Consider the following 144179-nt stretch of genomic DNA (forward strand, 5'->3'; position numbering starts at 1 on the left):
ATTACTCGCTAGGCGCGGCAGGCGCAAGGCGCGTAGACGCGAGCTTACGCGCGTCTGCAAGTGTACGTGTGGTCTGGGCTTTGGACTTTATACGGAACCTCACGGCGACGTCGACGCAGAAAGGCGCCTGGAGTGTTCATATAACGGCTAACGCAGTAAAAGCGCGTTTCAGCTTCTTGCATCAGAACGATGTAAGCAGCACCTCTTATTCGCTGCAGCTTACGCACATAACACCCCGCAATGCCTTAGAGCAGCGACAACCGCAGTTGACCTTCTATGGCCGCACCATCCATGCCATCGTCCAATCTGTATGACTGAACAAGCGCGCTCATTTGTTCGAAGAATAGGTCGGTGACAATAGTTGCAGTGCGATTTGCAACTCGCGATTTCATAGTTATGGCGTCAATTATGAAACATACAAAGTCAAGCCATTTCTGACGGCCGTTACAGCAGCATTTTTGCGCTTCGCAGCTGTTCAGACCAAACATAATGCGATGTCGGATGTCCTTTTCATCACGTGATGTCATACTCATTCTGTCATTTGTGTTCTGACGCTTTTTCCTGCGGGGGAATATCTCTCCCTCTGTATTAAAAAAATTAAACAAAAGCCTCCATCAGCCACTAGAGCTAAGGCTGATAAACAACAATTTCCGTTTTATGCTTATGCGAACATAGGTAGAGTGACAACTGCGGTCGCTGTCACTGCGTCATTGCGACCGTGCTAAGCACGTGGGAAGACATCCGTCCGTTTGAGGATAATAACTAGCAAAAAACATGTTTTCTTCTTTTCCTTTTTTACGTTGCTTATGCATATCGCAGTACTGTAATCGCTAGGTTAGGACACATGACTATTGCACAAAAGAGAATCCATAGAAACTTGGTTCGGCTAGGGAAACTTTGCTATGAAGGGTGGAATGCACGCTTGAAAGGGACAGCGCTGCGCTGTATATGCACCATATATGCGCGTCCACACTTTCGTAATGACCCAAAAAGAGAGGAAACATGCCACAAGCGCTGACGCTTCGACAGTCGAAGCAAGCAATCTGCACCCAAACAGCCCTGGTCGCCATACAGGGATAGAAGGTGCGAGATTCACTGAGGTTTTGATATTATAGCCATCGCAGATTGAATCCGAAAGATGACACTAAAGCTTGGTAAGTAGCTCTAGCCGCGCCCTCCCATTTTTCTGCTCCTTTCTTTTTCTTTTTTTTTTTTGTTTCCATGATTAGCCGACGTCCTTTTTAGCACGAACTAAAGTCGTCACCCGCCGGGGTGGCTCAGTCAGCTAAGGCGTTGCGCTGCTGAGCCCGAGGTCGCGGGATCGAATCCCGGCCCCGGCGGCCGCATTTCGATGGAGGCGAAATGCAAAAACGCCCGTGTGCTTGCGTTGTAGTGCACGTTAAAGAACCCCAGGTGGTCGAAATTGATCCGGAGCCCTCCACTACGGCGTGCCTCATAATCAGAACTGGTTTTGGCACGTAAAACCCCAGAAAGAAGAACTAAAGTCGTCAGCAAAGCTGTAAGTCTAAAGGTAATAAAGATATCAGAGCCGTATTTTGATGATAGTTGCGGCGTATGCTTTATTTTGTTTTTTTATTTGCTTTCGTGCCGTAAGATATGGTCAGTCCTTGACTGCTCGAATGCGCACTCCTGTATTTGTGTTTTGTCGCCTGCTTACACAATGGTTCTTGCGTGACGGAACTCACTTAGCTGTCCACCGTGGCTGCTTAATCGAGGCGCTGTGGCCGCTGCTTCCGCCCTAAACCAGGTTTTCTCATTGTTGATTCTGCGTCACTCGCAGGAAAGAAAGCCCAAGACATGCCGGTCCCGCGCGGAGACACAAGTCAGGCCCTCCGAGCAGAAGGTGCTACCACCACCACCATGGACACAATGGCAGCCGTCATCGAAGACGGCGTTGTGAGGTCGTCCGTTCAGGACATGTACATTCCGGACGTAGACCTCGGCACTTTCTTCAGAGGATGCTGCAGGAAGTACAAGGATCGCATTGCCATGGTATGTGAAATTCGAACGCAAGTAATGCGTGCTCAAGCATAACGCCCCAGTTCACATATCCATTTGAGTACTATAAGAGAGCGCGCTCTAAGAACTCTATGGCGTAGCAACAGCCGGAGAAATACGCAGAACGCATCCAGTGTAATTCTCCAATCCTGTGTAACGTCCGTTCTCCGTTGAGTTTCCATAATTAACGTCAACCCAACTCGCCCCGAACTACCATATTTCTTTTGAAAAGGAGGCTACTTTGAGCTTTGTCACTCGTGGATTGCGTCACTGCGGTCTAAAGCACGACCGTTAACGCGCTAGAAGTACGCGCTTGTGGTTGTATAGTGTCGTACTGTCACGCCGAAATGAAACATCGAGCACCTATCACGCGTACTTGCCTGAAATTGCCATATGTGATGATCGTGGCGTAAGGGGACTCTAAATGCCACTACCTAGAATTTAAGTGCCAGAGGATGAATAGCACCGGTGTCACAGCAAGTAACGAATGCGTGAAGAATGTTTTTTTTCCGCCTGGACATTATACAGAACTTTTCGGAGCACAGGCACAGCGAAAATGCTGAAATTACTTACGGTCTGGTAATGATGCCCAGAATTGGAATACTGGAGCGTATACCGTCATTACTTCAGCCACGTTCTGCCTCTTTGTTCTCGGCGCCGAGTAACTACGCATGGGCAGCAGGTAGTACCTGCCATCGCTGGTAGCATAGTAAAGGCTAGAGCTTTGTTAAATCCTTTTATTTCTGCACAGCTCACACTTTGATTTCTAGCTGCCACACTCACACCGCGAGAGACCAAAAACTGCGCACGCAGCGCTGTCAGCCGTTGTGCAGTGTGTCATGCTGCATATGATTTCTCTAAATCTAATCCTGCGTCACAGTAGTGCGCGTGTCTCGATGTAAGTGCCCGTTCCTTCGCATTGCATTATTTTCTGTAGCTACCGTTCCAAGTTCATTGATTGCATATATTTATATTCTTACTCGGGGGCGCGCGTTAAATTTCAGTCGCACGAACCAGCCCGTTCAATGGGAGCGCAATATGGCTCTGTACGAAATGGACATTTCGAAGGTTCCACGCGTATGCAAGTATATACACAACTAAATTCTATTGTGGGCTCCGAGCGCAGACTTTTATTTTTATTTATTTATTTATTTATTTATTTATTTATTTATTTATTTATTTATTTATTTATTTATTTATTTATTTCATCAGGCTGAGAAGTGGTGCCGCCGCCGCGATTCGTTTTCTTGTTGCGGAAGTGCGATCGTCTTCCTCGTAGCGCGCTCCAGCAAGCAGTGCTGCTTCATCTGCGAGCGCTCGCGTAATGAAGTCGCCCTTACGCGAACACAACGCGAAAGGTGCGCCAGGCCGGAAGGAAAACGCTCTCTTCCACGCTGCGCCACGATTCTTCGCGAGCTCCCGAGCTGGGCTTGGCCGGCGCATTTATCACCGTTTCCCGGGGGTGTATGGCGCGCCGGTGGGAAATTGCTAATGCGCGCGCGGAACAATCGGGCGGCCTGACGAGCTGCGATCGACCCGCTCCCGCAAATGCGCCCGCCATTCAATTTCTAAGGTTTCACGCACGTGCGCTGAATGTAAGCGGGGCGGCGGGACCCTATTCTCGTCTCGTGTGTGTATACGCACACCGGTTTTCTTGGACAAGCCTGGCCTTGTTAACTAAGCATCTGTTCCAGGTGCCGGCAGATCGAATTGACTGGAGGAAAAAACAAGAGCAGAATTTTTTTTTTCAATCTCTCTCTCTCTCTCTCTCTTCTGCCGTTCACGCTGCTTGTCTTCCGAGGGTTGGTGGCGGTGTATCGAAGGGGCTGTAACAGGCGCTCGGTTGCGAGCTCGCTCTTCGGAGTGTTCGCCGTGTGTGCGACAGTGGAACCTTTCCGTCGTTCATTTAGCTTGTAGAACACATGTCCTTGGGTTCGTTGAGAGCACTTGCAGAACGCCATTGTCGCCCCTTTTCTTGTGCATTCTAACGCACGCTCATGAATCCCTTTTGCACGATGGCGGTGTGTCTGCAGGGTGACGTTTTCTGGAAAGACCTATATACGTGAAGCGTAGGTCTTTCAGTGTCAGTGTCTGTCAGTGTTTGTCAGTGTCTCACGTAACGTAACAAGAATTCACCCCATGGGTTTCGTTTCTCAGATGCTGCCGTTTCTTCCCTTGTGCTCTGTCTCTCTCTCTCTCTCTCTCTCTCTCTCTCTCTCTCACACACACACACACACACACACACTCAGAATCGGTTTTCTAGTTCGTGCTTTGCGGCCCGTATGAAGCATGAACTGCTTTTAGCTCCCGTTGTTGGCGACCCTCAAGTGACCTTGAGCCAAAAGCCAAAGCCGTTATCCGGGCACGCAAACGAAAACATCCGGGCATCGTTGCGAGAAGAAAACGAGATCATCCGGGCAACTAGTCAAAAGTTAAGAAAATGCGGTCTCTATCCTCCAACCCTTTGTACAGGACCGCATTACATACGCTATTTACTGCCCAAACAAGTTACAAAAAAGTCATTGCTTCCGATTTCTTCCTAATGTTTGTTCACGATATCACTCAAGATGTAACTTTTAGTACGCTGAAGTTTTATTTGTCATTTTCAATAGCGACGTTCAAAAGGTTGATATAGGCTACCATACACTTGGTTGCCATCTTTTGGCACTGATGCACGGTTGCCTGTGCTCTTTTGAACGCCAGCGGTCCGTGAGTCGTGAGCGGTCCGCGACAAGAAAAAGTAGCGACAGACGCTGACCGCGCTGCACTGTTGAAAGTGCAGCGCGGTTAGAAAAGTGGTTGGCAAAGAAAAATGGTTGAAGGCGGCGACACCACAGGCAGCAAAATACGCCATATGATAGCCATTTCATGCTTACATCTACTCTTGATTACGGGAAAGCCAGCAATTTTTCAAAGAACTTTACAAATGCAACGTTCGCGTTTGCAGCTGTGAAAATTTGCTGGACGCAATCAGCCCGGTTTGGAGTGTATTATAACTGCATTTACATTCTTTCTTTCATGTCGAAGGTCACCGCATTGAAATTCGAGAAATCGCATGGGTCTTCCGCTTTTATTGTTAGCCTACTGACGCGCGATGCAAATAGCACGGAATGGTTTAATCAGCTGAATGAACCATTCAGGAGACGCTAAGCCTATACCTTATGGTGCCTATATATATATATATATATATATATATATATATATATATATATATATATATATATATATATATATGTGTGTGTGTGTGTGTGTATGTATGTATGTATGTATGTATGTATGTGTGTATAACAGAAAGTGTTGAATTAGCCAGAATGGAACCGCCTGTCAGTTTACCGGCGAATCGAGGCGCTCACCGTGTTTCGCCCATAGCTGCCAAATAGCACCTGTAGTTTCGCTCAAACAATCAGAGATGGGGCCAACGTTTTGTTTCCGCCAATCCTACGCTTTCTGTTCGGCATCGCCGTAGCTTGCGCGTACTTCTGGTTTATTCTACAGGAAGCAGGCAAAGAAGTATTCGGAAGAAGTATTAGCACGAATCTAGATCTCCTAGTTCGTTTTCTTACGGGACAAAAAAAAAATGTTATTTCGATGCAGTGGCCATTACAGCGACTTGGTTAAGAAACAATTAAACAGTTCATATTCAAGGATTTAAGTTTACAAGGGTAGACAGAGGCTTGGGCTTGGAATGTTAAAGTCAGCGCCGTGTGTGCCTTTCTGTCTTGTCCACGTCTTTTGCGCTGTGCTTGTATTACTATTTGCAAACTAAATAAAAGATACGGTATTTTTCTTTTGGGTACTGTGTGCTCAACTATTCACAATGTTGGACCTGCGCTATGCCAGACCGTTAGCCTAGGGCAATCGTCTCTTGAACACACATTGTCAACGTACTTCATTCACACCGCATGGCCCATCCACCATGTACATAATTTGGTGCTCACTGCTGCCCGTCTCCGAGTTTTTGTGCGAGTAGATGGGTCTGCGTTCTTGTTCTCTCGCCCTTCGATCTATTATGATATATTAAACCCATAGTAACATGCCAAACCTTTTGCTCGAGTAACCCCCCCCCCCCCACCCAACCTTCAAGTTTACCTCACCAGCGCGCACGTATTTTCAGTACTTGTTGATATTACAGTTTCCATGTGATACATTCTTGGAATACGAAAATTATGTACACGGTGGATGGGCTATTTATGCGGTGTGAATAAAGTATGATGGCCGTGCATGTTCAAAAGACTATTGCCCTAGGTTAGCGGTATGTCATTACGCAGCACCAACCTTCTTAGTAGTTTAGCTCGCAGTGCCGAAATGCAAAATATCAAAGCTTTTTGTTCAGTACTGTAACTTGGATTTGTGGCCATGACAATCATCCACGCGAGGTGGTGGTGTTAGTCTATTCTTGAAAAATGGCATCAAATTTGAGCTTTTCTCGCTTGCATGCTTATGTGATGATGGAATGGAAGCTCTTTTTGTGAAAATTGTAAACAGACCAACTGTGGGGGTCGTGTAACACCCGCCTGACTCAGTGACATCACATTTTCTTTAAACATTTGAACTGAGGCTAATGAACCTACAACATGTGCACCACGGCCGCATTTTAGTTCTTGGCGACCTTAATATAGATTTGTCAGGTAATATAGAAAATGACTACCCCGCAGGAGAGTTTGCTGCAGCAGGCGTTTGGTGTGTTGCGACACCGTGGACCCGAGCACATGGGAGTTGGAACCACCTGCATGTAGCCGTGCGCGGCTTAGTCATGTCCGGGGAAAAGGGTATCCTGGGGGTTGAGCCAATGCTGAGTGCTTGGACCTTTATGGCCCCTCGGCGGAGGCAACACATCCCTTAGGCCTCGGCTTCACGTAGACGGCACCCCCGTACTGACCCACCCGGGGGAAATTAGTGGTTGCCTTTTCATATCCTCCTCTCCAATAATCGTCTTTCTGTTTCACTTCCAATATTTCCTGTATTCTCCTCTCTTCCTTTTACTTCTGATTTTCCAGGCAGCGGGGGTTAGCCTTGTATGGGTAGCCAACCTTGCGTATACCATATTTGGTTATAGCAATGACGTACAGCTGGCGTTTGCAGGACCTGTTTTACACATTCTGCGGCGTCCCCTTGTTTGGCTTCATGGTGGGTGGCTGGCGTTGCTGACGAAAACGGAAAGTTCCTTATGAATAGTTCTTGTCCGAAACTTCCTGATCGTCGTCAGAAATGAGGGCGCACCGAAGTATTTCAGTTTTTTGGCCACCAACAAGAAAACTTTCCAAGGTAGCATGTGATGCATTCTGAAAAAGCATAAAAAAGCGGGATAGTCAGTTCACCTTTCCTTGTTGCGAAATTTCTAAGTGATGCTATAGGACCAGGTTACAAAGCTATGAAGCTAGCTAGTGGTGACCTTCTCTTGGAACTGCATGATAAGAAGCAGTATGAAAAGCTCCGGAACCATGTCTCTATGGAGACATCCCCGTTACCGTGACCCCACACAGAACTATCAACACCATCCACGGCGTTATTTCCGATGAGGATCTCATGGAGCTGACCGGCACCGAACTTTTGGAAGGTTGAAAAGAGCAAAATGTAATCAATCTGAAATGAATTAAGATGAGGCGCGACGGGAAAGAAATCAATGCAAAGCACCTTATTCTCACCTTCGGCTCAAGTGTTGCCCGAGACAATCGAGGCCGGGTATGTCAAGATCCGAGTCGGGCAGTATGTCCCAAATCCTCTGCGATAGCTTACGTGCCAGCGATTCGGCCACAGTTCACAGAACTACCGAGGCCGCCAAACTTGTGAAAAATGCAGTGCTCGCGAACACTTCTCTGAGAATTGTGAAAACTATCTCCGCTGTGTGAACTGTGATGGGGAGCATGCCGCATAATCGTGGTCCTGCCCATCATAAAAAAAAAAGAAAAAGGAATACTGCCAATCGAAGGGAAGGAAAATATATCGCTGAATATACCTGCCAAAGTCGCACGTCAGTGGGAAGCGCCGCGACGGCCCCTGCAGCTGTGCGGCACACACACAGTGAACAGGTGGTGACGCCATCCGCCCCCTCGGCGGCTGCAGCCAGCGTAGCCACCCTACCAGCGCTGCTCCGCCACCCCAGAAGAAGGGGCCATCGACCTCCAGGTTGGGAGCCCCAAGTGTCTCGTCCTCCGAGACGAGGCCTTCTCGTCAAATACACTGCTTGCAAGAGGCGATGGACATAACACCCAGTCAGACGGCGCAACCAGCGCCTAAGGACCGGCGCAATTCTATGGCGCCTGGAAAGGGCCCCTTGAGCTAATTTTAGTTTCTTCAACACACAGCATTAACACTTCTCTATTAATAACCTAGACGATATCAGAGAACTCCTCCAAAAATACAATTCAAAGGTGATGTGTGTTCAATATACCTACTTGAAGCCTACACGTACAAACTTTCTCCGACAATACACGATTTTTCGAAAAGATCATGACGATGCTAACGCCTCATCTGGTGGTGTAGCTATCTTAGTTGATTAGCGTGTAGCATGTCACTCTTTTGAACTTCGGGCGCCTCCTGAGGCAGTCGCAGCACAAGCAGTCTTATTCAACAAATCAGTTACGTTCTTAGCTTTATACCTGCCACTTAATCAACAACTAAAAAATTATTTCTATTGCCTAGTGGGTCAGTTTCCTGAACGCTACTTGATCGTATATAGGTGATTTCAATGCCCACAGGTCTCTAGGGAAATGCCCGATGTGACACCAGAGGGCGACTCGTTGATAATTTCCTTTAAGCTCTGGTTCATGCCTTTTAATAAAAAAGAACCTACATATTTTACCTTCACGCATAACTCGTACTCATCCATTGATCTGGCCATTAGCTCTGCCTCACTAATTACTGGCCTGGAATGGGAGGTAATCAAAAATTCTAGGAAGTGATCATTTCCCCATAATACTTAACTTAGTAGAGCAACAGGACTGTTCACCACATATGCATCGATAGAAGCTGGGAACGGCCGACTGGAAGCAGTTTAATGAATCAATTTAATTAACACGAGATTTTATGTATGATGTTACTATTGATGACGCAGTACGGCATTTTCCAGCTTTTATTATCGACGCAGCAGAATAGGGGCATTCTTCAAGCAAATGATCGTTCATGTAAACGACGCGTTCCATGGTGAATTGAGTGCATACAGGTACGAAAGAAGCAAGGCATGGGGCATATTGCGTCTATCGCCAACTGCAGGAAATCTCGAATGTAAACGCATCAAATCGCAGAGATGGTGGACGAGACGACCGGCTAGGAGAACGAGCTGGGAGAGATTTCTCTCAAGCATAAATTCCTACACACAGGAGGCAAAAGTTTGGAATTGGCTTAGAAGGCTTAATTGGCAGCCGACGCAGCCATTACCTCTGGTCGATGATCAAGGGACTACCTTGAAAGAGCAGGCAGACGCCCTTGGGGGAGCACTTTGAGTGCATCTCTAGCATCATTTCATTATTCTATATCATTCCTTAAATATAAAGAAATAGCGGAATGTAAGACACTGGATCGGAAGTGCAGGCCGAAAGAACCTTATAACCGTCCTTTCAGCGTTGCCGAGCTGAGAGCCTCATTAAACGCATGTCAGAACTCTGCACCCAGAGCTGACAAGATCGTATATAAAATGATCAAGAACTTGCACAAAGACACACAAATAGTACTACTTGCGCTTTTTACCATTATTTGGGCTTCCGGATATCTGCCTTGAACATGGAGAGGGGCTATTGTAGTTCCCATATTGAAACGAGGTAAATACCCATCTTCAGTGAATAGTTACCATCCGATAGCGCTTACAAGCTGTCTTTGCAAGCTATTCGAGAAGATGATAAATCGACATATGTTAAATTTCTTCGAATCTAACAAAATGCTTGACCCTTATCACTGTGGTTTCCGGGAAGGTCATTCTACAACCGACCATCTCTACGCATAGAGCCAAACATCCGTGTTCTTTTTTTTTCAGTAAATGTCTTTCCTCCTCCTCCGTGATGCTTTCATTCACAAGCAGTACTTCTTGTCCATATTCCTCCATATGGAAAAGGCGTACGACGCGACGTGGCGCTGCGGGATATTGCGAGATTTGTCGGAGATGGGTATTCGCGGAAATAAGCTTAACATTATAGAAGGCTTATTGTGAACAGGCATATTTTGTGTCAGAATTGGAAATGCTGTCTCCAGGCCATTTCTACAGGAAACTGAGGTGCCGCATGGTGGGATACTAAGCTGTACTCTTTTTATGGTAAAAATAAATTCTTTACGCTCATCAATTCCGTGTACCATAGTTTATTCAGTATGCGTTGAGGATGGGCAAATAGGTTTCAAATCGTGTAATCTCGCAATTGGCAAGCGACAGGTTCATCTTGGCCTGGATAGGGTGTCAAAATGGACTAATTGAAATGGGCTTAAGTGAAAGCCCCAGAAAAGATCCTGTGTCCTTTTTACAAGGACGAGAGGCCTGCTCCCAGCTGCTGATATTGAACTCGATGGATAATGCATACGTACCTCAGCACACAGAGTACACATTTTAGGGTGTCATACTTGACTCCAAACTGTATTTCATACCCCACATCAACTATATTAAGAAATGCTTAAAGCCAATAAATATCCGGAAAGTTTCGTCGCGCACAAGATCCTATACTCGGTTGAGAATAGGACACACGTACGGCACACACAATTACTTGTTGACTGGTGATGAACCTCCAATCTTTGGTAAATGTAGTGATAGGTGGACCGTCATCCACATCTTACTGGAGTGCCGGGAAGGAGATGTTGAAAGGAAAAAAACACTTTCCTCTAGCTTACAGACAACATATCCCTCCTCGTGCAGCATTGTTATCGGTAAGCAACCGTTATTCAACACGAAATCAGTTTCAATTTTTTTCAATGAGATCCACTTACTATATCAGCCCAAAGAATTCATAGCGCGGCCTCTTTTGAAAATCCTCTGTTGCGATGGTACCTTTTGTATAGCACAAGCCTCCAGGCCCTTACTTTCGAAGGGCCCTGATGAGGCAGTAGTGCTACTGACAGTGACACGTTTGAGTATATCAACCTCTTCGTAGCATATCCTTTATTTTCGTCCAACCTATCATTGCACACCCTGTGTATCGCTGCCATAATTTCACTCATATGTATATTTTACGCATTTAACAGCGAATGTTTTTAGGCCTCTATACACCCGCGTCACATATACCCTTTGACATTGACCACACCATTGACTAAGACGTACCATGTTTTGGTGCTCTTAGGCCTTCCCTGGTCTTTGCGCTATAAACCCCCATTGATCGTCATAGGAAATGATTATACACTTCTTCTGAAATTGTTTAGTATTCGTAACTTGATAAATCCACCTAAAGGAATCAATCACTCATTGAGTGCCATAATTGACCACGCACAAACATTGATGTTTGTGCTGGTGTATATTGTGATCCGATAGCAGACCACTTGCCCGTTTCTATAGCGAAGCTTTGTGTCTAGGCGAAATCACCTGTGTACAGAAAACTATCGTCATCAGCTTTGGCTCGAGCGTCGTCGTCTTCTTTCGCAGCTGGCTCGTTGGCGCCCCTCGAGTTGCGCTCGTGCTCATGCTCGGCACGCACTCGTGCCACTGCTCCCGCGTTCGTCGTCGTCGTCTTCTTCCACAGCTGGTTGCGTTGCCGCTCATCATTCCAGCGTAGAATTTTTCTCTTCTGTCGTCGTAATGGGGAGGCCGCGTTTACAGGGGTATGAGCCATTGCTTAAGGGGGTATGAGCTATTCATAGTCTCACGTAACAGATAGATTTAGTTTTGAAGCAATTTAATTTCGAAGCTGCTAACCACGCCGCCGAGGAAAATCGAGACATAGAACGCAAGCGACAACGGCGGACTGCGGTCATACCGAAAGTGATGTTCTCTCCATCGCATCCGAACGTGTGTGTAACCTCATAATTGAGAAATACTTTAATGAGCCCTCGGCATTAACCCAGTGATAAACACTGGGGCCGCACTTTTCAGTTTCGCTGGTTAACCATCTTCCCGGAGTTGAAGGGCCGGCTAATTTATTTATTTTTTTACTCCACATGTAACTATTGCTACTAATCCTACCCAAAGCGGGGTAATCACGTGGATAAATTATGTTCTACTACGTAGCAACGTGAAAAAAACTAATTGTGTTGGTACGTATGATGATGACGTATAACAGTATAACAAATTTACACAACAGGTTAAAAACATTGTGAATATAAGCGTTGAAGCAAAAACTTGTAAATATCATAATCCAATCTGTCCATGGATGACGAGTGCCATATTAGATGTTGTGAAAGAGAAAGATAGCTGGCATCATGAGTGGAAGCAGAAGAAAAACAACGAGCTATACATCAGTCAATTCAAGTGCTCCAGGAACAAAGCTGTCGCTTTGATGAGGAAAATCAACAATGAATATTACGCTTTACTTATTCAACAAGCTGAAGGAAATACCAAAACAAATATGGCCTACTGTTAAAACTGGTCTTGGGGGGGGGGGGGGAACCAGGGGGGGGGGGGGGCTTAATCTGTATGATCGTATATTGCCCAACGCAGCAGATGTAAATATGCTATATACATTTAATAACCACTTCGCAGGCATACGCAATCTGTTGGTGGCACAGATCTCTCAAGCACATCAATCCTCATACACACTGAAACCCCCATCAAACGGTTGCGCATTGCTTGAAATTGAGATTACGGAATACAATTGAGATTACAAAAGGTTACAAACTTGAAAACTGCCAAATACGCTGGTTTGTTTAAAATTACAGTCAAAATAACGAAGTATAATATAAATATCCTAGGTCCTCATTTATGGCACTTATTTAATCACTGGTTGGGAGTGGGGTGTATCCTGATGCCTTTAAAATGGCCAAAGTTGTGCCTATATATCAAAGTGGTGACAGTTTGAAGCGTCAAGCTACAGACTGGTGTCAGTTCTGAGTGTAATCAATTGAATTCTTGAAAAGATAGCCTGCGCTCAAGTAAACAGGTTTTTAACCAAGTAAAACATTATTTGTGAAAATGAACATGGCTTCCGTGCCTACGTTTTGTTTTGTTTTTTTAGCCCCCTTAAACTCCTGTGTCGATGAACGGGAAGAGCTTCAGTTTTGAACAAGAACGCGTTTGGTAACGATTAGAGTTATAGTGGGATTTTGGTTCCTTCTTATCGAAAGGAGAGTTTCAGTGAACGACTTTCAGACATTTTTTTACGCTTTCGACATCGTTTAAAGCGAATGAGCGCAATGTTTTGAAACGAAGCAACTGCTTTCGTGGCATGTCTGGTACAGCGAAAGGTATTTTGAGGAAACTTCGCTTCTCCTCGCCAAAAGTTTGGCGCCGAGCTGTCGAGCTCTGCAAGCTCCTGAGCTCAAACAAGTTTTCATGACTGAGGAAGTTGTGCATGTCTGGCAAATATGAGTAAAATGTTAGAGGACTGCTAAATTGCCTAGCTCGGATGGCTGTGAGCTTCCACTTTTCTTCTATTTAGAAAAAGGCGTGTTTAAATGCCTTAGTTCCAGTTAAACCTCCTATGAAGTATGAATACTAATAGAAAGTGACCTTTTTACATTGCACACAGCACGCATCATCAAATTTTCCAGAAAAAAATATTTTAACCCCGAAAAACCCAGCATATCTTTTTTGATGCGCTGAATTTCATGCCTAAAAACTTTGAATTAGGGCTGGAAACCAAATGTGGAGCCCATACTAGCGTTCTTGTTATCCTAGAGAAAGTGTTCAGTTGAGGATAGTTCATCAAATCAATTGCTAATTAAGTCTTTATCCTACTAATTGTTTACTCAGTTATCATTCCACGGTTTTATTCGTAGCAATATACTCTCCCTGGCCAGAAATAAGTTCGAACAAGTTGTTTTAACTTTTTTTGATGCCGGAACGTATTCGAGCTTTGTGGGGTTAATGCAAAATTCATGGTCGCAGTGCAAAACGCCAAATGCCAGCAAACAGGTCTTGAAGAGTAAAGGGTAATGGCTGTTTTAATATCCATCAAGGAAGTATGTTGAATAACTATATCTGGAAAAAAAGAGATTAACCAGCAAGCTCGTGCTAATGTAAAATTATTTCTGACATACTACTTTACCTTCATTAAGTTACCTGCTAATTTTTTAAAAGAAGCTTTTTTAGCCTCGTCCTGTGGTTTGGAGGCATTTATTTAATCTCTACCGACTGCGCAGGTGCATATTGACGTCAAAACACCATGCTCCCGCAACTAGTGGAAATCGTGGCACAAGATATCTAGTCTTAATATTATTTTCATACTATATTATTTATATAAATTACATGCCCGGTGGTTTGTTTCGAACCTGGTTCGCCCAGAACAAAAGCTCGATGCTCTAACCATTAGACCATGGACGCATGCCCGAAAATGCGGAATAAAACACCTTTATCAATTTTCTTCGGGTAGGTCAGGGTGTTTGTCAGGGCTTTGAAAAGCGTGACGCGTTATCCGCATGCATAGCAACAATTTACTGATAAAAAGCGAGCTCGTTCATCTTCTAGATGAACATGTTGGAAGTACGATTGTGTCCGCACACTGGGACAGTTGTTTCAGATTGTCACAGTCTATTTCGGTTTCTACAGCTGAAGTGTATGCCCAGTTTATAGCTCTTGGAAAAAGTAGTATTATAAAATTATAAAAATTATAAAAAAATGCCCGCCAATCCACCCTGTGAAGGTGGTTAGAAAGCGAAGCTTTTTACGCCACCCTCACGGTGACTGCGGCGCACTTGATATTTCACACACTACAACGTAACTTTAACCACGGCCTTTATTATTATTTACTTCACAACAATGTTCACTACTGCTTTATGATCGGTGTGATATACACTACTAGACTACCCCATAGTGGGGTAGTCTAGAAAATGAACCGAAGCAGTTACTAGGCTGGAAGGGTTTCGAATGACGTCAACCCTCTTTCAAGCAGCTGCATAAGCTTTGCAACAGCTGCAATCTAATCTTACGGACAGCGCCGAGCCTGTTTCCGTTGTTTGCCCGCAGCCCTTATCATCCATCATGTTGGCTCATCACTTTGAAGCTTGTCTTTGTGGTTTTTCTTGCGAAAACGAGTGCTTAGTTTTACTCTGAATGCCTGAATTCAAGTAAGCTATACTGCTATACCTGCAATTGTTAGCGGTTCGTCGGGATCGTTTTTTGCTTACAACGACGGACACGACGGAACCCTTGGCTGGTAGAGGTACAAAGCTTCGCTTTAAAAGGTGGTCGTGTACACAGATTCGCTAAGTATGCTAAAGGATATTCATACAAAACCAGAGTGCGAACCTCTCATGGGCTACAGTTCGAAGATTCTGCGCAAAGCTTGAAATCGTGGTAGGACCATAATTCGTCTCTGTTGGGTTCCTAGTCACGTATATATCCCGGGAAACAAAAAATCTGATAATTCTGTATCAATGGCAGCCCATGAAAGTGTAAAAGAGAGGAAGGTTCCACTCAAAGACTGTTACCGTGAACCACATTTTAATAACAAGTCCTGCGTTGGAGGAGAAAAAGCATAAATACTTTCATGAGCATAACAAAGGACTAACGTCACTTTATCCCTGCGTGATCACATCAGAAAACGCACTTGTATCCCCTGATAACGTTTCTGAGTTTTTAGAAGCAACATGTTTTTGAATAGACTCTGAAGTAAAAATTTTTATTGCTTCAAACGCTTTTATCTTACTATAAAATGTCACCCGCCTGCGTGTGGCGCATCATAACCTAAGTTGCTTTTGCGCCATAATATCCTACATAATTTACTATCTTCGAGCTGACGATGAAGGTAAAGGTACGCGATGCGATCGTCGCCGAAATTTGCGGCGCTTCTCTCAACGTACTGTGGTGTTGTGGCCCATTTCTAGAAGATCAAACACATCATAGCTTGTGAACCAACATTTTTTAATGCTGAATAGAACTTCTGGTTGCTCTGCAAGGTCCACAATGGTGGCTCAGGGAATTCTCTGCGCGTCTCTCATGGTACGGTGGCGTGACAGTACTGTTCTGCAAAACAAGAGACTTTCACATTGTACATACCATGTGTGGCGTTTCAATTCAGCGTTCTCCAAAATTATGAAAGCATCGCGTACATCGACATACATTAGATATGTGTCCAGCATAAGTTGGCGCTGGTTGAGGCCGTCTTTTCATACTACAAGCACCACAAGGCACAAGAGACATATGAGTAAACCATTACGACTATCAACAGTGTTTCTCAGATAGAGCGGCTCAATGGTGTATTTTGTGAAACTGTTATTTAGATACGCTTTGGTAAAGTGAATGCAAACTGGTCTTATTCCATTCAGCCACGTGGAACATCCCTTTGGTCGCTTGTATATGTAGATGTGATGAATAATAAGCCCTGAACTAACTCTGCGTCCTTAAAATGTATCGAGCGCAAGTGCGGACAAACGAAGCAAAATACCCATTAGCCGGCTCGCGTTGCGCTTCGAAGTTCTTACCGTAAAAATGGGCCACGTGACTCGCGCTGTTCAATGCACGGCCCGCCTACAGGCAGGCTGTAGGCGATTCGGCCGGCGGCGTAGGAAAAGGAATGCGGAGCTCAGGAAAATTTTTCCGGTGATTCTAATTGCACAAAAGAAGTTGATATCACTGGCAATTCGTTACAGACCATATTTCGGCTTGGCCTTCGCAGCCTGCCTGAATGGACCTTGCTTGTACACGATCAGGCGGAAAAACAAGGAGCCTCTACGCCGCTTCGATGTCAACGATTTTGACATGCGACAGCAGTGTATATCTGTATACAATTTGTATGTCACGGAAATAACCGCATAAGCTTCAAACTTGTCGGAATGGCTCATCGAGAAATCGCCCAACGAATTAATGGCAGCAGCCACCACCTTGACCTCTTCTTCGGTTCACTAAAAGACCAACGTCGCAAACCACGAACCTTGAGCGCCGTAGACCCACTACGGAGTGCTGTGTGTTCTTCCCCCCCCCCCCCCCTCAATTTTAGTGCCGTTCTTTCTTTACTGTAGTCATAACGCCGAGACTTGTCGATCTTACTGCTCCGACTCAGCGTATATAGGTGACGCGGGCTTGGACACAGCAGCATGCAGACATCTGGCGTTCTATAGGTTGGTTACTTATCTTTTTTTTTCTAATTAAATATTTTTCTACTTTACCAAAGTACAAGCCCTGACTGCCAAGCCTCCGACTCACCTGTGAAACATCCGTCGTGAATGCGTGCTAACGTTGAAGATCTCAATAATTTCGTGCGCGAGCCGCGATGGAAAGTTCGCCACGAAAGAGGTGCACGTTATAGTAATATCACGGTGACTTCAGTGTGACCTTATCATTACTATTGAAGGGGTGTGAAGCCCGATGGCAGGAAGACATTGAGTTTGACGATGGTGGAGAATGACGCTTGTGGTCGTCGTTCTGGCAGACAAACACGATAGTTTTATTGCATCCGTGAAATATGGGGAATATGGGCCCTCAGCAGGGTGGCCATTTTAGTGCACTTGTCGCTTGATTTAGTGGCTTGCTTGCCTGATGAGCGACACATTTTCTATTTAGTGTCCGGTGACTTTTCAGCGCCTTTTAAGTTTTAAATGCACTCCGAAAAGTTCCTTGAAGAACTTATTATTCGAAAGATATACGTAAGCGACCGAAATTGGCTGTATGACGCGTGGGTTCTGTGACCATGATGAAACATTAATTGCCATCACATCGGTGGTCTTCAAAAGCTTCTTCAGAAAATGTATACTTTTTTATGACTAAAAATTATTTGAATGTGTCCCAGCGCTGCCGGTCATGGAGTTTCACTAAATACGTTGAAGTACGTTTGAAGCCTAGCAGTACAAGAAGTTAAATTAAGTTGCCAAATCTTACTGCAACAAATTTCACAGTATGATTTAGAACGCGGGAGCTGAATGGCGGGTGAGATGTAGAAAGGCGTGTGCATACCGGAGCGAGTCGGCTCGTTCATGCGAATTCGAGCTTCTGGTTCTCACGGCTTTCGGACCAATCAATACTGCAGAAAACTTTAAGGTGGATCAAGGGGCTGGAGGGTACTATTTCAGCTGTATAATAATCATGTATTGTCATTGGCGTATTAACATGTTACTGAGCGCGTGCCGCAAAATTTTCTTCTTTCACGAGCGCCGAGAACTACAAAATTTGCAGAGCTAATGTGGACGGAGAACTTTTTCGCACTATGATACTCTTTTCTCGTATTTTTTTAGAATTGTACTACTTTTTCAAGATTACAGTCTGAACATAAACGCAAAACTTCAGTTGCATAAATAGTTCTTTTGTAAATATATTAACAAAGCAAAAGCCCTCTGCACCCTGCTTGTAAATTTACTGTTTCTTGCTCATACACCTGTACGGAACAAACGCGAAGTGTTTCGGTAAATGATTTACGCCACGTTAGCTCACACTATAACGTTACAAAACACCTAGGTTGTTTAAAATTCATTCGAAAGTTTTAGCGACAATCTTAGCAACATTGAAGCAAGATTTAGCAGAAATTTTGCGAATTTTTTGTCTCATTTTAGCGACATACTCCTGGCCGCTCGGCGGATGGGCAGTAAAATACGTCGTGAACGTTGTAAGTACGTTGATCGCCAGCTTTTTCCCTTCCTTTTCCCTTCTCCCAGTGCAGGGTAGTTAAGCGGGCTCATTCCCGGTTAACCTCCCTGCCTTTGATTTATCTTACTCTCTATCTCTCTCTCTTTCTCTCTAAATTGAAGCATACCATGACCATTCAAAGTGAGAATCTGAGGACGATATGTTGGAACTCTACACATGCTGTCGATACATAATTTTCATGTCATGGCCTCTATTTTCACATCAGGTGCCCAGTCTCTGTTCAGGAGATAAAAAGGTCTGAACTCAAGTGATCCGGGGTGGAAAACATCCGACAATAAAATTATTGCCTCCTTTCTTTCTTTCTTTCTTTCTTTCTTTCTTTCTTTCTTTCTTTCTTTCTTTCTCCTTTCTTTCTTGCCCTGCGACAACGAAGCAATAATACCAGCAGGCAACAAAACGAAAGCTCTTAGAATCGGTTGCGTGTCCCTTCCGCTAATGTGCACGGATTCTTTTTAGTCGACGGTAGACATTGATTGTGCAACTTCCGCTAGCTCGTATGCAAACTAAAAGCGAAAGTGCTCGTTTCGTAATGCTTTCTCAAGGAAGTTAGAAATGTTCGAAGGGAAAATGGCAAAGACAGCATAAAATGCGTTATGGTGGAAATGAGCTTCGGAAATGGGCTGTCCCTGCGTTAACTGAACGTTTTGTGTCACTTTTCATTCTTAAATGTTTGTGCGACGTTTCCCAATTCACGTCAATAAGAACATCGAACAAGCTGTCTACGTTCACGTTTTAACATTTGCCCTTATTGCTTCAACGCAATAACATTTCGTGGTTTCAGCCGCCATTTACAATTTCCATCTTTATTTTTCACAGCACAATAATAGGAGAGCCTGACTTCAGATTCATGCCATGTTGGTAGGCGCCGATCTGGCCTTAAGACAGCGGTGCGTTGCTGTTGGCTGCTTTACAGCGGGAGCCGCATTTTGTAATTGTTCTTTTCACTTTCCAGTCTTTTATTCCATTAGTCATTGGCCTCGCGAGAAGCCGCAGCTCCGATATCCCCAGAATGGTCCACTCGGCGGGAAGGGATACAAAATGATAGCTGAAAAAAAAGGGGGGGAGGGGCTTGCATTGCAAAACAGTCTCTGCAGTGCTTATTTAACACCAAATGTAGTGACGGGAAAAAATCCGGCAGATCCCACGCCCTGTGGGAATCGGAGTTATGCGAAGCAGTGTGCAGGGAGCCAACCAAGAGAACGAAACGACCATGAGAGCACCAAGACGTAGGCGGCTCTTTCATGACCTACATGACACCCATTTCATGACATCCATGTCATGAGTCCTCAGGAGTCACTTTAGCTACACCTAAGAGACCTTAAGGCGAAAGCCTTAGTCATGCTTATGACTATGACTTCGACCGTCAACCTTTAGCCTTTTCTTTCACCTAATTAGTGCCACATCCGAAACCATTCCATTGGTTTTTGAGTGTTAATCTTTATTCGCTGAGTCATTCTCATTTTTGCTGAGTCATGGTCATGACTATGACTTCTACCAGCATCCTTTAATGTTTGCTTCACTTAGTACTCTCGTCCGAACCCATTTCAATGGTTTTTGAGTGTTAATGTTTTTTCACTGAGTCATTGTAACTTTTGCCCAGTCATGATCATGACTGACTTCTACCATGATCTTTTAGTGTTTCCATCACTTAGTACCCACGTCCGAACCCATTTCAGTGGTTTTTGAGTTGTAATCTTTTCTCGCTGAGCCATTCTCATTTTTGATCTGTCATGGTCATGACTATGACTTCTGCCATCAACCTCTAGTGATTCCTTCACTTAGTACCCACGTCAGAACCCATTTCAGTGGTTTTTGAGTGTTAATCTTTTTTTCGTTGTGTTATTGTCATTTTTGCTCAGTCATGCTCAGGACTATGACCTCTATCGGCATCCTTAAGTGTCTCCTTCCCTTAGTACCCACATCCAAACCCATTACAGTGGCTTTTGAGTGTTAATCTTTTTCGCTTAGTCATTGTCATTTATGCCGAGTCATGCCCATGACTATGATTTCTACCATCATCCTTTAGTGTTTCCTTCACTTAGTGCCCACGACCGAACCCGTTTCCGTGGTTTTTGAGTGTTAATATTTTTTGCTGGGTTATTGTCATTACCTACATGACACGCATATCATGACATTTATGTCATGACCTATCACTTATGTTCGTCATGCACTCCTGTCATACTAGGCCAATTTTGGTACCTAGTAAGTTAACGAAACCACCATGACAGCAATAAGACGTAGGCGGCTGTTTCATGACCTACATGACACGCATGTAATGACATTCTTATCATGACATATCATTTGTGTTCGTCATATACTCTTCTCATAGTATGCCAATTTTGGTACATACCAAGTTAACGAAACGACCATGAGAGCACAAAGACGTAGGCGGCTAGATAGGTAGATAAATAGGTACTGTCAAAGTATGAAATGTTCGCCAAGAAGTGCTTCGCATTTAATAAGCTTATGTGACGAAATAAACGACGGGAAAACCCCAGACTTTCGTACCGGTTATGTAGTCAGTTGTCTTGAGAAGCTCGCGCGGTACTGAGCATCTGCTCCATCACCTATATGCCCTCAAGTTGTCGTTTCCTTCCCATGTGCCGATATGATTGAAAACGCAGATTGATGTGACAGTACCCGCTCCTTATCAGGAGCTATGTACCAAAAGCTCTGCACTTGTAAAGGCTGGTTGCCGTTGATCTGACCAGGTCACCTTCGATAATAAAATGTACAACATGATGATTTACTGAAATCTGCTCTTAGGAACAGTTGCAGTGTAAAAACTGTGCACGTCCGTGTGTGCGTGCGTCCGTGTGTGTGCACTATTTATGTGTGTAATAGATGGTGCGTACTAGTAGGTGTAGTAGACAGAACTAACGCTATTGCGTTAGTGCCATCTACGACTACATGTCACGTGCAACAACGATTCCTGGGACCCTTGCGTCTACTTGCGCCTCCTGTTCACCACCGTCGTGGCGTCGACGCTATCGTCTATGCTACCAAGCGCAATGATCGCAGGATCGCATCCTCTCTCTCACCGCGGCAAATCAGTGATGGCAATTAAGGTACGCGAATGCAGGCCCCGATTTGCTAAGAGAAACGGCGGAGGGCGTGGCCGACAGTACCATGCGCGCCGTCTGCTGATGAGCGGTGCTATTGACGAAGGTACCAGCATGAGCTACAAAGTGGATATATTGACTTTGTAGCTTGTTACCGCTACCGACCACTATAATGACTGGCGGGCATCAGTGAAGAAGCGCTTGTATATGTAAGAAACAAGGATTCTTAAATATAGGCCTCACAACACTGTTGTGATGTGAGACTATCTCGTTTAAACATATAGAGCTTGAGTTACATGCCAGTGTTCAGCTGTGGGAACATACTGCCTAAATAAAAGTTACTTAATTACATTTGTAATTTGCTAATTGTGATTCGTTGTGCATGTACACTAGCTGCAGGTGAGCAGCCAATCTTTCGCGATTTCACATCTTTTAATGCGGGGCATTTTTATAGTCTCATATCAGGCATTTTGCGGAAGGTGGCTTCCTGTCGCGACTACTTTCGGGCCTCATATAATTACTTTTCTGATGATGGGAAAAACCAGGGACGTCCAGCACAACTTCCCAATGTTTTACCTATTAGGCCACAAACGCACGCATACTTCTCTCGTGTCAATGCCAACAAGGGTTTCGATACGACTGTCGCGTGCGTTACGTCGCACAGCAGCAATTATTACTTTAAAACCATTCCTTTAAATTCATTTCAAAACCGAGAGCACGTGCATGTGCACAGACACAGGGATGGAAGGTGCGAATAATAGCCAACCGTACCCCAGTTGTTCGCGTGCGTCACATCGCATAGCAACGAACTGGTCATAAAAGCGAGAGCGTGCCAGTTTCTCCCATATTGTATCCCCTTCGAGATCGGGCCAGGTCGCAACGGAACAAACTGTAGCGTTTCTTCACCGGAGTACAATTAATCAGTGTTCATGTTACCACCGTCATCTCGCTGCTATCGTGACACGCACGCTCCCGTCACACACACGCATTTCTTCGCACTGCAGGAACACGTTGGTTCAATTATAATGCTTTGTAGAGCCCCAAACGACGCTGAATAACCAGCTATCCGCAAAATGCTTCGCGGAACGTAGATTCTCAGAGTGCGTGAGACTTGCATAATTTTTTCGTTTAAATGGGATGGTATTGTAGTCACGAGAATAGCGCGACCACGTACTTTCTCCTTCAGCCAATCTTTCTTTGCTGCCATGTTTTCTTCGTTGGTGTGTCGTTCCGAAGAGGTTGTACAGATATAGCACGGAGTATTTACTGGCAAAGTAGTGTCAATGAGCGCGCATCTGTTCTGCCTAATAAACCATTAAACCACGACATAAACTTTTGCACATAATGCCGGCTCATCGCTATTTCTCAAGCACCCATACCTCTTAATTTATTCGCGCAAGATATTTAACGGCTTCTTTGATTTTTCCTACATTACTCATATTTCGGCTACCTCATTTTTAAGCAACTGTATATGTGGTATACCGCTGCTGCAGCTGGCATCGCATGGAATTTGGAACGACAAAACACTGCCAGTGAGTTCACCTACGTTCTACGTAATCAAACAATAAATTGGGAATAAAACCTGTATACATAACACTTTCAGACGCCAATGAATTGTGTTGACTGAAAACTTACTTTAACCGCATTTCTTGCATATTCAGTCTCACAAAAAGCATACATCTGCAAAATAAATTAAGAATTTTCAATTCTTTAGAGAGTTTTGTCATGTTTACAGAACATGGACTCCATGCGAAAACTCACTGCTGGAACATTACATATGAGAACATCAACTACTTCATGTCTAGCAAGCTTAAAAAGCACCCATCCAGGCACTTGAAAATTATGCCTCATGCAACACACTGTGAAAAACAATGAAAGGAGTACACGCACTACATACAACGACATACTCGCACCGAGCAAGTACAAATAACCGTCTGCCTTCCCACTCGTTTCACTAAACCCGTTATTCAAAATTGCAACACAATTCCAATCAGATCAGTTTCAAGATGTATGCGACACACTATAAGTACCATTATTTTCATCAATGCTAGTGCTGTTGACGCACTTTCATGGAGTATACAATTGTGTACACAGCGTTTCAAAGGGATAACGTCGACTCACAGGTAATCTGTAAAACACAGAAATCCCTTAATGGAAATGTCGCATGATGTTCAACGGCTTCTTTGATTTTATTAAAGTTGTGGTACTTCGGCTATCCCATTCTTAGATCATTGAGTGCGATTGAGACAGTGTCACTGGGTGCTTACCCATTCTCGGACAATCCCCCGGAATGGGTATGTGTCACTTTGGCACATAGGTTATACAATCCTTAAATGCATCTAGATATGTGTCGTACTTATCTGTGCATAAACTTGTCATCCCAGTGTTTCCCTCGTTAAGCACCATAAATCGCCTTCATCCGTTTGACATCACTGCGTCAACGTGTCAAATTGCATTTCGGCATTGCCTGTGTACGGTGCAGTGCATAAACATTGCATGAGATGACGCTGTGACCGGTGTGGTGCACAATCATAAACAGTGCGTGAGATATTGCACGCTGCATACACTGTTAAAACATTCTTCTGAAAAAAAGAAACAGAAAACTTATGGCAACTTTTGTAACATATTTTCTGTTCTCTGTATTCTGTTTTCGGTTAGCGTGTTTTTCTGCGACTTCACCAAAATAACGTGTTGGCGTTTTTAACGTAGTTTTGCAGAAAAGTATTGTTAGATAGTTTATTCCATTAAGGGAGTAACTTTTACTTCCATCATGACTGCAGCTTTCATGTAGTATGAAAAAGTCAGATGCTGGTATATGGCGTAACAGACCATACTTTTACGGATAAGCATGCTACGTAGAACATATGAGCTGTGACCACCCTGACAAGACCTCTCGCGCCCAGACACCCAGCACTACACGACACATCCAATTGATATTATAGTAGTGGTCTGAACGTCATGACTCGACCTTGATTGCAGCTGAATCTTATTCAATAACTAAGACGCAGCTGGCTAGCGTATACGAGATCTACCTGCCTATACTTGCATGGCTGGTGAAACTGCACCCAAATGTTAATTGAGAATAATGGAGACGAACAAATCTCCTTTAGCTCACAGTATTGATGACAAATCTCTCACTTTATAGTATGGGGACTAATTCTTTAAGACCAAGAAAAACTGTCTTCCACCACAAACAGAAAAATATCATTTTTATAAAAGGTAAGGTACCTGTTTCTTCTTTTGGAATAAATTTTCTGTAGTAAAAATAGAAATTTTTCGTTTTTCTTTGTTATGTCATGTTTAATTTTGACAGTGTAGGGTGAAAATTATACAATATTGTACGCATTGCATTTAACTGTATACATTCAATTAACCGCTTCACCAAAGCTTCTATTCACAAAAGTTTCTACATATACGTTAGATCTGCATTTTTTTCTGGTTTTCCGCAAGTTTTGGGTATAATTCACAGACTTACAGAGCGTCATTTACAACGCGACTGTATCATGTCGTGACTTAGTATATTGATCTTTCGTAATTTGTTGACCAACCGACAAAGCATGTAACCTAATGGGACTCTTCTCAGAACACTACGTTCGTTTATTTATTCTATCTCGCGCTGTCCCCATATTTAAACATAAATAAGGTGCCCTCGTTCCCCTTAAACCAAACACACAGTCGTATTATTGGGCTTGCACCACCACTGCAAAAGAAAACTAACAAACTAAGTCGGCATTCTGTTTATGACGAAGTTGCGACCCTCAAGTAAAATCAAATGACGAAAAAAAGTCGCCGTTATTGTTTTATTTCCCCAATGATAACCATCTCGTTTGAGGGAAGTCCTCTTTAGGTAATCGCTTCGCTCAAAATAAGTGTCCGTTGAACACTCACAGGAGACTTATGCGCGCGGAGTTGATAGCGCCATCTTCGACTGTTTGAGGAAAATTTGATTTTGGGTTATGTAGCGCCATCTGAGAGGAGATGAGGCCTTCAGCGCTGTTGTAGTTTGTTCGAGGTGGCTAGAGGTGTCGCGCGTGTCATGGCGTTCGCTACGCGCGCAGTCGTACGCGCGAAATCCTAAAATTCCCTAGAAACAAAGAAATGATGTCGTTCTTAAACCTGTTGTTTGACATGACATAACGAGTGTAGTGTGAAGTGAATGCAATGTTTAGACTGCGCTTGGGGAGAATAGAGCCGTTGGACGTTTTGTTAAGGGCAACAGTATAGCGAGGCTATCTGGCCTTGGAGAATCATGTCTGCTGCCAGGTCTTGCCAAGATTCCACAATTTTCGTATACATAGGACCTCTTTCATGCTTTAGGGTTTTTTTTCTGTGCGAGCTTTAATTCCGTCATTATCTAATCTGTGCTCGCGCCAAACAACGAGAAGGGGCAGCTAACACGCGGAATTTTACCAAGCGGAAAAATTAAGATGATGGATTGATTTATTGATTGATTGATTGATTGATTGATTGATTAACTCTTCAAAAGAAACTTTGCGAAACAGATTCACAGCCCTAACGAACCCAGAAGGTCGATGCTATCTGAACAAATATTACCTTCTGGGTTCGTTAGGGCCGTGAATCTGTTTCGCAGAGTTTCTTTAGAACAGTTAATGTTTACTTAGCACATAATGTTCGGCACATGGATAAATTGCGGTACTTTGAGCCGCGTGCATCGACAAATCTAAATATACCTATGTAAACAGAAACATACTCCGAGAGTAAACTGCTGATATTCAAACTCATTTCTCTGTGCGCTTCGAATAAGGTTAAACGTTGCTACAGTAGATATACCATTGCTGTATAACGAATAAGTGATGAAAAGGTTCCGTTCCAGAACGTTATTATAGAGCCTGATTGATTGATTGATTGATTGATTGATTGATTGATTGATTGATTGATTGATTGATTGATTGATTGATTGATTGATTGATAGTAAACCACAGTAATCATGGAGAAAGGAGGAGGGCGGGAGTCATAGCCACCTTGCAGCATTGCGCACCTGAACTATCCTATGGCCAGCGAGGATTTCGTTGTTCCACCGGAGAAGCTCCAGGCAGCGCCTTCTAAACATGCGCAGGTGGACGACGCCACGGGAGAGACACACTCGTACCGGCAGCTGGAGGACACGTGTCGACGTGTTGCGGCTGGTCTGCGGAACCTGGGCTTCCAGGCGGGAGACCTTGCGGGCATCCACAGTGGTGTCCACGCCGACCTGATCATCGCCTTTTATGGCACTATTCTCGCCGGTGGCCGTATGGTCTTCGCCAAGGGCAACTTGACAAAGCGTCAGTGCCGCCTTTTCTCTTTCTCTTTTTCGTCTTGGCACAAGCGATATAACTAAGGCCTTATCCGCCTTTGTAACGCAGCCAGAACCATAGTTCTGAGATAAGAAGGGGTGGGGGAGTGAGCTTTTACAGCCTGCTCGTAACCCCTGATTATTTGTTAAAATTATGTTCTCACTCTGATCATCAAGCACTTCACGTGGTGTTTGAACAAATAAAGGAGAAATAATATTTGTTTTTCTTTTTTTTTTGAATATCGTCTTTCATTCTTTTTTACGTATAATTTAGCTACATTTTTAAATAGAACGTCTTCCCGCCGAATTATACCTTTCTATGCTTCATGCGTATTGGAATAGGTAAAGCAATTTGGTTCTATAGCTAAAATGTTCGTTCAAATTCTGAGCACACTTCTCTGTGTAGTTTCCGTTTCCCAGTAACTGGGCCTTTATTGTAGCTGCATATCGAACACAGCAAACATCCTCGTCACCGGCAGTGATATCCAGGAATGTAGCCATTATGAACGCAAGCCTGGAAAGCTGGCTAGAAAGATACGCACAGTTTTGCAAATGACACTTTCTCCACTTGGTCTCAGAGGTGACAGCAAGCACGACTGAACTCCCTAAAAATGAATGTTTGGTTTTCCACTTAAGCAATTCAAGGCTGGTAAATAATAGTGTTCACGCTTATAATCGGCGCCCGTGCCTAACTTCGGGTGTCTTGATCAAACATGGTTGACTAGATAAATCTGGCGTTGCAATTATTCAGGCGCCTTGGGAATAACGGATACAACTGCGTGGATTTTTCTATAGTTCGGTAATAATTTGTTCAGATAGCATCGACCTTCTGGGTTCGTTAGGGCCGTGAATCTGTTCGCAGAGTTTCTTTTGAACAGTTAAATGTTACTTAGCACATAATGTTCGGCACATGGATGAATTGCGGTACTTTGGGCGGCGTGCATCGACAAATCTAAATATACCTATGTAAACAGAAACATACTCCGAGAGTAAACTGCTGATATTCAAACTCATTTCTCTGTACGGTTCGAATAAGGTTAAACGTTGCTACAGTAGATATCCATCGCTGTATAACGAATAAGTGATGAAAAGGTTCCGTTCCAGAACGTTACTATAGAGCCCGTATTTTACACGCTCGCTGAAGGGCAGTACTCACGGCGAACGCTTGCACTAGCCGACATATTTCCCTTCAGTAATCTTAGTATGAAACTCAGCGGATTCTAGGGGCACTTAATCTTCGACAAATACCATGTTTGCAGCTCAGAGCCGCAAACATAGATTATTCGTTGTGTATTTGACCTTCAACAGAAATCTCAATTGATGACTGCCAGTTCAGTGTAATCTTGCCAGAGCGCCAAATATAATTGTACTCGTTAAACAGCTGTTGTCGAAATGAGTCATCGACATTCCTTGCCTATATTGATACGTTATACCCTCTTCACTTTGGACGCTGCGCCGCTTAGACGTGCGCGTTGCGGTTCTTCTGCACAGCGAGCACAAGTCCTTTCTTATGTTTCCCATCGGGTGCGCTCAGCTGCCAGATCGCTCGAACTCCCAAGCGCGTGCGCCGAGCCCTTCGGGTCCGACTTGTGTATGCTGCAGTAAAACGCTTGATCGCATGTTTTTACAATGACCAATTAATTTTCAGCGCTCGCCGCTCTGTGCTGATCAACAGGTTCCAACAGTTTCATCTTTCATTGTCTTCGCTCACTGACTTCTCATTCCTAAAAGGTCGAGCTTGAAGTCGATATGAGGCCCACAAAGCTGTTATACCATTATTTTCAGCTACGAGACTCGATTTTATCTTGTAATGCCCCTCCTCTATCTGTGTGCAACACGATATATTTTGTGCTATATGTTTCTTTCTTCACTTGCCCTTCTTTGTTTCCAAGTTTAAGTGGTCAGGCTTAGGGTCTGCTTGCGGCCTGATTGTCCTACGAGACGGAATGTCCAGTTTTGGACATTCAGACACGTTGGACGTTCTGTCTCGGTTGGGCATTCAGGATCGTAGAACATTCAATCTCGTTGGACATTTCGTCTCGCCGGTCACGTGACCCACTGGACATTGTCTCGTTGGACCTTTCATCTGCAGGTCGGGCTTTGTTTGTGGTATCCATACAACATACAACATTATTCCCCTGTGTCACCGGGACAGGATTGTATTATTTACTACTCCTCCAGGAGGGCACATGTACCTGACAAACGGAAGCCTAGGAGAGCACCTGAGATTATAATGAAGCGGGAGGCGCCGGATCTCCAGGGTACTCAAAGAGCAGCGAGGGGATCAAAGCTGTAACCCGATCTGCTCCGAGTTCCATCTTTGGCGTCCCCATTTCCGCTTCAGTGGACATGTCCTGGAGGTGCCGCCAAAGTATACTAAATAATTGCAGCGTCGTTTACACTTAGTAGACTTCCGCAAATTCTCACTTAGCTCGCGGCCTGGCAGAGCAGTCTGTGTGACTTGCGCTGACAGCTTGATGTGCGTGTGAACGAATGTTGCCGAAACCCTACCAGTCAATTCTCTCCAAAACGGAAGCATTCGTTTTTGCAGTTGGACATTCCGTCTCGTTAGATATTCAGTCTCAATTGGACATTTTGGTCACGCGGCCCGATGGACATTCCATCTTGTAGGACATTCAGCCCTTTAATAATTAGGGTCCCTTTCGGGAGAAAATTACTGTCCTGCTTCTCTTTCTCTTTTATGGGGCCGTCTACACGTTTACATGCGCGGCCGTCTACAACATTATCAATACCATTACAGCTGTAATAGTATTGGTAATGTTTGAACACGTCAGCAACGAACTGTACAGCACAGTAAAACCACTACCTTTTCTCCCGTATTTTTTCTTCTGTATGCAGGCGAAGTGCAGTACCAGTTCGCGGACTCTGGCCCCAAACTCATCTTTTGTGATGACGCAAATGCGGAAAAGACAAAGGCTGCTTGTGAAGATGTGCCGACTATCAAGGTTTTTTTTTTTCTTTTTTTTCTTTTTGTTAAGATAGAAGGCGCACTTTACACTTAGTCAAAACAGTTTACTCTACATTTTCTGTAATCTGCTCGCTGCAGTATATTCGTCAGTTTTGCTTCAGAGCTGCACATGTTTGTCAACTGAACAAGCGAGAAACTAAACTTAAAATAGGTTGAAAACTTTTTTACAATCTAAAGGGCACATCCTTTAAAACATCACGTTTCATTCCGAAATTTGAAAAAAGAAAGAAAGAAAGCTCTTGGTCTCGGTTTTGTGGACGTGAAACCCAGCTGACCATGAAATTGCGTTGTAGCACTTTCCTGCCGTATTCTAGTATAATCAGTGATTATAAATTTGCAGGGCTGGATGTCTTAACGAAGCTTTCAGTGTAAAACAAAGTAGCTGCCATGAACCGGAAAGGTTATTTGCAAGAAGTTGTAGTCACTTGTCGACCTACTTTTCTGTTATGCGCCAGTATAAACCATACGCTCATTTATCATCTAATTAAAATAATTAGGCTATATAGCTTTGCGTGATTGCTCTTACAGAAATTCGCAGGCGAGCACACATCCCTTCAACAATTTTCCAACACTTTGCCGTTAACCATTGTGCAGACGCTGGTAACGTTGGGTCAATACGAAGGCATGATCCGCTTCTCGGAGCTCAAGGGATCACCTACTGGCTATTCGGCTGCTGGCATTGACCCCCGAAGTGTGCTGGCCATCATGTATTCGAGCGGCACGACAGGACTGCCAAAAGGTGTCATGGTGTCACACCGAAATTTCATCGCTCAGATCCTTGCGTCTGGGTAAGCGTTCCTTCTGGCTTGCTGATGTGATGCGGCTTGTCTATCTTATTCATGTATTCGGGCTGTTCGTGGTGCGAGTAGGTTGGTATTCAGCACTAGTCTAGCCCGGTGCAACATGGCCCGTACAGCTTGTCACTATAGCATATCCAAGGCAGAGCCCAAGACGCAATAGAAAATCTTTCCAGAATGGTATAGCATTGGTGCTTCCCAGAGAACGTCCGCCGCTCCCGCACGTATTCTTGGCTGTATGTGGCAGCGGTCGCAATCTGGGCGGCTCTCACGGCCGATCAGGTGGGCTCAGCGTCGGCTGAATACCACTTGGTCTGAGCACCAAACTTGCGTTACAGTGTTTGAGTTCCGGTGGCCAACGAAATGTCATTTCGGCGTCGCTGATTGAACGCGAAGGATCGGATCACATGTATAGGCAAAGTGTGTATCTGGTTTTGACTTTCTATTTAGTACTGAAATACATAGTACATAATACATAATACTACGGTGCCATCATGCAAGGCAGCCCTTGTCTCGGTGCCCGCAAGTTCGTTGCCTATGGGACCACAATGTCCACGTAAGTTTTACGTGAACCTGGGGTTCTTTAACGTACGCCCAATGCACGGCACACGGGAGTTTTTGCATTTCACCTCCATCGAAATGCGACCGCCGCGGCCGGGATTCAATCCCACGAACTCGGGCGCGCCATCTAAGTAGCACAACGCCTTAGCCACTACGGCGGGTAATGCCCACGTATCCGCTGAAATTTAATTTCATGGCCCGTTCGCGGCTGAAGGCCTATATACGCGACTTGCATTGGACATAATTAACAAGGAGACGAACCAAAGAGCAAGAAATGTTGCATTAAATTACGGGGTTTCACGGGCTCTGAGGCTACGTAGCCGGGCGCCCCATGCTGATTTCGGCCAACTGGGGTTCTTCAACTTGCATTCATATCTAGGTACGCCAGCGTTTTTTGCAATCCGTCTTTATCGGAAATGAACCCGCGGCCTCCTACTCAGCAGTTGAACGCCGTAGCCGCTGAGCCACCGCGGAGGGCGCCATAAATATGAACGACGACGATGCCAGCAGTAAAATGTCCTTTACGAAACACCAACTAGGCCAAGGACAACAAGTTTTTCTGAAGCCCTGCAATCTCCAGAGCCATGAAGCATTGATTAAGGCCCTCGTAGGAGTAGGCATGCGGTGATGTGTAGTCATTCTTATTTCCGATTAGCACTATGAGAAGTATAGTCGGAATATATTTCAAAAAGAAAAAAAAGAAGAAAGATGCGAGTCATTAAGCATCATTTGTTTTGCCAGTAGTCGTGTGAGAACACGCTGAATATTTAAGTACCGTACTTTCTGGAATATAAGTCGCGCCTATTTCCAAAATTTTCCTTAGTGCGTCTTCTACAACGGTGCCACTCATACGTATACGCGTATGCATGCGCACTGGCACAACTATTATGAGTGGGTTTTTTTTTTTCTTTTTTTTTCGAGCATGCCACGCCGCAGTAACAATACAAGCGACATGCTTACAACGTCTCTAAATGTTTTTGGAACGGAGACCGACGAGGGTGACCCTAGCCATGCTGCTGGCTGAAGTAGGTGAACTTTTCGACTACGTCGGATGACGAGGCATAGTGAAGGGCTATAAATGTTGATTTTCGGCGCCTAAGAGGAGTGTTGCTTGAAGGGTTTTTCTGCAAGAATTTCTTTCTGCTAGTTATTCTGCGGTTTGTAAAAATTATGTGTACGGTAATTTGGTGCCCTGGTTTAAGTACGGCATTTCGCGGTGAGTGTACAACACCAGTGCGACTTATACAACATTTTGTTTATACTCGCGATAGGTGTGTGTGTGTGTGGGGGGGGGGGGGGGGGAGGTGCGACTTATAGTCCGGAATATACGGCAATACTAAAACTAGTTCATCTTTTATAAGCCTCATAAACAAGCGCGTGGTGGTGGCGTGGAGCAGAGGTAGAACACCCGGCTTCTAATCTGAAGGTCGCAAGTTTGAATCCTCCTCCAGTCCACTACATTTTCATACATGAGGTGGCGCCTGACACCGGCAAAAAAAAAAATATGTCGCCGAGAGCTAGTGTGGCTATATTTGTCCAGGTGCAACCAAATTAGGAAGGCCCACTACGCTTCAACAATGTCACTCCATCACCGGAACAGGAATGGGCCTCCCTGGTGCAGTATTCGGCCACTACCTCCCTCATGACTCCTACAATTAACCCATGGCCCTCAGTCCCCAGCGGCTGCGGAGCACCTGACCAAGGTGGCGGTCAGACCTGCGACGCGGCTGAGGGTGCTAAGATTCTGTGGGTCCGGACAGGCCGTCACTGGAAACTTAACCTGGCAACGTTCAACACGCGCACGCTATCGAGTGAGGCTTGCTTAGCAGGGCTATTTGAGGAATTGTCAGGTATTGCCTGGGATATTATTGGCCTTTATGAGGTTAGAAGAATTAGTGAGGATTATACAGTGCTGACTAACGGCCACGTCCTCTGCTACAGAGGTCTCCCAGATAAGAGAGAATTCGGAGTAGGATTTCTAGTCCATAAGGACATAGCAGGCTACATTGATAAATTCTACATCATTAATGAGAGGGTAGCAGTCATCGTAATAAAGCTGAATAGGAGGTATAGAATGAAGGTAGTACAAGCCTACGCCTCAACATCCAGTCACGATGATGAAGAAATAGAACAGTTTTATGAAGATGTTGAATTAGCAGTGAGAAAGGTGCAAACTCTGTATACAGTAGTCATCGGCGACTTCAATGCAAAAGTGGGGAAAAAGCACGCTGGTGAGCAAGCAATGGGACACTACGGCATCTATTCTAGGAACACTTAAGGAGAGATGTTGGTAGAATTCTCGGAAAGGAATAATAATCATCGTCATCAGCCTATATTTGTGTCCACTGGAGGACGAAGGCCTCTCCCTGTGATCTCCAATTACCCCTGTCTTGCGCTAGCTGTTTCCAACTTCGCGGAAAGGAATAGGCTCCGAATAATGAATACCTTCTTCAAGAAGCGCAGCAACATGAAGTGGACCTGGAAAAGCCCTAATGGAGAAACAAGGAATGAAATAGATTTCATACTCTCTGCCGATCCCAGCATAGTGCAGGATGTAGAAGTGTTAGGTAGGGTGAAGTGCAGTGACCATAGGTTAGTGAGGACTAAGATTTCTCTCAATTTGAAGAAAGGATAAAATTAGTCAAGAAGAAACAGGCCAATCTAGACGCAGTAAGGGTAACATCAGACCAATTCACGCTGGTGCTTGCAAACAAATTTGCAGCTTTACAGCAGGAAGATGAATACAACATAGAGGTAATGAATGAAACTATAACTAGGCTAATCTCAGAAGCAAAAATTGAAGTGGGAGGTAAGGCACCAAGGCAACCAGTAGGTAAGCTCTTCAAATTAATAAAGGACCTAATAAAGACACGGCAAAACATGAAAGTGTCAAACTCGAGAGATCAGATAGAATTCGCTGAACTGTCGATACTGATCAACAAGAAGAAAATAAGAGATATCCGAAATTATAACGTGGAAAAGATTAAGGAAGCAGTAAATTATGGACGCAGCATGGAATCAGTGAGAAGAAAACTTGGCATAGGACAAGGCAAAATGTTTGCACTGAAAGATATGCAGGGTAATATCATCAGAAATTTTGATGACATAGTAAAATCAGCGGAAGAATTCTATACTGACCTGTACAGTCCCCAGAGCAGCCAACCTACTTTCATTCGAAGTAGTGATGAACAGGATGCAGAGACTCGTTCTATAACTAGAGGTGAAGTTAAAAGGGCCTTGCAAAACGTGGCCAGGGTAAAAGCTACTAGACTAGATGGAATAACAGTCGCTTTAATCAAGCATGGAGGAGATATTATATTTGAAAAGCTTGCGGCCCTTTATACGCAATGCCTCACGACTTCAGGCGTTCTTCCAGAGATCTGGAAGAACGCCAACATTATACTAATCGATAAGAAGGGAGATGTTAAAGAATGGAAGAATTATAGACACATTAGCTTGCTTTCAGTATCGTATAAAATATTCAGAAAGATAATTTGCAATAGAATCAGGGCAACACTTGACTTCAGTCAACCAAGAGAACAGACTGGCTTCAGGAAGGGATATTCTACGATGGATCATATCCATGTCATCAATCAGGTAATCGGGAAATCTGCGGAGTACAATCAACCTCTCTATATGGCTTTCATAGATTATGAAAAGGCATTTGATTTAGTAGAGATACCAACAGTCATAGAGGCATTGTGTAATCAAAGAGTACAGGAGGCATACGCGAATATCTTGACAAATATCTACAAGGATTCCGCAGCTACCTTGGTTCTCCACAAGAAAAGTAGAAAGTTACCTATCAAGAAAGAGGTCAGGCAAGGAGACACAATCTCTCCAATGCTATTCACTGCATGCTTAGAAGAAGAATTCAAGCTCTTAGACTGGGAAAGATTAGGAGTGAGGATCGACGGCGAATATCTCAGCAACCTTCGGTTTGCAGATGACATTGTCCTATTGAGCAACAATGGAGAGGAATTACAACAAATGATTGAGGACCTTCATCGAGAAAGTGCAAGAAGTGGGTTGAAGATGAATATGCAGAAGACAAAGATAATGTTCAATAGCCTGGCAAGGGAACAAGAATTCAGGATCGCCAGTCAGCCTCTAGAGTCTGTAAAGGAATATGTTTATCTAGGTCAATTACTCACAGGGGACCCTGATCATGAGAAATAAATTTACAGAAGAATAAAATTGGGTTGGAGTGCATACGGCAGGCATTGCCAAATCCTGACTGGGAGCTTACCACTGTCGTTGAAAAGAAAAGTGTACAATCATTGCATACTACCGGTGCTAACATATGGGGCAGAAACTTGGAGGTTAACAAAGACGCTCGAGACCAAGTTAAGGACCGCACAAAGAGCGATGGAACGAAAAATGCTCGACCGAACGTTAAGAGACGGGAAGAGAGCAGTGTGGGTCAGAGAGCAAGCGCGGATAGGTGATATTCTAGTTGACATTAAGAGGGGAAAATGGAGCTGGGCAGGCCATGTAATGCGTAGAGTGAATAACCGGTGGACTATTAGAGTTACAGAATAGATACCAAGCGAAGGGAAGTGCAGCCGAAGTCGGCAGAAAACTAGGTGGTGTGATGAAGTTGGGAAATTTGCAGACGTAAATTGGAATCAGCTAGCGCGAGAGAGGGGTGATTGGAGGTCACAGGGAGGGGCCTTCATCCAGCAGCGGACACAAATATAGGCTAATGATAACGATGGTGATGTTTAGCAGATTTGCCTGTGACTTTCTTTGTTTCTTATTTTCTGTTTTCTTCAATTGTTTCCATAAAAATAGAGTAGGTTAGGGGGAAAACCCACAGAAGTGGCTTTTAAAACTCATAACTCCCCCCCCCCTGACAACATGGCGTTGAAAACAACTCAGCGAGTCACATTATATTACACAAGTATGACAATGAGTACGGTGTCACAACATCACATACACGTGCAAACTAAAGACAGCATTATAAGTACATTTACTTATAAAGAGTCTAACGAAAAATGTATTATATTATTCAATCAACATAAAGCACCAGTGAATCTTTCTGCACACTGTGAATAAACTATACATATACAAATTGAACTGAAATTAGAGGCACTTCTGCAGAAACTATACTCACGTAAAGACAACAACTAGACGTTAACATGGTACTCAGTATAAAAAGGAAACAACACTAAAGCAGTAGTATACTAGTACAGTTAAACCTGGATATAACGAAGCTGACAAATTCCCGGAAAACTTCGTTATAAAGAGGATTTCGTTATATGCAGGTTCGGCACGAAAATTCGAAAAAGAAACGCTTACCCCCCTATGCACTATCGCTCAAGGTTTACTCCCAATACACTAAAGTTGCGATGAACAAAAAAGTCCCAGTTTCGCCCGAAAGGCGAAGCATCGATTGCGACAGCAAATTAGCAGACAGCTATACGAAGTAAGGATAGTACTGTCAAACCTCGTTGTTTCTTGTATCCTTATTTGTATTCCGGACTTATTTGTTGTAGAAGCGTGAATTGCTGGGCTAGTTGGTTCATGTTCTAAAGTGAAAAAAAAGACCAGCGAAAAACCAAGACGCTGGACCAGAGGGAAGGCAAACACACACACAGTCGCCGGACTTACAACTGATTTATTTGAAGCATCCAAAAAGAGTGTCCCAAAAATTCGGTGTTACCTTGGTGTTTTCAGCCCCCGAAAGCTTTCTGGACTTTGTGCCCGCATCTCTGGCCGTGAACGAGATTCAGCCTGCAAAACCAACCACCGAACAGAATTCACTAAGTGCGCGGTGGGGGTGGTTTATTCTATTCCCTTGGCTTGTGGAAAGGTATATATCGGCCAGACAGGGCAATGCTTCAATGAACGCCTCAGAGAACACGCCAACACGCTACGATCGGGTACAGGGAGTAACTTGGCATTGCATGTGAGGGCTTGTGACCACTGCTCGCCTTTGTTTCACAGTACTAGCGTCATCGGCAGGGGGAAGTCTAAGCATGAGCGCGAACTGCTGGAAGCATTCTTTATCAAAAAGAACGAGCGGCTTTGCGTAAGCGACCCTTCCGTTATCACGGAAAAAGAGTGTCGATTTTCATCGGGGTTAGTTTGAATTCATTCATGTGGCTGATTGGGTTCTTCCGCACGTGCGCTTGAGCAGGAAAAGCGGTGTTTAAAAGTACGTGGATGCTTCAAATAAATCAGTTGTAAGTCCGGCGACTGTGTGTGTTTGCCTCCCTCTGGTCCTGCGTCTTGGTTTTTCGCTGGTTTTTTTCGCCTTATTTGTTGTACCCCGTACTAAATAGCAGTAATTAGGTTGAGAAGCAAATAGAGTTATATATAAGTAAATTCCCGGTTATGAGGAGAATGTGTATTTTCGGTCTAAAAACGGAGGAGGTTAACCTGGCTCCACAGAAACTAAGGTTTCCGTTCAGGTATGCCGCAAAGGCTGAATTGAACTATCGCTCACGCATTATCACAAGTTTGCCAGCCGCAGCCATCTGTAGAGTTTATGTGCTGCTGATCGTATGTTTGGGGTACTGTACCCAGTCTGCGCACGTTATGTCTGCCGCGTCTTTGTCCGTGTGGGTTAGCGCAGTTTAAAAAGTTTACCATCCATGTACCCAGTCGTAGTGTTTGCATTCCAATAGGGCTTCAAAAAGCTTTTCATTTTTTTATTTTAGTGTAGGGTAAAAAAAACATGATTGTTAACATTTACGTAGATCCCATCACTATACGGCATCCTTCATGGCACCAGATGTAGGGGAATCAGTTCAGGATCAGGTGGAGAACTATTATTGAATACTTTCTTCCTGCTACTGTATTGCATTTATAAATGCGCTGAGGCGCTATTAGTGATTGAAATTGTGTGGTAAAAAATAATGTAGGCCTATTGATGAAGTAAAAAAAAATCAAACAAATAGGGGATGACTCTAAAAGAACTCTTTAACATGAGGCCAATATGAAAAGAAAACAAGAACTAAGTTCAAACTCATGCATTGTGTCAGTAAAATGCAGCTCAGTCGCTTGTAAAAAATTCCTTAACATACGTTGCCATTTTCCCGACGTCTTTATTAGGCCCCGATTGGCGAATACAGTCAAACGGCTTTATAAAGCAGTGCTCGTAACGTCCAAAATCCCTCGTTATACAAGTCACTTCGTTATAAAGGTCGCGTTGTGATAGAGCAAGCTGTAGGCCCGTTCAACAAAAGAAAGCCTTTATTTAACATGAATTCAAAAAAAGGGCTTAACGAGGTAAGTCGCAAATCTTTTTGAGCCCACTTCTGACAGAATGTGCGACTGCAGCTAACTTTAGGCACCGAGGTTCACAGCATGCTCATCGGCGATAATCACGATCTACGCAAAAGAAGCTGAAATTTATGAATTTCGCTATCGCCTCCATTTCAGTAAACATTCTTGGTTTACAAGATCTTCATCACTGTAGCCGTCGTTGAAATTCGCGTCCTTTTTGCCCTAGATGACTTTGAAGACGTCGTCGATTGTAAATTGCGATTACATCACGTCGTCATTAATAGTGGCGCATTCGTCAGCCATCGCATCCGCTGATTCGTCACAATAAGCATTGTATGAGTTGAGTGATTCCCGAAGCAGTGAAGCGATACCATACTTCTGACACCGGCACGTTCGTTAAGTGTCTCGCTAGTGCTGCTGTTAGCGATAGCGCAGAACGCACCTCAGTGACGTCTGTGAAGGGCAGTGGTGGAACCGCTACCCGAAGTTCATTGTTGACAATAAGTGTGAAAGATGGAAATTCAGCTGAGACCTAATTAATTCTTCGTTATACAGGTCATTTTGCTGTAGAGGCGTTCACTGAAGAGGCGTTCGACTGTAATCCCTAATGAAAGAGTACTTCCGCAGCGTTTTCAAGGAGTGCTGACGTGACATTTTCGACTGCTCATTTTTTGCATTAAAAGAAAGTCCTCGACCTCGAAAACCTTTTGTGTCGTGACGTCACGGCACAAAAGGTGGTCCGTAGGACCAGAACATAGCGACGTTTTGGCATTTGCTCTGGCTCGCTCGGTCGTCTGTTATTCGGCTACATTTCGTATGTGGTTGGCTGAAATCGATGTACAGCTTCTACATGGGGTCATTCAGCAAAAGCGTGAACTATTTTTGACACCTTTGTGCAAATATTAGGCCAAGTAATTCCTTCTTGCCGACGATTCTGCAAGAGATAGCTTCCGTAACGTAATTATATGAAAACGTAACTTGTCGTAAACTTACCCATGTTTAGAATTGCGTAAATGTATTAGTAACAACCAAATGAAGCCGACCGTGAAGCTAAGAAAAGCATGAAGGACTTAACTATTTTTATTGAAGTGTAAAAATAATAAGGCAAGAGAAATGAAAAAAATTAATTTGTTAATGCAAAAACTTGCTCCCTGTGGAAGCCGAACCGTTAACCTCCTCTCTCCCTTCTTCTATATAGGCTGTCTTTTTGGCCTAGCCATGCGAGTGTTAGCTAGTGCCTATCATGGCAATGGCGTCGGATGTGGGGCATTCAGTCAATCGTGGGCATCCCGTAGTACGTGATCTTAGGAGTAGAGAATTGGTCAATAAACCCTAGTATGCCACCTGATGGCATCAAACCTGCCAGGATGGCGAACTTTTCTGTGCTATGAGCGAGAAGCGAATTGAAAGGCCCAAAGGGGATTCTAGGTGCTCCTTGTGTCCTGTTGCTTATAGTTTATTCGGCTAAGTATGTAATATCCTTTGGAACTGAGCATGCAACCCCTGCCTCAACGATAATCATTTTAGTTTTGGCCGCGTGCACCTCTCTCTTCTCTCTATCTTTCTCCCCGTGTGTGCGTGTGAGACAGAAAGATTACTCACTCCAAAACCGCATAACTTATGTAATCTAATGCTGCAGTTTAAACAATGCAAAGCACATTACAGTATTTGCGAAACACCATATAAACACTGTAAAAATACAGTATATACATTCTGTAAAAACTGGGGGAAATGAAGAAAGGGGGAAATTCCTCGAACGTGGAACCCGTGCGTCCTTGGAATTCAAGTGACCTTAGTTTAAATCTTTCTTGAGAGCTCTGAAGCTTGCGCTATAAAACGCTATAAGACTTTCGACTTACACATTATGTTTCTTAACGACAAAACACATTACATGATATTGTCATTGTATAATTATGAATGAATGATGGCTTACATAGTTTGTCTGTCATTTTTCATTTTTATAATCACGCAGCTTTTTTTTATTGCGGGCTGTGTCAAGCAATTAGTCCAAGCTCTAGCATTTTGGAAAATGAGAGCAAATTAGAACAGGGTAGAAGTTCGCGCTCAGCATTAGGAATGTAATTAGGGAATGAACTACCGTCCTCTTAGAGAGAGAGAGAGAGAGAGAGAGGAAGCTCTTTAATGAAACTATAGATACTTGCCTGGCGGCACGCTTAACATGCTATTGCGTGCCATGATAGATAAATGCGGTGATAAATGAAATGATACACCTGGCATACGATATTAACACACACATAACACACACCACGGCCAGTCTGGAGCGCGCGTCTGGCGTCTGGTCACGTGCTCCAGACCGGCCGTGCACACACATGACAAAACATGCATAATTAAAGTATCTCGTTGAGACCACTGTCTCGCAGAAAAGTTAAAAGCACCTTAGAAGCGCGGGTCACACAGGTAGAACCGGTCCATGGTCCATGTCAGTTCGTAGCTGAAGGTGTGAACCCGGAGGTGATTAGGGCAGTCCTTGGTTGAGCATAGAGGTTACAGTTGCGAATTAAGAGGACTATGTCCCCTCGTATACTGCACGCAGGGCACAGTGACAAACCCGCCCGCTTAATTTTACACAAGAAGTATTTTGTATAGACAACGTTCAGACGAATACAGTGCTGCACAATCACGTCTGTCAAGTACACGCGGCATGTGAAGATCACGTGTGTAGTAAGTGCGCATAGATGTATCGTGCTGCTGCGGTTGGTTCCAGATGGCATGCTGAAAGCGCTACGCAAAGGAAGATACTATACCTGAACCATCTCTCCAATAAGAAGAAATCAGGATTTGCTCCGAGGAGTTTGGTGCGTGCCGAACTAGCAGCGCAGTCAGCGTGTGCATTGTCCACGGTACAGAAGCTGTGGATTGTCCATAGTCGCGTGTGCACTGTCCACATAAGATTTAGCAGTTAGAAGCGAAAATTCTCTTTCGATCCAAATTATGGTAAAGTAATGATCGTGGTGGTAATTTTGATTCAGGCAGTGTTCGCCTTGTATTTCGTGCCAGTGATTGTTCTGTCTGAGAACCTCCTTTCGTGTAACAAAATGTGTCACCACGTGCCAATCAACTGAGAGTAACGCATAAATGTGAGCACAAATTGGCCATACCTGGCCCTTGCGCCACAAAAAAAAATGTGAGCACAAGGTGCAAGGCCCGTTTTCGCATTATCTTCAGTACTTCCGCGCGCACTAGATGTTCCGCACATGTATGTGGCAGTCCTCAGCTACGCGAGTTGTCATGTAGCCACCTTCTTTCAGTGCTGAAGCACCGACATGTAGGGCCGAACGAAATGCTCCGCGCAGACCACAAGTCTGCGCATACCAGAGTAAGTGCGCCCTGCCACTATCATCATCAGTGCCATCGAAAGAAACTGTAGTGCAGACTGATAAAACAAAACAAAAATGTTGTATGAAAGAGCATGGTGCCATATGGTGTTTCAATTTCTATTTCAGGGACGCAGGAGCACGCCTTATCGCTGCCAATGACATAATGCTTGGCACTGCCCCTTTCACTCACGTATCCGGCCTCTGGCTCTACGGCTGCTGCTTCGAAGTTGGCGCCACTGTAATTATCATGGCCCTCTCTGACCCTGTGTCTGTTCTCAAGGCCATCGAAAGGCACAAGGTTGGTGGCCGAAGTGGTAGACAAATAAAAAAAATTACTCCATCTCCCGCTGAAGGGAACCATGTGTGGATGCGAAGCAGTGGGGAGATGGTTAGCTTGAGTGGGAGATGGTTTCGCGGCAGCGGCCCGAGCGCTCATCGCGGCGCTGCACAGGAGAGAGAATGAGGCGCGCGTGCTCCGTCATTTTCATACCGCGGAACTACCGTGGCGCCCCCAGCGGAGTATGCAGCTTCAGCGGGAGATGGTTTCGCGGCAGCGGCCCGAGCGCTCATCGCGGCGCTGCACAGGAGAGAGAATAAGGCCTTCGCGCTCCGTCATTTTGATACCGCGGAACTACCGTGGCGCCCCCAGCGGAGTATGCAGCTGTCGCACCACCTGTCGAGCGCGCCGCTCCGGATTCCTAGAGGAGAGAAAGGGGGGAGCGTAGGAGAGGACAGAGAGAGGGGGAGGGGACGCGCATGCATTGTGGGGGTGTGGGACGCGGGCGCCGCTCCGTACAGGATTCCTAGAGGAGAGAAAGGGGGAGAGTAGGAGAGGAGAGAGGGTGAGGGGACGCGCATGCGCTGTGGGGGTGTGGGACGCGGCACAACAGACGGAGCCGCCGGCAAGAAATGCTTCGCATTTAAAAGAAAGTATGCAGATCCAACACTTATGTTATAATTAATGTGAATCGAAGCTTCATACAAGCGGTATATATTAAATCCTATACAACTAACGTCGATAGGTACGAGGAATCACGCAAGTTGATGCAAAGGTATATGCACTACAACGCTAACAAACTCTGCCTAAACGCAAACGCCGCCCGCAGGGGCGTCCGCATCAGCAGGCGTTCGGCGCGTTGCGACACCACGTACCCGAGCACATGGGGGTTGGACCGTGCCGCGTCCAGAAGGAGTACCAAGGGAAAAGGGAATTCTGGGAGTTGAACCGACGCAGGGTGTTTGGACCTTTATGGCCCGTCGGCGGAGGAAAACACCTCTTTGGCCTTCGCCTCGCGTAGACGGCACCACCGGGCTGACCCACCTGGGGGAAATCGGTCGGTTGCCTTTTCCTATCTTTTCTTCTACCTTTCACTTTCCTACCTTTCTACAATCTCTCATTTCTACTCCTTTTTTCCCCATTTTCTTCATCTTCCCGGGCGGCCTGGCTTAACCTGGTGTGCTTTAACCAATCTCGGTAACCAATCTCGGTTATAACATATATGGTTATAGCGACAATGTACAGTTGGTATGATAGGGCTGGCTTCACTACATACCCTGCCGTGTCCCCTCGTTGGGCTCGGTGGTAGGTGACCGGCATCGTCGCCGAATATCCTAAACATTTCAAGGGAACTTCCAACCCCCTTCTCAACTGATCGTCCCTCAAAGAGGGGGCGCACCAATGCTAGGATCCAGTTTTTTTTTTTTTTTTTTCGAAGAACACGCGAAATTTCGCGTCGTCCATAGTGAGAGAGCTGTCAAGAAGGCCAGAATAATTTCACCATTCGTAGTACCGAAGTGTCTCACAGGCCATTGGAAGTGGTTACAAAGCCACCAGGATGGCGACTGGGATCTGCTACTCGAGGTCCGAGGCAAAGCGCAGTACGACAAGTGAACCAACTTTGTGGTATTTGGGGATATTCCCATCACCGTTACTGCAGACCGAACCATGAATACTGTCAGGGACGTAATTTCGGAGGATGACTGGATGGATATGAGCGACGAGGAACTCCTGGAAGGATGGAAGGATGAAAATGTAATCAATGTACAAAGGATCAAGATCAGACGCGATAACAAGGAACTGCCAACAAAGCATGTAATAATTACCTTCGGCACGAGTACACTACCAGAAATACTAGAAACAGGATATATCAAGATCGGAGTAGGAACGTACCTTCCAAACTCGCGACGCTGTTTCAAGTGTCAGAGGTTGGCCATGCATCCCAGAACTACTAATGGCGGCTTACCTGTGCGAAATGCAGTACTAAAGAGCACGCAGCTCACGACTGCGATGCTGAGGCTCATTGCATCAACTGTGATGGTGGCCATCCTGCATACTCTAAGTCATGTGCTGTCTGGAAGCAAGAAAAGGAGGTTATAGCTGTCAAGGTCAAAGAAAACTTATCTTTCAGAGAAGCACAGCAACATATTTCCTGATCATTCACTCAAAATACATCTTTTGCCGAAGTGGTGCATCAGGGGGCAGCACCACAACGGCACTTTTCGGATGTCCGCGTAACGCGCAGCCAGCGCGCGGCACCCCCACGGTAGGCGCCGCCAAGGCTACCATACCTTCCCTGAACTCAATCACACCGGAGGCCTATGTTAGCATTGGTAGCATAGGCTAGTGCATAGGCAGAGCATAGGCCAGTGCAGCTCAGAGGCAAAGGCGAACCCATCGACCTCCGGGCAGGCGGGCTCCAAAGGCTCCTCTCTCGACCCGAGACCTTCAAGGCGAAGGCAACAATCACAATAGCGGGTGTCCCGCGCTGCGCAAGAGTCGATCGACGTGACTCCCAGTCAAACAGTGCCTCCAGTGCAAATTAATATGCAAACGGAATCAAAGTCCAAAGCCAACGACCACGCAATGAACCCAAGAAATGCTGAACGACCCGATGCAATGCATATGGGATTTCATTGCTTGTTTAGGATTGTGTTTTTTTTTTAACCGTTGAAGTTGAATGAAGACACATTTCGTTAAGTTGCATAGCCTTTATTTTAGATCATGTACACACACTGTGCGCCATTAAACACATGCATATATCACCCTCATCACACACACACACACACACTTGCACGGACTGCATGCCGTTGCCGATACACGGAACGGGCCTTACGGGCACGACCGCGCTCGCACTTACGGGCGCGTACGGCAGCCTCTTCTGGCGTGCGCTGTGGCCGCGGCCTACCCATGGTGACGGCCGGGAATGCATTACGTGACGCGCGTAATGCAATGGAGACATACAGTTCGTCTTGGTAGCGTGGCGTTGCAGTTCCCATTGTTCTTATCGGTACAACTGCGAATGTAAACTGTAGTGTTCTACGATACGTATGTCGTGCGCCGTTGTTCTATTGTGTACGCAGATGCTCAGATTTTTCTATTGTGTGCGCAGATGCGCAGATAGTTCCATTGTGTAAGTTGGCTTTCGTGCAGTGTGTTTTCGGCGCTCGCGGACGAAGCAGTGAGACATAGAAAGCTTCGATTTAAATGGACGGCTGTCAAACCCATTGCCTTTGGTAAATATTGAGAGATATAGTCTAGAAGGCCAGGCAGATTTTCTGGGTGCCCACTTTCAACACATCTCTATTTCTTCTCACTATTCTGAAACATTCCTTATATACAAACAACGAGCAGAACGACAGACTTTGGAACGTAAATGCGCATCAAATGAGGTATACAACCGTCCGTTTAAAATAGCTGTACTGCAGGCATCCCCGAACTGCTTTATTAACTCTGCTCCGGGATATCATCAAACCATTTATGAAATGATAAAACACTTACACACTAAATCCCAGAAAGCTTTCCTTTCTCTTCAATGCCATAAGGTCTTCAGGATATACCCCGCTTGCTTGGAAAGAGGCTTTTATAATTCCAATTTACAAGGAAGGCAAGGACCCGTCTTTATCCACCAGTTATAGGCCTATAGCACAAACGAACTGCCTCTGCAAGTTCTTCAAAAAATGGTAAATCGGCGCCTGCTGCACTTTCTGGAGAGCAATAAACTGCTCGATCCATGCCAACGCGGTTTCAGGGAGGGCAGATCATCTAACCAACCACAACTAACCATCTACTTCGCATTGAGACAAATATTAAGGACGCTTTCATTCATAAACAATATTTCTTATCTGGAATTTTAGACATCGAGAAAGCCTGCGATACCACATGGCGCTTCGGAATTTTACGAGATCTACCGACACAGGTTGTCCGCGGAAGCATGTTGAACATTATTGAAAGCTACCTGTCTGACCGCACATTCCGCGTAAGATTTGGTAATGCTTTTTCTAGACCATTCACCCAAGAGACTGGCGTAAAGCAATGCGGAGTGCTTAGCTGCACCCTCTTTGTCGTAAAAATGAATTCACTTTATACAGTCATTCCACGCACCATGTTTTATTTCATGTACGTAGACGATGCACAGATAGGTTTTAAATCATGTAATATTGCTATCAGCGAACCGCAGGCGCAGCTTGTATTAAATAAATTGGCTTAATGGGCAAAGGAAAAATGCATTTAAAGAAAACGCACAGAAAAGCACTGGCGTACTCTTAACAAACAAGAGAGGAGTTACACCAGTACCGAGTATTGCAATAAATGGAGTTGAGATCTCTTTGAGCAGCTAGCGTAAGTTTCTAGGAATCATTGAAGACTCCAAGCTTACGTGAATTCCTTATCTTAGGTATCTCAGGATGAAATGCCTCTGCAAGTTGCTCGAAAAGATGGTAAATCGGTGCCTGCTGCACTTTCTGGAGAGCAATAAACTGCTCGATCCATACCAATGTGGTTTCAGGGAGGCACGATGAACCTTTTAACACTTCTGTCGCGCACAACATGAGGTAGTGATCGGAAGTGTCTCCTAGACTTGCATAAGCCTTGTACGCTCACGCCTTGACTACGGTGCTATAATGTATAATTCCGCAGCACAAAGTTCCTTAAAAATTCTAGACCCTGTTCACAATCTAGGCATCCACCTCGCAACCGGCATGTTAAGGACAAGTCCTATACAGAGCTTCTACGTAGAGTTAAATGAGTGGTCTGTTCACCTACAGCGGTCATATTCAAGTTTTACACATTTTCTTAGAGCACATGCAAACAGTGAACACCCTTCTTATGCCGCCATAAATATGACCTTGTCAGACTCTATCCTAACTGACCTACAGCAAGAGAGCCCTTCTCGCTACGAGTGAGGAATCTGTGAAGAAATCGATGTCCCACTTTTTGAACATTTCCTAAGCCTTCACAAAGCCGTTGCCACCATGGCACTCACACCTCATAGATTGTGACATGTCGTTTTTAGAAGTGAAAGAACGTTACCCAGAGGCACACATTAAAATGCACTTCCTCGAACTCCAGACAAAATACTCCTGCCCAAAATATTACACTGATACGTCAAGGTCACATGCCGGTGTGTATGATGCAGCACTTGATTCATCCTTTTTAGAATCGAATGTTCTGCATCTTCAAACTAGTATCTACACGACCGAGGCCTCGTATGCAGTATTGGCGGCTGTCAAACACATCAGAAAAACGAAGACTAAAACAGCTCTTATATTCACGGACTTTTTAAGTGTCGTCAGAACCATAAGTTCGCCCACTAAACATAAAAACATTCACGCAGAAACGCCTCTGGGAGTTGTATAAGTATGCGTAAGCATTGTGCCACTTGCTCATCTCCACGCAGGCGGGTGTCGTTATCAATGTCATGAAACTTGATCCGACCACTATAAACCCTTATCAACCCTCATCGGTCGTTATCAACCTTATCGAACATGGTCTGACCCTTATCAACGCTTATCGGTTCTTATCAACCGGGATGTCCAGCGAATCTGTTACAAAATCACCATTACAATTTCTGGGGGGGGTGCAATGATTTACTGGTGGCTCGGATGCTTGTTTTGAGCTTGTTGTTTCTTGAAACGTATGCTGTTCTGTGCGTTGTATCGGCTATTTCACTGAATGTATGCTTCACTTTGCTGAGTGCTTGTAGCCTCTGCCTTACGTGGGTATGAGCCATTGCATTTTGTGCTTGCTTATATATACGGGGGTATATGGGCTCACGACCTACTGAACTCCAGACCTGCACAAATCTCCCTGCTCCATCACGCCTGGTCTAGTTCACCCCTTTTGCCGCTAGGGATAGAACGTGCGAGCAGAGTGGCGCTAGCTATAACCTGTTCGCTGTCGTCTGCTTCTGCGATGTGTTCCAGCGCTCGTGTCGCTATTTCGGCCGTCAGAAAGTGTTTACATTGTTTGTAAATGCATAAATTCACGCAAATAAAAAATAAAACAAAATTTTCGAATGATTGCCTCTCATTTCAATCCCAAAATAGAGTAGGAAGAGCCGTGCAAGAAAGGAAAACAACGAGTACAGCCGGCAGACGATAACTTTTCCTCCCGTTACCTTCGCAGTAGGGAAAAAAATCTGATTACTAGAAGAGTCATAGGATAAAATATAGTGCAATGGAGTAATAATGAAATACAATAATAAAGCACTTGATATATTGATATGAAGGAGGCAATTTAAAAGAATCACGGCAGACGATAAGTATACGGAGACCACACACAGACTGCGAGAATGTGCAGACGCTGCAGAAGGCATGTAACTTCCGCCTTGGCTACATGCAGCTTTCTTGAGTTAATTACAGATGGGATTACGTAAACGATGTCATTATGGTGTACGTACTGCTGTGTGCCATCATGTAAGTCAGAACAAAGCAAGGGATCTAGCATCAGTTTTCACAGTTTCATAAAAGCTTTGCGATGCATATTTGATGGGCCAAACAAACACCTAAACAATCACTCGATCAGTTAATCTTTTTTTTTTATGTGGAGCGGCGCGAAATTTCCGCATAATGGCAAATCTAGAAAGAATTCGTGTACTATTTTACACGTTATTACATAGCACTACAATAAGTACACTTCAACAATTTCGACATACTAGCTGTTGTTTTCGCAAGAAATTGTCACATATGCAAGCAGTCCGCCACCGCAGAAGAACAGGCGCACACATTCGAACGCCACCCAGCCGCCCGACGAGTAGCAGACGAACAGGTTGTAAAAACGCCACCTATGGCCACTGGTTGAACGAGAGTGGGCGCAAGCGGCTCCCATAGAATCCGGATATCTGTGCAGGTCTGGAGTTCTAGTAGGTCGTGTATGTGCCATTGTTTAGAGGGGTATGAGCCATTGCATTCGTCTTACGTGACGGACGGACGAGATTCTCGTGGGATAGGCATAGAAATGCTTACGCATTTAAAATCCTGGACTTCATGAGCTTTATTCACTCCTTTGTACAAGATATACATCTTTAAGCAGGAAGGAAGGAAAGAGTGGAGAAGGAAAGGCAGGGAGGTTAACCAGTTCAGCACAACCGGTTTGCTACCCTACACATGGGCGCTGGATGAGGGGGAATGAAAGATGGGGAGGGGAGAGAGCACATAGCACAGCACACACATCGTCAGTCACAGTCCGTAACTCTTTAAGCAGCATATCACAATATGCTAGGCGCCTGGACATAGAGATATTGAGGTATTGTATTTGCAGACGAAACCGCCACATCAATAGCCACAAGACCCAGGAACTTCTTTATAGCTGTTCCTGCGTTAGACTTGAAGCCTTTCTTACGGAAAAAGCTTAGAAGCTATTGGCAGCGCTTGTGGGACACTGAAGCATTCAATAACTTGCATGTCATTACAACACAGCTAGAAAAGTGGCAACTCAAATCAAAAATACGACGGACCGAGGTTATCATCTGTCGACATAGAATCGTTCACACTCATCACTCATGACACACAGTCGTACCTGTTGACTGGAGATGAGTCGCCTACCTGTGGTAAATGTGGCGTGACGTTGACTGTCCTCCATGTGTTGCTGGAAAGTCGTGAACTAGAATCTCACAGCAAAAAATCACCGCATATCCACGGGGTGAATGATGATGAGTGGGCGAAGCTCCGGAGGGAATCATTGGTAAACCGTGAATCTTCCGTGTAATTCGCCCAGTCTCGCCGCACTAAATCGAACGATTGATTTCCACCAATGACACGCGCCATCTGTGACGTCATTCCTATTTTATAACAGCGCCCTTCATTATAATTGCACCATCTCCCGCTTAAGGGGACGCTAGCACAAACGCGTTAGAAACGTGCAGTACTCTCTAGTAAGGGGGAGAGGCCACAGCGTCTTACGCAGCCGTTTACACATGCCGGAACGTGCACCGCGTTTGCCGACGCCATCAGCGTTTATGAATACGGGGGTAAGGCGGAGAGGCCACAGCGTCTTACACCAGCTTCTTACACGGGCCGTAACGCGCTAGCACAAACGCGTTATAAACGCGCAGTCTTTCGTTAATGTTGGGTATTTATTGTCATCGTGGTGCGTGTGTCCATGTGCGCTTCGTGGCGTAGTGGTTAGCGCCGTGCGTTCGGAAGCGAGGGGTCCCTGGTTCGATTCCGCGCTACGGACACAACTTTCGGAATTTTTTTTTCATAAAAGTAGACGTGGCTACCTACTACTACGACGACTACTACTACTACTACTACTACATACTACAGAGGAGGGACAGACCCACACCCTAAGGAGCTTCGCCCCTAAAAAACTTTCCTCTACCACACCGTCAACGAATTCCACTACATCCAGCAATGTTTCTAGGCAATGACCCACTCTTTGACCGTAAATTAGTCTTAGCTTCTTTAAATGATCTACGTGTACTGCATATTATACATGCAAGTGATCCGTAGCACGGCCTCAGTCTGTTGCTGCGTTATAAGTATTTAAAGGACATGCTTCCCGGCCCTTGCTTTTGCAAGGGACGTATGAGGCATTAGTACTGCTTCCATATTCTCATGCCATTCCTTTATGATCACTTCGCAACATATTGTTACGCGCAAAGGAGACCGTTTGTAAACCTTACAGATGAAGGGGACCGTTTATTTTAGGTCGCGAAGGTGAGCGCAAGAGCGGCTGGCTGGTTGATGCACACAGCGTCGTCCTCTTTCTCTTTTCCAACCCGGGACCACAAGCACGTTCACCGGTCCTCGTTTTCCTCACGCGTAACATTCCTCCCGTCGCAGACGAAGCCCGGCGGGCGAGTCAATTCATTTGTCTTGAAGTGAAGAGTTTCAAGCGGGCCACATGGACCACTTGGGTCTTGGCAGCTCTTCTACCACTCGCCATGAGGCGAGCTATGTTATAGGTGACTTCCGTCAGTCTGTTAATAATCACAAACGGGCCATCGTAGGTGGCCAAAAGCTTTTGGCATAACCCGCGTTTCCGTACTGGAGTCCACAGCCAGACTAAATCACCCGGGCGATAGATTACCGGACGGTGGCGAATGTCGTAGCGTGCTTTTGATCTGTCCTGCGATGCCAAAGTGCGCAAACGAGCGATACGACGAGCTTCTTCGGCAAGGCAGAGATTCTCGGCGATAGTGGGATTTTCGTGACTGTGGAAAGGGAAAACAGTGTCGATTGTGTACCGGGGTGGCCGTGCGTACAGCAGGAAGAAAGGGCTATACCCGGTAGTCTCATGTTTGGCGGTGTTGAACGCGTACGTGATAAAAGGCAGTACGTCATCCCAGTTCTTCTGGTCGGATGAAACATACATAGATATCATGTTTACAATTGTTCGGTTAGTGCGCTCCGTAAGCCCATTCGTTTGTGGATGGTACGGTGTCGAGTGACGCAAGTGGGATTCACACATACGAAGCAGCTCCTCCACGACATCCGCTGTGAATTGTCGTCCACGGTCGCTGATGATCACGCGAGGCGGACCATGTCGCAGGATGACATATTTCAGCAGGAATGTTGAAACGTCATTGGCAGTTGCGGAGGGCACGGCCGCCGTCTCGCAGTAGCGTGTGAGGTAGTCGACGCAAACAACTATCCAACGATTTCCTTTGGCTGATTTCGGAAAAGGGCCCACGAAGTCAATGCCCACTTGTTGGAAAGGCGTGCTTGGAGGCGGGATCGGCTGCAGGAGACCGGCTGGACCTGTAGATGGACGTTTGTGGCGCTGACACTGCATGCAGCTGGCCACATACGTTTCAACAGAGTGTCGCATTCCAGGCCAATAAAATCGTTCCTGAATCCGGTAGAGCGTCCTCGCCGAACCTAAATGGCCAGACGTAGGGTCGTCGTGCATAGCACTCAGGATCGCTATGCGAAGGCTCTCCGGCACCACTAGAAGAAAACGTGCGCCTGTGCAGGAAAAGTTCTTCTTGTACAGGAGTCCATCACGCACGCAGAAATCGTGTGCTTTAGCAGGGGTAGTCGTAGCGGTGAAGAGCGGTGTTAATTTAGCGTCCTTTCGCTGCTCGGCTTTGAAACAGTCGAAGTCTGGAAAACGCGGTGACAGAGAAGCCACAAGGTGATCGAAGTCGTCGGCGTCACAGTCCGTAGTGCTAAGTGGCATACGCGAGAGGCAGTCCGCGTCAGCGTGTCGTCGACCACTCTTATAAGAGACGCTGAAGCTGTATTCTTGCAGTCGGAACGCCCAGCGCGCAAGGCGGCCACAAGGGTCACGAAGATTTACAAGCCAACACAATGAGTGGTGGTCGGTGACAACTGTGAAGGGGCGTCCATACAGGTAAGAGCGAAACCGCTGAACCGCAAATATTACCGCGAGGCATTCTTGCTCCGTGACAGTGTAATTCTGCTCAGGCCTACTTAAGGATCGACTTGCATATGCGATCACGTGTTCCCGGTCACCATGGCGTTGAACTAGGACGGCACCAATACCTATGCCACTGGCATCCGTATGGAGCTCCGTCGGAGCTGAAGGATTGAAGTGTTGAAGAACAGGCCGTGACGTCAGCAGAAACTTCAACTGACGAAAAGAAGAGTCGCACGCCGGAGTCCACTCAAAGGGGATATCCTTTCGTAGCAGGCATGTCAGCGGATACGCGACGTCGGCGAATCTAGGAATAAAGCGGCGGAAATAGGAACAAAGCCCCAGAAAACTACGGAGCTCCTTGACAGAGCGTGGTGCACTGAACGCTTCAACGGCTGCTGTCTTCTGGGGATCAGGGCGGATGCCGTCCTTATCGACGAGATGTCCAAGCACAAGGGTTTGGCGGTCTCCGAAGTGGCATTTCTTGGAGTTTAAAACTAGGCCAGCGTTCCTGATGCAGTTCAGGACAATATTCAGACGCGAGTTGTGTTCGTTGAAGGTGCGGCCAAAGATGACGACGTCGTCGAGGTAACACATGCAGATGTTCCACTTTAAGCCTCGCAGAATATTGTCCATAAATCTCTCGAATGTTGCCGGAGCGTTGCACAGTCCGAATGGCATCACATTAAATTCGAAGAGCCCGTCAGAGGTTACGAAAGCAGTCTTTTCCTTGTCCTCAGGATGCATCGGAATTTGCCAGTAGCCGGATCGTAAGTCTACTGAGGAAAAGTAAGAGGCGGAATGAAGGCAGTCTATTGCGTCATCAATACGTGGGAGTGGGTACACGTCCTTTTTTGTTACAGCATTCAGCCGGCGATAGTCGACGCAAAATCTCCAAGATCCATCTTTCTTTTTAACAAGGATCACTGGAGCTGCCCACGGACTCGCTGACTCTTGTATGACTCCCTTTTTCATCATTTCCTGCACTTGTTCGTTGATAATCTGACGCTCTGATGGTGAAACGCGATATGGCTTTTGTCTAATCGGATTTGCCGAACCTGTGTTGATGGTATGGCGTGTTCGAGACGCGGGAATTGCAGGCATTTTGTCCTTCTGCGCAAAGTCGAATACCGAAACGTGCTTCGAAAGCACACCCACTAACGTTCGGCGTTCACTTGTGCTGAGCGATTTATTTACCATCGCCAAAAGGGCCGTTTCCGAACTGTGGCCATCAGGTTCTTCCGGCACTTCTGTAAGTTCAGCCACTGATAAGGACGCGTGTTCCCTGACGAAGGCTAATTTCAAGCCGTTTGGTAGTATAACGGGCTCCTGAGAATAGTTTACGGTCCATAAGCCAGCGCGTCCGCCTTTTATCGACACTACACAATGTGGCACCAACACATTCTTCTTCACACAGTTAATGTGCAGCGGTTCTACGGTAGCATCGAAGCTGTCGGAATTGGCGCCGCAACAGGCAACGGGAACACAAACGGTAGTAGATGCAGGTACGACCGTATCACCACAAACACACAATGTAGTTTCGCGATCTACAGGGTTCTCAAGGAGTCCTGACGGAATCTGACCACTTACGAATACCTTCCCTGTGCGGCAGTCGACAGTGGCACCACACTCCCGCAAGAAATCCATGCCGAGGATCACATCATGAGTCGACCGAGGAATAATTACAAACTCTGTGAGAATAACATGGCCTCCCAAAGACACGTCAGCACTACAAAGACACCTTCAGCACTACACACACCAATAGGTCGCAAAGGCTCGCCACTCACTCCACAGAACTTTATATATTCGTCCCATTTAAACAACACCTTACGCCCTAACACGTCTTTAAAAGCGACACTCATGACCGAAATTGTTGCGCCTGTGTCCACCAGAGCCATCACAGGCACATTATCTACAAAAACGCGCACTTTGTTTTTAAGCATCAACACAGGAGGTATTTCTGTCAGTAGCACATCTCCAGCGACCTCACCTCCATCGGCCGCGCTAGCTAGTTTTCCGGTGACGAAGGAGATGCGTTGCGACGTAGCGGTGAGGGAGAACGGGAAGCACGAGGACGCGGTGGGGGCGTCAAACTCCTGTCAGACGCTGGGGAGCGATTCCGGGAGCTGCGTGGCCAATACTCGTAGCCAGGCGATGCGTGGGCTGGCCACGGGACACCATGGGGCCGTTCGGAGGGCCGGGAAAACTCTGAAGGCTGGCCACACCACGTGTTCATACGCTGGTTACAAAACCGCGATATATGTCCCGGGACACCGCAAGAGTAACACACCGGGGGAGGTCGAAACCTTGATTGTTCGTCGATGAAGCGAATACTGTCATTTTCTCTTGTGTATTCAGTTGGTTCATGGCGGCTGTCATGACGATACATCGGGGGTCGAGAAGGCGTGCGCTGTGCGCGTCGGTCATAGCGTGGAGTCGGAGAGCGTGTTGTCATCCGAGACTGTGGGGCTGCGCTGTACTCTACGGCCGCTGTGCTAACCATCGGTTGCCAAGGGGCCGAACGTGGTGCAGTCATACCCTCACGCGACGTGTACATGACATGGTGGTCAGCTGTTGAACGTGACATCTCATATATTTCTCACATATTTCATGGCCATAGCACACCTTCTTGGTCATTGTTATATCTTAGTACATATATATTTCACGCATATATACATCGACTGATTTTAGGCCCCTTTACAGCCATGTTAAATCCTTGACATTGTGTGCATTGTCAACTCGTCGCACCATGTGTTTGGCGCTCTTTGGTCAGAACTGGTCCTTGCGCCACGTAAACACAATAATCAATCAAATGCAAACACCGAATCTGGCGGATGCACAGTGAGACGAATACACAGCGATGTGACGAGGATGAAGACGATGTATGATGCTCGTCGAAGGAAGAATAGCGATAACATGCATATGCCCAGAGAAGTACGACACTTATCTAGGTACATTTAAGAGTTCTATGCCTTTTGCGTCACAGTGGCACAAACCTATTGTAGAGGATTTACCAAGAATGGGCGTACTCCCAGTAGCACATACAAATGGCTAAACAAAGGAAAATCGAGTCAGTCAAAGAATACGAGCCCGTATTTACACACACAAAAAGACCTTCTTACGGTTAAGCTGTAAGAGCGCATGTCAGCCAACCGCGATGTTGGACATATGTTTAGCGGAGGCAGCCGGCCAATGGGAAGCAGCGCTTACGAAGGAAAATCTTTGTGAATTCGGCCCACGTTGAATATACTGTGCTATCTGTTAAGATGTCGGTGTGCTTTAGAGGTACACCACTGAGACGACGTTATATGTTCAGGCTTTATGCAGGAATTTTTTATCATTATTATTACGCAGAACAGAGTTGGCACTTATTGGCACAGCTTTTTCGATCAGCATACAGGCTTTACACCGGGTGTTTTGCCGCGCTTAGCTTTCTTTGGCAACTAACCGCGATTTTCTTGTGAATGTATAATTGTTTCGAGGGCTCTTCGTGAGGATAGAGCAGTCTAACACAGCGATAAAAACCGCATGGTTGTACCGGTGGTAAGGAGAGCGTTCTCGCAGTCCTCCCTCGTGACAGCAACCATTTTGAGAGGCAGTCGTTAAGACGGTGCTCCTCTGATTGCAGAGTCTGCGACAAGATGGGGCCGCAGACGCTGCACGGGCTTCCGAACTGAATGGTCCTTGCGGAAGTGGCGCTCGAAGAACCGGGTGGCTCCCGCGTGCGGATAAGGCACAGTCATGAGGGGAACGCCACACAAAACACATAGTGCAACATATTACCACAAATAACCACCTCCCAAAACATGCTAAACGCATTCTTGTATAGTAAACATGGTTGCTTCTTCATAATTTATAGATTATACATAATTCATAAAAATCGACTGTGGCAGGTAGCACGATTCTAATCCTTGAACTGGATTACTCGAAAAGGCGGACATTAATTGCACGAGAAATGAAAATTCGTCATTGACTAATTATGAAAATTGAACTAAATGATTTTAAAGAATTACTTAAAGCGCATATTGCAATTTACGAATTGTAGCGGGTGAGTTCGAAAGGCGTATCCACTAGGAACGAATTATCAGGATGGCACAAGTTTCCAGATATTAATTCCCAAAGTGTGCGACGAAGTACATTTGCGCTCTAGTAACTTTCGTGCTTCGACGCACAAAAACGCGTTTCCCTGAAGAAGTAAGTGGGACAACGGCGCATTTTGATTGCAACATTGATGGCACAAATCTCGAAACCGGTGCCATCCTCAGAATTCGCTACAAGTCGATATGCCTTGCAAGCTTAGTGACTAAAGTTCGTAAATTTAAATACGTGGAGCAATGTAATTAGTAAAAAACTTAATTAGGGAAATTTTGTTAATTAGTCGACTTCACATTTTCATTTTTTGAGGAAGTAATGTCCGCCTCTTCGTGAATTAGAATTGTGCTATCTGCCATAGGCGATCTTTTTTTAATTCTGCATAGTCTAGGAAAAAACTATATATGCCCGTTCGCTGGTACTTGCCATCATGCGCACTTATAACCTTCGGATATATATCCATAAATATATCAGCCGAGACACGGAACAACCAAACAGCAGCCACGCCAGACCCTGGATAGTAGGCAAAGAAGGCATCGCTTTGATACAGCACTTCGTTAATCCGATAAGGTAGAAATAGGCGTTTGTGAACGATAAACCAAGCCGCACCGGTATACGAAATTTGTATCACATCGGGAAAGTACGGATAGAACACGAAACTGCAGTCATGGAACGTTCAGTGCGCAACCTTACGTGGATTCAATGGTGTCTGAAGTGGCGAAAACTTTCACTATTTGTGATCTGGACAGACAGTACAGCTGCCTTCAACGGTTCCCCCATGTGCAAAGCAGTTCTGACAGAAGGCGAAAGTGTAAGTTGGGTATTAACGTGTGCCTTACAAGAGTGCCTGAAACGTTGCAATAAAGATCGTCCTCAAATTTGGAAAGTGCAGCACACTGTACGCTGCATTCGAAGGAGTGGGATTGCTGTCTAGCCCGAGGCGCACACTTTAATCATTCTGGACTAGGAGAGAGACCACCAGCGCTCCGCTTTTTCAAGTGGCCAACCACCCAGCAACTGGGTTTAGCTTCGGTTGCGAGTACCGGTATGTTAAGCACGACACGGCCGTGGCACACGGCCGATGACCGAATTCTGCCACGTATCGGGAACATTAATGGCAGAAAGGTGGAGAAGTCAGCCTGAGTAAAGTGCCTCTAGCCTGCCCCTCCACGCTCGGGAAGGGGGTGGGAGAGCAACAGAGGAAGGCTGCACCCGCCCTTGAAAAAGGGATAGACACAGTGTTCTTTCTTGCGAGTTCATCATGCATGTCCGTCAGCGAATCCATTAGACTTAATTAGCCTTTCGAAATTGGAGCCATGGGGCTTCTTCAGTGTTGTATGTAAAAGCCGTTCTTAGCTTTTTTTTCGTTCACTTACAGGCTACAGTGATGCTGCAGTTCCCGACATTTGCGCAGAAGTTAGTGCAGTGCAAGTGCATCGACAACTACGACGTGAGCAGCATGAACAAGTTCCTAATTGGTGGCTCCACTACTCCCGCCATAGTGGCACAAGGCATTATTGACAAGTTCAAGTTGAAAGCTTTCCGCCACGGTACGTTCAATTAAGTCACTCGCCGCTCTGTTGTTACTGCGCTGTTATACTGCCGTAACTGCCGACGTCGATTCTGAAGTGCGTTGTATCCATATTAAACGCAGTTTCGATTTCTCTGGAATCCGTTAAATAGCGCGCAGTCATTACCATTCGTTCCACGAATAACAGACTTTGTATGCAGCATGTTGCCTTATTTTCCTATCAACGTATCACGCTTTAACGTATCAGTGTGATTCGGTTTGACTTAGCTTCAGTTTACAAGATAGATGAACAGCCTTTTTTTTTCTTCAGGCCTAAAATACCTTTATATGAAAAACAGAACGCGCGCTTGTGTCGCAATACTGTCTTCTATTCATTTGCTTACTTAGACATGCAATGTCCTGAAGACGAGTGAAACTTCTTACATAAACAGGCTTTCTTTCGACACTCGTTGATTTGCAGCTCGACCCATGTAAGATTGCTCGGATAATTTATTTTTCTTCTTTGTGCTCGTAAAAAATGTAGCAGTGTTTTCTTTGACTAAAAAGCGCGAAGTGTTGCCTAAGTTGGCATTCGTCTCAAACTCATTGCCTAGCGAGAAGCGAACTAGTTAAAGTCATTCAAAATAAATCGTCTTTATTACTCTGGTTCCACTTCAGTTAACTTGGTACCCCGCGTAGCTTGTACTCGCCTGCTGCGATCGTCAACTTTACTCAAGAACTACTTTAAATTGGCTTCTGAGAACGACAGCGAAACTCGATGTCGAAGCAAGACCCTCGCTGAAGGGTAAGACTAGCACAGTTCTGATATTCACGTCAAGCTCGACAACTTCTGGGCTTGCTGTGCGCTGTGTTGTATGAAGGTTCTACCAAAATGACTTAATCTTGTAATACTGGATCAGTACTCGCAATAAAACATCCATAAAACACACAAAAAGACCACCTGATGCAAATAATAATGGCCACGGGAACGATAGTTGGCTCGTTGATTTACTTGCTTTACCCTCAGGGCCCAAAGTGAGTGTTAAAATTGAGAGTGGTACCAACATCATTCACAAGCAGCAAACGAACACGTGAATTGTAGATTATAATATTGTCAACAACATGCCCCATTTTTTGTAAGGTAGCAAGAGAAAAACAAAATAAACACAGCAACATTCATGGCACCAAAGCGCAAGTCTTATGGCACGTTTATCCTCGGCTGCTAAAATTATTAGTTAAAGTTGATATAAACAACTTGCTATCAATAGTATGAACCAGTGACTCGGTAAGGCAGTTTCACTAGTTCATTGTTAGGGGAAAAAGGATGAACTAATCGATTTTTGCTGTAGAAAATTGGTCTATTCTTCGGATCTAGGAACCCCATCCAAAGAGCTTTTCTTCTTTCGTAAGTGCTGTTGGCCATTGTCCGGATGCCTATGCTATAATATGTCCAACATCGCCATTGACTGTCATCTGCTCTCACGAACAGTTCTAGAACATTTTCGAGAATACCGACCTAGGATTTGAATGATGGGCTAAACAGAAGCAAGTTGCGAAGTACATCGTGATAGAAATTTTTGTGAAGCAGGCATAAGGTGAGGTACAGCATCTGTATAATACATTCGGCTGGAGCAAATGTTACTTCATGTTAGTTACCCTGACACTGCAGTGATAGTTGCTTAGGATAAGTTGAACCGCACAGTTCTGTGCGATTCATTCATTCGCAATATTTTTAAGCGACACATAATAGTGTCGGCGCTGGTAGTGTCACGCTGAAAAGTGGGCCGATCCTGGCGATAGTGCAGAAAGGGTCCAAGCTCAATGGCACATACCTCTGTCATGTGGGCCGGTCCTGGTGATAGTGCAGAAAGGGTCCAAGCTCAATGGCACATAGCCCTGTGGGCTCGGGGACCTGTAACGCGTCCTTGAACTACCCTTGTCACACGTGGGACCCAAAGAGAGGAAATCACTTCCCCTTACCCTGTCGAGAAAATGGGGGTAAGCGAAGCTTGTCGTATTCTAGCATGAGAGCTTCCAAAGCCGAGGCGAAACGTCAGCGAAGAGCCGCGGACCCCGAGTTGCGGGAGCGCGATGTTGAGGCCAAACGTCAGCGAAGAGCTGCCGGCCCTGAGTTTAGGGCAAACGAAGCGCAACGCGTGCTACAGTGTCATCTTGCCCCAAGCTTCGCTTAGTTCCATTTTCTCGACAGCGGAAGGGCTCTTATTTTTTTATCTTTGCTTAAAACATTTGCATCATTGTGTGCACATCTGTAAGTCAAGAGGAGAGTATTAGCCGGCGCCGTCTGCAGCCACTGATATCTCTTTGAACAAAGATATTAAATAACGGTTATTCATGGATTCAACTTTGAAAATCAGCGATTAGAGGCCCGGGTTCCACATAGAAGGTGCATTTTCAAGTTTCGGACGAACAGTCACATTTTAATATTGTAGTTTAGGAGACGAATAAATGTTGGAAAGCTTGCATTTGAAATGCTATGCGTGCGTTTACCACTCGTTATATGTTACAGCTAGGCTGTTTACCTCTTGCCCCCCTTATGCATCCCCCGCATGCGTTCCCAGGGGGTACCCTGGCCGGCTTACGTCCGTATCATGGCACGTATACAAGAATCTCCGAAGGTGCAAAGAGTAAAAAGAAATAAAAAATGTTCGGATTAACGTCAAATTTCTGAGGTAGGTTCCTGTAAACAAAGTAATTTAAAGGCCTGAAGAGAAAACTTGGTACATTTTGGTCAGGGTGGGAAGCGAACCCTGGCTACTGGGTTGCGAGACGAGCACGCTTCCCCGACGCCACGGTGGCGCCACGGTTCTGGCTGACTAAAGGTGTGCCTAGTGTGTGTGTGATTGCACACGTCACGTCGCAGGCATCTGGCTGATTAAAAAGGTTTCACCAAAGGGATTATAATGTTTTCGCATGCCCACACGTAAGCAGTCCTAAGTGCCTTTGCCAAATTTTTTATTGTTCGCATTTCGCCTGTTTGTCGATAGCTTCCGTGGTCGCGTCTTTTCCAGTCGTATTTGCAAGCGAACGAGCCGCGATAATATCTCGCTTCACGGGGCGAAGCGGGCAACAAAGTTAGGTGTCGGCGTTGTGTGGTGAGTGAGTGAGTGAGTGAGTGAGTGAGTGAGTGAGTGAGTGAGTGAGTGAGTGAGTGAGTGAGTGAGTGAGTGAGTGAGTGAGTGAGTGAGTGAGTAAGTGAGTGAGTGAGTGAGTGAGTGAGTGAGTGAGTGAGTGAGTGAGTGAGTGAGTGAGTGAGTGAGTGAGTGAGTGAGTGAGTGAGTGAGTGAGTGAGTGAGTGAGTGAGTGAGTGAGTGAGTGAGTGAGTGAGTGAGTGAGTGAGTGAGTGAGTGAGTGAGTGAGTGAGTGAGTGAGTGAGTGAGTGAGTGAGTGAGTGAGTGAGTGAGTGAGTGAGTGAGTGAGTGAGTGAGTGAGTGAGTGAGTGAAATAGCTTTATTTAGGTTTAGTCCCACGTAGGAACCGCCAAGCCGAGCTTGACGGCCCGATATCGCGGGCACTCTGGACGGCCAGGGTTTGGTCGTTGAGTTCGGGGCTGCCCAAAAGCGCAGCCCACCTATCCTCGCTGAAGGCGGAGCCGGTGACTTCACACTTCCACAACACATGGTTCAATGTTGCCGTTAGTCCACAGGCAGGGCAGTCCGCACTGGGATACCTTTCAGGGTATATAGAGTGAAGAACCGCAAGGTTAGGATACGCACGAGCTTGTAAAAGTCGAAGGGTCACCGTCCGCGCCTTGCATAAGGCAGGGTGCGGGAGGGGGGAATACCCGTCTTGACAGATAGTGACGGTTGGTGATCTCATTATACGTGAGCAATGGTTCCCGGCGGGGTAGGGGGACTACGGAGGCGGCGCGGTCAGTGAGTCCTCGCGCAGCCTCGTGCGCGCTCTCGTTAGGGTTACAGGGAGAGCGCTCAGTCGATTTCAAGTGTGCGGGAAACCAAATGAGAGAATGCGGAGAGATACTCTTTTCAAGCTTTGGAGAATGCGAAGGGCCTGAAGGGAGACCATCCCGGGTTGGTAGGCCTTAATGGCCGCCTTGGAATCGCTATACAGGGTGTCCCAGCTATCACGCAGCACGACTTAAAAAAAGAGGAACGGCGTTACGCGAAGCAAACCTAGTGCTTATTGTTTCCAGTGCAGTGGAGTAGCCGCCAGTAATTTTTTCATTATTGAGATTTAATTAGTTAATTGTAATTAATTATCTAACTTGGGAAGTACTGTCCTAATTATCAAAGTGTCAATGAGAAAATTGTAGAGCAACATGAAAAACTCCCGATACAGCTTTCTGTTACTCAATACGTGCTACATAAAAGTGTTTTTCCGAGCGTGAAAGCAGCCCGCGAATACACGCGAAGTGCCTCGAGCGGCCAGTCGCGCGGCAATTCTGCGTGTATTCGCGGGCTTCTTTCACGCTCGGAAAAACACATTTATGTAGCACGTATTGAGCAACAGAAAGCTGTATCGGAAGTTTTTCATGTTGCTCTCCAATTTTCTCATTGACACTTTGATAATTAGGACAGTACTTCCCAAGTTAGATAATTAATTACAATTAACTAATTAAATCTCAATAATGAAAAAATTACTGGCGGCTACTGCACTGCACTGGAAACAATACGCACTAGGTTCGCTTCGCGTAACGCCGTTCCTCTTTTTTTTAATCGTGCTGCGTGATAGCTGGGACACCCTGTATATTGCCTCTCTGCGACCATGGAGCACAGTCAGCGCGATTGCAACCTGTTCGCTACCAAGGGCTTCGAAGTGCATACTGTAGCGCAGCAAGTAATCCTGGAATTAGAGTCGACGATGGAGACGGCGAACGCCTCTTGTTGGACATATGCCGCGGCATCCACGAAGCTTGCCTCAATGTGGTTGTTACGGACATGTTCGAGTAGAGCTCTACCCCTGGCTCGACGTCTGCCGACGTTGTGTGCGGGGTGCATATTGCGGTGAATGGGCGCGATGTGCAGTTGAGATCTGATGTCGCTGGGAATCCGCACGGCGTCGGGGCACTGGTCGACAGGGTAGAAGCCCATCTCGTCGGGTATCTTGCGGCTCGCCGGGGTGCCGGATAGCCTGAGCAGCTGTGAACGCTCATGCGCCTCTATTATTTCTTCGAGCGTGTTGTGCACTCCGAGCTTTAACAGGTTTTCGGTGTGAGTGCTTACAGGTAAGCCGAGGGCGAGCTTGAAGACCTTTCTGATGAGGGAATTTAACTTGTTCCTCTCTGCAACATGCTAATTATGCATGGCTGCCGAGTATGAAAGGTGGCAGAGCACAAAAGCATGTATAATGCAGATGAGATTGTCTTCCTTGATTCCCCGGTACCTTTTGGCGATCCTCCAGATGAGGCCGAGAGCACTCTCCGTCTTGGCGATGATCCTTATGAGTGCGGTACCATTGGCACCGTTAGACTCGATGTACATCCCCAATATTCGGAGCGAGGCCACTCTGGGCACCGGGGACCCGTCACCACTGAAAAGCCGTATTTCGCTTTCGGACGCCGGTTTCCAATCACGATGGCCACCACCTCTGGATCTTTTCTTGTAGAGAAGTAGCTCAGACTTGGATGGAGAACATCTGACCCCAGTGGGGTGGAGGAAGCACTCGGTCGCATCGATGGCGCTCTGCATGGCGTCCTCAACTTGGCCGTCGCTCCCGCCAGCGCACCAGATGGTGATGTGATCTGCGTAGATTGTATGGTAGATTCCTTGAATTTTGGCGAGCTCCTTGGAAAGCCCGATCATTGTGATGTTGAATAATGTTGGCGAGATGACTGAGCCCTGAGGCGTGCCGCGGAACCGAGGGTGATTTCTTGCGAGAGCTATCCTTTGATCTTGAGCTTGGCAGTTCTCTGGCTAAAGAATGATCGGACGAAGTCGTAGACCCTCTTCCCGAGCCCGAGGCCGGCAATAGTCTGGAGAATGAATTCGTGTGAGATATTGTCGAAAGCCTTCTCCAGGTCTATTCCAAGGATGGCTCTGGTATCTCCCGTGCTCCGGTCGATAATCTGATGTTTTATCAGCTTCATGGCGTCCTGTGTCGAGAGGCCGGCTCTGAAACCAATCATATTGTGGGTGTATATGTCATTGGTCTCGAGGTGCACCGTGAGCCGGCTGAGCAGGGCATGCTCTGCGACTTTACCTACAGAACTACACAGGCGTTGTGTGGTGCCGTAGCAAAAAATGTATGATTTTATAATTTATGCAGCTGATGTATGTAGCCCATGCATGCAGCCTAAACAGCTTTGCTGGTAATCCGTCCCCATATGAATGTTGCGGCCTCAGGAATTTGTAACAGCGCAGCTGTTTAAGCCGGCCGTTAGTCCGTGGCGCGTCGGAAAAACATATGGGCCGATCCTGGCGGTAGTGCAGAAAGGGTCGAAGCTAGTGATGCAGAACTATCGATAGTGCCATTGATGCTATCACTATCGAACTATCGATGGTAAAGAAAACTATCAATATTGCTATCGATAGTAATTTCGACAGTAATTTCGATAGTACCATCCTTTGTACTTTCAATAGTACTATCGATAGTATTAAATCAACCGCGCGAACTCATTACAGCATAAACTTGGTTCCCCGAGTGCCTGGTATACGGTGGTAGTGGTGGTAACTATGACAGGACTCTTCGTTATAAAATTCTGGAAGTCTTGGCAATGCTCCAGAACGCCGCCCTCTGAAGTGGCTAGAAAGTACTTGTGCATTCCAGCAACGTCGATATGCACAGAACGCGTATTCTAAGCAGCTGGACGGATTATTTCAGATAGGAGGAGCAGGCTGAAGGACAAGAAAGTTGACATGCTTGTGTTCCTTCACCAGAATGCTTGGCTCACACGTGATAATTAAGTTGAACTGTTCAGCTGTAGCGGAAAGGAAGCCGTTACATGTGGCGGAACTGCGCGGCTTCAAACTTATATTGAATTTTGTGATTTAACAGTAAACATATCAAGAACTAAATCTGTTAGTAAGGTGTAACTGGTTACTTTTGAGAAGGAATTTATTGATGGATATATTCCGGCATTTTCCCGGCGGAAATAATTTATTTCATTCGCCAAGAAATTGCTCATAAATTAAACAGACTGAGAATTGCTGATAGTAGGTAATCACAAATATTTTGGCAATATCACCAGCCAACAACAACATAATTATTAACAGCACTATCGACAGTATTATCGGTAGTAATACTACCCATGGTAACACCAATTGCACTATGGATGGTAATATTATTCATTGCACTATCGATAGTACTATCGATAGTCTTTTTACACTATCAATAGTTTCAAAAAAGCTATCGATGCTGTCGATAGTCAATTTACCGATAGTTTTGCATCACTAGTCCAAGCGCAATGGCACATAACCCTGTGAACTAGTGAAGCTGAGCCTAGCTAAGTCTAGATAAGCATGGTTGCAACTACTTTGGCTTCGTCATCGATAGCCAATCAATAACTATCAATAATCGATCAATAATCAATAAATTCAGGAAATTGCTGGGGATGACTTGGTATTTCTTAGCCTAGCCCAAATACGTGGGGAATACCTTGCGATAGCCAATCGATAGCCAATGAATAGCTAAACAATAATTGATCAATAATCAATAAATTCCGGAAAATGCTTGGGATGACTTGGTGGTGCTTAGCCTAGCTCAAAAGCCAGGACTAGCTAAGTGTCCATCAGCTCCGCTGTTTCTTTAGCATTGCGCCTCCAGTGCAAGCTACGCTAATCTTTTTTCAGTGTGGTTTTCAAGTGAAGCTAGCGCATGCGTAGACGCCAAGGCTGACTGCCTCTGTTCTTGGTTGGTTGAGGGATTATCTATCTTGTAGAAAGCAGTCCGTTATCATAAATGGTTCGTAGGTTGACATGACTCTTGGACTGTCACAGGGTTCAGTACTAGGACCCCTACTTTCTTTAGTTTATATTAATGATCTCTCAGAACTGTTAACTTCTAATGTGAGGCTGTACGTGGATGACTGTCATTTATAAATCTATACACAGCCCGGATGATATCCATGTCTTACAACGTGATCTTGACACTGTGGTAGCATGGTGCAAAAGAAAAATGGAAAATGTGTTTGAATGTAAGTAGCAGTTGTTTTATATTAGTTTTACTAGGAAAAGCAAATACTTCCATTCTTGTTATAGCCTCTCTGGTACATCGCTCGGCCGCGTTGAGCATTTTAAATTCCTTGGTGACTATTTATCTGCTGATTTATCTTGGAATAAACATATAGGCATGTAGCTGGTAAAGTGTGTTAAATTTGATTAAACGTTACTTCAAATCTGCCCAAAAAGCCTTGAAGAAGCTCTGTATGTCACTAACGTGTGTCCAATCCTTGAATATGCTTGTGCAGCATGGGATCATCATGGCCAAACGGTAATCTATAAACTTGAACGCATGCAAAACCGTGCTGCAGGCTTTGTCAGTGGTGATTATAACTTTAATTCCAGTACAACTCGCATTAATAATGAACTAGGTTGGAAACCTCTTCAGAAGCGAAGAAAACTTTTGCGATTAAAATTTTTTCATTCCATTTTTTGTGACGAAACTGGTATAATAAATGTTTGAACATGATGAGCCCAGACTACATATCGCACAGAAATTATTGTGCTAAAAAGGTTCGACAAATAAGATGTCGCACGGATATGCTTGCGCAGACTTTTTTTTTTTTCGCCTTTTACGATTAGCGAGTGGAATCAGTTGGATGCTAGTGTCGTCTATGTTCCTGCAAAAATGTTTTCTCTTCCTTGCAAGGTGTAGGCTTTAGTTGAATGTTCAAGTGACAGCTGTGCCTGTCTGCTTCCTTATTTTAATTGTGGCTTTTGTTTCGACCCCCCTACAATAATGCCCAACTGGGCAATGTAGGTTCCTAATAAATAAATGAATAAATAAATAAATAAATAGAGAAATAACTAGATTAATAAATGAATAAATAAATAATAATATTTAATAATTGTTGTTATTAATTCAAGTATTTCAATAATAATAATATCGTTCATTATTATTTATTTATTATTTAAATAATTAAATAAATGTATTTGTATGTACGTACACATTCAGTATTACTACCTGTCAGTGTTAACCACATAAAGCCAACAGACAACGATGCCAAGGAAAGCATCGGGGAAATTAAGTGTAGTTGAAATTAGAATGTAGAAAATAATGAAGAAAAGGGAAATGAAAGTGGACGAAAAGATAACTTGTCACCGGCGGGAGCCGAACCCGCAACCTCCGCATTACGCGTGCGTTGCACTACCAATCGTACCATGGCGACAGCCATCAATTCGTCCACTAACTTGGGTATTTATGTTTACTAGATCTAGCCCTAGGAGTGTTAGCCAGTGCCACTCAGAACCATGGTCGGCGGATGAACATCCTTTTTAGCCCGATGGTGTCACGATACACGTGATCTTGGGAGAGCTTGATCTCGGTTTATTAGCCACGTGTCTGCTCTCCCAAGATCACGTGTATCGTGACGCCATCGGGCTAAAAAGGATGTTCCACATCCGCCCACCATGGTTCTGAGTGGCGCTGGCTAACACTCCAAGGGCTAGATCTAGTAAACATAAATACCCAAGTTAGTGGACGAATTGATGGTCGTCGCCGTAGCACAATTGGTAGTGCAACGCACGCGTAATGCGGAGGTTGCAGGTTCGGCTCCCCCGGGTGACAAGTTATCTTTTCGTCGACTTTCATTTCCCTTTTCTTCATTATTTTCTACATTCCAATTTCAACTACACTTAATTTCCCCGATGCTTATCTTGGCTTCGTTGTCTGTTGGCTTTATGTGGTTATGACTAATAAAATCGAGCCCCTCGGTTCCCATTCTTCTTTCGTACCTGTCAGTGTGTGACTAGAACCATGCAGGTGTGTTTTTCCGCGCTACGTGCATTAACACACACTTAAATAAGGCATTATATGCCACAAATTATACGCTATGCAGTGAGAGCGTCGATGCCTGCCGGTAGGTAAAAGGTGCGAGTTATAGACGTTATATCACAGTAAAAAATGCAGTTGCCCGCAAAATGTTTAATTGAAGAGCGAATTTGGAAGTGGTTTTTAAAAAATCAGAGCCCCTTTCTTAAAGAAAGATGGTTGAACGCGAAGCTTTCGCCCATGCAAACTATCAGAGTCGAAGTCCAAAGCCAACGACCACGCAACGAACCCAAACTCTGCTGAGTGACCCGATGCGACGCATATGTGATTTGAATGCTTGTTTAAGATTGTATTTTTTGAACGTTGAAGTTGAATGAAGACACATTTCGTTAAGTTGCATAGCCTTTATTTTAGATCATGCAGCCATTTATTACACGCACACACTCACACTTTCACGCACTGCATGCCGTTGCCGATACACAGGATTGACCTTGCGGGCACGACCGCGCTCGCACTTACATTCGCGTACGGCAGCCTCTACTGTCGTGCGCTGCACCCGCGGCCTACCCAGGGTGACGGCCGGGAATGCATTGCGTAACGCGTGTAATGCAATGCAGATATATACAGTTCGTCTGGGTAGCGTGGCGTTGCAGTTCATATTGTTCGTATCGGCACAAATGCGAATCTAAACTGTAGTGTTCTACGATACGTATGTCGTGCGCCATTGTTATATTGTGTGCGCAGATAGTTCCAATGTGTAAGTTGGCTTTCCTTCAGTGCGTTTTCGGCGCTCACGGACGAATCAGTGAGCCGTAGAAAGCTTCGCTTTAATAGCACGTGGGCTTACAACAGGACCTTTAGAAGCTCCTGACAGCGCTGGGGAAATGACGGAATGGACTGCAAATGGTACTGGACCAGGATGTCGCTGATAACGCCCGTATAGTCACACTATTTGTGTGCTTGTGCCTTGTGATTGCGTGTGTAGTGCGCATTGGAATTTCTCTTTTTTTTTTTTCATTATTGTTTCCAGCGTAGTGTACTTGGGATTTCGGTATAGCCGGCGCTGAAGAGGCCTACCTTCGCATTATTCTACATTTAAAATAAAAGCGAAACGGGCTGGTAATTGTAACAAATTGCGTGCGTTTAATGAGAACTTTTTCAATGAGGCAAATATATGTCAAAATTTAAACAGTAATACATCATGTGGTACATTGTCTAAGGATTTGGAAAAATCGGAGAAATATGGAATCTACCGCGGATCCAGAGTCAGCAATCCTGCGGATGAATAAAATGTACAAATCACGCACAAAATAGTTTTTGCGGAAAGCATGTTGCATCTGTTGCCTTAGCATGTCACATTTAATATCAGTAAATTTCTTTGTAAAATAACGTTTAAGCGTATAATAGCGTAAAACGATTTGAAACTCATCTTTATGGAGACCACGTTTTTTTTTTTTATTAAATGTATTTAAGGAGAGGTTGGTGCCAACATGTGGCGCCGGCTACTCCTCTTCTCTTGCATGATAGTTGTCCTCGGAATGTTGTCAAATATCACAAAACTGGACTAACAAACACATGGGCGAACATTCACGTACTCAGTCTTAACTGAAATATAAATAAATGTTCGCGCTACAGAAGATTTCACATAACATAAATACTCACAAAACTAAAGTGTTCAGACACAACACATGAGTTCACAAAGCATAAATGTTCTCAAAACCAAGTTCACACAGAAGATGTTGGGCACTTGCGAATTAGATCCCTCTTGAATTCCGTGCTCTAAATACAACAGTCTCGTGCGCAGACACAAATGCCACATGAACACGAAGACACAGTAAACATGCAATCAAGTGTGCCTGTTAATAATAACAATGCCAGCAATAACTAATATCTGACTTAGTATTCTTGTGATGTTTTTGATTCATCCAAAAATTGTACCAAGGCGCGCATAGCGATGTTTTGTAGTTTTTCTGTCGGCCATGGACCCAAAATTTTTCCTATGGATAGTGGTCGTCTATCCAAGCCATGTAGTTTTCCTGAAAGCTTTTTACGGGGAGCATCATGTTTTTTACAGTGTAGAAAAAGGTGTTCCATGTCTTCTTCAGCCTCTCCACATGAGCATGTAGCACTATTAGTTTTTCTTATCCTATACAGGAAGCTTTTAGCACAGGCAGTGCCTAGCCGAAGCCTATGTACTGTTGTTTCAACCGATTGGTTAATTTTAAATGGAATATTGAATTATATTGCAGGATCAATATTATATAATTGAGAGTTCTGCGCATCATTTATGAACCAAGTTTCCTTGGACAATTTACCGCATAGTTTGTTCAATAAACAACGCACATCACTTGTTGCTAGAGGAACTAATGATAATTCATTCTTTTGATGAGCTGCACGTGCCATTTGATCAGTCGTTACATTTCCTATGATTTCACAGTGACTTGGAATCCACTGGAAAGTTATGTCGCGTTGCAGATCTTTCGCTATGGCGTATGTCTTCTGTATTTCGTATGCTAATGTGCTGTTTGTTTTTCTTAAACTGATTTCATTTAGGCTCAGCAATGAGGCTTGCGAATCACTCAGAACTACCCAGAGAAGAAGTCCTGAATGCTGACATATGTAACGTAAAGCAGAAAGTATTGCGTAAAGTTCTGCCGTTGTGGACGTTGTAAATTGGCAAAGCTTATAAGATCTTTTCTCTTGGTATGCAGGTATATAAAACGCTGATGTAGAGCTTTGTTTCCAGCATGATCCATTGGTATATACGTGAATGCGATCTACGTAGTTAGTGTAAAGATGTGATAAAGTTAATTGCTTTATCGCAACTACGGGCATATCACATTTACGACCTACTCCAGAAATTGAAGTGACTATTTCTGGAATTGCAAGTCACCATGGGGGATGAGTTGCGCATGCAGGCCAGTATTCGTAAGCAGGTAGTAAGTTTTTGCACCGCCGTATTTCATCATGTATGCGTGCAGCGGTTCTACCTTGAAGGTCTTGGCATAATGGATGATTAGCGTGTTGTGTTGCCAAACGAAAAAAGTGACGACCAGTTTCCGTAATTCTTAGTGCATGAAAAGTTGGTTGGCGGGACTCAGCAATTACCAAAGCACTGGCAGATGCACGGGGAACGCCAAGACATATCCGAAGACTTCTGGCCATTAATTTTTCAATTGTTTCCTCTAGATTACAGGATATTCCATGTAGTACAGGAGCAGAGCATTATTCTTTGTCTAATGATCGGCAAGTGAATGCGTAATAAAGAAGAGGTTGAACTACCCCATCTCACTCCAACAAATCGACGAAGAATGTTGATTAGGGAGTTGATTTTCTCCTCTAATGCTTTTATTTGGGGAGCCCATGATAGCCGTTTGTCTATTAATACCAAAGAACTTGTGTTGTCGCACAAGTTTCAAACGCTGAGAGTCTAGCACGAGCTGGAATCTCTTGAGGCATTTCCTTGTAAAAGGAAGTACAGCAGTTTTCTGAAGTGAAATAATCATACCTCTACTTTTCAAAAAATCATTAATCACTGTTAGGCCAGCTTGCAACTTTTGCTGAACGGCTTGAGTACTTGTGTCAGATGCCGATACGCACAAGTCGTCTGCATGTAGTGAATAATTCAAGGTAGCAGTCAAGATATGGGGTAATTCAGCCATAACAGAATTACATAAAAATGGACTGACTATACTACCTTGTGGAACGCCTTGATTCACTTTATGCTCTGTGCTTTTGCCATCAGCAGTTTCAATATAGATTTTCCTGTCTCTTAAGAATTCCCCAATCCATCTCAGTGTTCGGCCAACTATGCCCAAGTGAATTAACTCATGCAGTACGTGAGTGTGGCTGGCTGTGTCAAATGCACGCTTTATGTCTAGAAACACTGCAATGGTGATTCTTCCACAGCTCCTCTCGTGATCTACGTATGTAACAAGATCTAAAATAGCATCCATCGTACACCGGCGCATGTGGAAGCCCGCCATATTTTCGGGCAGTGCGTTGGTACGTTCTGTCCACCATTGAAGCCTAGCATCAATCATCTTTTCCATAAGATTACAAACGCAACTTGTCAGGCTTACAGGGCGGAAAGAATCTAACGATAAAGGAGTTTTGCCCGGTTTTAGTATTGGAACCACTCGCGCAATTTTCCAAGAAGGAGGAAGACATTCCGATATCCACGCATCATTCAGTAATTTTAATAAAGTATTTGTGGCTACAGGACTCAGGTTTTTCAGGGCAGCATATGTGACCCTGCCAGGTCCAGCTGCTGTCCTCTGGCGGCACGATAAAAGTGCAGTTCTTTAATTCTTCTAGTGAAAACGGTTAATCTAGGTCATGATCATCGCTTCTAATAGAAAAATTGATCGATGCTTTGACTTCTTCGACAGAATTACTGCATTCAGATGTGTTTACTGCTGCACTTGGGCGTGTAATAAGCTGACAAAACTCGTTTGCAACAGTTGTTTCCGGTACGTTCTGGACTAAAGCTAGAGCTCTGAATGGCTGTTGGTGCGGTACTCATCCACTTAAAGAGCGCAGAACATTTCATAATTTTGATTCAGGTGTAAAGGGAGTGAGTGAAGTGCAGAATTCCTGCCAACGCGTTGTACCTAGTCGCTCCAGCTGCCGACCCATACGATCATACACCTTTTGGCATTCTCGGTAAGCTTCAAGAAGGCCTGTGCGTCGATATTTTCTCTCAGCTCTGCGGCGTATAGCTCTGAGCCTCTCGTATTCAGAGTCTACACCAGCGTAACTATCAGGAATCTTAACAAATTTTGAACAAAGATTTAATTTGTCTTCTATAAGTGATAATAGACTATCTGTATCACTGACAGCATCAGCTTGACTTGTAATGTGATATCGAAATGCCTGCCAATTTGTTATTTTTGCAGAGCGCCGATAAGTCAAAAATCGTAGTCTAGGATGCTGTATGATGATAGAAAGTGATCACTACCCCTTGTTTCAATGTCTGTTCTCCATGTTGGTCCACATGCAATATCGTTTGAGCAGAGCGTGAGGTCGAGGCAGCTGGAGTAATTAAAACCCCGTAGGAATGTCACTCAGCCGTCATTCAACAAACACAGACCACTCTTCTGAATTGCCTCTTCTAGCTCATTTCCATGACGGTCGCAGTAGGCGCTTCCCCACATGACATGGTGTGCATTGAAATCTCCGCAAAATATTACATCTTTTGTTTATTTCTGAAAGAGGCCCGTCAATGTGGAAAATGAAATATTTGTAGAAGTCTGTAGATAAACGCTGACAATAGTGATATTTACTCGGCCAAACCGAACTTCGCATGATACGTATTCTGGGATGTCTGACGCTGTAGCACTTAATAGGTTATCACTCTTTCATAAAATGTACTATACTAACCCAGAAATAAAAAATGACCTTTTTATATCACCCCCTTATATTTCATCGCGAATCGACCACAACGTCAAGGTACAAGTACCAACTTGCCGCACAAACCTTTTCTTCAATTCATTCCTGCCCAAGACAGCATCCGAATGGAACCACCTCCCCGCCTCGGTCGCCACCAATCCAGTTCATTCATCCTTTCAGACTGCTGTATCTAACATTATATAATGATTCACCACTCCTCTCTGTAACGCCAACAGGCATTGAGAGTATGTTAAATAAATAAATAAATAAATAAATAAATAAATAAATAAATAAATAAATAAATAAATAAATAAATAAATAAATAAATAAATAAATAAATAAATAAATAAATAAATAAATAAATAGCGCTGACGGCAGGTCTCTTCGAACACATATCATCGCTCTGCTCAATCCTGAAGATCGAGAGGATGTATAAACAACGTAGTTAGCTAGCCAAAAAGCGGTGCCTGCACCGGCATCTGTAATACATAACACTGGAAATGAGAACTGAGCCACCAGTTTTCTAAAATCCGCACACTATAGCGAAGACTATTCGTATTCCACTGGAATATTGCGACATTTTGATAACAATTATTCATGCCCCGTCTGCGCAGTGGCTGACGTAGCGTTTTGTAATATCACTTGTTCCATCGACAATACGGCCTTGACCTCCGGTAGGTAATTTGCCTGTGGAATCGCGACAAGTATGGCTTTTAAAGCAGAAAACAACGTTGGAATGACAAGTTCAGGAATAGACGCTGAGGGGGTCCCCTATTCCGTTACACTTACTGGTTGCGGTGTGCTGGTATTCTGTCGTATGTTAGTCACGTGGTTGTTCTTTTGACGAGATCCTTCCCGAGGTTCTCGTCGAGCTTGATGTTGGCTTGGTGATGTCCCAAAACTTTGTCCTCGGTTTTGTGGTCCCCTTGCGACTTTCGCGTATGTCATAGAGGTGTCCTGATGCTTAGGCACTTGTGGCCGATGTGATTGCGCTGGCTTCATCGTATTCTTGTTTGGTTCCGGTGCACCGCGCTGTTGGGTGCCGCCATAGATGATGTCGTGTTGATGTTGAAGAACTGCTGATTTATTCTGCGGGCATCCCGAAAATGATGCAGTGTGGGGTCCGTTGCAATTCGCACACTTAGGCTGTCTTAAAGACTTGCAGTCTTTGTGATCGGGGTCTTCTGCACATATTTTGCAGCGCCTTGTTTCTCGGCAGTTTTTCGCTAAGTGACCAAATCTCTGGCAGTTATAGCAGCGCCTGGCTGGCCCCAGATATTCCTCGACTGGATGACTAGTGAAGCCAAGATACACTCGCTCCGGAATTGGTCAGTCATAGCGGAATTGCAAAATCACACTTCTCATTGGGCGCGATTCCACAGTGCCATCTTCTTGGCGTATATAACGGGTCTGGCGTCTAGCTGATGTCACTCCTGCCCCTCTTAAATATTCTGTTAATTATTCTTCTGTATATTGTAGCGGGACATGTCTGATTTTGCCAACATTTCGTATGAATGACTCCGGAATAAATGACTTCACTAGTAAGCCAACTACTCGCACACATGACAACAAACTCTTGGCTGAGGCGAAAGAACTCACAGTCACTGAGAAACTTCCGTCTTGGTTCACTCGGAAAGAGCTTACTTTCTCCTTTGCTAGCGTAACGATTTCTGAGGCGACAACATTTGGGTTTACTTTCCAGAACGTTTATGTTTCTTCAATTGGTTGAAATACCACAGGAATACCCTTGAACCTTCTTTTCTTATATGTCACAAGAGTGAACGGATCTGCCTCCTCATCACATTCAATCTCAACATCTTCTTCTTCTTCGTCGCGAAGGGAGTACGTCGATGTTCATGTACTCGTTCTGATCTTCGACTCTCACCTTTTTCGCACTGCTTGCTTTGTCCGACATGCTCTCAGCTTTCCTCGTCGCATCCAAGACGAGTGTCGGGGGTAGAATGTAGGAGACCCTGGCGGCTCCAGGCTGGCTCACAGACTCGTCGGCTCGGAAGCCATGCTGCGGTAAGGGCGGTCCTTGCCACGCTTGCACATCTCCGTTGCTGCCTTGCCCCTCCGCCACGGTGGCCGTCGAACGTCAGCGCTTGGTGTCGTCGCGCCGCTCACCGGTATCAGTGATCGCAGCTGATGTTCTCCTCGAAGCCGTAAGAAGTTTACACGGCTGGTTAATACTGATTTGCAGGAGCACAGAAGGCAAAGCGGCGTTCTCCTATCACTTCGTCGTCTTGAACTTCTATTTTTTTTTTAGTAATCAGAAAACATTGCAACGAAGCTGTCTGTGTCTCTTATACCCCTGTTACGCGAGCACTTGCAACGACCGTTAAAGCAAATGGCAGTTGAACGCCGTAATGGCCGTGGGAACGGAACGGAACTCTGGTGGCTGCGCTCACACGGCACTTTCCATGTTCAGTGGGTTCACTTCCGTTTGGACTATTTATCACGTGACTCTTAAGATTTTGACCTTGCCAACTGGAAAAAATCTTGTTTCTCTAATTATTTTCTGTGCTACAAGCTGTATAATGTGCTTTTTTTAGTTATTGGCAAGAGTTTGCAACGCTGTCCAGGCAAAGCGTTTTTCCGCCGGCGCACTCGTTTGCGGCGGGGACACGTTGCTGCTGGGGGCTGCCATCTTGCCTATTTCACGACGGAACGCACGGAAATGGCGGCGGAACGGAGACCGGCGAGCTCCGTTGGTGTCGATCTCCGTTGGGTTTCCAACGGCGCTCGCGCTGCCACCTAACTCCGCCTAACGGCCGTGAAGGCCAACTGCCGTTTTCCTTAACGGCCGTTAAAGTGCCCGCGTAACAGGGGTATTAGACCTTCCTTTTTAATCACAGCCAGTCTTCGGTCCCCTTCAAGTCTAATGTCGGTGGAGCCTAGTGTCTTCATTGATAAAATCATTTGTCTGTTATCTTCCTCTCTAAAGTTTTCGGCATGAGCGAAACCTGTGGTGGTGTCACGGTTACCCCAGCCGGCATAGATGACTACGAGAGCGTTGGAAAGCCCTTTCCAATGACGCACATAAAGGTAAGTTAGAAATTATTTCAGCCTTGGTTCTCGATCCTGCAGAATTGCACTGACGCTTTGCGCATCTTTCTTGTCTGCATCTGTAGAACTGCGCATGTACAGTCGACCAAAAAAGTTTACGGATCAAGGGATCTGACAAACAGCTGAATACGGTGCAGGAAAGCTAACCCTTGAACACCTATTGCCGAATAAAGTTGTACCACCTTTGAGTTGCATAAAAAAGTCAGTGTAAACAGCACCTCATTCAACAGCCGCCCCATTCTAGTGCGGGCAGAATGTGAAAAACGCGGGTACCGGACTATGGATGCATGTTCAAAATCCCCAGCTGGTTGAAAATTATCCGGAAACCCCCCTTGCCCTCACACACACACACACACACACACACACACACACACACGCACACACACACACACACACACACACACACACACGCACACGCACACGCGCACACGCGCACACGCGCACACGCGCACACGCGCACACGCGCACACGCGCACACACACACACACACACACACACACACACGCCGGCGAGTGTGCGTGCGTGCGTGCGTGTGTGTGTGTGTGTGTGTGAGAGAGAGAGAGAGAGGGGGCAAGTGGGGGTTTCCGGATAACACGCGCGCGCACACAGACACACGCGCGCGCGCGCAAACACACACACACTGTGACCTCTCACATAGCCCGTGACCTGTTTCGAGATATTAAACCCTGCAATTTATTTTTAATTTCTAATAATGTTGGCTTTCTATTCAACGTTCAGTTCTGGCCTACTAGCAGCCCATTGGTCCTTTCCATTGTGTTCTCTGTGCTCTTTTGTTGTCGTTGTTGGTGTTTGCTTCCTTGTTTGTTTGTTTGTTTGTTTGTTTGTTTGTTTGTTTGTTTGTTTGTTTGTTTGTTTGTTTGTTTGTTTGTTTGTTTGTTTGTTGGCGTTGATATCACGTTACCCACTGTACAATTGAGCAAATACTGGTCATTCGCTCACAGGTCGTCGATGTGAAAACTCGCGATAAGCTTGGACCTCGCGAGCACGGCGAAATCTGCGTGAAAGGCCCATACTGTTGTCTCGGCTACCTGAACAAGCCTGAGGCGACAAGGAATCTTTACGACGATGATGGCTTCATTCAAACAGGTGCTGTTCAATGGTATTTTTCTTTGAACGCATAAATTTCTCCCAATCTGGTGGAATACACTGTTACGTGCTCATTGGCGGCTTTACATAAACACGAAAAAAAACTAATAGAGGCAGCTTGGGCACTCGGATTCCAGTCGTTGTGGTTCGCGCGAGTTATTATTGGTCTGTAGAACTGCATGTAGAAATTGAATTCAATAATAAATTGTGTAAGTTTGGTAAGCCTGAGCCCGAGTGAGCTTTAAACGACAAATATTTTTGTGAGTCAGTCTGTGAGAGTTCCGTCTATTTTCCCGACCTACTCATGTGCAAAAGCTAGCTCGTCGAACCGAAAAGGGTGTCAGCACTGGTGGGTCGATGCGCTCTAAAACTATAGATCAACTTACTCGACTTTTCTTTTGTTTTTATTTATTTCGTTGTTCGTCTACGACTGAGCGCAGACTTTCAGGCCAATTGCTCACGCGGTGGTATAATATTCAGCAATGCAGTAGAGCAGCAGTCTGGGTCAGTTGGTACATACTGTATTCAGTAAAAACCAGTCAAAAGACGAAGGACAGAGAAGAGACGTGGCACACACGGCGACTGGACTAACACTGTGCTTTATTTAAAAGGTTACCCAGCGAAGAAGAGACGCATGAGAGAGAGATAAGGGAAGGGCGCAGGGAGGTTAGCCATGCTGAACCTGGTTGGCTAAAAAAGATGGAGGTTCCCGAGATATTGCTGGAACCATACGAATCAATCGAACAATGGAGATAAATAAATTCACCGATGATTACGATACTCCCTAATGTGAAACTTGAGCGCAGCTGTATACGTGTTTTCATTTTGCGATATGTTAGCTGGCGCGGACAATCTGCCTCGTGCGGCACGTTGCAAACGGAGTGAAGTGTAGCGCGAATGCCTCGCTAATCGGAAGATCGCGAGAGGCGGCGCGTGGGTGACATGTGAGGGTGATTCACAGCAGCCGCTGCAGACAGACCGTTGTTTCCATACAGACGACGCGCGCTACTCTGACGCCATCTCTTAGCCATCATCGCCGCAAAGCCGGTCTTGCGCGACACTACGCTTTTCTTCTCACGCTTTCACCATACCCTCCTCCTGCGCTTTCCTCCTCGTGCTCTTTTCTCGCTTCTAGAGAGAGAGAGAGAGAGAGAAAATAAACTTTATTGCTATACCAGGCTTCTTGAGCCCAAAAATGGGTGGCCTCCTCAGTCCAGGTAGCTATGGCTCGCTGCCGCCGCCAGAGCCCTGTTCAACAACCGTAGCTAGTTGTCAGGGTCTTGCGTCACCAGCAGAGCCTCCCACTAGTCTTCCGATTCTTCCTCTGAATCCGCTTCCTCCTGCATGTTATCTCCTGGTTGTGATGATGACGGTGGTACTTCTCGGTTATTCCTGTACCCCAGCACCATATGGCGCAAGGTGTTGGGCGTGTCCGGTGGGCAGAACTTGCAGTCTCGCCCGTAGGTGCCCGGATATATGGCGTGCATCAGTGTTTTATGCGGGTAGGTTCCAGCCTGGGGTCTTCTCCAGGTCACCGCTTGTTCCCTACTCATCGTCTTATGCGCGGGCGGGTAGCGACGCCTCTGCTTCCTGTAGTGCGCCATGATATCCGAGTACTTCTTGGATATCCGTTCATCATCCTCGTCACAGTCGTTAGTCCGTGTTCTCTGCGTGTCGGAGATGGCTCGGCGTGCATGATCTCGAGTCGCGGCGTGTGCCGCCTGGTTCCCCGCGAGAGACTCGTGTCCCGGCGTCCAGAGGATGTGTGCTGCTTTTATCTCGGGTTATTCAAGACCTGAAGTGCTGCATTTCCGATCCTTCCATTCACATACCTTCTGCATGCTTCTTGCGAGTCCGTCACCACGGTAACCTGCAGGATCTTCTTGCACGTTGCGATAGCAAGGGCTATGCCCAGCTCTTCCGCTGTGCTCGCGTCCTTGGCACGTATGGATCTGGCTGTAAGTTCTTCGCCCCTCTCATCGACCACGCTGATTGCAAATAGGTCGGTTGTTCTGTACGCAGCTGCGTCCGTGTATCTCACATTTTATTCTTTGTTGTTGGTGCGTTCGAGTATTTGCTTGAGCGCTTGTATTCTCGCCTGTCTCCTTTCCTTTGTCGCACTCGGGATGCATGTTTCTGGGAAGCGTACTTGTGTGTAGCTTGTCTCTGACCTCGTGTGGGATACGCTGAGGTAGGTGCCTCTCATCCTCGATTTGGTAGCTTTAGTCTCTCCAGTTGGTTGGCGTTGTGCGCTTCCACGAGCTCTTCCCACGTGTTGTGGACTCCCAATTTGAGTAGTTTCGCTGTGTACCTGGAGGGGGGCAAGCCCAAGACAATTTTGTGGGATTTTATGATGACGGCATTGACTTTGTCTCGTTGACTGGTCTTCATGTCAACGTATGGGGTCCCGTACGTGACGATGCTCGTGAGCAGCGCTTGTATCATTCTCGTGCAGTCTTCTTCATTGAGTCCGTGGCTTTTGCTCGTCACTCTTTTAGTAAGGTGGGTTACTTGTTGCACTGTTCTCTGAATTTTTTTCCAACTCTGCTCCCCCGGCCTCGTCCTTTTAAATCGGGAGTCCAAGGATGCGGAGCGTCGTAACTTGCGGAATCATGATGCCTCTCACCTTTACTTCCGGGTCTGGTATCTGCTGCGGTTGTCGGCCTCTTGTGCGCTTTCTTAGCACCAAGAGCTCCGACTTTTCTCGTGCGCACGTCAGTACACATGCTTCCACGTACTTTTTCGTTGTGTCAACCGCTTCTTGCAGAGCGTCTTGCTGTTTACCAGTCGACCCTCCCGTAGTCCAGATGGTCCAACGCATAGAACATTCGTCAGACGAAAAATGATTTCTCTGGGCGGCAAGTATGCTGCCCACCGTCTAAGCTCGTTAGTTAGTTGTTAAAGGTAAGGCCAGTTTTAGAGTAAATTCTGAGTTTGACACTCTACTTTTACATAAAACACGTGCAATGGAATCAACACTAATATACCTACGTAACCGATCGCTTCCAGGTGAGCATTGTGCCGTGAAGTCCCACGTTATCAACCACACAAGGAACATTGTAATTATATCAATCTTTGTATATTTCATGACCACGCTCACCTACGAGTGATCGATCACGCATATGCATGAATATTAACATATGAACAATTTTTTTCGTTTCACAGCGAAGATAAGCCCCTTATATTGAAGCGGAGATTTTCCGGCGTATTTTTACCTGCAGTCTGCCGTCTATAGCAGTAATCGAGACTTGCTTATGTGTAAAAAAGAGATGGTTGATACAGTAGTGCTTGTCGGTGAGTAGTGAGCAGCCCGCGAGACAAAAATCACCTGTATGTAAGAACCCGACGTGAGTGTGTTGAACCAGAAGTCGAGCTGAGACAGCCCGGCCCGACAGCATCTAATTATTTCCTGGCGGGCTCAGGTCGCGTCGGCAAGAGCGTTGAGAGAACGGAGCGTGTAAGTAGAGCGTCCGCTGTTCCTCATAGCTGGCAGCGCACCTTCGCAAATGACTCAAGAGCGTATTAAAGATGACATGTACATTACATCATATTCAATCTACAGGCGCATTCTTGACACCGGCTACTCGCAGAGGACTGGCGACCGACATTTTAGTCGCAAATAGATGGTCACTGTCGTAGAAAAGCTCACTGTTAGAGCTTTTCTACGAGCTCACTGTTAGAGCTCACTGTTAGGACTGGCGACCGACGCTCGCCCGTTCCTCCGGCGAGCGTCGGCGTTGGTGGAGGCGGCGTAACCGAGCGAAAGAGCACAACGAAAGATGAAAGCGAACGCGGACAGCAGCGGGAGATGAAAGACGCGAGGAGGAAAGCGGAGAGGGGGGTACTGTGGAACCATGAGGTGGAAAGCGATGGAGGGTGTGGTGAAAGCGTGAGAAGAAACGCGTAGTCCGGCGACGATGGCTATGACATGGCGCCATAGTAGCAGCGCGGCGTCTGGTAGGTCTGTCGGCGGCGGCTGCTGTCAATCGCGCCCACTCGTCACCCACGCACTGGCCCTCGCGATCTCCAGATTAGCGAGGCACTTGCGCCACACTTCGCTCCGTTTGCAACGTGCTGCACGAGATAGACTGTCCGCGCCAGCCAATATATCGCGAAATGAAAACACTTATAGAGCTGCGCTCAAATTTCGCATTAGGGGGGTACTGTAATCGTCGGTGAATTGTTTTATGCTCTGCAGCCGGAGTCGCAAGGAAGCTACGGTACCATTCAGCGGCGCATTGGGGCCGGACATCGGAATTGGTGGATGCCGATATTACATGCGGCTTCCCGCAAACGTATACGCCCCTGCCACCTTCTTCTTCTTTTTTACCTTCCTTTTTCCTTCTTCTATTTCTGTTTCTTCTTGTTCAAGGTACTCGCTGCGAGAGCTAACGTTCCCATGGTATATTTGAGGATGCTTGCAACTAGAGCGTCCTCAGAATACGTGACGAGAGCCCACTAATCACAAAAATGAGACGCAGCGACAGACAAGGATGCGTTCGACAGCGGGCACAATCTCATTTGCTGCTTGTCGGTGTTTCCGTTGCTTGATATGGCAAATAGGCGCAAGCAGACGCGTATTTGTTGGTACCATGTCATTTTTGCTGTTCAGTCACATAAGCGCAAATACGTTCGATGATAAAGCAGGCGCGAGAGCGGAAACAACACCAGTTCCCAAGTTTTTTTTTTCTTTTTTTTCTTTTTTTTAGCAACAAATTACGCGCGGTGTCGAATCACACAGTCGCGCTTGCCGGTGTGCACCTGTAGTAGCGAGTAGCTCCATGGTAGCCAGACGCGGTCGGTCGCGCGACTTCTGTCGACCACCAGAGTGAGCACATTGAACCGAACACTCGCTCGAATCCCACTACAGTTCGTCAGCCTTACAAACGGTTTCGGCGCCATTTCGTCGGGCTCTTGTAAACTTCCGGCTTGTCGCCAAAACGGCTGCTCAGAAGCTACAGGGCTCGTGTGCACCGAAAACCTATAGCCACCGTTCTTATGCGCTCTCCCAACTGGCGGTATTGTTTCATTGGAAAAGCATGTTCCGGCGTGCCCAATATTTAGCATGTGATAAATGCTCATCCTGCGTGCAGGGGATATTGGCTACTACACCGAGAGCGGCAAACTATTCGTCGTGGACCGCATAAAGGAGCTGATCAAGTGCATGGACCAGCAGGTGGCACCAGCGGAACTTGAGGACTTACTCGTGCAGCATGAAGCCGTCAAGGAGGCGGCCGTGACCGGTGTTCCTCACCGCGAGTATGGAGAAGCTGCACGGGCCTTCGTCGTGCTCTTCCAGGACGACGCGGCTACCGAAACACTCAAGAATGAGCTCGCAAAGCTGGTTGCTGGTAGGCATAGTAGCTCTGCGGCTATTTAGAAACAAACTGTGCACTATGGCAACGTCGTACTCGCTTTTTCGCTAACTTTGTGAAGTGCGCAATTTTCTTGCCGTTAATCTTCATAAATATCGTTTAATGATTGTCATTAGTGAAGTTAATTGAAAAAAGCTTCTTTTGATGATGCCGGAAATTAAGTTCACTTGTGTGCAATAAAAATGTTGACAAGGAATCTAACTAAATGTAAGCTTCGTATGTGGAGCGAAATTCGTCCTGGACCGGAGATATAACCTAGGAACCACTTCCAGGAGGAAGTATAGTCGCTCTGCCAACTGAGCCTGAAGATGTCAGCGTGAAGCGAAAATAATTAGGTGCGTTGAATGGCATAAAAGGCCTCACAAAGATAATGGCAGATTCTGTTAACGCCCGTGGCACCCCTATGACCGAAGATGAGTTACGGCAGATCTAAGCTTTGGCGCTGAAGTCATCATTTAAATAGGATGTATTGACGTGCTCCCTTGCATCGAAGAGCGAACCGGAATGTCTTCTGTCTCGGCGCTCTCAGGCAGGCGAGGCACTAGAAGCGAGCTGCAGGCGCTTAGAGTCACAGAGCATCGAAATCACGAAGAGAAGGTCACTTCATAAACTAAAGATGGCAGCCCTGCTACTTTCAAGGTATCTGAGGCGACATATGGCCAAAAATGCGCAATGCCGTACATTGTCTTCTTTCTTTCTTTCTTCCTTTCTTTCTTTCTTCCTTTCTTTCTTTCTTCCTTTCTTTCTTTCTTTCTTTCTTTCGTTCTTTTTTCTTTCTTTCTTATTTAACCGCGTATGCGCGTTATTGTTAGGTCTAACACACACTTACCGTATGAGGATGAAACAGAAACAACGTTATAACCGAACCAGGCAGTGCCCAACCAGTCAACTCGAAGAGGGATTCTTTCCCGTTAGCTGCCGCCTTCAGAGGCAGCGAATTGTGTTGTAAGTTTTAGCTTCCCTTCATCTCAATTTGGCAGCAAAGTTCACACATCATCGCGGCAGCCTTCTTGAGATTAGTTCTCAGGGTTAGTAGCATGAACTGGCGTGACTTCAGGCAGCATACGAAAGCATACTCTCTACTGCACTCGTGGCAGCTCGCGCCTGGAAACGGTTGAGATACAGACGCGCACAAATACACGAACGTGTCAAAACGTATCCAGAAACCTTTCTCGACTTTTAACGCACTCTCGGCTGTCGGTAACCTAGGCACCTTAAGGTTTCAGTTTCAAATTCACATTTCAAAGTCACGGGGTGGCACTTGGTTTACCGGTGCTCCACGACAACCCGACGTGAAGCCGATGTGAGAAAAAGTTGGAGGACGCTTAACCTTCGCCTTTAAAAGTGGAACGCGATAGCATTCAAAGATCCCTGACTGCTTCTCATGCTTCCCGGCAACTGCAGCTTATGTAACCGTAATGTTCACCGGGAAACGCTGGGGACGAACGCTATGCACAGATTCGAGTTTCTGGTAGAAACGTGGCCTCTTACGTGGCCGATCTTCTGTTGCTGTTTCACACTTTTAATATTTCAGTCTGCGAAGATTTTGCACAAAAGGCATGCGCTATAGTTGTTTTGTTTTATGACTTTTGTTTGTAGGCTGTTATTTGCACAATTCCGAGGAATAATTTTGTAAAAATGTGGGACAAGGTATGAGCAACTTTAGGGATAGAAATTCAGGGGGAACACGGGGAATGCGAGAAATTGAAATTCAAGATGATGAGCAACGCTAGAACAAGGTGAGAGCAGGAGCCAGCGTTTCGACAAGTGGACTCGTCTTTTTCAAGTCCTTTTCTCCTTGAAAAAGACAAGTCCACGTGTCGAAACGTTGGCTCCTGCTCTCACATTGTTCTCGTGCTTATCATCGGTTAGTGATAAAAGAACTTTAGTGCCGTATAGAATATATACGGCAATTTTCTCACACGGGACGCTGACGGCGACACCAGATTTTCTGCGACACGGGACCCTTAAGGTTATCACCTTAAAACGCTGCATAGACGGCAATGTGCTCAACGGCCAAAATAGGTTGCACCGCCAGAGGAAGCAAGGGACAATTTGATCATGCTAGTTCCGCACACTGGGGCCATCGTTAACCAAGTGGATTTTTTCACGTCTCTTTGTGATGCTTTTACCGTTCCTGTAGCCCTCACTAGCCTCAGCTTGTGCGGTCAGCTGGTTTCGTTCAGAAATTAAATAGCACTAATATTTTTTTTTTTGCCTTCCAGACCAAACGGCTTTTCATAAACATCTCCACGGAGGCATCGAGTTTGTGACGAACATTCCGAAATCTGATACAGGAAAGAATCTTCGAAGAGCACTGAGGGATTCTTACCAGAAGAACAACAAAATCGGTGCAATTTAACTCGACAGTTTCCTGCATGTATTTTTGTAAGTATTAATTTTTTCCTTGCACTGTTTGTTTTGATTTGTTAATAGGTTAAAACTTAAAGTCAGTTTAGCGGCAGTAGAGCTCATCCGAGGAAGCGGTGCTCCTGCCATGACGTCACTTGAGAGATGGGTTCGCCGTCATCGCCAACGGTAGAGCTCTATATCAAAGCTGGTTAGTATGGTCCAATCAGAGCCGTGCAAACTGGTTCAGTATCGGTTAGATTCGGGTGAATATCAGCTTTCTTGAATCCGAATTGAATACGAATAGTAAGTATCCTCTAAGAAATATTGAAACGCAGACGCATATATTTACAGCAGGAATATTCAGTATAATTACAACCTTTGTCCGTAAAGTTTCGAGACTGATTTATTTTCTTCGCTACAAATAATTTCCCAAAACAAATGTTGGTGCGTATGTGTAGCGTCATCTTTTCGGGCTAACCTGAGCAATTTATGTTAATTGCTGTGGCAGCTGCTAGATGGCACTACATGTAGAAAATACGTTGTCACTAGTCGTATGCACATTCTACTGTGAGGTAATGTGGAGAGATGGACGTCCACCTCGAACAGCGTGTAAACATAAAATTCTGTGTGAAGCTTGGCAAGACAGCCATATAGACGTATGAGCTCCTTCGTGACGCTTACGGCAACGAGGCATTATCGCGGATGCGAGTGTTTAAGTGGCACAAGAGGTTCATTTCGGGGAGAACGTTGGTGGAAGACGACACAAGGCAGGGGCGCCCTGCAACCTCACGGAATGAAAACAACGTGGCTCGGATCAGGGATATCGTACAGCAAGACCGCACCATTACAGTCCGCATGCTATCGGATGCTCTCGACATTACTAAGACAACATGCGACCAAATTTTGCGTGAGAACATGGGGAAACGAAAGCTGAATGCCATACTTGTACCGCACTCTCTCACACAGGACCAGAAGGACACACGGGCATCAGTGAGCGCTGATTTGCTCTCCGAGGCAGAGAAGGATGCTGCATTCGTCGACAGCATCATTGCTGAAGACGAAACACGGTGTTTTCAATACGATCCTCAAACAAAGAGGCAGAGCGCCGAATGGCTGTCCACAAGCTCTCCGGCGTCGAGAAAGGTGCGGCGACAGAAGACCAAAACAAAGACGATGCTGATAGTTTTTTTTAACACGAAAGTGTTTTATGCCGGGGTCCACCAAGACTTCACTGACGTATTTCCGTCACGGAAATACGTCACACGAACATACACGAACATAATACAAAGAAAGAAACCAGAAGAAAAAGTTCCACAAACATGCAAAATTTGGAAATCGAACCCACGACCTCTCGGTCCGCGACGATAGATCGCCGAGCGTTTAACCCATTGCGCCATTTGCAGAGAGCTCCACAGACGCGCCTTATATATCTAACACTCCTCCGTGTACCCGCGCTCTTGCTCGGGGCGGTGCCGCCGCCTACGAGCAGAAAAGAGAAGTACTGCATTATGACACTAACGCGCACCGACAGTGAACGCTTCGGTGGTCTCAGCACTACGACGCCTCGATGCCAGCATTCGAAGGGACGCTGGCATCAAGAAGCACTACCAACGCGTTCTCGCAGAAGCACTACTAGGTGGCGTTCACCGTACTCAGCACAGCGGAGCGTGGCCTCCGCAATTAGCTCTGAAAATGTTTCTGAAGTTGATCGCGGAGGCTGCAATTACGACGCGCTGTACGCGCTGATTTGACTCGGTGACGATTCAGTTACGTGCTTTGTCTTGCGCGTTGTATTAGTGTGTCAGTTACGTGCTTCGTCTTTCGCGTTGTGCTAGCGTGTGCAGCGTAGTGCAGCTTCCATATGCACGATGGTTGCTCATGGTCATCGACGTTGGTAGTCGTGATGGAGGAGACGTGCCACCAGGCGTCAGCGTGGGTGCATCAACGCCTAAGGGCGCTTTAGCCACAAAACACCAATAGACATTATATATCAATGTGCAATAAACATTACACTACTTCTGTGAAGACACGTTTCACTTTCGTGTTCTATACCGATTCCTATATAAGAGGGATCAACCACATTTTTTTCGATGGCAGAGGTGTCATACACCACGAGTTTGTCCCCCAAGGGCAGTCGGTGAATCAGGAGTTTTATATCCGCGTGGTCCCACACATGCGTGATGCGCTGCGACGCCGTCGCCCTGACTTATAGGCATCTGGACAATGGAGCCTTCAGGATAACGCAAGGCCACACACTGCTCTCAGCATGACAATATTTCTCGCCAAGCACCGCATTACTGTACTTTCCCATCCGCCATACTCGCCTGACCTCTCCCCATGCGATTTCTTCCTGTTTCCTCGTGTGAAGAGAGCCCTAAAAGGTCGCTGGATTGGGAGCGTGAGGCCATTCAAGACGCCACGACAAAGGAGCTCACAGCCCTGCCAAAGGAAGCGTTTTCCAACTGTTTCCAAGACCTCAAGAAGCGTTGGAAGCTGTGTATAGACTGCAAGAGAGACTATTTCGAAGGGGTGGTGCACAAATGATTTCAATTTTAAACGCATTTTTTAATGGACTCAGTCTCAGAACTTTACGGACAAAGGTTGTAGGTACCATGCCTGTACTGGCTAGTGCAAAAAAGACAGCTAGCAGGGACAGTAGATCAATCTTAAACACAATATAACTCATTGTCATTAAAAAAACTGCACGAATAGTCTCTCACCATCTTTAGAACCTGGTTGAAAAGAGGCTTTCCAAGCTAAACTTTCCAAACTAGCTTTCCAAAAACGCTAAATAAATGGTTGTTGAAAAAGATCCGCTCTTCTGGAAAAAGAAACAGCTAGTGAAGGACTTGTGTGCCGTAGACACATGTAAAAGGGCCCGTTGCAATGAAAACATCACAGGTTGTAGCGTGAAAGATAACAGTGCTACACGACTAAACTGCCAAAAAAAAAACACTAAATGATGGACTACAAGCCAAAAACACAGGTTGTCATGTAGGCTTCCACCGTGAAACCGACAACAAAGCTTGCATTACCCATTTTGTTTCTGCATATTGCTTCGAAAACTTCCGTCGTTGTCTCACTTCTCATGATTTTCGGTGCTTTGTTAAGCAGACCGAGAACAGTTACCAGACTTTTACATTCGGTTGTTGCGACATATTTTGGTAGTTTCGAATATTCAAAAATAGTTCCGAATAAGAATAGTTCCTTTTCGAATACGAATGCGAATAGTTCAATTGTGTGTAGTATACGATTCGTATTCAAACTGTGAATATTCGCCCACCTCTATGGCTTTAATGTAGTATGAAGAGTCCAGCAAAAAGAAAAAGAAAAAGTTGGCACACAGTGTCACTCATTAGGACATTATGTTTTTACACCAAGATCCTAACTATTTCAGTAAATTGTATCTTCCCTGAAGTATTGGCTGATGACGGCTTCCAAGCTCTCTTAGCCCTTTAACTGGTGGCTCAACAATATTGTTGACCTAAAAAAGCACCTGCGAAAACTAGGCAAATCCAAAAATTACTCTGTGCCTCTCAATTTACCTTTATTTATGTACTTGCTCAACAGTGGTATTCACTAAAATGTCGAGCGCGAGCTGCAGCAGATGTATTGGTCACAAAACCTGAAGGCTCCGTCGTTATCTTCTTAGGGCACGTGGGGGTCATATTCTTGCCAATGCGAAGTTTTTTTTTTTCTTTTTTAAGCAAGCTCTTATTTCTTAACTCCATAAAGATACATCTCAAGAACACATATTGGTCTTGCCATAACAAGTGCCAGAGACCAGTTTTTGACCATATATTTACCTTTCCACACCTGGCCAACACCTGGCCTACTGTATCTCGCTTAGTTTTCAGAGGAACCGCTTAATATTTCAATTGGTATGTATTTGAGCAAAGTAAAGAACAACTAAAGTAATAAAACCCTTCTAGGTCAAGTCTTTCTTATCTTGCCAGTTAAAGGGTTAAAGCTATTGCAGAATAAATTCTCTTCGTAGTCTGTGCGGTGGTTTACAGCGTCGGTATAACGTGGTGGTGTCAAGCATGGCCGTGGAGGCAGCCTTTCTGACCATGTGTACTCACGGAGTTTCTCCTGGATTTCATTGCAGCACTTTGGGATATCGAGAAGAACGCAGTGCTTTGTCTTTGAGTAGTGGGAAAGCCCGTGCTACCTGCTTGATAGCTTGACGAGCGTAGTGCCAACTGTTGCACGTTGCTTAAGCAAGTCACCCATGGGTCATTTTAATGCTTGGTCATGTCTCCTTCTCGCATGCAGTTTCTACGGAGCTTTCAAAAGCTTTCATGATTTCTTCGTGGATGAACGTGCAGCCTCATCTACTCCCGCCCGAAGCTGGTTCGAAGGCATCTTTTAAAGCACGCAGCCAAAAGGCAACTGAAGGTTGCTTTTAAGATAATCCTTTTGAGCTTATACTCCGGCTCCTATCAAACATTATATTATCTGCTTCAGGGACAATGATGATGTCGCGAAAGCATTTTTTTACGATTTCACGTTAGTATTATCGCCTGTTGTGCAGTACATATTTGTATGGAATTCTTGTTAATAAACCAGTCCCACACCTTCTTATTGTTCTTGGTGACACTGTCTGCGAAATAGGTAGGGTTCTGCGTTTTCGGATCAATCAGTAAAACTCCGAAAAACGCTCACCGGTAAACATTTTTCCGAATTAAGATTTATTTGAAAAACTCCGATTTTGAGGGCACGTAACCTTAAATTACTCGAGGATGGATTTTGTTCCTCGGACTTGCCAGTGCATTTCGCCGCAAACACCGCAACGCATGACGTCTTCAGAAAAATTCACACGCCAAATCGCAACACAGTTGGCTGCAAATGCCAAAAACATAATCAAAACAAGCTTCCTTGCCAAGGAAATGTTCGTTTAGCGCAAGTAGATGGAGATGTAGAAGGCGTTCACAGACACAGCGCTACTCTCTGCCATTCGGCGGTGCTACACGTGCTTTCCTCTTTGTCAGAACAGAATATGAACTCACGGAGATTTTTCTAGCACGAGCGCTAGGAGCGACTCTTTCGTAACGGGGTCATGGCTTGTGCCACTAAGCTCAATTTTTTCTGGTAGATCTGTCAAATTATGTCGTTATCTCAACTTAAGTTTCGCTCTCAAATGAGGCGATGGATTGTAACCGAAGTAGATCTTCCTGTGCTTTCAGACTATGGTAAACTTGTTTTTTTACGTTTCCTCATTGTATGCTTGACATTGTTGAGGAAAAGCAATCTGACGTAGTTGTCTCTTCTAGGAAGTACTAAAATTTGGTTCTTTTTAGGAATTACAAAGCGATTGACAAGTGAAACAGCACTGTCAAAACGAGCATTGCCAGTGAACCGCAGTATAACAGCGATTCATCCTGGTTCTGGATGCAAATTATAAGGCCCGACGTAAAGACCGATTTACCCCGACTTTAGAGACTCACTTGTCGTTGCTTGCCCTAGTTGTACCAGATAACAATGCTATCCACCGCCTTGCGGCAGACTTTTTGCAGTATGGGGTATATGATGTGAAAGAAATTGTTCAGCCGATGGTGTTCTGGCGCATGAATACCCACGACTGGCCTCTCCTTTCGCGTTGTGCACTGTATCTCTAAGCCTACCCATTATTTAGTGTGAGTATCCAAAAGGAGTCCTCTATTGTTCCGTGCCGTGAACAAGAAGGAACATGCCACAGTTGCGAATGCAAACCCTAGAAAGTATGCTTCTATATGTTGCAACAAGTTGTAACCAACGACAATTATTTCGGTACGAGTTTTTCAATAAAGCTTTTTTGGTATTTACAGTGTTTTCAAGATTATATTAGAGATCAGTTGCCGAAAAGCTTCGAATTTTTTTTCAGCAATAAACTATGAAAAACACCCTCCGAATTTGCCCAAAAATAAACTCCGAAAACTCAGAACCCTAGAAATAGGGCACGACGCAAGATGTTTAACGGTTGTACACATGGTATGCTAACACGTAGGTTTCCAAAAGTTGGCAAAGCAACTAAATGACAAAATAATCTTGCTTAAAGGTTTTTAAGCAGTAAGGAAAGTCAGCGGTTCAGTCATTATTCAAGACAGAAAACATGGAAAAGGGCAGCTGCCAATTATATCCCTGTGCACCTGAGCGCTCTTCCCAAGACCCGTCGTTGATTCGGAACTCTCGTGCAGCCCAAAACATTTTGACGTTGTGACCTGCTGTGTCGTTCACATACTTGAATGTGGAGCACACTTGTGCAGCGTTTCCCAGAAAGTGTCAATCAAGGCAGTTGAAAGAGCCACTCACTCGTACGAAGCGATAAAGCATTAAAACCAATGCTAAATCCATAGCACATAGTCCAAAGAATCGATTTATAATTGCACTGTACGCGTTTCTTTCGGAGTTTGGAAGGGAATAGTGCAAGTTTTTAAGCGGTAAAATGGTAAAAGGTTAGAATGTCGCATCGCGTCGGCGTTATCAGACCTCACTTTCAGACCTCAAGCTCAAAAGAAACCAAACAAGCATGGTGCAGTGGATTCGCCTTCATGTCGCATTAACCAAGTGTTATAAAGACCTCATATGTTGCAGTGACAGTAGCCCAAATTGTGAACACTGTCAGGTGCCAGAAACACTTCATCACATATTTTGCGTTTGTCCCGCTTACGCGCAAGAACGACAGGAACTGCTGCTCTAAGGAAGTGTCAGTAGCTGCCCAACACTCAGTCTTGTCGTACTCCGGCATTTCTTTCGTCTTCATTCATTTTTCTTAATTTTGCATGGTTGTTATCGCATTTCGTTAAACTTATTTCGCGGTCAATACGTTGCACTTACTGAAAAAGTGATTAAAATCACGGTGCATCATGATGCCGCGTTCAGCAGGACCCACAAACAGTAACAAAGGAGGCAGGAACACGTTAAGAATTTTGTGCACTATTAAAACAGGGAGAGATGCTAGAACACTCCGAGTTTAGGCAGAACTTCAATAGAAGAGTAAATTATAGGTAGATTTCAATTAATCTGATTAAAATGCTGCGGAAATGTTAATTCGCTTAGAAGAAATAACATGGTGTTGCTAAGTGATTTCATTAAAAAAAGTTCTAACTTCTTCGCTTGCTTCTTACTTGCTTTTTTTTTTCCTTTGCCGCTCCTGCATTGTATTGAAGGAAGAAAAACACAATATGTTCAGTTCGGTTTCATTTAGTTTCTTAGGCTTGTAATACATTGAAAGGATGCCCATACCTTGAAGGCGGAACAAGAAATTAGGTGCCCTGATGCAGTCGATGCTGGAGCGTCAGTTCTGTTTTGCCTATTTCAGCGCAGCTTTGAGGCATTTTAAGTGGACGCGCTGCCCCGAGAGCTGCTCCGGTTTCCCTTGGTTGTCTTGTGTGCTATCAGCGACTATACTGTACCTAATTATTGCACAGGAGCTCGCATGGTGTCGAAAATGAAAGTTCTCCGTCTCCCAATACTTCTCTCCGTTTCCAGTATATATTTATGGTAAGTACTCAAAGCTGTACGAGCGCACTGTTTGCTTGCTGCTGTTTTCATCGACACCCTGAACGTCGTCGGGCTAGTGAACATCCAACAGCCGCGTCCCTCTGCACCACGTGTTCCCTACCGCAGCGTGAACTCTTTCTATATAGTATAAGATCTTAACAATAGGTGTAACTGCCTCGAATAAAAACGTTCCCAGTCTATGTTAAAGTTGAGCCGCCTACGAACAGGGAGCGTCGAGGCTGGCTGCGCCTGTCTGGAGATTTTGTTTGCGCTTCTTCGAAGCAGGCGAAATATTATAAAAAGGTTTACAATAGTTTTGAAAATCAGTGTTATTTTAAATGCTGTTAGCCTATTTATTCTCCGGAAAATATTTAAACACAGTCGAAGAGACGTTTTCTTGACTCAGCGAGCGGCGAGTTTGCGGCAGAAAGCCCGAACCGAAAGCTAGAATAAGACTAACTACGCGTTATTCTCAGAATGACTGGCCACGTTTCAGTCAAACAATAGGCGCAGGCATTGAAAGAATTTCACAAACATGACAGACAGAGCAACATCAAATTTGTATGTCGTGTATGTCTGGCAGGATGTCACGAGTGCGGCGGGCTCGAGCGGCGCAGGGCTGCCTCGGGCCCCACCAGTAGGGGGGGGGGGGGGGGGGGGGTCATTTATGTACCCTGTAGTGCCCTAACACTCTGTGCAAAACAAACATGCCACAAGCGAGCACAAAAAAGAATAGACCGTTACATTTCCACTAGCTGCTACATAGCTTGAGCATGTGACCTTAATAATGGTTGGATAAATGTAATGTTTGTATTTTTAGGTCATCTTTGTAGCCTAGTGCCCATACACACTCTGTAGCACGCACAAGACGTTTCACGTGGCCTGGGCTCTAATACAGTTTACCCGATTTGTTTTCTTCTGCTGTAAAACACGAAATTATTTTTAACACACATTATGGCTTGGACAAACGCATTTATGATTTCATATATTGCAATCACTTAAAAACTCTAAAAACTCCACGTTTCTTTCGTGCTGATCATCTGGAACCCCAAGATGAACATGCGAGAATGTCTCACACAATGCATTTTATTAAAGTCCAAAGTGGTTTCGCGCACTGTATTCCCGAGGGGGTAGCTTCTGACTAGCTTGCTCTGATATATTGTTTAGGGAACGTCATTGAAACACAAAACAAGGCGTGCAGGGAGGTGCTTCGGTGTATCATGTAAACCTCACACTACCTGCTTGGCATCAGCCATACATGGGTACATGTAAAACGGGTACAGGCATAATAAAAGCTGGCCGATTCTGAAAGAAAGTGAAAACAAAAGACATACGTAGTGCCTTTCAACTTCATACGTAAATTCTGACATTTTGATAATATTGTGTAAGTGCCATGAAAGAAGGCATTTATAGTGCATTGAATAATCAACTCTCATCAAACCTTGCCAAACGAATAAAAAATTTTAGACAAGCCAGAGTAAGCTGCACTCCCTGTCGGTTGCCTCCGCAGATACCTTGAATTCGATAGTACGCCACTCGGACATCTTTTCCGATTTTAGTGTGCCTGGATGCGCTTGAGCTTTTGCATGTATGACTGCTGCAGCGCGCTGCGTAATTCTTTGCCGGAATCCGTTTGCGGAATGCTCTCCAGGAATTCCACACCACCGTGCAAGTGCTTGTGGAAAGACAGCTGGTCTGAAAAGAGTGGGACGAAAAGCGCTTGGTGAATAGATGCGGCAGGTATCCATTCCATAATATTAGCAACTACTATCCACAAACTCCTTTTGTGCAAGTGTAGCAATATACCATACCACACGAACTATCACTGAACGCATTTCATCGGAAACGAAGACGTGGTGAGAGAAATGCACGAGCATAAATTGAAAGATGTGTGAATCTAGTAAGCGGTGGCAAGACTATATGACATATAATCACCTTTCTTATCATTCGAATGCTTTTTTTTTTCAGTGTCACCTTTATTTTCTTAACTCAATGGCTACAATCAATAATCGTGCCCCTCCGCCTCCTTAATAAGTTTAGAGAAACCTTTCGGTGAGAACCCCCCTCCCGCGGTACTTTTAGAGAACATTGAGAAAACTCAAATGCCACCTACAGAGTTTCTAGAAGCTTCTGAACAAAGCTAAGAGGGAAGAGCTTGCATGCAGCAGCAGGGTTAATCCAATTAGTGAGATTATTGGATTTTTATCTTACGGTGAAGAAGGAGGCGTTACAAAAAATAAACTCACCTTGTGATATGCAAAAGCATATGGTTTCATTGGATCTCATATTCTTTAGAGGGACCCAACGCACGATTCATATCTGCCCTCTCCCCCCCCCTCACCCTTTTTATTATCATTACTATTAACAGAGTTCTTCAATGAACAATTCTGCTATTATAAAGACTTCCATCAAATAGTTCGAACTTTTCGAGCAAACTGTTTCTAACGCGCCATTCCGCGAATAAGCTCATTCGCGCCAATCCATTTCGGCGACCAACTTTACGTCGTCACAGCCAACACGCGTTGATAGAAGGCACCCACTGGCAACGAGCGCCCGTAGCCTCGCAGCGGTTTCGCTTTCCTCCTTGCCGTCCGCCGGGAGGCGGTCGAGCACGACGAAGGCGCGCGCGGCCTCACCGTACTCCGGGTGCGGTACCCCGGCCACGACCACATGTCGTACGCTAGTGTCCGCCGCCAGCAGCTCCTCGATTTCGGCGGGCGCCACCTGCTGGTCCATGCACTTGATGAGCTCCTTCAACCGGCCGCACACGAAGAAACGGCCGTCTGGCGCGTAGAAACCCGTGTCGCCTGCGCCGGAAAGGTAGGCCTATTTTCAAAACACAGTATCATCATCAACATCAGCTTATGTTTATGTCCAATGCAGGAGGAAGGCCTCGCCCAGCGATCTCCAATTTCGCCTGTCTTGCGCTAGACAGTATAAAACACACAGTATAATACATCTCAATAGTGTCGTCTCGAATGAATCCACACTACTCTTTTCTCAACCATACCTATACCCAGCTAAATACAACTGGTAGCGAAGCTTCCATAGAAGCCCATACGTTCAAAACATGGCGGCCTATCGGGGGTTCATGGAGCTTAGCGCCACCTGTGTGAGGAGGGAACACTTCCGGCGGAAGAAATAATAATTTGACGTCATATTCGTTAAAAAACAGTTGTGACCTCATTTTGTTTTCATATAGGCGCGAAATTTCTTTTCGGAGGCTTGCCATTACGAGCTGTATATTCAAATGCCCCGCTATTCGACTTGATGGCCGTTCCGAGCTTTCAGCCCGGAAAGCGATGCAGGAAAAGGTCAGCCGTACGGGTGTCTAAATCGCATCGCTGCACAGAACATACTTTCTTTGGAGGCCGACGAACGCTTTGGGCGTAGATTGCGTAGATGTACTCGTCCTTTCGTCGGACGCCAAGCCCGTCGGCCAGCGCTGTCACACGACAACTAAAGTAAACAAGTATCTGACGGTCGCAACTGACTACTTTTGACTGCACAGGTTAAGAAACAATAAAACTACCCGCGTCACCTAATTCAGACAAACGTCGACATGCAAAACAACACAACATTGTAACAGGTGAACTTAACGAGCGCGCCTTTCCACGCACTCCAAGAGCTACATTCCATTGCAAGTGATAGCGGCATCAACGCCCGCCGCTATCGGTGGGCGCTCTCACGGTGGGCGCTGAAAAATGTATTTATTGATAATGATGAAGTAAAATAGAGTTGCATCTTCTTTTCTCGCAATGCCTATGTAAAATGGATTAGGAATTTTATTTTCGTTGAATGAGTATAACTGCGTCTCGTTTTAATTTAAAAAACTTCTTTCCCAGTATTTATTCCCTCCAAACATAGTCGCGCTTCAATCGCTGCTCCCATAACCACCCTTGCTGATGTCGGTGACAATTGGTTCTGAACCGCTTTTCGCCCGAAGCTTCGCGACCTATGTGGATCGACCTTGTCTATACTGCGAATGCTGTCGCTAAGGGCTGTATCAGCTGCTCGTGACTAGAAGACGGCGGCTGAGGAGGGTCCGTAAATGTAGGCAGAACTAGATGTGGGTGAATATCAACTTTTCCGAATACGAATCGAATACGAATAGTAAGTATCGAACATCGATTCGAATATCAAAGCGAATATCGAATAGTCAAACGCAGACGCATTTTTTAAAGCATAAATATTTATTTTAGCATAGTTAGGCACCATGCTTCTACTAACTAGGGCGAAAAAGGTGGCCAACTAATCACGTACAATTAGGAGTGCTTTTAAACGCAATAGCACTAATTGTCATTAAAAGAACTGCACGAATACATCTCAACGTTTTTATAGCGTAGTGGCGAACAAGCTTTCTAAGAATGAATGGCTGCTCCAAAAATGGCTAAATAAATGGTTGTTGAAATAAATATATGCAATTGTCGAAAAAGAACACCTGCTAAAGGACCTCTCCGCCGTATAAATAAGTAAAAGCGTCCGTTGCCAGGAAAACATCACTGGTTTTAGCGTAAAAGATAAAACTGCTACATGAATAGACTGCAACAAAGACTAAATTACGGACTACAAGCAAATATTACAGGTTGTCAGGTTGTCAGGTAGGCTTCCGCTGCGAAATCAAAAATAATGCTTGCGATACATATTTCGTTTCTGCATAGCTTCGAAAACATTTGTAGTTGTTTCACCTCTGATAATTTGCGATACCTTGTTTTAGCAGGCGGAGAACAGTAATCGAACTTCAACAATCGTTTGTTGCGAAATATTTCGTTATCTTCGATATTCGAGAATACTGATTAGTTCATTTCTTTCGAATATGAATATGAATAGTTAGTGTGTAATATTCGATTCGTATTCATAACTTCAAACAATCGCCCACCCCTAGGGAAAACGTATAACAAAAAAATGTCACAATTTCGCCCTAAGGGCGAAGCAATGAATGCGATAGCAACACAGCAATGTCATACGAAGTAAGGTGAGCGGCTTTGGTAGCAATATGAATTGTAGTAAACATGAGCTGATTAAGTAAGCAGGTGTGCTGCGGCGTAAGTAGACCGACATGAAGAGAGACTCGATGACCACGAGAAGGCGCGTGTGAAACGGTAGTGTTGATGAGAAGCGCTTCCCGTGGGCAGCGCGTGCGAAGGGACACACCTGTAGTGCTGCACTGCCTATCCGGGCAGCATTGCATGTGTAGCGTGCGTTGGAAAATGTAGCCCGACTATTACTAACTGAATGAACAAGCGTGGTGTGAGCGCGCACAAAAAACATGAATAGATCACACTGAATGACTGCAGACAACGACTGTCAAAACGCTGGCAGCAAGCGCATACGCCGCAGCAGGCGAAGGTACGTGCGGTCTATCGCTTCAACGGAAACTGAGCGGCGAATGCACAGCGCATAAAGGTCAGAGCCGTGTGGAGATAAGAGACTGTGCGGGCGAGCGACGAGCGCGGTTGTTGGCAGAGTAGAAGTGCGCCCCCCCCCCCCCCCCCACCCTGCTCCCTCCGGCGCTGGCTTCCCGCTTCCTTGCTTGCGCGTGGGAGATTGAGTGGGTTCACTCTCCGTGATAGCGCACGTCCCCGCACGCTTCCGCTCGGGCATAGGGCGTGCGGCGAAGATTTTGTCTATACGGAACCTTACGGCGACGGCGACGGCGACGCCGACGGCAGAAATCCGGTTGAAGTGTCCATATAATTGCTATCGCAATAAAACATTACTTTATTCATCATCTTCATCATCAGCAGCCCACTTTTTTTGTCCACCGCAGAACGAAGGCGCCTCCTGACGATCTTCAATCGCTCCTCTCTTGTTGCAGCCGACTTCGTTCTACGCCTGCAAATTTCCTAACGTCGTCACACCACTTAGCTCTTTGCCGTCCTAGATTGCGTTTATCTTTCCTTGCCACCCATTCTGTAACTCTAATAGACCACTGGTTATCTGCTGTACGCATTACATGAGGTGCCCAACTCCATTTTCTCCCCCTAATGCCAACTACAATATCAGCTACAGTCGTTTGCCTAATTCATTACACCATCTTCCTGCCTCATTGTGTAGTCTTACATTTGTCGTTCCATCGCTCGTTGTGTGGTCCATACCTTGTTCTCAAGCTTTGTTATCCTAAAGGTTTCTGCCTCATAGGTTGTTAATCGCAGCATACAATGATTGTACTTTTTTTGTTTCTCAAGGATAATGGTAAGCAGTCATGACATTGGGGGCCTGCCATCCTACCCCATTATTATGCAACTGAATATTTCCTTCTCGTGATCCTGGTCCCCTGTAACTATTTGGCCGAGATAAATGAAATCCTGCACGACTTATACAGGCTGACTGTCAATCAAGGAATTATTGTTCTCGTGCCAGGCTATTGAACATTACATTAACATTCTACATGTTAACCCTCAAACATACTGTTAGGCTCTGACAGTTAAGATCTTCAGTCATATGTTGTAAGTCTACTCCATTGTTGCTGCACAAGACAATGTCCTCTGCAAATCGCAGATTGTTAAACAACTCCCTGTTGATCGTCACACCTAATACTTCCCAGTTTAACAACTTGAATTCCTCTTCTAAGCATGCAGTTACTATAGAATTAGAGCGATTGTGTCCATTGGCCGGACTCCTTTTTAATCAGTATTTTCCCGCCTGTTTTGTGAATAATTATAGAAGCTGTGGAACCTCTCTCGACTCTTTGTTAAATAATTACTGTATTAGGGCAATAAAATACTTCATGATTCCATGGATCCTTTGAACGAACCAAGTACGATATAAGTATTGAGAACAGACGCAGCAGAAAGGTTAAAGGTGGAACTTGGTAGCAGCAGTCAGGACCACATTTCAAAGCGAATGTTCATAAAATCCGTCAACACATCCATTGACTCGAGGTGAAGTGTCAAATAGACGACCATTCATGAATACGGCGGATCATCTGCAAGTTCAGTGTGCCACCGGCTCCGCCCAAACCCTCCCATCTCTCTGCATAAGCAGTCTCTCGTTCCCGAGCGCTGAGCCATGTACACCGCACTTCTACGTTCTGTAGACCTTCTCTTTGAAGCTGCTTGGTCTGGCCTCGTCGACGGTCGTGGAGGGACCGGCTATAACTGCAGCTTCGCATAAACTAAAGGGTTTGCCTGGCCAACACGTTGTGCTCCTTACGCACTCGAAACTTGCACTGCAATAACCACGATGCGGTCCAGCATCCAGCAAGTACCTATGAAAGTCGCTAGCGTTTGTGAAGAAACTCAACAGCAAAGGTTCCACGTTCAAGTTTCCGTGGATTTCCTCTCACATTTTCACGTATTGTGGAAAATGGTGAAGCTGGTGTTCTTGCATACGCAGCTAACAACCTCCAAAAAATCAGCCCCAAAGAGTAGTCAAGTTATGAAGGTGGACATCCGTCCCCACTTTCGGTTGCGGCGAATTTCGCTTGATGAGGCCAGCGTGACTGAGCAGTTTCACCGAGAGGATAACACCTGGGTCTGTCTGTATGACAACGTGGCAATTTAAGACAGGCCGTCCTTTTCGCAAATTTGTTCCTCATGCAACGAGGCCACAGACATCAAAAGCTTTCTTCGGCCGTGCTCAAACAAGCTAGAAAAGACACCGTTCTGAAATCCTAAAAGAAATTTAAGGATTTCCGCATGCGTGCGTACAGCCCCTGGTGATTCCAGGATGATCTATGATAGTGTGCAAGGAAGCTTCAATTATCCTTCTTGTATTCCTAAGGGACACTGCTTTGTTGTAAGTTTGGCCACGTGTCGCTGTTACATTGAAAGTGACGCAAAGCCGAATCAATTGCCGGCTTCGATCGCAAGACTAAACACGCTGACAGCTAAAACCACCACCTCCACCACCGCTATCACCGTCTTCAACTTGATCTCAACAGAATTTAGCGGTATAACTACTGCGAGTACAAATATAGTGCGGGCCATCTGGGTAAACGTATACTGCCGGCTACTGTGCACGTCATACAAAAAATGACTAAATTGCTTGGGTCAGACCTAACGAGGGCGCTTCAATTTTCTTTATAAACCCAAAAATAGTTATCTGGACCTTAAATTCGTGAAGACACCGTAAATGTAGCAATCATTTCGTAGCAGGCACAAAATGTGACGTCCAATAGGCCTGACCAACATGCCTCCAGAAATGCACGCGATCACGTCGCCGATATCCAGACGATGTGAGGAAAGCCGATTCATGTGTCGATCGTGTTCTCTCAAGGCAATCATTTCCAATGAACATAGCTCAAGAATAAGAGTGAAACTACACTCACGACTTCTTTGAGAAAAGAACAAGGCTACACACTTATAAGTAGAGCAGTTATAATTAAGTCCACCTAACGGTAGTCTCTTATCAAACCACGTGAGTATCATCATTCTTCATCGGAATATTTATTCCGCATTGAATAGCAGTAAGTACGGGTCACTGATACAAGCAGCACCTCGCTTCTTTGTGTGATGTGCTTCACGCGATTGGCGTCGTGGTCGCGGGCTGTAGTGAACCAGCCATATATAAAGGAAAGAGCAGGCGCGAAGCGCATGGACTGCGGCCCTCTGCGTTGCAGTCGCAGTTGACCTGCTCAAGATAAGTAAGCCGTGACGCTCTCGACTTTACCTCGTGCTTTTAACTCACGCTCCCCGTGACGAGCATCCTGAAAGTGTCTATCGCTGCCCCACCTGACTTGTCTAGCTTCATAGCTGACTCCAGTTCCATCGCCGATAAAGAATGAGTGGCCTATCCTGGAAATACGCCGAACAATAGAAGAAAATGCAGAGAGCGGGGTTCAATACGAGAACCCATCTCTATTCAACATCCCAAGGAAGCAAGATATATTTGCAGAAAAATCAGGTGGCCGGCCATGGGCTGTATTTGCGCTGGAATAAAAACCTAGCGAAAAGTGCACCGATACGGAACACGGGGCACAAGTATTAATGAGTACAAACTGCAAATCCTACCCCGTGATTTACTACCATAGCGGTTGTTCTACTTCTTATCAACAAACGACGCCCCTGGCATGGACTGGTCATTCACCATGGCCAAAAAAATTTGCCCTCGTGATCAGTTTTCTCGCGTATATTAGCTCGATACCGCCATAGCATCAGACTAGTTGTTTCTCAACCAAATAATTTTTTCTCTCCCTCGATAGTTATCCATGCAGACGCACGTACGAGCACACACTCACAGTGCAGTAAAAAAGCCTCGTACCTGTGCGAATGAAGCCGTCTTGAAAGATGCGAGCCATTTCCTCCGGCCGCCCAAGATAACCCTTGAAGGCACCAGGACTCTTCACGAAGATTTCCCCTTTTTCAAGAGCTCCAAGATTCTTTTGAGACTGCGTGTCTACTACCTGTGCAGCGGGGTCAACGAAAACAAGTAAAAGGTAATAATATGGCAAACTTGCAGAACGGGCAATCATGGTGGCAATCGCTACAACGAAAGCAAACTTATTGTAGTCATAACATATTTAAATAAGAAAGCTCACAATTATTCTTTTCATGCTATGTAATGCGGCCTAATGAGGCACTGAACTTTGTTTATAACCTCTCAAAATTCTAAATAATCATCTATCGATAAATACCCGCCGTATAGTGGCTTATCAGCATGGCGTTGCGTTGCTAAGCACGAGGTCGCGGTATCAAATCCCGGCCGTGGCAGCCGCATTTCGATGGGGGCGAAATGCAAAAATGCACCTGTCCCGTGCATTGGGTGCACGTTAATAGATCCCCTGCTGGTCAACCTTTATCGGGAGTCTCCCACTACGACGTGCCTCATAATCAAATCGTGGTCTTGGCACGTAAAACTCCAGAATCAATTATATATCTGAATAATCCCTCCATCTAAACAATCCATCTAAAACAACAGCGGTGAAGGTCTCTGCGCCAACGTGGCTCGGTAACTTATAATGTAATCTTCACTTTGAAATGTACGCTTTATTTGTGACGCGGATGTCACATGGTTCCGCAAATTTGCAATGACAGTGAGTAGCCGCATCATATAATATCTAGAAGAAAAAAAACTTATACTGAAGCACTACTGTGCCGCGAGATAGTTTTCTCAGCCCTGCTTAACAACCTCCATTATGCCTCACATGGCGCCCGCAAACATTCCATACGTCACACAGTTACCAGGTAAGAATTACGTCATAACGCCGTGCTTCATGAAGCTGACGATTCCGAGTCAAGTTGTTTTTCCGCAATGCAACATAAACCATCTCGCAGCCATTTTCATTCAGCTATTTTTGATGGAAATAGTCATTTTACGCATGAAAAGCGGCTCTTAGACGTCCTATGCTCATGTGAACGTGTGCATGCCCATACCAAGCGAATAGAACATCACTGGGCATGTCACTGCAACCGCCACACCAGCGTGTTCGTAGAATATGGACTTCTGTGAGCCCAAACGTAAAAAAAAAATATTGTGCTGAAGTTCAATACAATAGTTTCAAAAATTTTACCCAAGCCCCAAAACAGTAAACACACAAAAAGAGAAAACAAAATAAATGGAAAAAAGGAGCTTCTGGGACCGTGGAATAACGCATCAACACAAGGAACTGCTCTATAAAAGGCTTTAGCAGCGGTCCTAAGAGAGTTACAAGCAGTATCTTCAACGGTAAACTTTCAATCGCTGTATTTAGCTGGCCGCTGTGTGCTCAATGGCTATGATGTTCCGCAGCTGAGAATGAGATCGTGGGTTTGTTTCCCGGCCGCGGCGGCGTCATTCAAGTGGGGACGGAATGCAAGAACGCTCGTGTAGTACCTAGCTTTGGGTGCACGTTAACGAACCCCAGGTAGCCAAAATCAATCCGGAGTCCTTCACTACGGCGTGCCTCAAAACCCACTGTGCAGAATTGGGACATTAAAATCCATAACTTAGTCACGTTATGCAAAATTTTATGTAATTTACGCAAATGCGCCTTCTACGAGTGCTCTGTGCTGCTTTGCGGACGCGCTGGGAACTGTAAAATATTATTAGAACGCGTATAATTACCTCAATTGAATATTTGACTTTCTTAATTTTTGTGGATGAAGTTTTAGGGGTAGTTTGAGGCCAGTCGCCTTAAGGCAAGTTCATTTTGTTTGATTCTTCTATGAGGCACGTGTTCTTTCACATTCTGAGGCGAGCACAAGGTAAGTCCACCTTTTAGCGAAGCTTCCATAGAAGGCCATACGTTCAAAACATGGCGGTTCGTCGGCAGTTCATGGGGCTTAGCGCCATTTGTGTGAGGAGGGAACACTTCCGGCGGAAGAAAAAATAATATGACGTCATATCCATTAAAAACAAAAGTGACGTCATTTTGTTCTCAATAGCGTAAAATTGGTTTTCGGGGGCCTGCCATTAGAGCTGTATATTCAAATGCCCCGCCATTCGACGTGGTGGTCGTTTCGAGCTTTCAGCGCGGAAACCGATGCAAGAAAAGTTCAGCCATACGGGTGTCGAAACCGCATCGCTGCACAGAGCATACTTTCTTTGGAGGCTGACGAACGCTTTGGGCGTAGAGTGTTCGTCCTTTCGTCGGACGCCAAGCCCGTCGGCCAGCGCTGTCCCACGAAAACAACTAAAGTGAACAATTATCTGGCGGTTGCAACTCACTACTTATGACTGAACAGGTTAAGAAACAATGAAACTACACGCGTCACCAAATTCAGACAAACGTCGACAAGCAAAGCAAGACAACATGTGAGGGGGGCTTATTGTAACAGGTGAACTTTACGAGTGCCCCTTTCTGCCCACTTCAAGAGCTGCATTGCATTGCATTGCAAGTGATAGCGGCGTCAACGCCCGCCGCTATCGGTGGGTGCTCTTATGCCACGTACACACTAGCGGAAAAACGCACGCGGCGCGCCGCCGCCGGCAAGATGCGCGCCGCGAAAGCAGCCGAGAAACGGGTTTTTGTTGCCGCGGCAGGGATCGCTCCTGGACCGATTTTTTGCGGTTTGCCGCGTGCCGCGGATGAAGGAGACCAATGAGAGCGGCCCGCTTCCGTGACGTGCGCGCGGGAAACTGGTGCCATGCGGACCCGCCCGACCGCTTGCTTTCGTTTCGCACTATCATCTATCTGCACGCGTGAGCTCCCGGATATTTCGAGAAGGGGAGAGGAGTCTAGTCTGTCACGTTATTGCCGCAGCCGCGCGCCGCCGTTTGGTGTGGCCGCCCTGCCGCTGCTGCGGTTTGCCGCCAGCGCCGCGCCGCGCGCGTTTTGCCGCTAGTGTGTACGTGCCATTACGGTTTGGCGCAGAAAAAAGGTATTTATTGATAACGATCAAGTAAAATAGAGTTGTTGTTTTCTCTCCATGCGTATATAAAATTGATTAGGAATTTTATTTTTGTTGAATGAATCGTACAGTGTATCGCTTTAATTAAAAAAACGCTTTTTTTTCTTTCGCAGTGTTTGTTCCCTCCAAACATAGTCGCGCTTCAATCGCTGCTCCCATAACCACCCTTGCTGATGTTGGTGACAATTCGTTCTGAACCGCTTTTCGCCCGAAGCTTCGCGACCATTTGGATCGACCTTGGCGAGGATGCGCGAGCGAAAACGCGCCCCGGAGTGACGTGATGCAGTTCGTCGCGCAGTTATTTCTTCTTTTCGATAGGCAGCAGCGACAGTGCAGCTGTTATCAGCTGCATTGCGCACTCAGGCTCGCGCGATGTGCTGCGAGTTTTGTCATATTGAGGCATGTCGTCACGCTGACAGCCCCGCCTCCGAATGAGAAATAAGCTGCTTTAGGGCCGGTATTTTGTAGCGATGCGTTATGCTTTATTCTATGGAAGTCTTATCATCCACCGCTCACAGCCGACTGATCCCATTCATAACGTGAGTGGACCGTCGCTCTGACCCCGGACCAAGCGCGAAAAGCGCGAAAAGGCATTAGCATAGGAAAGGCATCGCTTCATAGGTGGCACATCTGAGGATGAATACCTTCGATGGATGGATTCTGGGGTTTTACGTGCCAAAACCACGATTTGATAATGAGGCACGCCGTAGTGGGGTACTACGTATATGACACATCCAAATTGTCGGTTCATCGCGATAATTTTAGGAAACATGACAAGCGTCGTAACGGACACGCAATTTATTCCGTGGATGCATCTTGCAACTCAGCCTGGCAACGTCGATCGCGCATCTAGATAACACAACAAAATTAGCGAATGAAACAGCGCACATAGCGGTACGGCGAAGAATGACAAACTTCACTGCATAGATGACCTACTCACTTTCATTTCTACGAACGCAGAAGGCTTCCCGACGCTCTTGAAGTCATCGAGTCGTGGTATGGAAAAGGTAACGATTCCCGCCAGCTCAGTCATACCATAGGCTGCAGAGAAAAACCATTGGCCGAATTAATTCTAAAGACTTCTTGTCTCATCTATAGTTCTTGTTAAGGACCACAGAAGCTGCTTATTTGTGTCCTGAAAGTACGGTGCACAAATGGCATGAAGTGGCCAGATGCTTTGAAAACGGGTATTTGGGGAGTTTGCAGCAGTTAATTAAAACAGTGGGGTTTTTTTCTAGAAAGTTACAGAGAAGTTGATAACGAATTGGTGGGTATTAAACATCACGTTTGGAACGCTCGTACCTGAGATTCAGTGTAGCCAATTTCTATTTTTTTAATCCAAACTCAGCGTAGACCGGCTTTTGAAACAGTATGCTCTTTTCTTGCTCGTTTGACACCTCTTGTGTCTCTTTTAACTCGGTCTTACACCGACGCCTGTGCTGAGACATGTGCATTCAGACTTCTGAATTTACCTGGCAACTGCAACTTGAAAAAAAATACGCCTAAAAGCCTTTGTGTGGCTAAGAATCATCGACGGAATTCACCAAGCTGCTCCGTTCGTACGCAGTTTTTTAGTCAACACATTCTACAGAAATTCTGAGAATTGTCTACTAATGCCTAAGCATTCTTTGGCTCGTCTGTTACTTCACTTTTGCTTACTTATTTAGCTAGCTTCTGCATGTCTACCCATCGCTACCAATCATCTGCTATTCAGTGTCAGTTTCAGTTTATTATCCATTCAATACAATGATTACATTGTATACAAGGCAGGTGACACCGGCACTGTTAAGGCGGTTTGGGACGAGTATATACGGGGTGTTCAAAATTAAGCTTTACGGAATTTTTAAACATCGCCTGTGGCACCTAGCATAATTCTTATCGTTGAACTGGGTTATGCGAAGAGGCGGACATCAGTAGCGCGAGAAATCAAAACAGATATTTAACTAATTAACAAAAATTGACTAATGAACTTCTTGATTATTTTACGACACATATTGCAATCTACGAATTGCAGCTGGTGAGTTTCCAAGACGCATCCACTTGAAATTATTTTCCAGGATGACACCAGTTGCGCCTGACCTGCGGCTGAAGAGCAACAGTGCATTAAAAGTTTGGACGAATTTTTGATTTTGTAAAACGACATCAACGTATTTTTATGTCAACTGCAGGATGAAGGCCAGCGCTCTCTAATTTCCGCTGACCTGCGCCAGCTGATTCCGAGTTGTGCCTTCAAATTTCTTAATTTCCACACCCCACCCAGTTTCGTGCGGTCCTCCACAGCGCTTCCATTCCTCTAGCACCCACTCTTTATTTCGAATCGACCACCGATTATCTGCCCTACGAATTACGTCCCCTGCCCAGCTCCAATTTTTCCTCTTAATGGCAACTACTGCCTACCCCCGTTTGTTCTCTGGTACACACCGCTAACTTCCTGTCTCTTACCGCTACGCCTAACATTTTTCGTTTCATCGCTTGTTTGCACGGTTCTTAACTTGTTCTCAAGCTTCCTTGTTAACCTCCTAGTTTTTACCCCATATGTTAGTACTGGTAGAATGCAATGATTGTACCATTTTCAACGACAGCGGTGAGCTCCCGGTCATGATTTGGTAATGCAGACGATATGCGCTCCGACTCATTTTCATTCTTCTGTGAATTTCCGTCTCATGATCAAGGTCCTCGGTGAGTAAATGACGTAGATAAGCGTACTCCTGTAGAGACTCTGGAGGCTTACTGCCGATCATGAATTCCTGTTCACTTGACAAGCTATTGAACATTACCTTTGTCTTCTGTACATTAATCTTCAAGAGTGCACTTTCTGGGTTAAGGTCCTCAATCAATTGTTGCGATGTGTCCCCAGCGTTGCTGAACAGGACAATGTCATCGACAAGCTGAAGGTTGTTCAGATATTCGCCGTTGATACTCACTCCTAATCTTTCCCAGTCTAACAGCTTGAATGCTCCTTCTAAGCATGCAGTGAATAGCATTGGAGAGGTTGTGTCTCTTTGCCTGACCCCCTTTTTGATAAGTATATTTCCACTTTTCTTGTTGGAGTTGCGGATACGTGCGCTGTGGCTGAACGTAAATTTGGCAGTTCCATATAGCTGTAAGAATTCGCGGCACGCATAAATGGCGCGATATGAGGTGGTGCACTGTGAGGTGTTAATTATTTTTGCACCGAACGCATGTTAACAATTTGGAGCAATGAAAGGGTGGCGTCATGTAGCATTCTTTTAATTGGATTGCAGGTCGCTTTCGACGACAACCTGCTGACTTATTACACGAAGCTTCATGGCGGTATAGAATTTTGTAGTCCAATCGAGAGGTATAGACCAACCTGACTGGTGTGGTGCGCACAAAAGTTGTTACCCGCAGAGAAGAGTATTTGTACGCTTTTCGTTAACGAGATTGGCTACAAGATTGACTACAAGAAGACTCATGCGACGATTTTTCGCTCCATTAATGAGGTGTATTTTATTTCACAGGATCACGCTTGTTTGAGCAGTCCATGTGATTTTCGAATCAATGGTGGTACGTAATTTTATTCGCCATTTCATTCTTCATATGTCATCATATTGACGTCCCACTTCATTTCATAAACAGGCTTGGCGTCCATCATACGCATACGTTCGCTCACACCGTAGGCTACAGGATGAGCAAAACCGTGGGCACAGACACTACGTCGCTTCGACTTACTGCTGATTTGAAACTATGAGCAATAGTATAATAGGAGCTTGAGGCTAACATCATGGAATACGACAGCGAATTGTCCAACAGCAATAAGTTTTGGCAATTAGAAACGTTCAGCCGTTTTTTTTTTTTCGTTGTTGCATCTCGCATGGGAAATATTATCCTCAAAAGCACGTGGAAAAATAATCATCCGCAGCTCTATGAGCCAAGGGAATGTTAAACTAGAAAAAAAAAAAGATAGAAGTGCTACAAACACATCACTGAGAAACTTGACGGTTGTCAGGGAGAGTGACCTCGCTTCTGTTTGCTACCACTAAATAAAATGTCATGACGAGTATGAAAAGTCAGGCTATTGCGCGCATAGAGGAAACACAGCCGATCAGACGTTAAGCAGAAGTTTGCAGCGCCGCATTAATGTCACTGTTTCCTACAGCAGCGCAAGTTTAATACAGTCTTGCCCTAAACTGCTGAATGCACTTGGAGAGGACAAATCAGAGCGCGCCACACAGATATAAGCACGCGCCATCCTCGGCTATCAGTTATGGCCTCTAGCCAATCGGCCACAGCAGCGCGTTCCAACGCTCGTAAGATTGCTATATTCCCACATATCTTAGAAATTCCTTCTTACGTCGGCAGCTGCGACGGCTGTTTTAATTTTGTGAATCAACTTACGCTTATTATTGGCGGAAGTGCTGAAGTTAGCACCTGTACTACCATTACATACACGCCTTTTTTTTCGACTGCAGCGCTCATCTTTGCAGTGGCGGGCATCGCACGCTTGCTGATCTTAGAAACAGTTTTAGCGTTGTGAATACGCTTTTTTTGTAAGATTTTTTTGCGCAAAAATTTGTACGTAAGCTCGCTCAGTGAATTCCGCCCCATATTAGTTGATTCTTTGCTTCGGGAATCAGCAGTAACATTTACTTAACCCACGGCTCTGGGTTAATTTTGGCCACACACTTTGGGTTCTTTAACATGCCCGCAATGCACGGTACATGAGCATTTTTATTTTACATTCCACCTCCATCGGAACGCGACCGCCGCTGCCGGGATCGAACCCGCGATCTCTTGGTCAGCAGCGCAACACCGTAGTCACTGAGCTACCACGACGAGTATTATATACCGTTTATGCGTAAACCCGTTTGAGTCCCAGAGCAAGTGTAGGCGCGCACGATTTAGCTATATTTCCTCTCTTTTAGCCATGAGCGCATTTCACGGGTTCCGCACTCAGTGCTGGAGGTTACATCAGAAACATCGAGCTTTCCATCGGTTCTATTTTTTCTTTTCGCGAATCTTGTTATAACTCCGCACTCTTGCCATTTGGATGATCGTATCCATTTAAGAATCACTAATTGAAAAAAAGGCTTTGCAGCATACCTTGTATGACTCCTCTCAGTCGGAGCTTCCTGGTTACGTTTTGCAGTATCATGCTATTTACAGTGTTTCCTGCGATAATCACTTTTGTAAGGCTCCTAGTGTCCGACTGGCTAAGAAGCGGATACACGCTTAACCTCTGGGCGAACGTTGGGTACAGCAGTAGCGATGTCGCCTGCGTGAAAAACAAAGTAAACAAAGCAAGGTTCAAGCAATATCCTTATCTTGCTTCTTGCGCATATCCTTATAGCCTATATAATTACTTCGCCTGTGCAGAGGAAAACGTCACGAATGTCGGCACGTATTCGAAATAAGACAAAACAGATTTATTTTAAAATGAGGAAGCTGAATCCGGAGAAAGGCGGTGGCTATAGATGAAAAACAATTGTGCTTCCTCAAGAAGAAACGGCTTCAACAAAAGACGGCAGGCAAAAGCTGCAAAGCGATGGCGAGGCTTATCGCATCTTTTGTCCAGATCACTCAATGCAGTTCCGTGCAAGAAGGAAAGCGAAACTACTGGTGGCCTCTCAATCAAGGAACGCGTGAAAAAAAAAGCAAACAGCAAGTTTTCTTGGTTGTCTCGAACCAGCGACATCCGACAAATGGCGCAAACGCACTTTGCAGCACATAGTTTCCTGCGCTGTAGATAAGGCTGCTGGGTGCTCTGCATGACGCGTGGTAAATATACCCTGAACTCATACACACCGAAGGCATACCTGTATCCATAAAGAACAGCTTTCACTTCTGCGCGCCAGTTTTTACAATCCGACTGGCACATAGAGAAATATGCCGGGGATTGACGTCTGCACCTGTCATGCACAGTGGTGCAGATTCATAGCGGCATGGATCGCGAACGCGCGGGTGTGTTCGTATGTGTGCGCGTGTGTACGCGATTGTGCGTACGTGGATATAGTTTACTGACGACAGAAAGCTGAGAAAACTGGTAGGGATCCATGATGCGCAAATGCAGTACACGAACACAGGAAGAACGAGATGGACATCACAAACGCCTAATGCTCCTTAATTGCTCCTGCATATCACTGCAACAAAAGGAGTTTATTTGCATTTTATCGTGGACATTGCACATGTTCTAGCTATCACCTTCGAATCTATCGTTCATTTTAGTTTTCTTTTCTTTTATTCTATGTCATTTAATGCCACTGCTGAAATAATGAGTGCATATCCGCAACCTGTGCGCTAGCCCACTCTTCAGTTCATGTTTTGTTTTTTTCGCGCGGCCAACGTACCCTCTATAGTATACGGCATTTGTTTTCGCCTGTTCGTCACAGATGCTAATATCGGCGTCTTGACTGTAGTTTTCTCGTCTAGCCTGCCTATCGCTTTCTTCCTAGAAAATGAAATGGTCTATACAAGTTGACGGGACAATGAAAAGGAAAGTTTGATGCTCGTTTTGTTTTCACGAATATCATATCTAAAGCATTTGCAGATTTCACATTTCACAGATATTGTGTCAGAAAGATGATTACCCACCTTGTACTTTTCTATTGCAGGCATAATGATGCTATAATCTGGCGTGTGGACCAAGACGACCTGACAGCCATGGCCAAGATAACACATAGTAAGCGAAAAGCCGCCGACATGCATAAGTGATGCTGAACAAAGAAAGATATCGCCCTTTTGAAATATCGATGCGTCCAGGTACCTGCGTAAACAAGGTGCAGAAATTAGTTGAAACTTTGAGCTCGCTACCAAAACATTTTGTCTCATTTTCTAGACAAAAACATATCATGTGCACTTCAATTTAGTGCAGCTGCTTTTCCTCCTGTTCTTATCTCCGTCCTTTCTTTTTCTTTATTTTTTGTAACTGCTGTTACAAAGCATTTTGTAAAATTGTTTGAAAAGGAATTCACGAGAATGTGCCCTTTGATACCCAAAGCATGTTGAAACTTTGCTAACGAGTATTGCAGGGCGCCTTTAACTCGTGTCGCCAACGCCACCGGTGATAATAAATCGGACAGAACGCTGCAGTCCCCGTTCTGAGCAACTCAGCCCAAGATGATATGGCGGAAAAGCTGAAGAAAGCAGGGAGCAACTCCACAGATGATCTGTATCCTCTGTATGCTTGCTTAATAATGCTGGTGGCGACGGTTTCGCACACAGCAAGAGAGGACAACACCACCTGACGTCTTGCCGCAAGGAAGCGTCCCCCGCGTATGTATTAATTCGTGCATGTACTGCTTTTCCAAGCGCGTGGGGCTTTTTTTGTTAGAGCATTAGGCTAGTGCGACACTTCTTTATTGCTATAACGTGCTTCTTCGTACGAGGTGGTATTGAAAAGCTTCGAGACTGGCCCTGTTTCGAATAAAGTAATTTATTTATATGCACAAGTGACGTGGAGCAGAGGTAGAACACCGGGCTTCTAATCTGAAGGTCGGATGTTCGAATCCTCGTCCAGTCCAGTACATTTTCAGGCTTAGAGTGGCGCCTGACACCGGTAAAAACAAATTGACGAGAGCCAGTCCATTAGCAACCAACTTTGGAAGGTCCACCAAGCTTCTAAAGACACTCTCTCACCAGAACAGGAATTGGCCTCCCTGGAGCAGTATTCGGCCACTCTCTCCCTCATGACTCTTGCAATTAACTCATGGCCCTCAGTCCCCAGCGGCTACGGAACACCAGACGTGCGACGTGGTAGAGGGTGCTAGGAATCTCTAGATCTGGACAGGCCGCCACTGGAAACTGATCCTGGCAACGTTTAACAAGCGAACCCTCTTAAGTGAAGCTAGATTGGTAGGGCTCTTTGCGGACTTGTCAGGCATTGCATGGGATGCTGTTGGCCTTAGTGAGGTTAGAAAAACTGGTGAGGCTTATACAGTGCTGACTAAGGTCACGTCCTCTGCTACAGAGGTATTCCAGATGAGAGAGAATACAGGGTACGATATCTAATCTATAAGGACATAGTGGATAACATTGATGAATTCTACAGCATTAATGAGATGGTAGAAGTCGTCGTAATAAAACTAAATAGGAGATAAAGGTAGATCAAGCCTACGCTCCAACCTCCAGTCACGACGATGATGAAATAGAAGTTTTATGAAGATGTTGAATTAGCAATGAGAAAGGTGCAAACTCAGTATACTGTAGTCATGGGCAACTCCAATGCAAAAGTGGCGAAATAGCAGGCTGGGGAACAAGCAATTGGCAACTACGGCATCGATTCTAGGAACACTAGAGGAGAGATATTGGTACCCGCCGGGGTGGCTCAGTCAGCTAAGGCGTTGCGCTGCTGAGCACGAGGTCGCGGGATCGAATCCCGGCCCCGGCGGCCGCATTTCGATGGAGGCGAAATGCGAAAACGCCCGTGTGCTTGCGTTGTAGTGCACGCTAAAGAGCCCCAGGTGGTCAAAATTAATCCGGAGCCCTCCACTACGGCGTGCCTCATGATCAGAACTGGTTTTGGCACGTAAAACCCCAGAAAGAAGAAGAAGAAGAAGAGATATTGGTAGAATTCGCGCAAAGAAATAGACTTCGAATACTGAATACCTTCTTCAGGAAGCTCAGTAACAGGAAGTGCACCTGGAAAAGCTCTTATGGAGGAACAAGAAATGAAATAGGTTCCCTACTATCTGCCTATCCCAGCATAGTACAGGATGTAGAAGTGTTAGGTAGGGTAAAGCAGTGACAATGGGTTAGTGAGGTGTAGGATTTCTCTCAATTTGAAGAGAGAGAGCAAAGTTAGTCAAGAAGAAGCAGGCCAACCTAGACACTGTAAGGGTAAACCAGAGGAATTCAGGTTGATGCTCGCAAACAAATGAATGAAACCGTAACTAGGCTGACTTCAAAAGCACCAATTGAAGCGGAAGGTAAGGCACCAATGCAACCAGTAGGTAAGCTCTCCCAAGTAACAAAGGACCTAATAAAGATACAACAAAGCAGGAAAGGGTCTAACTCAAGAGATCAGATAGAATTCGCGGAACTCTCAAGACTGATCAACAAGAAGTAAGGGATATTCGAAACGTGCAAAAGATTGAGGAAGTATTAAGAAATGGCCGCATCATGAAATCAGTGAGAAGAAAACTTGGCATAGGACAAGGCAAGGTGTGTGCAGTGAAAGATAATCAGGTTAATGTCCTCAGCAATTTCAATGATATAGTAAAAGTAGCAGAAGAATTTTATACTGACCTGTACAGTACACACAGCAGCCACACTACCTTCATTGGAAGTAGTGATGAACGAGATAACGCATCTCCTTTTATAACTATAGCGATGAAGTTAGAATGGCCTTGCAAGACACGTCCCGGGGAAAAGCGGCATGAGAAGATGGAGTAACTGTCGATTTAATCAAAGACGGAGGACACATTATGCTTGAAAAGCATGTGTCTCTTTATACACAATGCCTCACCCCTTCAAGTGTACCACGCAGAGAACTGGAAGAATGCCAACATTATACTAATCCATAAAAAGGGAGACGTTAGAGAATAAAACATTATAAGCCCATTTCCTTGCTTTCAGTACTGTATAAAATATTAACCAAGATAATTTCCAATAGAATCAGGGCAAAACTTGACCTCAATCAACCAATTGAACAAAGTGGCTTCAGGAAGGAATATTCTACACTGGATCACATGTAAGTCTTCAATCAAGTAATTGAAAAATCTGCGGAGTAAAATCCACCTGTCTGTATGGTTTTCATAGATTATGAAAAAGCATTTGATTCAGTAGAGACACAACAGTAGTAGCAGCAGTAGAGAAACCAGCAGGAACCAGCTAGAAGTATTCAGTCGATTAGACTGGGAAGGCCTAGGAGTGAGGATCAACGACGAATAAGTCGTTGATCCTCACTCGTAAGTGTAAGTGTGGAGCGTAAGTGTGTGTGTGTGTGTAAATGGAAATCAATAAATCAGATAAAAAAATCAAAATCAATATCTCAGTAACCTTCCGTTTGCAGATTTCATTGTCCTGTTCAGCAACACTGGAGATGAATTGCAACTAATGATTGAGGACCTTAACCGAGAACGTGCAAGAGTACCGTTGAAGATTAATATGCAGAAGACTATGGTAATGTTCAATAGCCTGGCAAAGGAACAAGAATTCATGATCGCCGAGCCTGTGCAGGAGTACGTTTATCAATGTCAATTACTCAAAGGTGACCCTGACCATGAGAAGGAAATTTACAGAAAACTAAAAATGGGTTGGAGTGCATACTGCCGGCATTATCAAATCCTGACTGGGAGTTTACCACTGTCGTTTAAAAGAAAAGTGTACATTCATTGAATTCTGCCGGTGCTAACATATGGTGTAGAAACTTGGAGGTTAACAAAGAAGCTCGAGATCAAGTTAAGGACCGAGCAAAGAGAGATGCAGCGAAAAATGTTAGGCATAACGTTAGGAGACAAGAAGAGAGCGCGTTGAATCAGCAAACGGGGATAGCCGATATTCTAGTTGACATTAAGAGAAAGAAATGGGGCTATGCATGCCGTGTAATGCGTAGGGTAGGTAACCAGTGGACCATTAGATTTACAGAAAGGGTACCAAGAGAACGGAAGCGCAGTCGAGGATAGCAGAAAATTTAATGGCATGATGAAATTAGGAAATTTTCACGCGCAAGTTGGAATCAGCTAGAGAAAGACAGAGGTAATTGGAGATTGCTCGGAGAGGCCTTCGTCCTGCAGTGGACATAAGAATAGGCTGATGATGATTCAAACCCTGTCACCTTCAAAATGTCGCCTTCTTTCTGGGGTTTTACGTGCCAAAACCAGTTCTGATTATGAGGCACGCCGTAGTGGAGGGCTCCGGATTAATTTTGACCACCTGGGGTTCTTTAACGTGCACTACAACGCAAGCACACAGGCGTTTTTGCATTTCGCCTCCATCGAAATGCGGCCGCCGTGGCCGGGATTCGATCCCGCGATCTCGTGCTCAGCAGCGCAATGCCTTAGCTGACTGAGCCACGCCGGCGGGTACCTTCAAAATGGTCTCCTTGCACAGCAATACAGCGCTGCCAGCGTTCCTGCGAATTTGCGAATATGTCCTGGAAGTCTCGTTTCCGGATTGAGTCGAGCACCCTATTGCGATTCGAGCTTGTTTTAAGGAATTGTGTCAGAATGGCGAATTTTGAGCTCCATTTTTAATTTTGGGAAAAGAGCGAAAGAAGCGGGAGCAAATCCTTAGGAATTACCTGTCTTTCACGTCTACGGTCATCACTTGGGAGGAAACTTAGATGTACGGGTACGACTCCGAGATGAAGCAACAGTCGTCGCAGTGGAAAAGCTCAACGTCTCCACGACCGAAAAAGGGTTAGGCATGTCCGCAGCGCGACAAAGTGCATGCTCGTGATGTTTTTCGGTATTGACAGTGTTCATGGTATTGTCTATCAGGAATTCGTATTCTTCTTTCTAGGGTTTTACGTCTCAAAACCAGTTCTGATTAAGAGGCATGCACGCCGTAGTGGAGAGCTCCGGATAAATTTTGACCCCCTGCGGTTCTTTAACGTGCACTACAACGTCAGCACACGGACGTTTTTGCATTCGTCCCGAATTGTCAGACTATGAACGGCGAATTTTACTGCCAAGTTTTAGGGCGTCTGAGAGGGGCCGTTTGGAGAAAACGTTCCGATCTGGGACGCACGAGGAGCCGGATACTCGTGGGAGACAATGCGACCTGTCCCAGATCACTCCGCACACGCAAGTTTTTTGCCGGAAACATGGTTTCTACCCTATTAGTGTGGTGTGGGGCCGTTTATGTCGCTCTTCCCAAAATTAAAAACCCAACTCCAAAATTGCCATTTTGTCACGATTGCCTTAATCAAGCTCAAATCATGGAAGGGTGCTCGACGTCTTCAGGAAAGAAGACGTGCCGGACATATTCGCAAAGTGGCAGGAACGCTGGGAGCGCTGTACTGCTGCGCTAGGAGACTGTTTCAAAGTTGACAGTGTTTGAATGCACACAATTACTTTCTTCATACCAGAGCCAGTCTCGAAGCATTTTGATACCACCATGTGAGATTAGTCTTGCGTCTTTTCTATATCACTAATCTTTTAATTTCTTTTATCGTCTTCCTCTAGTGCAAAGTGGCCTACCTTAAACACAATCTGGCTAATATCCTTGTCTCTCCTTAGTTTACGCTCTCAATTATGTATATTGCATGGATGCACAAGTAATTAGGAACTAACCATATTTCTTCCACCCTCCTAGGTGTTGTGCGATAGGGAATATTAGACTGCATCAAGGAACTGCAGGTACTGCTTAGACGTCCCTAACTCGTTATGCAGGTTTAAGCAAGCTGTGCTTAAGAAATTAAAGTATACAAGGAAGACATCTCGTTGTATTGTACGTATGTATGTCTGCTATTAATTTTTAATTGGGTACTACCGCACTTAATAGAGCACATGAGTGATTCAATGTGCACTATATAGAACCACGTCAAAAATAGGTCAATGTCGTATAATGAATTCCTCATGCAGATGTAAAGTGTGCTGAATTCATAGCAACGCCCCACACCCCCTCCTCCGATATCGGGCTGTCGTTAAGCACAAAACGCGTCACTATAACTTTAGCGTAAAGCAGTGAACACTAAATAAGTAGCGAACGTCCGGGTTATGCGTACAATAAAACAAAAGAGAAAGAAACTGCGAATGTCTTACCCATATGATAGCACCTGGGCGATGATGTTGCGGTGTGTGAGTTGTACACCCTTTGGTAATCCGGTAGAGCCGCTCGAATATATTATCGCCATCACGGTATCCGGACCGCCATCCGCAGGAGAATCAGTGTTATCGAGAGGAGTTTTAACGAGTTGCGAGAGGCTCAGCGTCCCTTCGTAAGACCCTGTGGTAACTATGACAGCCTGGAAACAAACACATCTCATTAGCGGATGCAAATACTCGGAGCGAAGTTACCTTTTTCTTTATCAGATAGGATAGAATATGGATATCCTTGAAGGACAAGCATCAAAAAGCATGTTGACTGATTGAGGGGCTTGATTGCCATACACGGGGTCATAAATTTCTGTGAAACGGGCGTAACATGCGCATTTCTCGAGCAGTCAATTTACGTGCGCAGTGAACATTTCTGCGAGCTTTGCTACGAGATTCAAAACTTCCAAATCGTTCTTTCCTAAGGTGCTGTGCTTTGGCTTGTGTCACGAGCACTTCTGCAGAAACAAGACAAGAGGATATATATGACAAGAGGATATATATGCGTGTACAGTCCTTCCTTTGCAAAAAAAAAAAATACTTGTTCAGTTATGCAGAACCAACTAGCCCAACAATCAACTATTCTAGAACAAGACAGGTTTTAAAGCACATAGTATTGAGCTGTATTTTTTATGTCACTTTGATACTTGATAAAACCAGCGAAAAAATTAGACGCAAACACGAAGGAAAGAAGAGACACCACAAACACCAGCGTGGTGGTGCCTTTTCTTTCCTTCATGTTTACGTCCTATTTTTTCGCTGGTTTTATGAAGTATCAGTATGAACCAACTGGCCCAGCAAGCAGCACTTCTACACTACATGTCACTTTCTTCGCACGTAGAAGCTATAGCATCCGGCTAGCTGTTTCGGTTGTAAGGCTGCGGAAACACATCAGTGAGTTAACACCTTCCACGACCCTTGGTAGGAAACGTCGAATTAATAATCACTGCTGTTTAACATTCATTCTGTGTATGCAGGTGTGTGTATGTGTAAGGTGTGTGTTGGAGAGGGGGGGGGGGGGCGGTGTAGACCAGAAGCACCACCTGAAGCTCCAGTAGCTGGAAGCTCGAGTTAGGCTGCGAGTCTAGAGCGGCCTTCAGAGACTGTCCTTCTGATGAGTAAAGGCAGCACTCGCGTAGAACATATGGCAAGTCCTCGGTAACGTTACACACACTGACCACATTTGCGAGTCCGTCCAGTGAATTTTGCAATTAAAGTAGTTTGGGTAGACTGCGTTGAATCTGATGCGATAAAAGCTATGTTTGTTCATTCCTTTTCCTGGCCGCTATATTGCTATGTGCTGTTGTGACTTTTATTATGCAAATGATTGCTTCGCGTGTGTCCTCGAAGTTTTGAATTGCTGTAAAAATTAATTTCACCTCACGTCATCCTTTCATTCATTGAAAAACTTAACGCTGTGGAGAAGCCGGCGACATGTCTCTTGCAAATACTTCTGATAATATACGAGTATTAAATAAATGAAGTGAGTTGACATCCTGATTCCATACTACGGGATATGAGAGACGCCTTAGCGGAAGGATACGGAATAATTCGCATCACCAGTCTGTCCTCAATATGCACTTAAATATAAATACGTGAGTGTTTGCGCATTCCATCCTTATGGGAATGCGGCTGACGCTCACGAGAATGGCACCCGTAATCTTACGCTTTACCAGGACTGTCTAGCATCGCTGGTGCGTGTGTAGCAAGTGCTGATGGTCTAAGGAAACATGCAGCAACTTCTACCTAGGATAGACATACAAGCTCTCAGTAAGGTCAGACCACTGTCACATTAAGTTTATTACAGTAGGAGGGCACTTAGACACTTCTTTTTTTTTTCAGGGATACAGGCACAATGGAAAAGTGGCAATGTCATTCCTCACTATACAGTATTTTAAAAAAGCAATAACCGATACATTTGTGCAGAACTTTACCTCTACTGAAGTGATTCTTTCGTAAGCCTTCACCGCCCTCCCTGCTTCGCAAAGGTCGGTGACGACGAACTTCGGACGACTGTCCTGAAACTGGTAATGAATCTCCCCTGAAAAAAGATAGCGTAGCTTGCAGTGGAGGCGCAATGCTAAGAGACAGCGGAGCTGATGGGCACCTAGCTAGTCCTGGCTTTTGAGCTTGGCTATCGATTGACTATCGCAAGGTATTGGCCACGTAATTGGGCTAGGCTAAGCACTACCAAGTCATCCCCAGCATTTCCCGGAATTTACTAATTATTGATCTATTATCGATTAGCTATTCATTAGCTATTGATTGGCTATCGATGACTGACTAAGCTTAAGTAGTCCCAACCATGCTTAGCTAGACTTCGCCAGGCTCAGCTTCGCTAGTTCACAGGGGTATGTGCCATTGCGCTTGGACCCTTTCTGCACTACGGCCCACAATTTCTGTTCGCACGTTACGGCCTACCGCTCGACTTGAACAGCTCCGCTCTTAAAGAAAGAGGAAATAATAGGAACGCAACGCATTTGCACGACAACCAGCCGACAGTACGGTGCTCTTGTAGACAATAAATAAAGCAGTGACCAGATTTACAGTTGGTAATCTCTGGCACGCACTTCAGAATGCCGACTCGATAACTGCCGTCACTGGCCGGCGAACATACACCGGCCAGTCACAACAGGTGAACGAGCGTGCGTGACCTATGTATGCATAGGCAATGCAAATATGCATGTAATTATGCGACTATGTATGTATGCGCACGTGTGCGCGTGCGTGCCATTGCATACTACGTTTTATCACACAAGCACACTGTGTATAAAGCCAACAAACAGCCAACACACACAAGAAGCCAACAAACAGTGACACCAAGGACAACAATGTGGAAAATTCCTTGTACTTATTAATTGAATTAACGAAATGATAAATTAATGAAAATGAAAATGGATAAAAACGCCGCCGCCGTCAACAACAGTTGTGCGCGTCGTTTGTGTGACCGCACACAACCGCTGTCAAAACGGTGGCTACGTGACGGAACGGCAAAACGCCGTTGTCGACACTGTTAGGAGAGAGGCGGGCGAGGGCCTAGAGAGAGTGCGCGGCACAGGCGGCAGAGGCCGGCAGGGCTGCGCGCATGCGCCTGCAGTGGGAGAGCGGGCACGCACATGCACAGTCTAGGGTGCCTCCATGCCCTCCTCGCCCACCGCTCCCCTTCCACTAGGAAGTTGCCTTTGCTCTCCGCCGTGCATTCGCTTCCCATGAAAGCGCACGTCCCTCGCCCTGGCGCGCTTTCACTCGTACATACAGCATACGGCCAATGATAGTTTTTTTTTTTTCTATTGAAGGACGTGACCATCGAAGAGTGAGCCCTTAAGACCTTCGCTGTAAAACAACTAGTGGCGGGTGGGGTACAAACCCACGTCCTCGCATTACGCGTGCGATGCTCTCACCATTGAGCTACCACGGCACCGTTTTCTCATCCACTTTCTGTGGTATTTATGTCTTACAACTAGAATTAACCTTGGGAGTGTTAGCCAGCGCCACCACTCGCAAACCTAGGCGGCGTATGTGGAACATCCTTTCTGCCGCAGGCGTCACGAATACGTGACCTTTATTGGGTGAAGGCAACTGGCCAATAAACCCACATAGGCTACATGAAGGCATCAATGTTGCTGGGTTAGAGCCCTCGTTATGTAATGAACGAGAAGAAAGGGAACCGAGGGGCCCGATTTTTAATAATCAATACATAAGAAGCCAACAAACAGTGACACCAAGGACAACATAGGGAAAATTACTTGTACTTACTAATTGAATTAAAGAAATGATAAATTAATGAAAGTGAAAATGGATGAAAAAGCAACTGGCCCCAGGTGGGGAACGAACCCATGTCTTCGCATTACGCGTGCGAAGTTCCCACCATTGAGCTACCGTGGCGCCGTTTTCCCATCTACTTTCTGGGGTATTTATGTTTGACAACTAGAACTAACCCTGGAAGTGTTAGCCAGCGCCACCGCTCACAAACCTAGGCGGCGGATGTGGACATTCTTTCTGCCGCAGGCGTCACGAATGCGTGATCTTTTTTGTAATGAACGAGAAGAAAGGGAACTCTCTGTTGGCTTCTTATGATATGATCAATAAAAATCGGGCCCCTCGGTTCCCTTTCTTCTCGTTCAAAAACAAAACAGATAACACGGCGCGAGACGTGATCGGTGCACGAGCATGTTGTCGTTACTACGAGCAGATACGTATCAGCCGATTACAGCCAGCACCAAGTCTTTGATTGACCTCTAATGCTCTAATGCAGACCCTACCATCAACAACACAGCCATGGTGCCGAAAGTTTGTCCTCTTCTTCAACCCCGCAGAAAATAAACTAGAAGCTTCACGGAGGAGAATCGACCTGGAAGCCATTCGGAAAGCAATGAAGGCAAAGGTGCCGTGACCCTATAATCAACTTCGGGGTGTCATCTACGCGTTAACGATGTAGGTGCGATTCCACGGTGGCAATTGCAGCTCTCATGTTCTGTCGATAGTCCTGTCTTCCGATTCCATTCAGTCCGTGAAGCCATGGTTCGTTTCGTCTAACCGAATATCCTATGAGAGATGCTAAGCCCAGCGCTGTGCTTACTATACTCTAAGGGTGTTGTGGAATATCCTGTAAAGGCACTGTCGTGACTCAGAACACTGGTTTGGTTTCTCTTTTCTGATGGACCATAGCCATTATGGGGAATTGGCCAACATTCGGATGGAATAACAACAGTATTGACTTGTTATTTTTGTGTGTTTTTTTTTTATTTGACAGGAAGATAACGACCCCAGAAAGCGCGAAATGTCAAAGTCGAATTCACCCAAAACGCGACAGTGACCGTGGATTCTAAAGGAAACGTCCGCAAGCGCTTCTATATAGGGAGTCTTTTTTTTTTTTTTTCAATGGAACGTATTTATTTTTTGTTTTGTACGATGAGCATTAACTAGCTTCGGCCAGTTGTTGCTATGATCTGTGACCCCACGGGGAAGTGCTTTGGCATTTCGAAGGTGGCAACGCGTTCCTCGATCATCCTTTAACCCCTTCTTAATTCTAGCGTACCGCATCTCTGCTCTCAGTCAAAGTTACCTATTATTTTGGTATTGCAGACCGAGGCGTGTAATATGCCATCCTGACTTTTCTCGATCTCCTCCATGAATTCTCACGCGGAACATAGGAACAACTGAGGAGGAGGGGTGAGGGAGAGAGAGTGCACGAACTTTCGGTCAAGTTAGTCTTGGCCATGGCGGCCGTGCCGCCCGCGAAGAACGTTCCACACATGGCGACTACGAGGTCGGCCCCGTTGGTGGCGTGGAAGCAGACGATGTCGCCCGTGCGCAGGCCTAGCCGCCGCAGACCGGCGGCCACCCGCAGAGAAGCATCGTGCAGCTCGCCGAAGGTGTACTGCGCACCTGTCCTGGCGTCCACCTGCGAACACACGTGCACGCACTCAGTCATGGACCTCGGAGAGAGATATTTGTAGCAATGGCACCGTAAATCCGTCCTAGAAGAGTGTAACAGGCGCGCATCAGTCAGCGGTGAAAGAATCGGCACAAAATGCCGGACAGGTTCCTGTTGCTGAAGGTCGGTTCAAATATGCTTTCATACCTACTATCCACTTTTCTCTTATTCAGTGTCATCTATACTTTTCGGTGTTTGTGAGCGCACGGGTGCACAAACGTCTTATTATCTTTTGCAGCTAAGCTATTATCTTTTGCAACTAAATCTGGGTAGGCCATTCAATGCCTAGGGTAGATAACGAGTGGAACATTAGAGTTACAGAATGGGTGCCAAGGGAAGAGAAGCACAGTCGGGGAGAGCAGAAAATTAGCTGGGGCGGTGAAATTAGTAAATTGACAGGCGCAAGTTGAAATCAGGTGGCGCAAGACAGGGGTAATTGGAGATCGCTCCATTGGAGAATTGGAGATTGCTCCATTCGTCCTGCAGTGGACATAAAAATAGGCTGATGATGATGATGCTTGCAAAAAGTGCCCCACTGATTTAAAAACAACTAGTGCGGCAAGAGCGAGCTCGGTAAAGAAGTCTGATCTCGTCCTTCACATATTTCTGAAAGAAATATGTGAAGAACGTTGAGAAATCAGTGTCTGGTGTAATGGCATCAGCGACAGAGATCTTGACAGTGGTGCCTGTGACCAGCCAAACAGCGCACTGTTAGAAGGATTAAGGCTCGAAAAAACGAGGACAACGAGCGCACATCGACAGGATGGACTCTGTCCTGTCGATGTGTGCTCGTTGTCCTCGTTCTTTAGCGTCTTAATCCTTCTAGCTGCATGTGACCAACTATCTGAAAAAAAAAGGTTCTATAGTGAAGAACACGGAGAAGAACACGAAACAAACGGCTGATGGAACGAATGGGAGGCGCTGCTGTCTAGCCCGGCCCTGGAAGATCAGCTACGACTGATCCAACGAGCTGAGCGGATGGCCCGTGCTAGTGGGGCCTTGGAATAGGGGCACCACCCTACCGGACAAACTCAGCTTTTTCACCCCCTACCCCCTCTGGGGGAATGGGGTAGGAGCCCGTCCGGTTTCTGTATATAATAAAGTTTTTGTACTACTACTGCTACTACTACTACTACTACTACTACTACTACTACTACTACTACTACTACTACTACTACTACTACTACTACTACTACTACTACTACTACTTTAGCGAACGCGCTTGGCTTTCAACGTTGATTTGCCGATGACGTGCAGATATTGTAAATAGGCGGTTTCCAGTGTTATATCAGTTCACGCAGTGCACCTCACAAAGTCCAATTAAACCTAGAAGCTTGATCTAAACACCTTAGGTAATTCTGTTTCTTTTATTAATGCGATATCATTATAGGAGCACATCAGCCACTCTGTAGGTAGTACGTTTCTCTGGCGAAAAATATGGGCCGATCCCGAAGGCAGTGTAGCCTAACACAGCGTCTCAAAGCGCTAGCTACCACGTTGGAATAACACGAGAAACTAGCATGTGACGTACGAGTCAGACGTTTCAAAGAGCGACTTTGGCACGAGAGGAGCATGCTTGAGATCGCGGCCTAATAATCAGAGCGATGAACTGCTGTGCTGGAAAACAGAGTTCGATCAACCCATCGGTCACGCATTTCTTCAAAGCATTATACGCGGACTTCACCCACTTTGGAGCTATCTAACTGAAAGCTCGAGGCGTGTTAAACGAGTGTGTCACAGTGTGCACAAATCGAAAGTTTGCGAGGTTTAGGAGCGTCACTTTGATGAATGCGAGTGTGCAAAGGTCACCCGTGACGCACGCGCGCGCAGACATCAAGAGATCACAATGATCAGATTATCTGGTTTGTTTGTTCTTGTTGTTTTTGAGAAGGAATTACATCTGCGATGTAGAATATGATAAACAATTTCGACAACTAAAAATCTGGAAACACGCAATTTGACCTTTCGAAAACCGCTAAAGCCGCTGTTCGCGGCTCTTAAGTGCACTTAAGCACCCACTGAAATCAAACTGCGACTGGAAGTGGTATGCTGATTTTATTCGGCTTCCATAGCATATATAACTAATAAAGTGACAATAGAATAATATGCTTTCTGTTCTTTAATAAAGCTATAAACGATAGGCATGTTAAACATTAATTAGCGTTCTTTCCTTCGTTTTCTTCTTTTCTTATTTCCTGATTTTTTGTTATTTCTATTGTTATTTCTGGGGGGGGGGGGGGGGGGAGAGAATATAATTTTGCCGGTAGGTGCCCCCCCCCCCCTTCCTTTGCACCCACGCTTTACAGAATGTTCTTCTTCTCAATAACATCATATCATTCGTCTTGCGTCACTTGAAACTTCCAGCAACCATTCTTCAAACGCATGCTGCTGAGTTCCGCGCGTATTTGGCGAGGTTGCGCATATATATCTTTTTTCCGAACAAACGAGCTAAGCAATAATAATTGCACTGGGGTAAGAAGTAATGCAAAGCATTCTATGATAACAAGAACAATTCTTCTGACCTAGAAGCAAGCATCGGTAAACAGCGCAATTGTGACATCCGGAGCTCAAGTATATGTATTAAAATATATTACTCGTTGCAAAAGTAGCTAACACAGCCTTAAAACAGCAATGATTACGGTAATAATAATACAACAATCTGCAACAATAACAAGAAATGTGATACCTACGCAACACTAGAAAAGGCCGCTAAATTTGACGGGAAATCCGCTAAGTTGGCAGCACTGGAGTGCTGAAGATATTTGTTCTTTATTTTTAAAAAAGCGTGGGAAGTAACCGATCAGAGGCCAAATTCACATAACACACTCGCGAACAAATTTTTGCGTAAGACAACTTGAACTGCGTAAGTGTATTCATGAAGCGAAAAAGTCGTAAGAGTTGCCTCGTTATCATATCTGCCGCCGCAAAAAAAAAAAAAAAAAAAAAAAAAAAAAAAAGACCGCTGCGGTCGCCAGGTAACACCACAGCAAAGGTGACGGAGCATTGATATTTTCGGTGTAGCACAAAATGCCGCGGATAAGTCTATTCAAAACACCAATATTGTCGCAATAAGAACGTGGCCTACGAGGAATTTCCAAGATATGGCCAGTCTTCGGACCGCTCTTACTAGCCACACAGCGAACACGAAGTATAGGGCTGCTGGCGTGAAGCGGTAACGGAGTCGTCGGCAGTGCATTTGATGAACTAAAGTGAAAATGGGTATACATACATATACGTGGGTATTTTTCACATGGTAGGATAATTCTGAAGCTTTTGTGAGAGGGTTTGTGCTATGACGCGGGTTTGATGCACGATGAATTAAGCATGTTCTTGTGTCAGGCGATAAAGTTCGCATCAGTCGATTCAAAACGCCAAAATTGTCGCAGCAACTGCGTACCTGGGAGAAATCTTCGGACAGGTCCTGACCGCTTTTACAAGCGACATGGCGGTGTTGAATCTATAGGGCTTGTGCAGAATGAACGCACAACCGAGTCTTTGGCAACATATTTGATGAACTAAAAGGAAATATGAGCAATGGGGTGGCATTGCTTACGCGGCAGAACGCTTTCCAAATCCTTATCGGGCACTTTGAGTCATCACGTACGGCCAGTTATTCCTCTTTTCCGACGTAAAGGAAGCCAGGCACTCACTTTCTTGATTTCCAATATTGCAGACTGTGTCCCGTTTCCAGTTATTTTGAATACGTTGTTGTGAGCTGTGAATTATTTTAGGACATTGCGTATTCATTTTTGTTTACACAACGAGCACACTTCATACTATGTTTTTTTAATTGTGAAGTCTCAGTGTTCGTGCTATTTGAAGAGGAGCTTTGAAAAAAAGAACCAACAGCACGGTGCTTTACGCGTATGTAGTTAGACAACAACTTGCTGGGTGGTTTCACACATCTTCAACAAATGATAAGACCACGGGCGGTGCAAAATAAAGGCGAATTACCTTCTTCTGCTGAATACGAAGATGACCACGGCTACAATTAAATGAGCATACTGCAGTTTCATGCTTGTCACTGGTTCGCACTGTATGCGGAAAAACACAAATGGATGCAATGGCGCTAAGTGTTTCCAAATGTGATTTATATACTCTAGTGAACGCCTATTGGGACATTTGAATTAGATCGACCACTCGTTCAGCATTACATTGTTGACACAATGTTTGAGTGCAATTTTATGAGAAACCTTCACGTTAAAACAAATTGCTCTGAGTCTTCGATGCCTCTAGGCTATATACCTTTAGAAATTTCGCAATGTAGAGATAAAATTACTTGGTCTTGAATATATATGAGAGTAAATATTGCTGTATTTTCGCTATACACGCCTACAAACCAGTAGCGCACCGTACATCCACAACTGTGCTTTATAAAAAAAAGAAAAACAAGGACAGGGCGCGACGTTTTTTCAAGCTCAGCAGCTCGATTTCACAATTCCAACAGGAACAATTTATTTTATTGGTGATGAAAATATTTGACTCGATATGTTGCTTCTTAGTAGCTTCAGCAGTGAAAATATTGGATTGCTCTGACTGTTGAGAACTTTTACAGCAATGTGACATGGGCGAGGTATCTTTTTCTCGCAGACGGCGGGGCAAGTAGACGGCGGCCATGACAGCAGGTATTAGGAGCATTGGATTGATTGACAAGGGTAGCTCTCGACAGCCGGTTTGCATTGAACGCCAGCAAAATGACGTCACTAATTTATTTCACTGCGTATTCTCTGATGATCGCGGTACCATTTCCTCCTCGCACTTCAGAGACCATTGCTGGTGCTTCCTAATATGTTGTAAGTTATTTCTTACGCACCCAGCCAGCCAAATGTTTCGCCGTGGCTGTGGCGCCACGTGATTTCCACCACATTTCAACCTCATTTTAAGCATGAACCAACTGGCCCAACATCGCATTCTGCTGATTTCCACAGCGACCTATTCATTTGACTGCCTTTTAAAAATTTAGCAATGATCTCTTCCGGTGCTTTGCATAACTATTAGGAAGTTTAATGAGTGTGCCATTTGTTGAATTTTGGCCATCTAACATCCTCAAAGTGAGCCAAGAGCAGGATCGCTTAATCTCTGTTCTGTGAGCACTTCGGTAGGGGGCTGCTGTTCCTTCGTCGTTTCGTTTCATTTTGCGAAAGCATTGCCGCTGCAGTGTTGTTTTCGGCCGGCCCACAACAAACAGCTTTCTTCCTTGCCTTTCCTGTCCTCTCTTCTTTTTTTGTGCGTGTCTGTGCATGCGTGCATGTGTGTGCGTACGTACGTGCGCCCCCGAGCTTTGCAACGTGCTTAAGTGAATAGCCTAAACGGCCATGCCGTATATCATGGCCAAACTGTACAAGTGAGCACCTATTTGTCGCGTGGCTGCTTATAATGGTGCTCATATTCCGTAAGCCGCAAGCCGCTTACGATACCTTATTCAGATCCGTGTCTTTAATTAATGTATGTTCTCACTCATACAACTTGCGTTTGTACGCTTTCGAAGGACTTGCTGTTTTCGTGCATGTGGAACACGTTTGATGCCAGGACCCATCACTGACCCTGATATTATTATATTCACGTGGTCTGTTGGCAACTTGCTAAAGCATATGTGTCAGCGAAATATTTGAGCAAGTGTGGAAGAAAGCACATAACACGCATAGAACAGACTCCAAAATAGAATGACGGGTTCAGAATACTCTAACCAGGGGCACACCATTTTAATTATCATAGTTGGCAAGTTTTTCAGATAAAGGTTACGCTCAAGCGACGTGTTTTCTTTTTCGTGTGAATTTTGGCTTTTTCGAGCCAAACGCACTGCGCGTCTTGAAGATCTGCTAACCATCCACATGGGAGCCGCGCATGCGCTGTCGACACCAGGACAGCACGACGGCGACCATCCCAACGGCGCGAACGCACCTCAAGTGTCCGTATAATTGCTATTGCGGTAAAACAGCGCATTTTAATTCCAAGCACTGTGCCCGGGCCACGCGTCAAAAGGAGCTCTTCAAGACTCATTAATTAATTAGCCAGGGAAGAAACATCAACGCTGAAATGATTTTGATAATTGTGTGCATGTGTTTTCGTCTCTCCAGTTTGCGCCTGAAAGGTGTTGTCGAATAACTATAATTCCAAAATCACAGTAGGTATAGGGACAGACCCATTCAGATATTTATAAAAGCACGCACGAAAACGCTATAGGAATGATGGGTATATCCTCTTATTGAGCCTTTTTTTTTTTTGTCGTACCTTTTTTGACATGACAGTGTTTTGCTGTAGCCACACATTTCTCGAAACCACTATGCAAACGATTTCCTGGTGTGGACCTCTTGGTTCTGAACAAAACAATTTTTTGCTGCTTTCGTCCACCCTGCCATTTCTCTCTCTGAGCATTTCTCTCTTAGCATGGCCGTGCTTTTCGGCGCTATATCAGACGTCCACAAAAAGGAAGCCGCCAAAGAGCGCACAGCACTGATTGACAGTCAGAGCATAGCCTCAGCTACGGGGATTAGGGGGCGAATTCATAAAAACGTTCTTACGCTAAGATTGTCCGTAGAAGCAGGTGTCAGCCAATCGTGGTGTTGGACATATCATTAGCGAAGCACTTATGAACGAAACGATTTATGAATTCGGCCCCTGATGCACTGTCATGACGGTGGCTGTTAAACTACGCTTCGCCCTTTTCTTGTCGTTTAATCCGAAATTTAGTTTCCTTCTCGCTCTCGTATGACGCTACTAGCGAAATACACCGTCACAGCGGTTGCGCTCCAACGTAGTGCAAAAACTTGTTTTGCAGCATATAACGCGATACCATCATTTGTGATGAATTAACTAGACCACCACAATATGTATGAAATTGCCTTGGCAATTTCCATGTAACTGATAATTTGTTAACTTAATGAAACTGCGCAGTGGTTTGTGAGTAACGCCGTAGTGAAGGACTCCAGAATAATGTTGATCGCCTAGATATTTTAAAGGGGCCCTGAAACACAATTCTAACTAATCTAGAATGGCTTCACTGTTAGAGGAAGTCGTTTCACGGATTTTCTGCCACAAAAATGTTTCAAATCTTCCAAGTATTACCGGTTAGACGTAGTTATCGCACCGATGAGCGGCTTTCTCTCTGATTTCATCTCCACTAGCGCGGTGGAAGCTACACAATGGAGATGGCAATGAGGAAAGGCTCTGCCCATACCGCCCCCATTGCAATGCGGCCGCAGCGGCCCGAATCGAACCCGGGACCTCGTGCTCAGCAGCGCAACGCCATATAGTCATTGAGCCACCGCATTGGAAATGAACCACCTTTCCATTGACATATCGACCGTTGAAGATAACCAGTTTTGGTGTCCCATCCACCGTTAGCCAAGCTGTTCAACGAAAAAAAAAACAAGATTTAAATAAAGACGATGCAAGATATAATTATAGAACCTACGGTATTCCGTCGTCAAGGTGGAACGACCGAACACTGTGGGTCTTGAGATCGTATCTTGCACAGTGTTCATTAATTGGTCATCTTCAGTGGTTGCTGTTAACCGTGGAATAGTGCACAATTTTGTGTTCAAGCATAATAATTTTTGCGAATGTTTACCGCACTTTTGTTCCTGTCATGTTTTCACCGTGAAAAACTAGTTCCCTCTGCGATATCATTGACCCTGAAAGCGAAACGAAATTAACTTCTCTAACCTCGATGGTGCTCTTTTATAGCTCCACCATGCAGCCGATCATCAAACCCGCGACCTAGTATTCACTAGCAAAACGACGTAGCCATCACAGCAACTGCGTCACCGCATTGCGTTGCGACAAGACTATGTACATATTTTAATAAAGAAAACAATGCCAATTTCTTTGTACCCCGCCGCCAGAACCACGACAGCATGCTCGTCGGTCCACGACTACCACGACAGCTGCTTGTTCATGGCACGTCAGTGTGATGATTTAGGTCTTCTTACTGACGTGGAATTAGACTTTCATGACAGTTTTCAATTCAAACAGTTCATTCACCTGAGTGGTCATGAACTCCCTGTCACAAGGCATCTCCTCGTTGTTTTCGACATCGTCTGCGTCGGGCCATGTCGCGAACAATTCGAAAACTGTTCTCATTCCAAAAACATCGGAATGAGAACAGCGTCCATAAGCCCCACATCACTTTCTCTCGGTCGCCACTGTCGTGATCGCGGGCGCCGTCAGAAGCGAGAGCAGATGTGCGTAGCCGCCCTCGTCTGATGAAGTCCTGTTTTCATGATCCATGACGTTTGCTGTGATCATTCTCTTCCTAGCAGAATCGGCGATCACGTGTGCAGCTGCAGAATGCATGAGCCGTTCAGTTAACCTACGCAGAAGCTACACAGAAGCATCGGAAGCATTAGAAGCATCTATATACGGCAAATATTTGCAACTTTGCAATTTTTCCGAGGGCACGCACTAATAAAAACGTTTTCTCTAAATAAAAAAGCCATTTTTAAAGCCCGCGTAAATGTTCGTAATGCAAACAGTGAGCCGCGGGCAACATTACCGGCGATACCTGTGTACACCCGCAGATCCGACTACAGTCACATATTTGAAGGATTTCTTTATTCGCAAATGCTAGAGACATCTGTAGCGCCTTGCTAGCTATTTCTGTTAAGATAACAAAACAAAAAAATATCGCAGTTTCGCCCGAAAGGCGAAGCATCGATTGCGATAGCACATTAGTAGACAGTTAGACGAAGTAAGGATATTTGTTTTATCGGCCGTATAAACTTGTAAACACTCGCTTACTAACTAAATTAACAATCACGGTGTCACGTGCGCACAGGTAAACATCAACACATCTCATCGCATCAACAAACCGAAGTTTGCTGAGATATTCGCCGTTGATCCTGACTCCTAAGCCTTCCCAGTGTAAAAGCTTTTTACATCGCTTACATTTTACGTGGCTTACATTTATACAATTGCAGCATGCGCCATAAAGTCAATAATTTAAAAATTAGTCAATTTTCTTAGTTGCCATGGTTGATATTGCGATATTCGTGCAGGTGATGTTCGCTCGTTCAGAAATGCACCTGGAAAGGTGAAACAGCGCAGGCTACCGCAAACGACATTTTCATTAACAAAATAAACAGATTGTATATTGCTCTGAAATACACCAATAACTTGCAAGTACAACTTAGTACAAGCATTACTCAAGTGTAATGCTTGAGTAAGCAAAGTAACTAAATCAGTTTGCAGAATTATTTTTTCCTGCGTGGTTATACATTTATCCTTTCGTTTCCTTTTTTTCCAGCTATTATTTGAAGATTAACCGATTCTCTGTAATCATCGCTAGAAAGTGAGGGCATAAATAAAAAAAAACTGTCAGCCCTTCCACTGGGGTGGAGATGGAAGACCAGCGAAGCTGTACTATGGGGGAAATTATGTATTTCGAATTATGACTATTGAGATGTGATGGAGTAATTGGTTATTTGAACTATTAAAGAATGAGAAATATATATGAACCGGTGGTTTTCATTTATTTACTGACCACAGGGACCATGACTTTATGGTCGCTACGGTACACCGCCATAGGGTGTACGGCAAAGGTTGGCACGTTCTTCATAAACACGTCACCAACCCACGCGCGTTTGGAGCGAACGCGGGCAAAACGCCGCCGCCGTCGACAACAGTTCTGCGCGTTGTTTGTGTGACCGCACACAACCGCTGTCAAAACGCTGGCGCGAGCAAGCGCGCCAGCAGCATCGAGCGAAGGTTCATGCGGTCTATCGCTTCAACGGAAACTGATTAGTCTGAACGGCGAAAGCACAGCGCATACAAGGGTAGGAGCCGTGTTGCAGATCGCTTTCAAGATACGGTGCGCGCGACCGCCCGGTGCCCAGAGAGAGTCGGCGGCAGAGGCCGGCAGGACTTGCGCGCATGCGCCGCAGTGGGAGAGCGGGCACGCACACGCACAGTCTAGGGTGCATCGATGCCCTCCTCGCCCACCGCTCCCCTTCCACTTGGAAGTCGCGTTGGCTCTCCGCCGTGCGTTCGCTCCCCGTGAAAGAGCGCGTCCCTCGCCCTCTCGCGCTTTCAATCGCACATACAGCATACGGCCAATGAGAGTTTTTTTTTTTCTATTGTCGGACGCGACCATCGAAGAGTGAGCCCTTAACAGCTTCGCTGTAAAACGTTTCCATCCCTCCCTCACGATATCACAGTATATTATTTTCAAAGCCAGAAATGTAATTCGAACCGGTTCATACGTTGCTTACTCTGTTCAACAAGCATCTGAGTAGGAGCACTGGAGTTGGCGTCGAGCTATAGTCGTAGTTGTCATTGATTCAATCCTGAGATCCTGGAAAAATAGGTCACTGAATGGCTATAACCGCAAATAAGCTCCTTTCACTAAGGAATCTAAAAAAAAACTAGAAAAATGCCAACAAATCTAGAAAGAAAAAACAGCGGATGAATTAAACATCACATAACTCATGTTTCCTCCGAAATAAAAAAGAGTCGCAGTTACGCCCGAAAGGCAAAGCTGATAACGATAGCAAAGTATTCCACAACTACACGAAGTAAGGTTCGTAGTTTCATCGGCTGTACAAATTGCAGTAATCATTAACTTACTAATAAAATTAACAAGCACGGTATCACACGTGCACAGGCAAACACAAACAAGCGAGTGTTCGAGGTCATTCGATGACCTCGAACACTCGCTGTCACAACGCTGGCATGATGAAGAATGCGGACTTCGTGGAGTGATGCCTTCGAACTGCCTCTCGCTTCAACGCGCGTCCGACACTTCAGATTACGCGACCTCCAACACTAGGCGCGCGGGATGACAGCGCATATGCAGCCACCAGCCATATCGGACCACCGACTCTTTGTACCCGCCGCAGAATACCTGCAAGATACAGTGACACAAGACGGCGACCGTGTTTCAAGTCAATGTCCTCCTTTATTTTTTTTTGTGTGTCTCCTTAATTTGTTTTACTGGCTTTTCATCCCATTACGGGCCGTTTGCATGTAGCAAACGTAAATGTTATTAAAGGACGGGAGAAGCTTGCAGCGTATCTTTGCTCGAAGGTGTTGCCATGTATTCTCTTTAACAAAACTAAAAGAAAAAAAATTATTCAATGAAGGTGAAATAATGTATCCTCGATACATGGAATCGTCGCACTCCCTAGCCAGAGACCAGCCAGAGGTTCCAGAGACTTCAACTGCACGAATGTATCAGGCTGCTCTTGTGTGGACATAATGCATATTTTTGCGATAACTTACGGTAATGTGACTACATATGTATACGTAATGCAGAGTTTAACCTCCTCAGAGTATAACCTCCTACCTGTATAACCGGTCGCAATTTCTTATAGTCAATAACATGGTATCAGATGAAATGGAAATTGCTTACGTGTACCTCAAGGACCAATGCCACTTCCTTTATATGCGAACGACATGGTTTCCATTCCTCGCACCGGGAGGCATAGTGCTTTTTTCAGATGACGCAATTTTTTTTTTTCATTTTCTGATCTCGCTCACCTCAGCTGCAACTTTACGGCTTACAAATTTGTCATAATGACCTGATGTTAATCAGCTTCTTCATTTAAATATAAATAAAACAGAATACATAATTTTTTATGCAATGAGCAAACCAAACAACCTGTAGTTTTCAAATCGCCATCCGCGGAACGCGTTTCCGAATGTAAATTCTTAGCACAGTTTCACGAGAACTTTAGATGGTAATCGCACATAAATTACGTCAGACGTAAAGCTTCTCAGTCAACTGGCTTATTAAACATACTTTGGAAGCTGAAATAATTAAAAATTATGGGCTTTTACGTGCCAGAACCACGATCTGATTATGAGACATGCCGTAGAAGGGGACTCCGAAAATTTGGACCACCTGCGGTTCTTTAACGTGCACCTAAATCTAAGTACACGGGTGTTCTCGCATTTCGCCTCCATCGAAATGCGGCCGCTGTAGCCGGGATTCGATCCCGCGACTTCGTGCTTAGCAGCCCAACATCATAGCCACAAAGCAACCACGGCAGGTGAAAGCTGAAATGAAGCGACAGCTTTATTTTAGTACAGTCCACGCATGTTTGAAATACTTTTTACTAGTATGTACGTGTGACGTCGTCATCTAACCTTAATGTCTACATGTTACACCAAAAAAACGCGCTTGGTTCTCTCAGAATCCCACAAAGTACTAACACACATTACCATATTTTAAGCGCCACAGCATATTGTCAATTCAAAAGTTATACAAGCACCGCTTGTCAGAAAGATTTCCGCGAATTAAAAGAAACCCCGAGTGATTTTACTGCACTTACACGCACTACATTAGTTTAGCCACACCAATTCTTTAAGTCAGAAATTAGAACTAATAACGGCTGGCAGTTACTAAAATGGTCAATACCGAATCTGGTGAACATACCGCATTTATGGACTAAACAAATTCTATGTTTCCATTGAGAATGAGTCCAAAATATTTGTTTGAAAGCTATGTCAGCTTCTGCATTCCGACGAAAGTGATCTTTAAACATTTCGCTTGTGTTCTCCTCTTCTCTCCTCGTGTATTACCATACGAATGTACTTCTCAGCACTTGTGTTCATAACGTATGCATGCTCTCTGCCACGCTCTCTTATTTGTTCGAAGCACGGACATGCTGATATTGAGCTGAGTTTATGTTTTGTATGTTGCAGTTTCTGACAGTTACTGTACTGAAAATTCTGTCAGTAACTGACACAGTTGCGTTGTGCGTAGCGGTTCTAATGGTTTATAGTCAGGTGATAGCTCGTGTCACCTTTAGCGAAGGAGCCACGACATTTATGCGGTAGTGATTATAAGATAAATAAATATGCAGATCCAACGCAAGTGTTGGAATCTACGTGATGCGAAGCTTTAGTTAAGCGGTTAATTAAATGCTATACAACTAAATGCGATGCGTAAAGTTGTGTTCATTTTCATCCCATGCAGTGTGTAACCTCATGCAATATGTTGATGGATTGCACAGTTCGCAAGCTACAAACACCAGTTCATGCGGATGGACGGTGCATGACGTCGACGCAGCGATGTTCGCGAGGATTCAGGTGGTGTATGATGTTTGTCGATGGAAGAGTCGTGATGAGAGGTGAATGCACAGAGAGGTACGACACATGTGTAAGTACATTCAAAGGTGCTGTGCTCCTTTGTGTGACAGTGACACCCATTCTCGAAGATTGACCAGGAATGGACACAAGCCCCGTGGCACATATCCAATAGACCAAGAATGTGTAGCCCAAATATCAGCAATTTAAGAAAATCAAGCAGCCACTGAATATCATACGCTATTCCATTAAGAGGTCTGCGTGCTTTAGAGATACCCATTAGCCGACATTATAGCTGCAGGATTTAACGCGAATAATTATTTGCCTCATACCAGTATAGGTACTTTGGGGTTGGTAGGCAACTAGGTAGGTTCTAGTCTCGCTTCGTTTCGGGCCTCTTCAATAAAACAAAACGTTCCAATTGTGGGATCGAACCTCGGTCTCCTAACCCAACAGCTCAATGCTCTTACCATTAAACCACAATCACGTGCATACTGCTCTCATACAAATGCCAACTGGCTCTTTGGCACGATCATCGCGCACAAAACGTCGTGTACCACGTGCTCTTGTAAGTCGAGTTTCCATTAGGCCACAGACGCAGGAACAAAACGCGCGAGTAATAGTCCTGTCTTTCGTCACGTTGCATAGCAACAAGTCGCTTATTTAAACAAGAGCCTGCCAGTTTCTCCTATTCTTCCATTGTGGCAGCTAGCGCTTTGAAACGAAGGTGGTGCTAACACACCCGCCTTCAGGATCGACCCATTTTCCTCGATTCTTTCTTGGGGCAGCTTGCACTTTGAGACACTACATGTGACATTTTACCGCGTTCTTGATCGGCCCTTGTCGTAACGGTACAGCTCGTGACGTTTCTCCGCCGGAATTAAATAATTAGTCGCTATGCCATCGCCGTCGCCTTGCTATTGTCATCACACGCACACGCCAGCGTGAAACACAATTTCTTGCCTTACACAAACACGTCGGCCCATCTATGGTAGCACTTTGCTGAAGAACTCTTAACTATGCTTGATAACCAGTTGCCGGCAACAATGCCTCGCATAACATAAATTCCAACACCCCGTGCGCGGGATCTGCATTATTTTTGTGTCGTGATTTATAGTTTTATTAGGCAAAAAAGAGGTGTGCTCTTGCACGACTTTGTCGGTAAGCGTCGTTGCGGTTACAGTTCGTCAAATCGCTGGAATAGCTTTATTGCTAACGCAAAAGCCTATCGAGCATGGATGACATTGCCCAATTTCTTGCTTCAACCCCTGCTGTCCAGTTCGCTTAAATGTGGCAAAAGATATCTCCAAGAAAGAAAAGAAGGAAGAGCAGCGACATTATAAGACCATATCTTGCAAGCCTCTGAGCCCTTATTCGTCGGTCTCAAAAGTATGGAAATTATTTCGCTACCTGAAGTCATCGACCATTCACTGTCATCCTTCTCGAGAGATAATATTGGCGACAAGTTCACGAAAGAGACTGTGACTAAAGGATTTTGCGCCTTAATAGCATGACCGGCCGGATTCAGTATCTTCTGACTTCATTATTTTACAGCGTAAGCTGTTATGGGCTCATTCCAATAGCGGTTTCGGTTCGCGATGGTGTCCGCCGCCGCCGCCGCCAAGGTCTATCCAAATGGTCGCGAAGCTTCGGGCAAAAAGCGGTTTAGAACGAATTGTCACCGACATCAGCAAGGGTGGTTATGGGAGTAGCGATTACAGCGCGACTATGTTTGGAGGGAACAAGCATTGGGATAGAAAAAATCGTTTTTTCATTAAAACGAGGCACAGTTTGATTCATTCAACGAAAATAAAATTCCTACTCAATTTCATATACGCATGGCTAAAAAATAAAAACTCTATTTTACTTGATCATTATCAATAAATACCTTTTTCCAGCGCCCAACGTAGGAGCACCCACCGATACCGGCGGGCGTTGACGCCGCTATCACTTGCAATGCAATTGAAGTGGACAGAAAGGCACGCGCGTAAAGTTCACGCCCCCCTCACAAGTTGTGTTGCTTTGCTTGTCGACGTTTGTCTGAATTTGGTGACGCGGGTAGTTTCATTGTTTCTTACCTGTTTAGTCAAAAGTAGTGAGTTGCGACCGCCAAATAGTTGTTTACTTTAGTTGTTTTCGTGGGACAGCACTGGTCGACGGGCTTGGCGTCCGACGAAAGGACGAGCACTCTACGCCCAAAGCGTTCGTCGGCCTTCAAAGAAAGCATGTTCCGTGCAGCGATGCGATTTCGACACCCGTACGGCTGAACTTTGTCCTGCATTGCTTTCCGCGCTGAAAGCTCGAAACGCCCATCAAGTCGAATGACGGGGCATTTGAACACGATATACAGCTCTAATGGCAGGCCTTCGAAAACAAATTTCGCGCCTTTGAGAGGAAAATTACGTCACTTCTATTTTTAACGGATATCATGTCAAATTATTTTTTTCCTCCGCCGGAAGTGTTCCCTCCTCACATAGATGGCGCTAAGCCCCATGAACCGCAGATGAACCGCCATGTTTTGAACGTATGGGCTTCTATGGAAGCTTCGCTAGCAGGTATATTTACCTTGCCGCCGCCACGTAACCGCTATCGCCGGAAATGCGAAAAGAGTACCCGCTTCCCGCCGAGATCGAACACGCGCCAGCTGCGTGGGAGCCAGATACTCTACCACTGAGCCAAGCAAGCTTTTTTATTTATACAACCAACATAGCAAGTACCAAGCACTGAAGCTTTTTTCACACGTTTCCTAAACACCGAGAGAGGGAATCACACATCTACATAAAGACCAGTCTTTGCTGCAGGCGCTTCTGCCACACCTGCCATGTCTTGCTAAACTCATCTTCACCGTCAAGCAGTGAACTTGTGTATGCAAAAGCACCACAAAAGTGGGTCCACGTCGGTTTCGTGTTTTCTAGAGCTAGCATGTAGTAAGTTCGTGATCTCCAAATTGCATACAAACCTAGTAATATCAGGGTTTCAACAGAGCTATCATGTTTATGGTGTTCAACTCTGAAAAACTTTACGTCTTCCCAATTTGGGTATATCTGTACATTAAACACAATTCGTATATTGTGCCAAAATTGTGCTGCAATTGTACAAAACAAAAAGACGTGTTGCAATAATTCTGGATAGGCGCAGAGTGCCCAGTCCGTTGACCACGGCACAAAAAACCCTTATTACTTAACCATGTTTTGACGGATAAAACTTAAGCATGTAACTTAACAAACAAATCCTTAATTGCTAAAGCACTTGCTATCGGCCAGCGGAAAATGCCCTATAAATGCTCCCTAGGCAGGCGCGCAGGCGTAGAAGACCCGAGCCTCCGCCATTATGGTGGCGCCATCTAAGTAAGGCGCCTGCAAACGCAGCGTGCGCAGGCGTAGACGGCGAGATGCGATTCAGACGAGGCGTGCAAGCAACGCGATCCCGAGCTACCCGAGCCTCCGCCAGTATGGTGGCGCCATCTAGTTAAGATGCCTGCAAACGCAGCGTGCCCGACATGTAAGTTGCAGTTGTAAGGCTTGATCGGGCTCAGCAGACTGGTGTGCAGAGAGCATTACAAGCCGCAGCTCGCCGTCGACGCCGGGCGGACAGTTCAGATCGTTCTCGTCAAAGCGAGGCGAAGATACTTTGCCGCGAAGACCCTGTTGTGCGTGTTGCCGAAATTGGAGCTACTCTTGAGCCGCTCCACCAGCTTACGCTGTGACTGTGCTGCGTGTGCCGTGCAGGCCTGTGACTTTTTAAAGAGTGCGCCTTGAAGGAAGCTCTGACACTTGGCCTTAATGATGGTCAAATATCCCTCAACACAGCATTTAGTTTGGCTGAATTACAGTCTCTATTGCATGGTGTCCGAAAGGAGAGTTCTGGCCTAGATAGGTATCACCTACACCATGCAAGCGATCTTCGGACCCACAGGGCTTACAGAGCTTCTTGGCATATACTATAACATCTGGGAGAATGCGTCAGTGCGGACCTCCGTGGAAACGTGCCAAGCTTGTCCTAATTCACAAGCCTCGTAAGCCTGCAAATCTGTTCGCGATCTCGACAACATCCCTGCCAGCACTGTGAAAACCCTTGACGCACGACCAAGATAGCAGCCATCGTAGCTTTTCAGTGGCATCCTCGCTGGTGAGTGTCCGAAAAGATTGGGTTTGTGACAAGGTGACACTGATTTCGAAAAAAAAGTGCGACCCGTCCACCGACTTGTCACCGTTGCGTCTGTGTTATACAGGGTCTTCGCCAAGATTTTAAAGCGTGAATGGCCGCAGCCGTGGCCTAGTGGTAGAACGCCCGCCTCAGCTGCGGGAGGCTGTGGGTTCGATTCTCACCGCCGCCGGGCACCCACTGGTTCAAAAGGGTACAAGCGTACCCCGGCCTGGCGTTCGGCTTCCTTCAGGGGTGATACGCTTGGGAAAGGAGCCTGCGCCCTGAATTCCCGTCGAAACCAACGTGAGCACGGAAAAAAAAGTGGTGTCTGGGCCGCTCCCATGGCGGTCATTTCCCATGTGGCGCCCCAAGCACCTGTTGAGGTGGGGGCACCTTCGGGTTGAGGTCAAACACCCCTTTCCAAGCGTTCAGGTCCCATGGGAAATGACCGCCATGGGAGCGGCCCAGACACCACTTTTTTTTTTCCGTGCTCACGTTGGCTTCGACGGGAATTCAGGGCGCAGGCTCCTTTCCCAAGCGTATCACCCCTGAAGGAAGCCGAACGCCAGGCCGGGGTACGCTTGTACCCTTTTGAACCAGTGGGTGCCCAGCGGCGGTGGGAATCGAACCCACAGCCTCCCGAAGCCGAGGCGGGCGTTCTACCACTACGTCACGACTGCGTGAAGCCTGGGCCGAAGCCAATAGCCAACTCACAGAGGTACAGAACGGATTCTACAAGGACCGACGGCTTTAAGACATTCTGTTTGCTCTGACCCAGCCCATGGAAATCACCCGCAGGGGCTGTTACAAAGTACAAAAGCTGCAAGCTATTACAAAGTACAGAACATCTACGCTGCAAGCCTTGGGAGCAGCAAGAACAAATCTGTCGAACTAAGCACACCCGCGAGTGATTAGGCCGAACATAAACGCTCAGATGATGACCGCACCGAGGAACTTTTCTGAGTTAGAAACATGACAAGCCGCTCCTTCAAACTTTTTACCGAATAAATAATGAAGAGCAAAACACACTGATCGTGATTTAATTCATAAGCGGAAAGTTTCGACAGCTTGGAATACATTTCTAGCGCTGCTTTTAGCACAAACACCGTATACGCTGCTCGCGCCGTTTGGAGAAGGCGTAATGAGCACCGAAATCACTTACATGTACCTCTGAAGCTGTGGCCAAAGCTTCGTGTCATCCCCCCAGACACCGTCAACGATTTTCACCGAAACAGAGCTTTGCTGAGCCGCAGCGGCGTCGTACAGAGCCATTGTAAGCACGGAGGCAGCTGAGGCAAGCAATGAACGCGTCATCACGGGAACAAAAATGGCGGCGCCCATGGGTTCGCCGGGAAAAGGGTCTACGCAGTCATTCTACGATTGTGTGAGCCAAATTGAGACACGAATTAGCATTCTTTCAGGATTTCACCTACTTTGCAGTATGATGTCCGTATGTAACCTCTTTCAAGTACCCTGTGACCCAAGTTGTTACTCGATTGGACAACTAGGTATTTGCTTGCTGGTGTCTTTCCGAGCATACAACATGAACCACTGGTTGTATGCCCGAACAGACTTCATCACCGCGTATGTGATATTGGTATGTGTCCATTCTTGGCCAATCCCCCAGAATAGATGTGCCAAGGTGACACAAAGGGTATGTTGCCTTAAATGCATATATTACAGTGACACCACCCCATCCACGTCGAGCGTGACTAGATGGCGTAGCGTGTCAGAGGGAAGTGCGAGAAGGAACCCGGCTGCAGTACACGCCTGATGCATGACGTCACTCCACGTGCCTGGTTCACTTTTGTGCTTCAATGCATAAAACGACGTTTTTTTTTTAAGAAATTAACTAGAATGCCAATGCATTTCTCAGCAAAGTTCGGGAATTAATATCTCGAAACTGGTGTCATCCTGAGAATTCGTTCCAAGTAGATCGCCTTGCGAACTCCATGGATAGAATTTGTAAATTGCAATATGTGCCATAAGGTAATTAGTTAAAAACTTGATTAGTTCAGCTTTGTTAATTAGTCGATTATGCATTTCAATTTTTGTGCAAGTAATGTCCGCCTTTTCGAGTAGACCAGTTCATGAACTATAATTGTGCTATCTGCCACAAGCAACCTTCAACAATGTTTTAAGTGTTCGTTGAAACACCCTGTATATCGCGCCTGTTACAAAGGTATACAGCCATAAGTTCAGTTCACTTCGGTTTGAGTTTGTTGTTGGTTTTCGAAGGACCGAGCTCTCACTACTCGACTTTCTCAGGACGACATTCTTGTTCCAGAATGCCAAGATGCGCCTTGTGTTCTGCATGCTTTTAAAGATATCGGGAGCATGCGAATAAATTTGTATATTTGATGTCATTGCGCAGGAACGTGCGTTTAACGCTGAAAATCGTAGGAAAAAAATATTTTGCGCTTACCGCTGCTCTGTTCTCGCTCAAGTTTCACATAAAGATCGCATTTTATGGGCTGTATCATTCAGTGTAATACTTATCACAATTACTAACCTGGGACCGAATTCACAAACACTTCTTACGCTAGAATATTTCGTAAGAGTGAATTTTAGCCATTCCAGATGCCAGACATATCATTAGCGAAAACGGCCAGCCAATAGCAAACCGACCTTACGAAAGAAACGCTTTGTGAATCCGGCCCCTGGATTTTAAGAAAATATAGCGAAGTTGCATTCGTCTAAGGGGGAGCTAGCTGCTGCCAAAGCTGTGCTAGTATAAACCTGTGTCACCGCCTGCCGGCCGCTGTGGAAATCAGCGGTTCCGGGAGTGTTGCCGTGTAGCCCGCTACATTGGAACACTACGGAAACCTTTCTAAAACGGCTGCATTCAGCTCACTGCCGAAGTCGTATTGCTGAAGAGGCCTTAGATGTGTTCTTCATCCTACCGGACAACTTGGAAAGCGATGTGTCTATAGTGACTGGGGTGACGATATTGCACTACTGTCAACCTCGGCTTTAGCTCCAGTTGAATATCCGGCAGGGGCGTAGCCAGGGGGGGGGGGGGGTTCAACCCCCCCCCGCAATTTTTTGCGCAACCCCCCCCCCCCTCCCACTTACCCACCCTTTTTTCTCGTCGCTTCGCGCTGACATAATTCAAGAAACCGGTGCTACTATCACAATTTCATTCCTGGGCGCTTCCGTTTGGGTTGGTAATTTACAGCGAATCATGTCTGCGTATGGAAAAAAACTGTCACGGTGTTTGTCAAGGCTTTGACACTCTGTGAGGTTTTGGGCGAGAATGTGGCGGCCGCATTCTGCAGCAACAAATGCGGCAGCCGCATTTTAGATGAAGGCGAAAATGCTCGAGGCCCGTTTAGATTTAGGTGCACGTTAAAGACCCCAGGTGGTCTAAATTTCCGGTATACATTTCCGCCGCTACCCTACAGGTGCCAGTTAGGCCGTCGCTCAGGATTTTAGGTTACGTTCACACTTGGTCTCGAAGCTGGAGGAAGCGGCAAAATCTTGCAAAAATCCGCCCGCCTGGGCGGCAAAACAGGCAGAAAAACATGCGGCGAGCCAAATCGGTCTCGAACCGATTTTGTCGCCATGGCGAAGCGGAAACGCGGCGTAAAGTCGTTTTGCTCGACCAGAAGCTACATTAGCATGTAAACATCCGGTCGTAAAATTGAACATGGCACCAAAAGTGTAGGCTGCAATGCTGATCGACGCGATCAAGAACCAAGAACCCCCCCTTGCTCTACGACAAGAGTGGCACTAAAACGTACTGTCAGCAATACTCGCGATAG

General features: G+C 45.5%; 2 protein-coding genes across 2 annotated transcripts in view; one reads left to right on the top strand and one right to left on the bottom strand.

The window, feature by feature from the left end:
• The first annotated feature begins 1702 nt into the window (after positions 1–1702).
• On the top strand, positions 1703–89904 carry LOC119436273 (probable 4-coumarate--CoA ligase 1). The gene is made up of 11 exons (XM_037703073.2): positions 1703–2013; positions 26798–27005; positions 29876–29982; positions 30600–30793; positions 42061–42232; positions 58005–58176; positions 76381–76481; positions 77465–77609; positions 82703–82960; positions 85210–85372; positions 89612–89904. Exons 1-10 carry the CDS (start codon positions 1819–1821, stop codon positions 85344–85346), a joined length of 1689 nt encoding a protein of 562 aa, XP_037559001.1. The 5' UTR covers positions 1703–1818; the 3' UTR covers positions 85347–85372; positions 89612–89904.
• Positions 89905–93894: 3990 nt separating this feature from the next.
• Positions 93895–144179, bottom strand: part of LOC119436274 (uncharacterized) — a 60212-nt gene continuing 9927 nt past the window's right edge. The window contains exons 2-10 of the mRNA XM_037703074.2: positions 123003–123210; positions 119741–119847; positions 117756–117958; positions 111643–111814; positions 110155–110326; positions 106031–106131; positions 102023–102164; positions 95359–95625; positions 93895–94513 (exon numbers count right to left, since the gene is read on the bottom strand). Coding sequence (XP_037559002.2) covers positions 94374–94513; positions 95359–95625; positions 102023–102164; positions 106031–106131; positions 110155–110326; positions 111643–111814; positions 117756–117958; positions 119741–119847; positions 123003–123210 — 1512 coding nt within the window. The 3' untranslated portion in view covers positions 93895–94373. The remainder of the gene's footprint in view (positions 94514–95358; positions 95626–102022; positions 102165–106030; positions 106132–110154; positions 110327–111642; positions 111815–117755; positions 117959–119740; positions 119848–123002; positions 123211–144179) is intronic.

Source organism: Dermacentor silvarum, chromosome 1 (genome assembly GCF_013339745.2).
Source record: "Dermacentor silvarum isolate Dsil-2018 chromosome 1, BIME_Dsil_1.4, whole genome shotgun sequence".
NCBI lineage: Eukaryota > Metazoa > Arthropoda > Arachnida > Ixodida > Ixodidae > Dermacentor > Dermacentor silvarum.

Excerpts from the sequence above, each read along its gene's own strand:
- LOC119436273 (XM_037703073.2), top strand. The coding sequence starts at position 1,819 with ATGCCGGTCCCGCGCGGAGACACAAGTCAGGCCCTCCGAGCAGAAGGT. Across the intron at positions 29,983-30,599 it reads AAGATGTGCCGACTATCAAG|ACGCTGGTAACGTTGGGTCA; the intron begins GTTTTTTTTTTT and ends ACCATTGTGCAG. Across the intron at positions 76,482-77,464 it reads TTCCAATGACGCACATAAAG|GTCGTCGATGTGAAAACTCG; the intron begins GTAAGTTAGAAA and ends ATTCGCTCACAG.